General features: G+C 42.4%; 1 protein-coding gene across 1 annotated transcript; it reads right to left on the reverse strand.

Moving 5' to 3' along the window:
* Positions 1–5,576: 5,576 nt before the first annotated feature.
* On the reverse strand, positions 5,577–114,253 carry f2 (coagulation factor II (thrombin)). Its single transcript, XM_087996774.1, has 23 exons — positions 114,128–114,253; positions 103,266–103,426; positions 101,886–101,910; positions 101,067–101,126; positions 96,655–96,760; positions 94,608–94,744; positions 93,455–93,742; positions 80,621–80,789; positions 78,395–78,534; positions 77,360–77,488; positions 53,818–53,978; positions 52,471–52,495; positions 51,653–51,712; positions 47,454–47,559; positions 45,394–45,530; positions 44,239–44,526; positions 37,973–38,101; positions 26,004–26,127; positions 24,627–24,794; positions 22,354–22,527; positions 20,804–20,982; positions 13,930–14,000; positions 5,577–5,882 (listed from the first exon to the last, which is right to left on the reverse strand). Exons 1-23 carry the CDS (start codon positions 114,201–114,203, stop codon positions 5,727–5,729), a joined length of 3,069 nt encoding a protein of 1,022 aa, XP_087852900.1. The 5' UTR covers positions 114,204–114,253; the 3' UTR covers positions 5,577–5,726.
* Positions 114,254–144,179: the final 29,926 nt, after the last annotated feature.

Raw genomic sequence — 144,179 nt, forward strand, 5'->3', positions numbered from 1 at the left:
ATATATAAAAAATATAAATGAGAATGTGGATGATACAAAGATTGGTCAGTTGGTTTATAATGAGGAAGAAGGTCTTAGTTGCAGAAAGACATAGGCAGGTTAATCAGATGGGCAGATCAACTACAGATCGAATTTAAGCCTGAAAAGTGTGAGATGATGCAATTTGGAAGAAGGAAAAGACCAGGGGTGCTCATTGAATGGCAGGACACGAGGCAACTCACAGGAAATGAAGGGGCTTTGGAGTCTTTGTCCACAGATTCCTGAAGGCAGCAGAACAGAGCAACAGGATAGTTGAGAAGCCGATGGGATACTTTGTAAATTGAGGCATGGAGTTGGAAGAGCAGAAAGGTCATGTTAGAGCTGTACAAAACTCAGTTATGCCATGGGTGGAGTACTGTGAGGTGTTCTGGTCACCACCATAAGAAGGGATATGATTGCAGTGGAAAGCTGTACAGATAAGATTCCTTAGGATGTTACCTGGGTTGGAGCATTTTAGCTATTAAGAAAAGCTGAATAGGTTTGAGTTATTTTCTTTAGAACAGAGCATCGACAGGGTGACCAGAAGGCAGTTGTTCCCCATAGTTGAAGGATCAGTAATGAAGGGGAATAATTTTAAGGTGAGGTTTAGATGGGAATTAAGGAAAGATTTTTCTACCCAGACAGTGGTGGGCATCTGGAATACACTGCCTGAGGGGGCAGTTGAAGTTAGAAATGTCATAATCTTTGAAATGTACATGGATGAGCACTTGAAATGTTATAACATTCAAGGCTATTGGCCAAGTGCTGGAAAGGCTGGGTTAGTTTGGATAATTGGTGCAGACTCTATAATTTTAAGTGGTGTCAAGCTTCTTCGTGTCTTATAGTGTAGTTGGAGCTGCACACATCCAGGCAAATGATGAAGGTTCCATCACACTTCTGACTTGTGCCTTATAGATATTGTCCTTGATTCTCCAGCCCTGGGAAAAAGACTAAGTGCGTTCACCCGATCCATTGCCTCTCATGATCTTATACACTTCCATAAGATCCCCCTCAGTCACCTACACTCTAAAGAAAAAATCTCCTAGATTGTCCAACCTCCCTGTATAGCTGAGACCATTGAGTCCTGGCATCATCCCAGTAAATTTATTCTGCAGTCTTTCTAGTTTAATAACATCCTATAGTAAGGTGACCAAAACTGAACACCATATTTCAAGTGCAGCCTCACCAGCATCCTGTACAACTGTAACATAACTTCCCAACTTCTATACACAATGCCCTGACTGATGAAGGCCCCTGTCTACCTGTGACTCCACTTTCAGAGAACAGTGCACCTGAACTCCAAGGTCCCTCTGTTCCACAACACTCTTTAAGGGCCTACCATTCATCATGAAACTCCTACCTCGATTTGACTTTCCAAAATGCAAGACCTCACCCTTAACTATATTAAACTCCATTTTTCATTTCTTGGCCCACTTTCCAGCTGATCAAGACTTTGCTCAATTTCTGATAACCTTCCTCACTATCCATGACACTGTTTATTTTATTGTAATCTGCAAACTTACTAATCATGCTTTGTATGTTCTCATCCAAATCATTGATATGGGTAACAAATAGCAATGAGCCCAGCACTGACTCCCTGAGACAGTCTACTCATCACAGGCCTCAGTATGACAAGCATCCTTCCATTCTTACCCTGTGTTCTTACCATCAAGCCAATTGTGCATCCAGTTCCCTCTGGATTCCATGCGATCTAACTTTCCAGAGCAACCTACCATATGGAACCTTATCAAAGGCCTTACTGAAATTGATACAGACTATGTCTAATACCCTGGCCTCTTCGACCTTCCTGGTCACTTCATTAAAGAACTCTAACAAATTTGTGAGTCATGATCTCCCACACACAAAGCCATGCTGACTACTCCTAATCAAACCCTGTCTTTCCAAATGCATATATCTTATCAGAATTATCTCAAGTAACCTACCTACTACAGATATTAGGCTTATTGGTCTATAGTTCCCAGTTTTTCTTTGCAGCCCATTTTGAATAAGGGCACATTTGCTACCCTCCAGTCTTCCAGGAACTTACTCATGCCTAATAATGATGCAAAAATATCAGCCAGGGTGCCCAGAATTTCATCCCTAGCCTCTTAGTGTTCTTGGATATATCTGGTCAGGATTAGGATTTATTTACCTTCACACATTCTAATGCATCCTATTGTGATATGGACTGTTCCCAAAATATGACCGCTAACTTCCCCTAGTTCCCAAGTCTTCATGTCTTTGTCCACGGTAAACAGTGAGGAGAAATATTCATTGAGCACCTCACCCATTTCCAGCAGTTCTACACATACATGTCCATTTTAGTCCCTGAGGGGTCCTGTTCTCTTGCTAGTTTTGTTTTCCTTTAATGTGCTTAAAGAACCTTTTTGGATTCACCCTAATCTTCTCAGCCAAGGCTATCTTGTGCCCCCTTTTCACCCTCTGATTTTGTTCTTCAGTAAACTCTTGTATCCCCTATATACCTCCAGGGAATCCCTTGATCCCAGCTGCCTGTACCTGAGCCACACCTTTTTTCTGGTCAATTCCTTAATATTTGTCATTCAGGGTTTCTTGTTTCTACCAACCCTGCCCTTCACCATCATAAGAACATATAGACCTTGAACTCTAGCTATCTCACTTTTAAAGGCCTCCCACTTGCCAGAGGTCCCTTTGTCTAAAATCAAACTACTCCAACCAATCCCTGCAAGCTCCTGTCTAATTCCATCAAAATTCACCTTGCCCCAATTTAGAACTTGAACCTACAGGCCAGTTTTGTCCCTCTCCATAACTATTTTAAAATTAAGACAACTATGGTCACTGGTCCCCCACTGTCACCTCTACCACCTGTTCTGCCCTGTTTCCCAAGAGTAGGTTGAGCTTTGTCCCTTCCTGAGTAAGATCCTCTATATACTGTTTGAGGAAACTTTCCTAAGTGCATTTAACGAATTGCACCCATCTAAGCCCTTAACACTATGGCAGTCCCAGTCTATGTTAGGAAAATTGAAATCCCCAATATGACAACCCTATTGCTCCTGCAAGTCTCCCCAATCTCCCTGCATATCTTGTTCTTCGAATTCCTCTAGACTATTTGGGGGTCTATAGTACAACCCCAATAATGTCGCCATCTCCTCTTTATTTCTTAGCTCCACCCACAAAGCCCCACTGGATGATTCTTCAGTTATTTGATCTCTGATTACTGCGGTGATATTTGCCTTAATCAAAAATGCAACTCCCTCTCCTCTCCTTCCACCATCTCTGTCGTACCTAAGACACCTATAACCTGGCACATTAAGCTGTCAGTCCTGTTCCTCCCTCAGCCATGTTTCTGTTATGGCTATAATATCCCAGTCCAATGTACCCTATTCACACCCTGAGTTCATCGGCCTTACCTGTCAACCCTCTTGCTTTAATCTAGATGCAATTTAATCCAACAGGCATTCCTTGCTTGCTGTTGCTTTCCCACCTAACATGTCTCTTCAGTTTACTATTTCTGATTACTGTATCTCCTTCCAGCCTTGCACCTGCCTCCCTGCTGTTGTGAATTCCAACGCCCCCCCACAACCTACCACCACTACTAATCTGGTTTAAGTCCTCCCTTGTAGCACTAGCAAACCTGGTCACCAAGATAGTGGGAGAAAGTGAGGACTGCAGATGGAGATCAGAGTCGAAGAGTGTGGTGCTGGAAAAGCACAGCTGACCAGACAGCATCCGAGGAGCAGGAGAGTTGACATTTTGGGCTTAAGCCCTTCGTCAGGAATAGTGATTCTCCTGCTCCTCGGATGCTGCCTGACTGGCTGTGCTTTTCCAGCACCACACTCTTCGACTACCAAGATATTGGTCCTCCTCCAGTTCAGATGCAACCCATCCCTCTTGAACAGGTCATCTCTGCCCCAGAAAAGATCCTAATGATCTAAAAATCTGAAAGCCTGCTCCCTGCACCAATTCTTTAGCCATGCATTCATCTGCCATATCCTCCTGTTCTTTCCCTCACTAACACATGGCATGGGAAGTAGTCCAGAGATTACCACCAATGAGGTCCTGGACTTTAGCCTTTTCCTAGCTCTCTATAATCACTCTGCAGAACCTCATCCCTATTTCTACCTATGCCATTTGTGTCAATGTGCACAATGACTTCTGGCTGTTTAATTGTTCGCCACCATTCAGAACTGCAAGGCATTAATTTGATCCATTGGTTGTGGAGTTGCTTAGGTCTATCCATCACTTGCCTATTATGTGGTTGGCATGAAAGTCGTCCTGTTGTGTATGTTCACCAGGTTGGCACTTCATTTTTAAGTATACCTGATGCTGCTCCTGGCATGCCCTCCTGCACTCTTCCTTGAACCTATTCGTAAGGTCAAAGAATGGGACACTTAATGGCAAATTACTATGATTAAAGAGTCAACATAGTCTCATCAAACGGAAATCGTAGTTGACAAATCTTTTGGACATTTTCAGGGTATGCCAGCAGGACTGACAATGGGAAATCAGTGCCTGTAGTATATTTGGATCTTCAAAAGGTAGGCAATAGACAAAAGTATTTTACAAAAGATTGGGGTAATATATTAGTACAGATTGAGAATTAGTTGATGGACAGAAGCCAAAGCAGGAATCAACAGATTATTCTCCAGATGGCAGGCTGTAAGGCATAGGGTGTAATAGTTTTAGGGTCTCAGGTATTTAAAAGAATAATGAATAACATAGAAGAGGGAAGAAGGGTATAATGCTGGTTCAGTGGTATAATGCATAGTTTGTCAAATCTTCATCATTTGATGATGTCCAAGATAGTAATTAATGTACAAGTTTGATACTTTTGGTGGAATTGAAATAGGTACATCATTGATGACATTCCTGTGTTTACAATATGAGTTATATATTAATGTATATCAGTCTGTATTCAGCATTCCAACTGCAATAATTCAATTTCCAAATCACTGGGCGTAAAACAAAATCTAAGTTTAATTTATTAAAAGAGTTTTCATTCATTCAGAATAGTGAAATGCAAAATGATTTGTGATAAAGAGATGTCATTTAAATGCATGAATTATTGGAGGAAAAGAAAACACAATAAATGGAAGGAATTATTTAATTTTTACCCATTGTGACAACTGTGGCATGGTAACATCGAACTGCCTTTGAATAAAGGAAGTAGGCAGGTCCCAAATCTCTCCACGCTTCAGGCTCTCTGCCTTTATTCCTGATGAAGGGCTTTTGCCCGAAACGTCGATTTTACTGCTCCTCAGATGCTGCCTGAACTGCTGTGTTCTTCCAGCACCACTAATCCAGAATCTGGTTTCCAGCATCTGCAGTCATTGTTTTTACCCAAATAAACACCAGCTTAGAACAAGGATTGAACAGAGTTCTGATCCACCAACTGTCCAGCAACTGAACCAAATCAACTCCCATTGAGTCTCAGATTTTGTGGCGACATATACTTTCTCCATGCATGTCAGAGTTTGTAGTGATGAATAGTTATGGTAAAAGCTGGAGGGAATGATATACATGGGGAAAACTATGAAATCAGTCAAGAGAGGGAGAAAGCAAATAAAACTCTTCAAAACTATCAGTAATAATTTGACTTTATTTCATTAATGTTGAAAATTAATTCAGGTACAGGGAATGACTGAATCATTGATAAACATCAAATTTCTTGTAAATTTCCTCAGTGGACATCTAAAAGTGCCTATATCCTCTTTAAGACACTGCAATTTTTAACTCTTTCGTGACGGTATCTTGGTCTGTATAGCTTTCTCCAACCACTTTCTAAACCTGAATACATGAGTGTAGAATCCATATTTCCCATCCCGGTCACATCCTTCTCCCCAGGAGACAATGCCCATCAGGTACCATCGCCTATTGTTTGGATTCTGTGTGACATTCAAAGAAAATGCTTATTAAGGAAACAATATTGCTTAAGTTAGATACAAAGGAGAACTGTACTATTTAATTAATGTATTCACAATCACAGAATGTCGCAAAGTACGTCATATTGACATGTAGGAAACACTATACCTAATTAGTGTATAGCAAGCTCTCAAAAAGCAATGTAATAGTTTTCCAGATAATCTGCTTTCTGAGTGAGGAATAACGCATAACAAGAATTCCTTTACTCATTTTCTAACATTTACCATTCACAGGATGACTGAATCACTGGCTCGGCCAACATTTATCACCCATCCCTAATTGTCCAGATGGCAGTTAAAAGTCAACTACATTGCTGTGGGTCTGGTGTCACATGTTGGCCAAACTAGATAAGGATGGCAGTCTCCTTTCCTACAGGGCAATAGTGATTCTGATGGGGTTTTCCAACAATCAAATTTTTGTCATCATTAGACTCCTAATTTGAGATATTTTCATTGAATTCAAATTCCACCATCTGCCACAGCAGGATTCAAACCCTTGTCCTCAGAACATTACCTGGGTCTCTGGACTAACAGTCCAGCGATAATAATATTAAGCCATCGCCTGCCTAAACACAGATTCATATGGATCTGGGAGAAGAGGCCTGACCTCGATTTAACATTTCAGCTGCAAGGTGATGTTTCCAGCAGAACTGTATTGGATTGTCAGCCGAGGTTACACCTGTAGCCTGTGAAGTGAGTTTTGAATGCATGTCAATTTAACTTTCAGCTGCCACCATGAAGCCAAGGCTGGCACATAGGTCTGCAACAGAGGAGCCCATTTATTTTTCATTCTTTCCTGTGATGTGGCTGTTGCACGCTGTGCCAGTAATCAGTCCCTATTCCTAACTGTCCATAGGGCAACTTAGTGGACCACCTTGGGTGTTTACCACAATCTAAAGTAATTACATGGTCTCCATGAGGCCAGCTTTTTATTTTAGATTTTTCTTTTACTGAATTCTGCTTTTTTTAAATTCACTTGTGGGACATGGACATCGCTGGCTGGCCAGCATTGATAGCCCATCCCTATTTGTCCTTGAGACGGTGGTGGTGAGCTGCCTTCTTGAATCGCTGCAGTCCACTTGCTGTGCATTGACCCACAATGCCAGTAGGGAGGGAATTCCAGGATTTTGACCCAACGACTGTGAAGTAACGGCAGCATATTTCCAAGTCAGGGTGGTGATTGACTTGGAGGGGAACTTGCAGGTGATGATGTTCCCATGTAGCTGCTGCCCTTGTCCTTCTAGATGGAAGTGGTTGTGGGTTTGGAAGGTGCTAAGGATCTTTGGTGAATTTCTGCAGTGTATCTTGTAGATAGTACACACTGGTGCTACTGAGCGCCGGTGGTGGAGGGATTGAATGTTTGTAGATGTGATGCCAATCAAGTGGGTTGCTTTGTCTTGGATGGTGTCAAGCTTCTTTAGTGTTGCTGGAGCTGCACCCATCCAGACAAGTATTCCATCATACTCCTGACTTGTGCCTTGTAGATGGTGGATAGACTTTGGGGTGTCAGGAAGTGAGTTACTCACTGCAGTATCCCTAGTCTTTGACCTGCTCGTTGAGTTACTGGTCAATGGTAACCCCAAGGATGTTCACAATGGGGGATTTAGTGATGGGTCAAACCGTTGAACGTCAAGGGGTGGTGGTTAGTGTCTCTTATTGGTGATGGTCATTGTCTGGCATTTGTGTGGCGTGAATGTTACTTGCCACTTGCTGGCCCAAGCCTGGATATCATCCAGATCTTGTTGCATTTGGTCACGGACAGGTTCACTATCTGAGGAGCTACGAATAGGGCTGAACACTGCAATCACCGATGAACATCCCCACTTCTGACCTTATGACAGAGTGAAGGCCATTGATGAAGCAGCTGAAGATTGTTGGGCCTAGGACACTACCCTGAGGGACTCCTGCAGAGATGTCCTGGAGCTGAGATGACTGACCCTCCACAACCACAACTATGTTCCTTTGTGCCAGGTATGACTCTAACCAGCAGAGAGTTTACCCCCTGATACCCATTAATTCTAGTTTTGCCAGGGCTCCTTGATGCCATACCTGGTCAAATGTGGCCTTGATGTCAAGGGCTGTCACTCTCACCTCACTTTTGGAATTCAGCTCTTTTGTCCAGGTTTGAACCAAGGCTGTAATGAAGTCAGGAGCTGAGTGACCCTGGCAAAACCCCAAACTGGACGTCACTAAGCAGGTTATTGCTGAGCAGGTGCTGCTTGATAGCGCTGTTGATGACACTGTCCATCACTTTACTGATGATGGAGAGTAGACTGCTGGGGCAGTAATTGCTCAGGTTGGGTTTGTCCTGCTTTTTGTGTACAGGACATACCTGGGCAATTTTCCACAGTGTCGGGTGGATGCCAGTGTTGTAACTGTACTGGAAGAGCTTGGCTAGGGGAGTGGCAAGTTTTGGAGCACACGTCTTCAGTGCTATTGCCAGATTGTTATCAGGGCCCATTGCCTTTGCAGTATCCAAGGCCTCCAGCTGTTTCTTGATATCACAGGGAGTGAATTGAATTGGCTGGAGACGGTATCTGTGATGCTGAGGACCACTGAAGGAGCCCGAGATGGATCATGCACTCGGCACTTCTGGCTGAAGATTGTTGCGAATGCATCAGCCTGATCTTTTGCACTGATGTGCTGGGGTCCCCAATCATTGAGGATGGGGATATTTGTGGAGCCTCTACATCCAGTGAGTTGTTTAACTATCCACCACCATTCACGACTGGTGTGGAAGGACTGCAGAACTTAGACATAATCCATTTGTTGTGGGATTGCTTAGCTCTGTCTATCCCTTACTGTATATGTCATTTGCCATCCAAGTAGTCCTGTTTGGTAGCTTCACCAGGCTATTACCTCATTTTTAGGTCTGCCTGCTGCTGCTCCTGGCATGCCCTCCTGCACTCTCTATTGAACCAGGGTTAATCCCCTGGCTTGAAAGTAATGGTTGAGTGGGGGAAATGCCAGGCCATGAAGTTACAGGTTGTGCTGAAGTACAATTCTGCTGCTGTTGATGGCCCACAGGGATCATGGATGCCCAGTCTTGAGCTGCTAGATTGGTTCAAAGTCTGTCCGGTTATGCATGGTGGTAGTGCCACACAACACGATGGAGGTTATTCTCAATGTGAAGGTGGGACTTCGTCTCTACAAGGACAGTGCGGTGGTCACTTTTACCTATACTGTCATGGGCAGATGCTTCTGCAACCGGCAGATTAGTAAGAATGAGATCAAGTATGTTTTTTCCTCATGCTGGTTCCATCACCACCTGCCATAGACCCAGTCTAGCCGTTATATTCTTTAGGACCCAACCAGCTTTATCAGTAATGCAGCTGCTGAGCCACTCTTGGTGGTGGACATTGAAACCCCACCCAGTGTACATTTTGCACCCTTGCCACCCTCAGTGTTTCCTCCAAGTGTTGTTCAACATGGAGGAGTATTGATTCATCAGCCAAAGGAGAACAGTATATGGTAACCAGTAAGAGGTTTCTTTGCCCATGTTTAACCTGAAGCCGTGAGACTTCATGGAGTCCAGAGGGCAGTTGAGAGTCAACCACATTGCTGTGAGTCTGGACTCACATGTAGGCCAGACCAGGTAAGAATGGCAGATTGCCTTCCCTAAAGGACATTAATGAACAGACAGGTTTTTCCAATAATTGGCAATGGTTTCATTGTCATCAGCTGATTCTTAATTCCAGATTTTTAAAAATTGAATTCAAATTCCACCATCTGCCATGGTGGATTTTGAACCCAGGTCCCCAGAATATTATTCTGGGTTTCTGGATTAATCATCGACAGATCACCTCCCCAGGTCTTGGTGAGATTTGAACCCAAGTCCCCAGAACATTAACCTGGGGCTCTGGAAGATTGGGCTGGCAACATTACTACAATGTCACCATCTCCACACCAGCACCAATATAAATCTTCTCCAAAGGTCCCATTGATAGTTTCCACATCCATCCTGTTTCTCTTAGGGTGCTTTCTAAGGAAGCAAGGAGACAATGAGCCACAAAATAATGGTTTTATGCAGGAGATTTTAAATTAGAAGATCCACTGAGATCCACAAGAGTACAAGAGCGTATTGACTCAAATAGGCAATAAACTATGGTAGCTTTTGGAAAGACTGAGATATATCTCGTGTCACCAATATATCACCAATGATGTTGTATGGTGCTCGACTGATAAATTCATAGCTGCAGGCCAGTTGGTCTACTCCCTAAGGCTCCATCAATGTTGCTGTTAATCCTGGTCTGTATCTTAAGCGTTAAAGATTAGAATCCTTGTCATAAAACATCATATGAATGGGGATGCCTGAGAAAACCAATGTCTTTGAAACGCGAGGGCGTTTTAAGGAAAAGACACATGAAAATAGGAAGGTAGGAAATATTTAAGCACCCTTTTGGGAAACTAAAGATCTGTGTGTGGAATGAATAGTCGACCATAAAACCGTAAGACCTTGGAGCAGATATAGACCATTCTGCTTATCAAGACTGTTCCACCATTCAATGAGACAATGACAGACCTGATTATCCTCAACTTCACTTTCATGCCTTTTCTCTGGCCATTAAAAATTAAAGTTCTAGTACATTCACTTCTTTTATCCTATGGCCATTAAAAATTAAATATAGTACATTCACTTCCCCCTATCCCAGTCATTGTAATTGTAATTGCATTGTAAATAATTCTGGCTTCAGCACTGATCCCTGTGACACTCCATTACTTATGGGTTGCCACCCTGAAAATGGCCCCCTTATTCCAACTCTTCTACCAGTTAGCCAATCCTCTATCTATGCTAAAATACTACCTCAAAAACCAGAACTCTTACCTTATTAATTATCCTAATGTTATCCTAAGTTATCAAAAATTGCATCCATTGCTTGTTGTGGTTTGTTATCTCCTCAAACAATATTCTAATAAATTTGTCAGGCCTCATTTCCCCTTCATGAAGTACTACTAATTCTGCTTGATCATATTACATGTTTCTAAATGCTTTGCTACTGCATTCTTTACAATAAGGTAAAGTTGCCTTAATCCTACAGGGCTCCTCTCTCATTAGAGTCAGATATGACTGATGCTCAGTTTAATTTGAGGGTGATCACACCTCAGGTAAGGTGCAAGGTTGAGAAGGCAGGATTTCAGCTAGTGATGGAATTAAACTTGCACTGTAGGCATCACTCTGCATCACCAACCTTTCAGTCAGTCAACTGAGTTCTGATCCCAAATCCTTTATAACGGGGGATGCTAACATTTTCCCAATAACAAACATTAAGCTGACAGGTCTACAGTTATCTGCTTATTGTCTCCTTCTCTTTCTAAATAAAGGTGTGAAATTGGTAATTTTCTAATCTTTTGGGACTTTTCCAAAATTTAGAGATTCCTGGATGATTGCTACTGGTGCATCCACTCTCTACATATTTTAATACCTAGGATACATCCCATCAGGTCCAGGAGACTTATCAGTCCCATAAGTTTCCCTAGTTTTTGTTCTCGAGGACAGTTATTTATTTCCTTGCCTCCTTCTGCCCGTTAATATTTAGTAATTTTGGAGTGCTATTAATGTCTTCTACGGTGAAGACTCTTGCAAAGCATTTATTCAGTTCCTCTGCCATTTGCTGGTTTCCTATTATTATTTCTCCAGCTTCATTTCCTAAGGGGCCTATATTAATTTTGGCCTCTCTCTTTCTTTTTATATATTTAAATGCATTCTTGCAGTCTCTCTTGCAAATTTACCCTCAACAGTTATTTTCTTTTTATTTGGTTATCTATTTAAAATTTTCTCAATCCTCTGGTTTACCACTAAATTTTGCCACATTGTTTGCTTCTGGTGGTGCCCTTAACTTGGTTGGCTTATTCCCTTCCTAAAATCTTTCATCTTTAATCGGATATGCATTTGCTGTGAGCCATGAAATATTTTCTTAAATATCTGCCTTTATTCCTCAACCTTTATTCCTCAACCTTCTTTGCTGTTAAATTGTCTTTCCCAGTTCACTCTAGCCAGCATTGCCCTTATTCTTATGTAATTATCCACATTTAAATTTAGCACCAATGTTTCTCACCCAATGTCTTCCCCCGAAAACTGAATGCTAAATTCTACCATGTTATAGTCACTGTCCCGAGGAAATATTTTACCCGAACAAAATTTATTAAATCTGCCTCATTACACATTCTGGATTAGTGGTGCTGGAAGAGCACAGCAGTTCAGGCAGCATTCGACGAGCAGTAAATCGACGATTCGGGCAAAAGCCCTTCATCAAGAATACAGTTATCATTGTTTTTACCTCATTACACATTACCAGATCCAAAATGGCCTGATCCCTGTTTGGATCCACCAAATATTTTTCTCAAAAACTGTCCTGAATACACTCTACGAATTCTTCCTTATGGTTCCCTCTGTTAATCTGACTATCCCAATTTACAAGAAGATTAAAATTACCATGATTAATGTGCTGTCTTTTTAACATGCCCTCATTATCTTCTGATTTATTGCTAACCAAACATACAGTTGCTGTTGGGTGTTTAAGGATGCTTCTAAGTGTCCTCTTTGTCTTTTTATTTCTTACTTCCTCTTGTATGACTTCTACATTTTTTGATTGCAGATAATTTCTTGCTAACATATTTGTTCCATCTTGTACTAACAAAGCTACCCCACCCCCTTCCCATCCTGCCTGTCCTTTCAAACACATACTTCTGAATATTTATTTCCCAGCTTTGATCTTCTTGTACCCATGTTCTGAATACTACTCCAAATTCAAGAGCCATTAATTTAGCATTTTTACCATTTTCCCCTTTTTGATCCAATTTACTGCTGTTTCTATGTATGCATACAAAGTGTATTGTTATCAGTTAGCTGCCCTGTACTGATGCCATTTTCTCTTGTTTTGTAAGCTTACATTTCCCCTCTCTCAAATCTCCAACTCCCCTCTAACTAATTAAAAGCCTTTTCGACAGCCCTAATTATTTGATTCACTAGGACACAGATCCCAACTTGGCTCAAGTGAAGCCCATCCCATTAGAATAGCTCTCTTCTATCTCAGTACTAGTGCCTTTACCCCACAAACTGGAACCCATTCTTCCCACATCAATCTTAGAGCCACTTATTTAACTGCTTGATTCTATTTACCCTATGCCAATATATCTGTGGTCAGATAGTAATCCTGAGATTATTACCTTAGAGATCCTGCTTTTTAATTTAGCTCCTAACTGTTCAAAATCTTTTAGTAAACCCTCTCTTCTAATCCTATGAATATTGGTGTAAGAACATGAACAATAACCACTGGTTCCTTCCCCTCCATCTCCAAGTTAGTCTCCAGCCCTGAGAAAATGTCCTTAACTCTGGCACTCATAGTTGTAGAGAATAGTATCTCCCTAATTCTCCTGCTCAACCACTACTATATTCCTATTAATTTCCCCCCACTTGAATGGCTCCCTGTACTATGGCATTGTGGTAGGTTTGCCCATCCTCCAGAGAGTCCCCGGTCTTGTCTGCACAGCTTGGACGACCCTTGTAACTGTTTGATAATTGCAGGGGCTAAGGACCCTCAATTATCAAACCCTGGGTCCCTATACCTGCTTCACCTTAAGTTACATCCTCCTGTCTGGGATCACAGATCATCTTTGACTGACAGAGCTGACTGCCTTCTGGAACAAAATATTCAAGTAACTTTCTCCTTCCCTGATGTAGTTCAATATCTGCAGCTTGGATTTCAGTTCCTGAACTTAGATTTAAAGTTCCATGAGTTGCAAACACTTAGTAAAGATGTGTTTGCTCTGGATCACGTTGGTGCCCAGCAGCTCCCACATGTTGCAGTAGCAACACATCACCTGTGCTGCCTTCATTATCGTATTTGACCAGAGCATGGACAGATGTGAACAGATTTATGAAACACAGAACAAAGTAAGTTCAGTCTCAGCATATTCATCAACCCTTTTAGGTTACTTGGAACATGCCAACACAAACAAGTTACAATATGCCTGCAAAATTTGAAGAAATTAGAAACAACGTAAAACTAACCTTCATCACAAAGGGGCCCCCGCTGTCTCCCTCACAGGCATCTCCACGTTGGCTAGCTCCTGGAGGGAAACCTAATACAGACAAAAAAGAAAACATTTTAAAGGAAGCAATCAAACTACATATTAGGTGCACAATATACCTATGCCTTCTTTTGTTTTTCTTTAGTTGTTCTTTTCTGACTCAGAATCTCACTGAATCCATCCCAATTGTTATGCAAGCCACATTCATTTCTAAACAATGCAAACAAAATGACTGAAAAATACTCTGATCCTTATATGTTACCTTCAAAAGAAGGTCTGTTTTTATTAATTCAGGACGGTTAATGATATTTGCTATGGACCAGGTCAGACTACATCAAAACATTTCAAGAAGGTAGACTAGACCCTAACTTTTCTCGTTGTTTTAATCAGGTGTAAAGTGGATATTCCAGGAGTGATGCAGCTGGTCCAACTATTCAGTTTTAAATAAAACAGAATTTATGTATAGACTACTGAATGAGCCACAAACTAAAGAGAACCGAATTTAGAACAACAATCAATCTGAAAATCCATTCGACTCTATCACAACTTAATGATGCCGTCCTAAATCCTTGCAACAATCCCCATAAACACCCCCTTGGCTCAAAAGGTAAAATCAAACACAGGTTCTTACAGGAGACTTGTCAGAGAGAAACAGGATCAGCATGGAACTAGACATGACCAGCAATTGCAAATAAAACAGCTTGCTAAAACCAAACCCTGAACTGGGAGATCTGGCCACTCTCCTTTCATTGTACAAGTGCTTTAAAAAATCTTTCTCAAGTAGATATTTCCAGACATACTGGAACCTCTGTCTTTACAGTTCCTCTGGAAAAATAACCCAAGGGCAGTATAATCTTGTTAAAGGAGCAGCATCGTCACATATTCACTTGGAAAAGGAGAAACTCCATTCTCTCCCTAAGAGCAAAGAACAGACTAATCTCCAGCTTACAGGTATGTAATGGTATCAGACCAAAGTTAAAGTAAGCAGAAGTAACTAACATTAAAGTAAGAAAAGTGATTTAAAGATTCATGATTAAGGCATGCCAAGACAGCTCAACCAAGTGGAATTCTGTGGCTTTGGGGAGTTACAAGTCTTGTGACTTTGATAAGCCCATTCGTCACCAACAACACAGGAACACCTCCAGACTCTGAGCTGCAGCTCGAATCATTGAGGAGCATTTGTGAGGCAGAGAACTGTATGGAAAGCACATTCTGAGAGCTATATGTGGAGACAGGAAGAAGAGGAGAAGGGCAGTATTTTTTTTAGAAATTCTCTCATGCGACCTGAGATTACTGGCTAGGCCAGCATTTATTGCCCAGAATTCTTTTATCAGAAGAACAGAGTGGTTTTTCTGCAGCTGTCAAATGTCACTCCAGGATGGAGTTTCACTGGTAGTAGTTGTAGGGATGGCACAGAATAGGACATTCTTCTGAAGTGGGGTAGACAGTCAGGGGTTTGTGGTCCACATTCCTATTAATTACATAGTTAGGTAGTGGGGTGCAGTCCTGCAATCAGAATTCATTTAGCCAAGTAGAAAATTGGCGAGCAGGACCTCCAGTGCCTCATAAAAGTGAGTACAGAGCTAGGAAAATAAAAGAGGTGAACACATGGCTGGAACGATGTTGCAGGGGGGCAGGGCTTTAGATTCATGGAACACCAGTAGTTGCTCTGTGGGAGATGGCACCTGTATTAGCTAGATGTGTTGCATCCGAACTAAGCTAGGACAACTGTAGGCCAGTCTGCTTGTGCAGTTGTAAAGAGTTTAAATCAGCTCAGCAGGAGTGCGGAAACCAGGGCAGAATGTTAGAAACTAATGACTGGGCTTGAAGGAAATGCTGGGAGTGGAAAATGGCACTAAAAATAGAAAATAGTAACTTATTAGTTGGAGTCAGAGTAAGGGAGAAAGTAATGAGTCAAGGTTACAATGTGTGACGTGAATGCATGGACTATAGGCAATATAGTGAGTTACAAGCACAGATTATCTTGTGGGGTTATGATGTGGCATAATACAGAGACCTGGTTTAAGGAAATGCAAATTTGAGTAATAAACGTTCTTGGCTACAAGGTAATCAGAAAAGATAGAAAAGAAGATGGAGTGGTCTTTATGGTTAGGAAGAGTATTGCAATACGGAAGAGGATGTTTCAGAGGGTTCATGGACTGAAGCAATTTGGCTAGAGCTAAGGAATAACAATGTCATAATTACATTGCTCAGTGCAGTATTTAAGAGTTATATCTGGAGGAAAGCAATTATGATGCGATTAGGCAAGATTTAGGATGCATAGGATGGGGAAGCAAACTGTACAGAATAGGCACAATTGAAATGTGGAGCTTATTCAAGGAACAGCTGCTGCATGTCCTTGAGAAGTATGTACCTGTCAGGCAGGGAGGAAGTGGTTGAACAGGGGAGCTGTGATTTACTAAAGAAGTTGAATCTCCTGTCAAGAGGAAGAAGACTTATGTTAGGATGAGATGTGAAGGCTCAGTTCTGGTGCTTGCGCGTTACAAGTTAGCCCGAAAAGAACTATAGAGAGAGCCAAGAAGAGACATGAGGGGACATGAGAAGTCATTGTAAGATAGGATCAAGGAAAATCCTAAAGCTTTCTACAGGTATATCAGGAATAAAAGAATGATGAGAGTAAGATTAGGGCCAATGAAGGACAGTAGCAGGAAGTTGTGCTTGGAGTCTGAGAAGATAGGTGAGGTACTAAATGAATATTTTTCATTGGTATTCACACTGGAAAAAGGTAATGTTATTGAGAACAATACTGAGATACAGGATTGAGGTTCACAAGGAGGAGGTGTTAGCAATCCTGGAAAGTGAGAAAATAGATAAGTCCCCTGGGCTGGAAGGGATTTATCCTAGGATTCTCTGGGAAGCCAGGAAGGAGATTGCAGAGCCTTCGGCTTTGATCTTTATGTCATCATTGTCTACAGATGATTGGAGGATAGCAAGTGTTGTCCCCTTGTTCAAGAAGGGGGGTAGAGACAACCCTGGTAATTATAGACCAGTGAGCCTTACTTTGGTTGTGGTAAAAGTATTGGAAAAGGATTTATAATTATCTAGAAAGGAATAAGTTGATTACAGATCGTCAACACGCTTTTGTAAGTTGTGCCTCACAAACCTTATTGAATTCTTTGAGAAGGTGACCAAACAGGTGGATGAGGGTAAAGCGGTTGATGTGGTATATATTGTTTCCAGTAAGGGGTTTGATAAGGTTCTCCACAGGAGGCGATTGTACAAAATACAAAGGCATGGGATTGAGGGTGATTTAGCAGTTTGGATCAGGAATTGGCTAGCTGAAAGAAAGCTGAAAGAAGGGTGGTGGTTGATGGGAAATGTTCATCCTGGAGTTCAGTTACTAGTGGTGTACCGCAATAATCTGTTTTGGGGTCCCTGCTATTTTTCATTTTTATAAATGACCTGGATGAGGGCTTAGAAAGATGAGTTAGTAAATTTGCAGATGACACAAAGGTCGGTGGAGTTGTGGATAGTGCCAAAGGATGTTGCAGGTTACAGAATGACATAGATAAGCTGTAGAGCTGGGTTGAGAGGTGGCAAATGCAGAAAAGTGTGAGGTGATTCACTTTGGAAGGAGTAACAGGAATGCAGAGTCCTGGGCGAATGGTAAGGTTCTTGGTCGTGTAGATGAGCAGAGAGATCTCTGTGACCATGTACAGACATCCCTCAAAGTTGCTACCCAGGTTGATAGGTTGTTAAGAAGGCATATGGTGTGATGGCTTTTATTGGTAGAGAGTTTGTGTTTTGGAGCCATGACATCATGCTGCAGTTGTACAAAACTCTGGTGCGGTCACAATTGGAGTATTGTGTATAGTTCTAGTCACCGCTTTATAGAAAGGATGTGGAAGCTTTGGAAAGGGTTCAGAGGAGAGTTACTAGGATGTTGCCTGGTATGGAAGTAAGGTCTTATGAGGAGAGGCTGAGGATCTTGAGGCTGTTTTCATTAGAGAGAAGGAGGTTGAGAGATTACTTAATTGAGACATATAAGATAATCAGAGGGTCATATAGGGTGGACAGTGAAAGCCTTTTTCCTCTGATGATGATGGCTAGCAAGAGGGGAGATAGCTTTAAATTGAGGGGTGATAGATATACGAGAGATGTCAGAGGTAGATTCTTTACTTAGAGAGTAGTAGGGGCATGGAATGCCCTGCCTGCAATAGTAGTAGGCTCACCAACTTTAAGGGCATTTAAATGGTCACTGGATAAACATGTAGATGAAAATGGAATAGTGCAGGTTAGTTGGGTTTCAGAAAGGTTTCACAGGGCGGTGCAACATCGAGGGATGAAAGGCCTGTACTGTGCTGTAATGTTCTATGTTCTATATAGTTAAAAATCACACAACACCAGGTTATAGTCCAACAGGTTTAATTGGAAGCACACTAGCTTTCGGAGCGACGCTCCTTCATCAGGTGGTAGTGGAGGGCTCAATCGTAACACAGAATATATAGCAAAAATTTACAGTGTGATGTAACTGAAATTATACATTGAAAAATTGATTGTCTGTTAAGCCTTTCATCTGTTAGAATACAGTGATAGTTTCACTCCTTTCATGTGTAAATCACAAAACCTTTTTTTTAAAGTTGCATTCTCGGGTTAGCTGTTAACAATGGTGATAGCTAGACAATATGTTGAAGGTAAACATATTGTCTAGCTATCACCATTGTTAACAGCTAACCCGAGAATGCAACTTTAAAAAAAAGGTTTTGTGATTTACACATGAAAGGAGTGAAACTATCACTGTATTCTAACAGATGAAAGGCTTAACAGACAATCAATTTTTCAATGTATAATTTCAGTTACATCACACTGTAAATTTTTGCTATATGTTCTGTTTTACGATTGAGCCCTCCACTATCACCTGATGAAAGAGCGTCGCTCGGAAAGCTAGTGTGCTTCCAATTAAACCGGTTGGACTATAACCTGGTGTTGTGTGATTTTTAACTTTGTACACCCCAGTCCAATACCAGCATCTCCAAATCATGTTCTATATAGATCACCATTTATTGGGAAGAACATGGAAGAACAAATTTGCAAGGAGTTTACAGAGAGGTATAAACTTTAATTGAGTACTGAAATGGGGAACTTTAATCTTTGATATTAGTGTATTGCACATTATTTTCAACACTCTTTCCTAATTTCTCCATTCTACCATCTTTACTTTTCATTTCTCTTCATCTTATGAGATCTGGTTTTCTCACATCATCATTCTTCATTTTCATTTCAGATCTTCACTCTGCAGTCCATCAATTCTCATCTTCACATCTCCCTCATTACTCTTCACTTTCGCTTCCTATCACGCTAATTCACGCTTTTACACATTATTTGTGTCTTTACTCCTCCCATCATTAGCATTCCTTCTAAAAATTACATTTCCTAACAGAACTTTCTGTTATAGAAATACTTTTTTAACCACTATCTTACTAATTGACCTAATTTAGAGGTAGGAGAACTGAGATTAAGGAATTATATTGTGTAACATCTTTATTTCATTGTATTTATTCCAAGAATATAATGGTTCATTTGTTTCATGCCCTCATTCCCAAATAACATTTTGTATTCATTAATTGAGCATTAGATTAGAAGCAGTGACTGGACGTAGATACAATCAAAGAACCCAGGCAACACGGTGGCTCAGTGGCTAGTGCTGCTATCTCACAGTGCCTGGGACCTGGGTTCGATTCCAGCGTCAGGAAACTGTCTGTGTGGAGCTTGCACGTTCTCCTTGAGTCTGTGTGGCTTTCCTCTCAGTCCAATTGACCATCTAACTTGCTCATAGTGTTCAGGTATGTGTAGGATATGTGCATTAGTCAGGAGAAATGTAGGGGAATGGGTCTGGGTGGGATTCTCTTCACTGTGTACTTGTTGGGCCAAATGGCCTGTTTCCTCACTGTAGGGATTCTATGAACAGCACCAGGCTCACACTGAATCTGTGGATCAGCCTTCAACTAATATTGCTGTAAAGCCAGTCACAAAAATATAAATAAAGTACCTGTCATTTTCCTTCTATGAACAAGACGGACTATTTCATTTCATGATATCCACTCCCACCGTTGCTGGTGCACTGTGGCTGCTGTACAGGCAGATCGCGGTTTCAATTACTCACGGTTTACTGCAACCGAATATATTATAGGGAACATTCCAGTACCAGGGAGCAGGAGGATGCCAAGAAGGCATCCCATTGAAATGACTGAGTTTGCCCCTATCTGCGGTTTCGGGCTTCCGTGGTTGGTCTCGGAATGCATCCAATGCGGGTACGGGTTGTAGGGGGGAGCTACAGCATATACAATCTGCAAGATGCTCTGTAGTTACCTCCTGATGTTAATTTGATGGCACCACCTAGGACCTGAGCCAAATTTCACAGCAACAAACTCCTGAGAAACATCCACTTTCAATTCTTGCACTTGCCTGAGCAGAACACATCTTACTGTTCTGGAATTCCCCACTTAACATCATTATGGCAATGCCATCATCTTGGGGGCATCACTGATTCAAGGGGAAAACCCAATGCCAGCTTCAAAGGGCAACTCAAACTGGACAATGAATACAGCCTTGTTAGCATCACCTATATTCCGAGACCATGGATCAAAAGACACTTCAGCAAGAGTGTTTTTTTTTATTTTGTTACTATTTACCATTTGAATTATTTAATTACTTATAAGCCACTGTTGTGAGCCTGCTACCAAACTGCCCTTATTTAGGGATTTTCCAACATTCCAAGGGCTGCAAGAAAAAGGGTGATTTCAATCCCTGTCAGTTTTGAAAAGAGTATATTCTAACCAACACCAGTACCCATTCCCCTACAGAGATGCTGCTTCAATGATGCATTGACTCACCGGCACAGAACATGTTCTTTGTAACCTGAATAGAAGTGGATAGTGTACAGTGTTGCTGTGAGATGATGGGAAGCTGGATCATCTGCAGTACCTCAGGCAAACTGGTTGCTGTATTGACAAAGGTTTCCTGCAGGTTTCCCCAACCTGTGATCCGACCCAAATGCTGTTTCTGTAGTAATCTGGAAACAAGGACAAGTGACTGAATATTCCTGCTACTCAAACAAGAAACCAGAAGCTGATGTTATTTTAATGCCTCATCCATCCCATCACGTATTCGGTTTGCTGAAGGAGCCAGAACTGGTGACACAGTCAGAGTCCAAACACCACTCCCATCACTTGAATTTGTAGATCTGTAATGTTAGCCCTCCCTCTCAGAATCAGTCTTGCAGTGCAATGTTCCTGCCCCTCAGCCTAGATGTAAGTCCCACTCCAGCACTTGTTGGCCAAGGAGGATGTGTTCATAATGAAATGGAGGATCAACCTGAAGATTCCTCCAATATACATTGATGGCAGGTGACAACAGCGGGAGACATTATGATCAACCATGTGATGGAAAGCATGTCTGACACACTATCACATAGCAAGTAAAAGTGCATATTGGTATAGTGACCTAAACTCCCTGAGTGAACGGTAACACAGCACTGCCGCACTCATTCATACATAAGTTGTGGGCGGCACGGTGGCACAGTGGTTAGCACTGCTGCCTCACAGCGCCTGAGACCCAGGTTCAATTCCTGCCTCAGGCGACTGACTGTGTGGAGTTTGCACGTTCTCCCCGTGTCTGCGTGGGTTTCCTCCGGGTGCTCCGGTTTCCTCCCACAGTCCAAAGATGTGCAGGTCAGGTGAATTGGCCATGCTAAATTGCCCGTAGTGTTAGGTAAGGAGTAAATGTAGGGGTATGGGTGGGTTACGCTTCGGCGGGTCGGTGTGGACTTGTTGGGCCGAAGGGCCTGTTTCCACACTGTAATGTAATGTAATGTAATGTAATCTAATCTAATATAAAGAGCAAAAGGCTTGCAACTATATACCACTTCTGACAATGTGGGGCTTTCCAAAGTACCTTACTGCAAATCCAGTTTGTTTATGAATGTAAAAGGGCAAATAGTTGCAAAGTTGCATATATGTCTTATTTTTCAACAAAATTGTGTATTTATATGGCCCTAATAAACACTACCAAGGTACTTAACAGCAGAATTAATTCAGAGGATCAAAAACTCAGTCAATGAGGCAGGTTTTAAGAATTACCTTAAAGGAAAAGTAAGAAATGGTACTAAACGTTGTTCTATTATTGGTGAACAGCCCCTCTTCTGACCTTATGATGGAGGGAAGGTCATTGATGGAGCAGGTCACCTGATGAAGGAGCAGTACTCTGAAAATTTATGATTTCAAATAAAGCTGCTGGGCTATAACCTGGCGTAGTATGACTTCTGACTTCACTCATATGTCCTGGTATTTACATCTCGCTCAAAGCTATGCATAAATAATAAAAGTTCTCTACTCTGTCTATAAGCATAACAAGGTGAAAAGACCAAGTAGAGTGGAATATTAACCTGCGGGTTAATTCCTTGGTTGGTAGACAGACGGGCGATATATACTGAGTGAATACAATGGGTTTTTTCAAATGCAACAATGCAATATCACGGTTAAGGTTCGTTTGCCACTCATAATTGCGATGAACAATAATTTTATCAATTGCAACGACTTTTTCTGTATCCGTTTCGTACCTAGAGGATAAAAGAATCACAAACAACATCTTAGTGGCGATGGGATAAAGAAATATTGTGCAACAATAAAGGATGAAGTGGCAGGAAAGAGAAATGAAGCAGGACTGAAAGGAAATCTTAGCATAAGGAAAAGCAACAAGGAAATAAACAGCAAATGTACAATTCCTTTCACACTGAGTGCACACCACTTACCTGCCCACACATTTCTAAACTATAACATATGGAACTAAGTACAGGCGACAGTATTGTTTTGGACCTGCTGCCCAAGTCTCAGCAGAATATCTCAAGCCTGCAGAGTGAAATGATTCTCGGTATGGCTAATGTCAGATTGCAGAGAATGCTCAAAAAGACCATGATTGTATAGCCAGTGCACTTCCATGAACTACTAGTGGTAGAGCGAGGTAAGAATTGCAGCCATTTCTTTGCGTGTAACAGTTATAAAGCAGTCAGGTGATCTATACAGGAGATTACCCTACTGTGGAGACTGTGGAATATGTTTTTAGGCATCCAAAGTGAATAGTTAAACAGTTGTAAAACATGTCAACAATGTACTGATGGTGTACCTATGGCCTGTTTAGATTAGATCCCCTACAGTGTGGAAACAGGCCCTTCGGCTCAACAAGTCCACATCAACCCTCCAAAGAGTAACCCACTCCCCTCTAACTAATGCACCTAACACTACAGGCAATTTAGCATGGCCAATTCACCTGACCTGCACATCTTTGGAATGTGGGAGGAAACCGGAGCACCCGGAGGAAACCCGCACAGACACAGGGAGAATGTGCAACCTCCACATAGACAGTTGCCCGAGGCTGGAATCAAAGCTGGGACCTTGATGCTGTGAGGCAGCAGTGCTAACCACTGAGCCACTGTACCACCCCATAAAAATGTGGGGTCGTGCGGGATTGCTTCTTCCTACATGCCTTGCCTCTAAGTTGTCTTCTCTTCCTGACTACCTCACTGACCCCATTCACAACCTAATTGCCCCCTCCTTATGATTACTAAGACAATCACCACCTCCCTGCTATTACTCCTTTCAAAAATGCAGGCCATTTCACCAGTAAGTTGTTAAGCATCCATTCCTAAAACTGCGCTGCTCTGAACAAAGACAGTACGAGGTCTATTATGGTTAGGTTAACAAGTTTACATTTGGCTTAACCAGCAATCTAAAAGGAATCACCAGTGCAACAAATTGTTTCATCCAATAAAAAAAAGTTAAAAAGAAAATTGCTTCCTCCTACATGTCTTGCCTCCAAGTTGTCTTCTCTTCCTGATTACCTCACTGTCCCCATTCACAACCTAATTGCCCCCTCCTTATGATTACTAAGACCATCACCATCTCCCTGCTATTACTCCTTTCAAAAATGCATGGCCATTTCACCAGTAAGTTGTTGGTCATTAAAATAAGGCCTGAGGCCTAATTTCAATCAGGTCTTAGGCCTAGCTTGTCTAATGCGAGGATTGTTCCCTGCTTCCAACGTAAGGCAAGTGAATATAATTTCTGTTATCTGATGTTGTGACACCCATATTGTCTAAATCCTGGGGTCGTTATGTCACCAAACCCAGTATATTTCCTGTGGCCAGATAAATCTACAGAAGTAGGGTGGAGCTACATGGTGGTTTTCATTAATCTGAAACAATTGGCCAGGAATGGCTAACAAAGCTGATTCTGATTTCCATTTGATTGATATGTACTTCACTTTCTGATGGGCAGTAAACTGAAGATTATGGAATGGAGTTTAAAGAAGTGTTTTTTTTAATCTTTTACTTACATGGTCTCATCCAGTTTCCTTTATAATTGATGATCAGTGTAGGAAGAAAGGTTTCATTTCTTCACAACTCTATTCATAAACTCAGGACATCACACAGTGCTTTACAGTTAAATTGAAGAATGGAAATTGGTGTCATATAGAAAACATGGTGGCCAATTTGCACACAGCAAACCTCCATATACATGCTCAGATAATCACCACAATTTTGTGGTATTGGTTGAAGAATAAAAGAGGCCTCCTCTTTATAATTATGCCATGGAATATTTTACAAGAATAATGTCGTGTGAACCAAAAGTGAGTTTGAACTGACATATCTTTTTGGCCTACCCAGCTCGTTTGTGCTTCCCAAGACGGACTACAACGTCGTTTTCCGTGAAGTTCTTGTCCCATGGAGGATACAAGACACAGTGGGCTGCTGTAATAACCCACTGGTCACTCACTAGGCTGCCACCACACAACATCTGCTGTGGCCTTTTACGGAACAGCATTACTTGCCTGTTAAGGAGAAAATAGAAAAAATTTAGCAAGTTGAAGTCCTGCCTGATGATTATTACTCGATTGTTTGGTTAGTAGTAAAGCCTTCCCTTCAGTTGGGTGGCTCAGTGGTTAGCACTACTGCCTTACAGGGACCCGGGTTCAATTCCACCCTTGAGCAACTGTCTATGTATAGTTTGCACATTCTCCTCATGTCTGCATGGGTTTGTTTCCACAGACCCAAGATGTGCAAGACAGATGGAATGGCCATGCTAAATTGCATGATAGTGTCCAGGGATGTACAATCCAGATGGATTAGCCTTAGGAAATGCAAAGTTTTAGGGATAGGGTAAAGTGGATGGGATACTCTTTGGAGGGCTGGGGTGGATTCAATGGGCCAAGTGGCCTGCTTCTACATTGTAGGAATTCTACGATAATATGAAAGAATAGACCAAGGAGACATAGTCTTAAATTGAGAATGGGCTTTTATAGTTGTAAAATCAGAAATCACAAGCAAAAAGCGATTTGGAAAAGAACTTGCTTTTATATAATGCCTCTCAGATGCTCAGGATGCCACTTTGTTCTTTGTGATGCTGGAAGTGAGCATAGACCAAGGTCCCAGGTTGGATTCCTGGTCTATGCCAAGTTGCTTGATCACTATTTTTAATCTTAGCATTCTTGAACTAGTAACAAGATACAACAGCCAAGGTTCCCACTCTGAAACACAATCCAGAGACTCATTCTAGGAAGCTGCCTGGAGGTGTCAAGATGCTAGAACTCTCTGCCTGGGCTTACACATGGCTGATGCCCATTTGGCCTTGGGTCCATTGCCACTTTTTGAGCAGGACTTCTACATAGTTAATGAATTTGGAAAGAATAGAATCTCAGCTGGCAATCTTACAGAATCACATCTTTTCATGAGACAACAGGGTGTGGGACACATGGCCAAAGTACTGTACTCACTGGTAGTCTATTACCCACCAGAAAATAAATGAAGCCACAGCCATTTGCTGTGTGTGTATCCATTTCATTACAACAAGAAGCAGACTTGCCAACACACACATGTTGGCCTTATACAGGAAGGACATTGTTAGTTCTGCAGGGTGGTCAACAGTGCCAACAATCTGGTCCACCAATGTCTTTTGCAAATCTTCCCTTCTGTATAAGTATTTGATGTTTTACTACTTTGAATGGTATTGATACATTGGCAGAAAAATCTTCATACATTACCATGGGGCACTCCCTACTTCAGCATTGCTTCCGTGCACAATTCGACCTTTGATGGATGCCAGCATTTCCTTTTCTCCTCCATCTTCCTTGTTTATGCGTTCATACAATGCTCTTAGACCACATTCTAGAAACAATGGGAACAGCTCAGTCACCAACATTTAAAACTTCCATATGTCCTTATGTTAGGTTAAAAAGACAATAATAAACATTGTAACATGTTAGGAACAGGGTACCTTGTTCTAATAGAACATTGAGTTCTACCTTGCCTGGTTCCACCCCACCCTTTCAGACAGCCAGACCCTCAAATCAGCCCTGCACTTTTAATCCTGCTGGATATATCTATTGCTTGCAGACATCTGAGACCATCTAATCAAATCTAATGTGCAGATTGATGGAGTGGGCCAGTGGGACAGTGGTTGGCACATGGTCAGCAGCTGGCAAGTGGAATATTAGGAAAAGTATGGTGTACAATGAAGGTTAACAGTGGGCTGTAGAGTATACCTGTGGAGGGGAGAAGCATAATAGATCAAGAAAAGCCGGGAGTGAAGCGCAAAACTTCACAATGAAATCATAAGACATGAAGAGAAATGTAGACTTACTATTTAATGTTGGAGAATCGACGTTTCAGGCAAAAGACCTTCATCAGGAATGAGGCTTGTGAGCCGAGGGGATGGAGAGAAAAATGGGAGGGGGGGGGGTGAGGTAGCTGAGAGTGCGATAGGTAGGTGGAGGTGGGGGTAATGGTGATAGGTCAGAGAGGAGGGTAGAGCGGATAGGTGGGAAGGAAGTTGGACAGGTAGGACAGGTCATGTGTGCGGTGCCGCGTCGGAAGGTTGGAACTGGGATAAGGTGAGAAGGGGAATGAGGAAACTGGTACAATCCACATTGATGCTGTGTGGTTGGAGGGTTCCAGTGTTAGGTAAGGGGTAAATGTAGGGGTATGGGTGGGTTGCGCTTCGGCGGATCAGTGTGGACTTGTTGGGCTGAAGTGCCTGTTTCCACACTATAAGTAATCTAATCTAATCAAAGTGGAAGATGAGCATTCTTTCTCCAGGCATCGAGTTGTTAAAGTGTGGTGATGGAGTATGTGAAAGGGGAAGTTGAAGTGTTCAGCCACGGCACGGTGGGGTTGGTTGAAGCAGGTGTCCTGGAGATGTTCTCTGAAGTGCTCTCCAAGTAGGCATCCTGTCTCCCCAGCGTAGAGGAGACTGCATCTGGAGCAACAGATACAGCAAATGACAATGTGTGAAAGTGGATGTGGAAGGCTCATTTGGGGCCTTGGATGGAGGTGAGAGGGAAGGTGAGGGCGCAGGTTTTGCAATTCCTGCGGTGGCAGGGGAAGGTGCCGGGAGGGGAGGGTGGGTTGGTGAGGAAGTGTGGGCATGGGAAGACCCCCCACTCCTATCCACTTTCTGTAAAGCTCCCCACCCTGTCTGCTTTCAATAAAGCTCCCCACCCCTATCTGCTTTCCGTAAAGACCATTCCCTCTGCGACTCTCTTGTCAGGTCCACACCATCCACCAACCCACCCTTCCCTCCCGGCACCTTCCCCTGCCACTGCAGGAATTGCAAAACCTGCGCTCACTCCTCCCCCCCACTCCTCCCCCCCCCCCCCCCCCCACCTCCGTCCAAGGCCCCAAAGGAGCCATCCACATCCATCAGTTTTAACTGCACTTCCACACATGCCATTTACTGTATCCGTTGCTCCTGATGCAGTCTCTGCAGTCTCCTCTACTTGAGAACGCTTCACAGAACATCTCCGGGACACCTGTACCAACCAACCCCACTGCCCTGTGGCTGAACACTTCGATCCCCCTCCCATCAGCCAAGGACATGCGGGTCCTGGGCCTCTTCCATTGCCACACCCTAACCATCCAAAGCCTGGGGGAAGAACGCCTCATCTTCCACCTTGGGACTCTCCAACCACAGGCATCACTGTGGATTTTACTAGTTTCCTCATTCCCCTTTTTCCCACCTTATCCCAGTTCGAACATTCCAACTCGGCACCACACTCATGACCTGTCCTACCTCTCCATCTTCCAGCCCACCTATCCACTCCACCCTCCTCTCTGACCTATCACCATTACCCCCCACCTCCACTTACCTATCGCACTCTCAGCTACCATTCCACCAACTCCACCCCCTCCCATTTATCTCTCAACCCTCTCGGTTCACAAGCATTATTCCTGATGAAGGGCTATTGCCCGAAACTTCCATTCTCCTGCTCCTTATAAGCTGCCTGTCCTGCTGTGCTTTTCCAGCATCACACTCTTGACTGATATCCAGCATCTGCAGTCCTCACTATCTCCTTACCATTTAATGATGTCAATGATAAATGATTTGGATGTGAACATAGGAGGTATGGTTAGTATGTTTACAGATGACACCAAAACTGAAAGTGTAGTGGACTCTGAAGAAGGTTACCTCAGAGTAGAACGGGATCTTGATCAGATGGGCCAATCGGCCAAGGATTGGTAGATGGAGTTTAATTTAGATGAATGTGAGGATCTGCATTTTGGAAAACCAAATCAGGGCAGCACTTACACACTTAATGATAAGGTCCTAGGAGTGTTGTTGAACAAAGAGTGCAGGTTCATAGTTCCTTGAAAGTGGAATCGCAGGTAGATAGGATAGTGAAGATAGTGCTTTCCTTTATTAGTCAGAGCAATGAGTATAGCAAATGGGAGGTCATGTTGTGACTGTACAGGACATTGGTGAGGCTACTTTTGGAATATTATGTGCAATCCTGGTCTCCTTCCTATAGAAAACATGTTGCGAAACTTGAAAGGATTCAGAAAAGATTTACAAGGATGTTGCCAGGATTGGAGGGTTTGAGCTACAGGGGGAGGCTGGGGCTGTTTTCTCTGGAGCATCAGAGGCTGATTATAGTGACCTTATAGGCGTTTAAAGATCATGAGGGGCACAGATAGGGTAAATAGATAAGGTCTTTTCCCTGGACTGGGATGGTCCAAAACTAAAGGGCACAGGTTTAAGGTGAGAGGGGAAAGATTTAAAAGGGACCTAATGGGCAACTTTTTCCACGTGGTGCGTGTATGGAATGAACTGCCAGAGGAAGTGGTGGAGGCTGGTATAATTACAACATTTAAAATGCATCTGGATAGATGTATGAATAAGAAGGATTTAGAGGGATATGGGCCAAGTGCTGGTAAATGGGATTAGATTGGTTTCGGATATCCCAGTCTGCACAGACGAGTTGGACCGAAGGATGTGTTTCCATTCGGTACACTCTATGACTTTATATTGTGACCTCAAATACAAGACGGTGCAGGTGAATGGCAACTTTGTAAACTTTTCACTGTATTCCTGTATTCTTATACTTGAGTAGGTGAGACAATAAAATAAAACTCTAATTCTAATTCTAAATGATTATCTGTGAAGCAGTTTAGCTTTCTTGGGTCTGATTACTAGGAAGCTGCTTTTGGGACAAATTGATTATTAATAAATTATCATGTCTTTAAAGCACCAGAACTGTTTAGTGCTTGGCACATAACTTATCAATTGAGTCACAAAAGTGAAGGGCATTGTTGAAATGAGTACTTCGAGCGCATATAAAGAAAGACCATCTGTATTCAAGTGTCCGTCAATCATTCTTACACTGAGATTGAGGCTGCAATATTTCTTTCATCATCCAAGAGGCCTGCACCTCAAATCTAACTTTCACCTCATTTTCATCCTCTTGGTCTTTGAGCACTCAATACAGAGTGGGGCAGGCAAGTCAAATGTCCTCTTTTTGGGTCTGCTACTGGGACCAGCCAAGGTGGCAATCAATGGGTCTAGGCTGTGGGCCATGGAAGAGTGATTGTAACTGACTGCCTGCCTTTCTGTTGTATTTTATGCTCACATCCAGGTGACCCTGGAGAGGGATCACAATTGTGTCCATTGGTAGACTTAAGGCCTTCCTGTAGTGATTGAACAAGGTCAGCCAGGTTGACCTCATACAATGTGAGTTCTCTGAATGGGGATGTTAACCTGGTCCAATCAGGGAGCCTTGGCTGACAGATATAAGCAGGAGTGTTAAGGGCTCTGCTCACTCTAGGAGCCAGCTCTGAGCAGGATGACTTGGCGATGGGATACCAGCCTCTGTGGAGTTATCTCACATCTGAGACAAGGAGCTATAGATTATAGCTACTCCCAAGACCATATTTGAATTTCCTTTGAGATTTTGTCTTTAAAAGGTTGCCACTTGTTTAGTTTGACCCAATTTGGTTTAATTTGATTTTGTTTAGTTTAATTCAATTTAATTGTTTTAATCCTTTTATTATAAGAATACAATGTGTGAGAGAGAGAGAGACAGACAGACAGACTACATGTGGCTTCTCCAGCGTTCAGCAGTCTGACAGTCCTAGGTGTGTGAGACTGCACCTGTTTCTTTGTCTAAAGGATTAATTGTAAAAACTTCTGTAGGTTTGTAAAAAGGGGAATATTAGCAAAGAAATGTGGGTTCATTATAGACAGACAGAAGAATTTGCAATTGGGAATGGGGCAGTGAAGCTAAGTAAATACTTTGTGTCTGTCTTCATAGACAGAGGCACAAGAAATCTCCCTGATAATACGAAGATCCAAGGATTGAGTGAGTGTGTGGAACTGACAGAAATTAGTATTAGCTCAAAAAAAAGCAGCATCGGAAAAATGAATGGGACAGAAAGCTGACAAAGCCTCATGATATGATAACCTTCACCCTATAGAGTTGGAAGTGATGGCTACAGAGATAATGGATCCATTGGTGATCAATCAAAATGTATTCATTCTGAAATGGGACTAATAAATCAAAACATTGCAAATGGAACCTCACTGTTTAAGAAAGGTAGGAGAGAGAAACAGGGAACTATGGACTTAACTATGATAGCCTGACATCAGTACTACGGAAAATATAAGAATCTATCATAAAGGACCTAATTACTGGATATTTAGAAAAGAATTGCCCCATTGGACAGAGCAACATAGATAAGGAAAATAAAATTTTCCAACTGGTAGAGATTTTTGAAGATATTACTAGCAGAAGTTGAGCAAAGAAGCGAGTCAAACAGTCAGGGCAGGCAGGGAGAAAGCAGAGAACAAGGTAGGACTGATAAATTAAATTGCATTTATTTCAATGCAAGAGGCCTAACAGGGAAGGCAGATGAACATGGTAAGGAACATGGGACTAGGACATCATAGCAATTACAGAAACACGGTTCAAGGATGGACAGGACTGGCAGTTTGATGTTCCAGGAGACAAATACCAAGGGAAGGACAGAAAGGGAGGCAATAGAGGAGGGGGAGTGGTGCTTTTGATAAGGGATAGCGTTACAGCTGTACTGAGGGAGAATATTCCCGGAAATACATCCAGGGAGTTATTTGGATGGAACTGAGAAATAAGAAAGGGATGATCACCTTTTTGGATTGTATTATAGACCCCCTAACAGTCAGAGGGAAATTGAGAAACAAATTTGTAAGGAGATCTCACCTATTTGTAAGACTAATAGGGTGGTTATGGAAGGGGATTTTAACTTTCCAAGTATAGACTGGGACTGCCATAATGTTAAGGGTTTAGATGGCGAGGAATTTGTTAAGCGACCATAATTCTATTAGATTTAAAATAGTGATGGAAAAAGATAGACCAGATCTAAAGTTGAAGTTCTAAATTGGAGAAAGGCCAATTTTGACGGTATTAGGCAAGAACTTTCAAAAGCTGATTGCGGCAGATGTTCGCAGGTAAAGGGACAGCTGGAAAATGGGAAGCTTTCAGAAATGAGATAATGAGCAGTATATTCCTGCTAAGGTGAAAGGAAAGGCTGATAGGTATAGAGAATGCAGGATAACTAAAGAAATTGAAAGTTTGGTTAAGAAAAAGGAAGCATATGTCAGATATAGACAGGAGAGATCGAATGAATTCTTAGAAGAGTATAAAGGCAGTAGGATTATACTTAAGAAGGAAATCAGGAGGACAAAAAGGGGACATAAGATAGCTTTGGCAAAAAGAGTCAAGGAGAATCCAAAGGATTTTTACAAACACATTAAGGACAAAGGGTAAATAGGGAGAGAATAAGGCCCTTCAAAGATCTGCAAGGCGGCCTTTATGTGGAGCTGCAGGAGATGGGTGAGATACTAAACAAGTATTTTGCATCAGTGTTTACTGCGGAAAAGAACATGGAAGATATAGAATGTAGGAAAATAGATGGCGACATTTTACAAAATGTCCATATTACAGAGGAGGAAGTGCTGGATGTCTTAAATGCATAAAAGTGATTATATTCCCAGTGCCTGATCAGGTGAACCTGAGAGCTCTGTAGGAAACTAGGGAAGTGATTGCTGGGCTTCTTGCTGAGATATTTGATCATCGATAGTCACAGGTGAGGTGTTGGAAGACTGGAAGTTGGCAAATGTGGTGCCACAATTTAAGAAAGGCGGTAAGCCAGGGAACTATAAACCAGTGAGCCTGATGTCGGTGGTGGGCAAATTGTTGGAGATAATCCTGAGGGACAGGATGTACATGGATTTGGAAAGGTAAGGACTGATTAGGGATAGTCAACATGGCTTGAGCATGGGAAATCCTGTCTCACAAACTTGATTGAGTTTTTTGAAGAAGTAACAAAGAGGATTGATGAGGGTAGAGCGGTAGATGTGATCGATATGGACTTCAGTAAGGTGTTCAAAAAGGTTCCCCTGGGAGACTGGTTAGAAAGGTTGGATCTCATGGAATAAGGGAGAACTAGCCATTTGAATATAAAACTGGCTTGAAGGTAGAAGACAGAGGGTGGTTGCGGAAGGTTGTTTTTCAGATTGGAGGCCTATGACCAGTGGAGTGCCACAAGGATATGTGCTGGGCCCACTACTTTTTGTAATTTATATTAATGATTTAGATGTGAGCTTAAGATGTATAGTAAGTTTGCAGAGGACACCAAAATTGGAGGTGTAGTAGACAGTGAAGAGGGTTACCTCGGATTACAATGGGATCTTTGTCAGATGAGCTAATGGGCTGAGGAGTGGCAGATGGTGTTTAATTTAGATAAATGTGAAGTACTGCATTTTGGGAAAGCAAACCTTAGCAGGACTTATACATTTAATGGTAAGGTCCTTGGGAGTGTTGCTGAACAAAGAGACCTTGGAGTGCAGGTTCATAGTTCCTTGAAAGTAGGGTTGCAGGTAGATAGGATAGTGAAGAAGGCATTTGGTATGCTTTCCTTTATTGGTCAGAGTATTGAGTACAGGAGTTGGGAGGTCATATTGCGGCTTTACAGGACATAGTTTAGGCCATTTTTGGAATATTGCGTGCAATTCTGGTCTCTTTCCTATTGGAAAGATGTTGTGAAACTTGAAAGGGTTCAGAAAAGATTTATAAGAACGTTGCCAGGGTTGGAGGATTTGAGCTATAGGGACAGGTTGAATAGGCTAGGGCTGTTTTCCTTGGTGTGTCAGAGGTTGAGGGGTGAGGTTTATAAAATCATGAGGAACATGGATACGCTAAATAGTCAAGGATTTTTCCCTGAGGTGGGGGAGTCCAGAACTCGAGGGTATAAGTTTAGGGTGAGGGGGAAAGATATAAAAGAGACCTAAGGGGCAACATTTTCATGCAGAGGGTGGTGCATGTGTGGAATGCGCTGCCAGAGGAGGTGATGGAGGCTAGTACAATTGCAACATTTAAAGGCATCTAGATGGGTACATGAATAGGAAGGGCTTGGAGGGATATGGGCCGGGTGCTGGCAGGTGGGACTAGATTGGGTTGAGATATCTGGTCAGCATGGACGAGTTTGACCGAAGGGTCTGTTTCTGTGCTGTACATTTCTATGACTCTATCACTCTATCATTGAAAAGGTGGAACCAGTGGGTATAATGTAATTGGACTTTCAGAAGTCTTTTGATAAAATCCCACACAGGAGGTTAGTAAAGTTAAAGTTCATGGAAATAAAGGCAATATACAAGGATTGATTAATGTCCACAAAGCAAACAGTACGAATAAATGAGTCACTCCTATTTGCTGTGAGCAATAAGATACAGAAGGATCAGTATTAAGTTCACATTTGTTTGCTATCTGTATCAATGATCTGGATGTGGGGATAATTGTAACATTTCCATGTTTGCAGATGACACAACACTTGGTGAGGACATGAATTGTGGGGACAATGCAAAGAGGCTTTGGGAATATTTAGACAGGAGGCTGAGCGAGTGGGCAAGAACATGGCAGACAGAATATAATATGGATAAGTCTGAGGTCATCTGAGGCAGGACAAAGGTGCACCGTATTCCATAAATGATGAGACATTGGTCAATATTGCAATCCATGATGTCCTTGTTCATAGCTCACTGGCATGGAGATGCAGCAAGTGAATCAGAAGGCAAACAGTATGCTAGCCTTTATTGCAAGAAGATTTGACTACAAGAGTAAAGAAGGCTTGCATCAGATGTATAGAACTCTGGTGAGATAGCCGTTGTGTCCAATTACAATCCCCTTGTCTAAGAAAGGAGATGGTTCCTTTCGAAAGAGTGTAGCAGCGGTTCAGCACACTGATTCCTGTGATGATCTGTCAGTCCTATGATAAGAGAGGGAGAAAACTGGGCCTGTATTCTCTGAGTTTAGAAGAATGAGAGGTGATTACACTTGAAATATATAAAATTCTTCAAGATATAAACAGGCTACATGCAGAAAACAGAAATTTCTGGAAAAACTCAGTCGGTCTGGCAGCATCTGTGGAGCGAAAGCAGAGTTAATGTTTCAGGTCCAGAGGTCTGTGATAGCAGCTCATGTAATGACCAGTCCTGATAAGGACATGGGAGAAGATGCTCCAGACCTAAGTTGTTGAACTCGATATTGAGTCCAGAAGGCTATAGAATTCCCAAGTGGAAACTGAGGTGCTTTTCTTCCAACTTGCACTGAGCTGCACTCAAACATTGCAGCAAGCGTGAGACAGAGATGTTGGCCAGGGAACAAGGTGGCATGTTCAAGTGGCAGGCAACTGGAAGCTCAGGGTGTTTTCTGCAAACAGAATGTAGGCATTCTGCAAAGCAGTCACCCAGTCTATACTTTGTTTCCCCAATGTAGAGGAGTCCACATTGTGAACAGTGGATACAGTAGACTTGATTAGAATGGTCACTGGACCCAAAATGTTATCTCTGATTTCTCTCCACAGAAGATGCCTGATCTGCTGAGTTTTCCCAGCAATTTCTGTTTTTTTCTTTCTGATTTCCAGCATCCGCAATTCTTTCAGTTCTTTGTTACATGCAGAATAGATATTTCCCTTAGCTATGTGGTCTAGAATCAGGGGACACAGACTTAGAATAAAAGGCAAGGTATTCAGAATTGAGATGAGAAGAATTCTTTTTCACTCAGAGGGTGGTGAATCTTTGGAATTCTTAATCCTAGACAGCCGTGGAAGTTCAAGCATTACATAATATTGCTGCAGATAGAGAATTGGCTAATAGGCAGGAAACAATAAGCGGGAATTATTGGTTCTTTTTCAGGTTGGTGACCTGTAACCATTGAGGTTCTACATCAGGGCTGGGACATCAACTGTATACAATATATTAATAACTTGGAGGAAGGAAGTGTAGCCAAAATTGCATATGACAAAAATGCAAAAATAGATGGAAAAGCAGGTTGTGAAAGGGATAGAACAGTTTAGTTTACAGAGAGATATTGATAGAGGGAAAAACTTGGCAAATAGAGTATAATGGGGGAAAATGTGAAGTTGGTCATTTTGAAAGGGTGAATCAAAGAACAGTATTATTTAAACAGAGAAAAAACTGGAGAAAGTTGCAACACAAAGGGACTTGGGGAACTTGCACATGAAACACTGAAAGGTGCAGCAGGTAATCAGGAAGGCTAATGGAATGTTGGCCCTTAATTCAAGGGGTATGGAGGATAAGAGTAGGGAAGTTGGAGTTAGAGTAGGGAAGTCTTCCTACAACTGTACAAGGTGCTGGTAAAATCACATCTGGAGTACTGTGGGCAGTTTTGTTTCCCTTATTTAAGGAAAGATATATCATGTCCTATCAATTGCCTGCGCCTCTTCTTGTGGTTATATCCACACCTTGGGGGCGGAGGCGGGGCGGGGGGTCCGGAGAGCTAGCACATGGTTCCCAGAGGTAGATTTGAGGCCTCCCACTGACTTTTTTTTGTCAATTATTGCAATAATCATTGTCTCCTCCTTAATCTACCACTACTCTGTCACCTTGCTTTTGCTCGATCTCCTTAGTGAGACACTAAGTAATCAAAGTGACAGAAGAAAATTGTTTCTGAGGCCCTGAGAGGTTTATGGAATGTAAAGCTCCAGCAAAAAAAAAGCTTTCAAATTCCACAAATAGTTTGGTATTCAAAGAATGGATTGTATGATGAAGCTGCTGTCTGATACAGGGGTCACAAGCGATAACCATATGGGTTCACTATCTCAAAATAACATGCTACAAATGATAGTGAGCAATGAGCTAACATTGATTTGCAATCCTTTATATTGCTGATCACATTATAGCTGGGTGTAGATAGAATAGAAACCCCTGCAGATGATACACAATGCAGCATTGTTCATGGAAAGCCAAAAAAACCTAGCAATTGGACCAATGACCTCCAAGCCCAGTCTCTTAGAAACTCAGCCAAACTGTGTTGTAGATATTTTTTAACCAATGTGTTCATCCAACTCCATTTTCATTTGCCCCTTCCCTCTTCTCCATGTTTGGTTGTTTGCATGTAAATTAATCAATTGGAAAACATGGGTGATTTACTGGTGGTGGTTAATAGATGGAAAAAGATACTGCAGGTGATTTGGTGATGGGGAAAAGAAAACTTTCAGTTGTTTGTAAGAGCATTTCTGAACATAAAGAAAATCAGCCACTTCAGAAGTGTTATGACATAAGCAGGTGGGAGTTGAAGCTAGGCCTCATGGCTTGGACGTAGAGATATTACCAAGCATCACAACAGCTGTATTGTAGTTATTTTAACCAACCTGTTCATGATGTGTTATAATACATCTCTGGAGCAAGTAGGAACTGAACCTGGACACTACCAATGCATCATAACATCCCTAGGTCTTGTGTGTATAGATTTTCTGAATGCACTGTCTGGAATTCTGATGCACCTCTGGACTTGAACCTGGACTTCCTGGCCCAAAGATAGGGGCATTACAACCACATCATAAAGTCCCCCACACGGTGTTGTAAGTATTTTCCAATCAACCTGTTCAGAGGTTGGGAGCACCTCTAGTGCAAGTGGAATTTGAACCTGGGTTTCCTAGCCCATTGGTAAGGATTCCACCACTGCACCACAAGAACTCTGAATTGTCTTGTACCTTCAATCACCTGACACTACACAGGTACTTTGTGAGGAGCCCAATGACTAAAACCAGAGAGCATCATGAGCAGCTAAGCGGAAAGCCTACCTAAAAACATACAGGCAGGTGACCCTGAAGGCCACACATAACACCGCAGGGATTTTAATTACATTTGATCTGGCATTGGAAGCTTTTTGTTAATGAAACAGAGCAATTGTCTCCCAACCTTCCTGCTAAGATTGTTGATACACTGCTATGCTGTCATCCTCAGGATGATATACTTATACTACTGACATGCCTTGCTTTGTGACTTGATCTTGTTAGTGTCCTTCCCTACTCATTGAATGCAGTACAGGTTCCCATTGACAATGGTAGTGGCATCTGAATGCTGACAGAGAACTGTATATGAGAAATTCAAAACTTGGAATAAGGTAGACTTTCCACTTAGCCACCCATGACTCTGGCAACCAAAAATCTAACTTTTCTGACATCACTCTGTCCCTTACATAAAACATCTTGAAAATAAGTCTCACTTTTAATGCTCATACAATACTGTTCTAGTCCCAGGGCTGACTTTGCATGATCAAACCTCAGACACTACAATTCTTCACAGGTCTCCAACAGGCCAGTAAAGAAATTTGAAGAAAGAGATAACTAATTCTAAGTACAGTTCATTTTCATTTTATAAGAAGCATGCATCTGGACTTACCATCCTCTCCTTTACCAAAAAACTTAGGATTGAAGGAAGTCGTGTACCCAGAATCTACTGTTCGACCAGTTATCCTGCTTTCATCCACTTCCTCCTCTGAGTGTTCTTGGAATATATCCACAAGGTCATCTGTGCGGTGGTAAGAAACATTGATGATTACGAACAATGGATAAGGCCAAGTGAATGAGAATTCAACAAACACTAATCAGAATATTGACTGCAGTACAGCTCCATCTTTATGAGAGTGGGGCTAGAGGTAAACCTGAAGTTATTAATTGATAGAGTAAGGGTAGATCACTGCCATAGTCAAAACAGAAAATGCTAGAAATACCGAGCAGGTCAGGCACTAGACAACAGAATTAGTAGACTGGATTTTCAACATAGAAGCGGTTACCAAGGATCAACAAATTTCTTAACTCAGCGCATCCACCTCAGAAGAACGTAATTTTTGATTCAGGGTGTGGGCAGACAAGGGTATGCTAGAGTGGTGACTGGTGCTTCCGGAGCCCACAGAAGCTGCCAAATGCAGGTTGGTTAAAATCTCTGGGATTTAATCCCACTTGTGGTTTTCAATATTGGATCCTTTAGCACTCACCTTTCAAATTTCTTTCAACACCCCTCACCCACCCACTCCTGATACTTTATTCATGCCAACCTTTGCCAATCCATGCAACCCCTCCACCACACATTTCTCCTGACTGCCTAAGGTCCATATCATCCTAGAATACTTCCATGTCCCCTTCATCCAATGTACGCTCTGAATAAAATGAATAACAAATGGAAAGGTTTGTTTAAAAATCATAATTTTGTCTTTTTGTAAAAGTTTTGCTGTTCCTGAAATCCCAGAAAAGTACCACAAACAACCAAAGCATTAAATTATCAATAATAGAAACTACAAGCACACAATTTTATAAATGTATAGCTAACCATTAACAGACAAGAACTACAAAATAAGAGAAATCAATCAAGCACTGTTTTCCCTCATGCGCAGTTGTGTCAACAAACTAATAAACATCTGGGCTCTCTTCCAAGTGCTATGATTAAGGCTAGAGGGGTTAGTCATGATTCTAATCTCACTGCCCTGCAGGTCAGAACACAACATAAGAATACCTTTTCTAGTTACTAAGATGACCAATTAAATACCCTATCTATATCAAGTTTCAAACAAAACAATTATCTAGAGGTTTCTTAAAAAACAATTATTTTATTATCAAATTATTGAATTAGGATGCACTTATTGGTCAATGTATAGCAATATAAATGCTTATATCCCTAAATATCCCCAAATCCCAAAGCACACGAGTAAACATACATTGTCTTCAGTAATGGGGGAAAACAGATTTCTCTGCAGAGTCTAACATCCTGAAAAAAAGAATATTTGGGCAATAGGTTACACTTGAAGGCAAAAGGATAAACTGTGGAATGTTCTGTTGCACTAATGTTCTTGTATATTGGCCAAGTCACTAATCACACAAGGTTATCTCTGAAGTTCTGTGGACACAGCATATCCAGGAAGTTCTATCTTAACCTGGTCTTTAGTCACCCTTTCAAAACAACGAAGAGGATTCACCCTGAGTTCACTAAGAGGGTTTTCTTATTGGTAATGGGTGAGATCAAATACAATAGGATTAGGCAACATCCTGGTAAATCTCCTCTATACCCTCTCCAGTGCTATCACATCCCTCCTAGAATGTGGATTCCAAACTGTACACAATACTCTAGCCAATGTCTATATAGTTCTAGCATAACCTTTCTACTTTTAAACTCTATGCCTCAGCTAATGAAGGCAAATATGCTATATGCTTTCTAAACCACTTTTTCTGTTCCATTACTTGCACATTAAGGTCCCACTGATTCTTGGTGCTTCCCAGGATCCTACCGTTCTTCATGTATTCTCTTGCTTTGTCTGTCGTGTCCAAGTGCATCACCTCACACTTATCCAGTTTGAATTCGATTTGTCACTGATCAGCCTACCTGATCAGCTTGTAATCCCTCCTGTAATCTAAAGCTATCCTTCTCACTATTTACCACCCATCAATTTTCATATCATTTATGAACTTACTGATCAACCCTCCTACATTCAAGTCTAAATAATTTTTATATACTACAACCAACAAGGGTCCCAACACAATGAAGAGTGCAGAACTCTACTGGACTCAGGCTTCCAGTCACAAAAACATCACTCACCCAACACCCTCTTCTTGCTTCCTGCCATTCAGCTAATTATAGATCCAAATTTGCCAAATTTTTGGATCCCATGAGGTCTTATCTTCACTATCAGTATCCCACATGGGACCTTACCGAAAGCTCGCTGAAGTCCAAGTAGACAAGGTTGATTGCATTGCCCTCATCTACACAACTGGTCACCTCTTCAAAAAATTCTATGGAGTTGGTCAGACATGACCTTTCCTTAACAAAACCATGCTGACTGTCTTGATTAATCCCTGCCCCTCCAAGTGCAGATTCATTCTGTCCCTCAGAATTGCTTCCAGTAGTTTCCCACTATCAGGTTGGACTGTCTGGCCTGCAGTTTCCTGGTTTAACCCTTGCTCTCTCATTGAATAATATTGACACATTGGCTGTCCTCCAGTCCTCTGGCACCTCTCCTGCGGTTTCTTCCCTTGCCTCACTCAGCAATCTGGGATACATTTAATCAGGCCCTGGAGATAAATCTACTTTTAAGCCTGGCAGACCACTCAAACTCCTTTCTGTGTATGATAATTTCTTTAAGTATATCACAGATCTTCTCCATTGATTTTGAGTTCACATTGTCGCTCTCACGAGTGAAAACTGACACAATGTATGCATTGAGAAGCCGATATGTCCTTCAGGCACAAAATACTTTAGTGCTCCTCAATAACCCCTTACTCTTTCCCTACATCGCATTTTACCTTTATGGAAAATATCTTCTTACACAATCTGTACTCCTCTCAGTGTCTGCTGTTTGGAGCACTCAGTACCTGCCACCAGCCTCCCTTTTTCTCTTTATGCAATCTTCTACATCCCTTAGTATCCAGCGTTCACTGGATTTGTTGGTCCCACCCTTTATCTTTATTGGAACATGTTGGTCCCTGTATTCTCCCTATTTCATCTTGAATGCTCTGACACATATTTATCTAAAAGTATCTGCTCCCAGTACACACTGGCCAAGACATACCTGATCTTCTTAAAATCAGCCTTACTCCAATTTAAAACTTTGCTTTCAGGCCCAGCCTTGTCCTTTTCCAGAATAATCTTGAAATCTAACAGAATTATGATCACTGTCTGCAAACTTCCTTCCTAACGATACTCCAACCATATGTCTGACTTCATTCACTAAAATTAAGTCCAGCACTTTCCTCTGTCATGTAGGGTCTTCCATGTATTGACTTAAAAAGCTCTCCTGGATGCATTTTAAGAATTTCACTCCCTCTAAATTTTTCATACTATGACAACTCAGTTAACATTGGGGAAGGTGAAATCCCCTAACATCTCTATGTACTTCCTTGAAATTTACCAACATATTTTCTACTGCTCCCGGACTGTTAGGGGCCTATACCATATGCCCAGCAAAGTTAATTTGAGCAGCCTCAGAAGATATCACCCCTTCTTCCTGCTGTAATTAATTCCGTGATCAATATTGCAACATTCTCTTTCCCTGTTTCACTAAAGACTAAAGATCCTGGAATATTGAGCTGCCAACCCTGTCCCTCTCTCAACAATGTCTCAGTGATTGCAATGACATCATGGACCCATGTTTTAATTTGTTTTCTCAACTCACCCTCCTTGTTAATCAAATTCTTTGTGTTAAAACAAATATGATCCAACCTTTCCAAATTCCCTTATGCCTTAAATGGCCTATAATTTCTAGGCTTACCTAACTCGCTTGCTGCCTCTTCTAATTGTAGCCACTGATGTCTCTCCTGCTGCCCTTTCTTTCAAAATCCCGATCCCCCTCCAAATTAGTTTAAATTCTCTCCAAAAGCACTAGCAAGCTGACCCACAAAGATGCTGGTTCCATTTCAGTTCAGGGTGCAACCTGTCTGACTTGTACAGGTCCTACTACCATCAAAAGCACTCCCAATGTCTCAGAGATCAAGAGCCCTTCCTCCTGCACCATCTCCCCAGCCACACAGTCATCTAGAATAACCTCCTGGTTCTCTACTCAGTAGCACATGGTATCAGTTATAATCCAGAGATTAGAATGGTTTGGGTCCTTTTTTTTAATCTATTTCCTAGCTCCCTAAATGCTGCTTGCAGGACTCAAGATTAGAGAGGTACTGGAAAAGCACAGCAGGTCAGGCAGCATCTGAGGAGCAGGAAAATCGATGTTTCGGGCAAAAGCCTTAATTAGGAATGAGGCTGGGAGCCTTGGGGGTGAAGAGTTAAATAGGAGGGGTTGGGGCTGGGGGGGGGGGGGGAGGTAGCTGAGCCTACAATAGGTGGATGGAGATGGGGGTGAATGGTGATAGGTCGGAGAGGAAGATGGAGCGGACAGGTGAAAAGGAAGATTGACAGAGGGGACAAGTCATGAGGATGCTGCTGGGCTGGATGGTTGGAACTGGGGTAAAGTCTGGGGAGGGGAAATGAGGAAACTGGTGAAATCCACAGTGATGCCATGGGTTGAAGGGTCCCAAGGTGGAAGATGAGACGTTCTTCCTCCAGGCATCGGGTGGTAAGGGAGTGGTGATGGAGGAAGCCCAGGACCTGCATGTCCTCAGCAGAGGTGGAGGGGGAGTTGAAATGTTGGTATGGGTGGCCTGGAGATGTTCTCTGAAGCGCTCTGCAAGTAGATGTGCAGTCTCCGCAATGTAGAGGAGAATGTATCGGGATCAATACATACATAAATGACATGTCGAAGTGCAGGTGAAACTTTGATGGATGTGGAAGACTACTTTGGGGCCTTGGATGGAGGTGAGGGAGGACGTGTGGGTGCAGATTCTGCAATTCCTGCAGTGGCAGGGGAAGGTGCCAGGTGGGTGGGTTGTTGGGGGGCATGGACCTGACCAGGTAGTCGCAGTGGGAATGGTCTTTATGGAAAGTGGATAGGGGTGGGGAGGGAAATATATCACTGGTGGTGGGGTCTGTTTGTAGTTGGCGGAAATGGCAGAGGATGATACGACGTATGTGGAGTTTGGTGGGGTGGAAGGTGAGAACCAAGGGGCTTCCTGTCCTTGTTGCGGTTGGAGAGGGCGGAAGTGCGGGACGTGAATGAGATGCACTGGAGGGCATCATCAACCACATGGGAGGGTATATTGCGGTCTTTAAAGAAGGCGGCAATCTGGTATGTTCTGTGATGGAACTGGTCCGCCTGAGAGTCGAAGTGGTGAAAGCGGAGCAATTGGGAATAAGGGATTTTTGCAGGAGGCAGGGTGGGAGGAGATGTAATCCAGGTAGCTGTGGGAGTCGGTGCATTTGTAGAAAATGTCAGTGTTGAGTTGGTCATCGTTGATGGAGATGGAGAGGTCCAGGAAGGGGAGAGAGGTGGCAGAGATGGTCCAGATGCTTGCAGGACTCACCCAACCTCCTTTTCCTACTTCTGTTGTTGGTACCAATATGTACCAGATTTTCTGCCCTCCCCTTCAGAGTGCCCTGCAGCCTTTCAGAAACATGTATAGGAAAGGTTTGGAGGGATATGGACCAGGAGCAGGCAAGTGGGACTAGTTTAGTTTGGGATTAAATTCAGCATGGACATTTTGGACTGAAGGTCTCTTTCTGCGCTGTATGACTCTATGACATGATGATGTCCCTGACCCAGACACCTGGGAGGCAACACACCTGGAGTTTCTTTTGCAGTTACAGAAATACCAGTCTGTTCCCCTCACAGACGAGTCCCCTGCCCTATATCCCTGTTACACTCTCTTCACCCCTCTCATTTAGCAAACCCAACCATGATGCCATGAAATTGGCTCCCATTGCTTTCCCTGGCTCAGTTGCTGATCCTAACTTTTTGTCTTGCCTGATTCAACCCCTTGTCTCGCTGACTCTTCTCCTCATCTCACCTGATTCTAACACCCTTATCACTGATTTTACTCCTTGTTTTGCCCGATTCTACACCTCTTCTTTCCATAGCTATGCCATTCAGGGCATGGTAAGATTTCACCTTTCATCTTCCTTCACTAAACAATTTCTACAATGTCAAAGCCTCAAAGCTTATTCTATCACTGTTATTGGCTCCTCATTGATTCCGTCATCAAATTCCAACATGACTGCATCTGTTTTCCCACATGTAGGGACTTCTTCAGTGACTGGAGATTGTGTATAAGTAATGTTTTCTGATAACCTACCACAGTAATTAAGGTTACAGTAATCGATTTCTACTTCTGGGTCAGTGGTGAAACACCATGCACCATCTTCATCCCCATCTGGATTTCTGCAGTAGTTTTCTTCTAGATTTGCTGATATCATTTCCTCTCTGGTAAAATTGTGCTTGTGGGGGTGTTGAGAGTTCCAAGCCTGGCATTGTTTTCCATGTCTAGTTACATTCTGTGTTCCCCTGTAGTCTGCTCCCTGATTTGGAACACAAGAGCCAACTGATACTGGTGGTTTTGTCGATAATGGCGGCAATTCTTCACCTAAAGAAGCAACAGAAACGTGTTAAAAAAAGTAAAAGTTGGTTGAACATCTCCAATTTTCACTTGGGGAAACGATATGTCATTGTCAACTCTATCTGGTGTGATATTGTGAAGAGAGCTTCAAGCCATTGGCTGGACATATCTCACTGGCTTGTGCCTTGACATCTTAAGTTGACCATTTTCATGTTACAGTCAGAAAGGTTAGGCAGAGCTCTCCAATGAATGCAGAAAAAACAGACAATTATCACACCTAGGATGCACAAGTATAATAACAACAGAATGAGCCTGGGATACTTCACGACTTGTCCTCTGTTTGCTACAGGAACATAATACAGGGGATTGAATGGACAGAAAATGCTGATGATGTCCCTTCAATCGACAGCATTAATTGTCAATGACTTATGTAGAATCCCTACAGTGTGGCACCGGGCCGTTTAGCTCATTGCGTCCACACCAATCCTCTAAAGAATATCTTACCCAATCCCTCTAACTCTGTATTTGCCATGGCTAACCACCAAGCCTGCACATCCCAGGGGTTTTCAAAATAAACAAGAAATGCGGTGATTCCGAAAATAATACTACAGATATCAGAGATGGCAATGGTTACACCAGACTGTTAGTGCAGTGCAAGGTTTGTTAAGTATAAAGATGCTTTCAGGTCTGTGCTTGTTCTGCTTCATAATTCGTTGGAATCTTTGCACTGAGTTACTGCCCTGCCACTGAAACTGACATGGCCGAAACCAAAAGAGGTAATACACACAGGAATCATTGGAACTACAGCCATTAATTAGTGGAAGCTCAACTATACCACACTCCATCCTGCATCACACACACACACACAAAAATAAAGGACAAAATGAGACCTACCACATCGCGGAATGTAACATTGTTCCAACTTGACTGTTGGGTCCTTAGTGTAGCACCACGGTGCCACATAACTGTCATTTGGATTTCGGCAGTGGTTATTTGTAAGGTCATATTGGCTGTGTGTGTCAGGATTGTATCTGAACATATCACAGAAGTGGCAGAAAAAACACAATTCATTAGATCTAGCAATTGAAAATGTTGGAAATATTCGGCAAATCAGGCTGTTCCTGCACAGAGTGGCACGCAGAATTAATCGGCTGAATTTTACTAGCTGCTGGGGGACACTCTGAGTAGGGTTGTGGACACTGGGTAGACTGCCCAGTGTAGTCCCTTTGCCCTGTCACCTTGCCACAGACAGGGAAGGTTGATGGTTTCAACCAAAGGTCAAAGGGAGTGATTTAAGAGACAAATTAAAGGCTAGTTCCTGCCATCACTGGAATTTTACCACTAGAGGATGTCTAATGCCTGGGGAGATCATCAGGCAAACCCTGCGACATCCAATCCAGCTCAGGGTGGGGGACTGACCTACTATTCTGTAGGCTTCCTTCCCCAAACCCATCCCTCTGCCTCAGTGGGACATTCCTGACCAGGCCTGGCACCCCATCCCTAGTTAGTTAGTTGGAAGGCAGCATGGTTTCATTACGTCCTCTTCTTGCAGATGCAGTCCTGGCAGAGGAAGTAATGTGGCACTGTTGAATGGCCAAATCTTATTTGGCAATGGATCGTTGATGTGGGTAATATGGACGGCAGCCTCAGTGGTCAACAATTGCCCTGACATGTTAACGCACTAGTTCCTACAGATCACTGCAATTATGTTTCTTCAATAAATGAGACCGAATCAATAGCTATACAATGTTATTCATGCTGTTACCGGCCCTTTCATTCCATGGTTTTCTAACTTTGTTTGTGCACTTTGTTTTGGCAGTCTATGTACATCACATTACCCTCATCTCTTGTCAGTAACCAAGGCTTCATCATCAAAAATATCAACTAAGTTAATTAAACATGATTTATCCTTAATTAACCCATATTTGTACAACTGACATAATTTGGGCCTGAATTCTGGTTTCCAACTAGCAAGGTTAAACTGTCACCAGGGATAATCTATCTTTTCAATTACTGTTGGCGAACTTATGTTCTTTGTCAAATGAAGGAGTGTTTTTCTGGATAGATTGATAAAGTTTGAAATATAATCACAACAGTAAAATCTACCATACATAATTAACTGCCATTGAGAGGACATTCAAATAAACTCTCTAATTTAGAAGTCTCAGGATGAGGGTTTTCTTGCAAGAGTAACTTTTATTGCACATCCTGAGTTGCCCTGAGAAGGTAGAGTCATAGTCATACAGCATGGCAACAGACCCTTCGGTCCAATCAGTCCACGCAGACCATAATCCCAACTAAACTCGTCCCATCTGCCTGCACTTGCTCCTTTTCCCTACAAATCTTTCCTATTCATGAACATATCCAAATATCTTTTAAATGTTGTAATTGTACCTACATCCATCACTTCCTCTGGAAGTTCATTCCAAATTTAAACCACTCATTGTGTAAGAATGTTGCCCCTCATGTCCTTTTTAAATTTTTCTCCTCTCACCTGACAAATATGCCCCTTAGTTTTGAACTCCCCCAGCCTAGGGAGAAGACCCTTAACATTCACCATATCTATGCGTTATCTATGTGATTTTTATAAACCTCAAAAAGATCATCCCTCAACCTCCTGAGCTCCAGATAGTGGAGTGATCCTTGCTACAGCTGTAGAGATTTGATGTAAATAACTGGGTGAGTTTGGGAGTTCAGGGAGCAGTTAAAAGTCGATTATGTTGGTGTGGAACTGAAATCACTCGTAGGACTGAAGATTTCCTTCTCTAGTGGGTACTAAGTTATCAAGTTGGGTTTTGCTAATAACCTTACAGCAGCGCAGCCATTTGTTTCAGATGTCATCTTTTTACGTGTACAGATTTTGTAATTTGTGAATTCAGCTATCATGACAGGACAGAGAAACGGAGAGCTTTTTAATAGCTGCTCAATGAGCTGAAGCTGCCTTGGTCACTTACGTTGGTTTGTGTGGAAAGTTGCTCGACCAACTCTGACATGATCTTCCAGACATAGTTATCGAAGCGTTGCCCTTGTAATGGGAGCCAATCCCCACATAGCATTCTCCTGAACAAGAGACACAGAATTTCATGTCCATCATGCTTTCCTCTCTTACTAATAGACCGAATAGTAATTCAACCAATTGACTGCCATACAGGTGACGACTGAGGTTCGAAGACTTCAGTTTAAAAGCAGAGGCTCATTTTGATCTACATTTTGTTGTGATGTGGAGATGCCGGTGTTGGATTTGAGTGGACAAAGTCAGAAGTCACACGACACCAGGTTACAGTTCAACAGGTTTATTTGCGATCGCAAGCTTTTGAAGTGCAGCTCCTTCATCAGGTGAAACACATTTTGTTGAGCAGAGACATCTCAAATCGTTTTCAAGGTTTTTCAAGAACACATCATTTTAAGGTTCATGATGTTGTGTTCAACTGAGAAGCACTTGCACCCATTATCCTATCACCCATGACCTGTTGCTGCTTCAGCTAAGTGTTGAGCTGTGGGGGCTAAGACAACTGGAATCAGTGCTGATCCCTCTGTTGTTCTTGTTCTTCAGTAAGAGATGCCAAGGTCAAATCTTATTAGGAATTGGTTTTCCCAGGACCCACATGGGAAGGAAAGGCCATTATTAAAATACAACATCAATGCTTCAATAACTGCTTGCAGTTACAGGTTGAAATTGAAAGCACAAAACAGAATATTCTGGAAATATTCAGAACTGATGATTTATTTTAGACTGGAGGGAAGTATAGAGTGGATTTCCATTGAATCACTGCTTTTCTTGATATAATGAATGATCTAGACACTGGGTGCATACAGTAGAACTTCAAAGTTTGCAGATGATGCAAAACTTAAAAAGCCATTATGAAGTGTGAGAAGAATACATGGAAAAGTTGGTGGTATAGGCACTGAATACAGAGAAGTGTAAAGTGAGATTCTGGCTGAAAAAATGAAAAAAGGCAATATAAAAGAAAAAACGTATAATTCTAAAAGGGCTTCAAGTATAAAAGTATGCAGAGCATTGACAGCTACAGTTCATAGAAGCATAGAATCATACGGTATGGAAACCGAACCTTCAGTCCAGTTCATCCATGCCAACCAAGTTTCCAAAACTAACCTCGTCTTATTTGGCCCGAAGCCCTCAAAACATTTCCTATTCATGTAACTGTCCAAATGTCTTTTAAATGTTGTAACTGTACCTGCATCTACCACTTGTTCTGGCAGTTTATTTCATATCCACACCACACTTCGTGTCAAGTTGCCGCTTATGTCTTTTTAAAATCTTTCCCTTTAAATCTATGCACTCTAGTTTATAACTCCCTCTACCCTTCGCCATTCACCTTATCTATGCCTCTCATGATTTTATTAACCTCTATAAGGTCACCCCTCAACTCCCTGCACTCCAGAGAAAAGAACTCCCAGCCTATCCAATCCCTCCTTATAACTCAAACCCTCCAGTTCCAGAAGCCCTCTTGTAAATCTTTTTTGCATCCTTTCCAATTTAATAACATCCTTTCTATATCAGGTTAACTGGAACTGTACACAGTACTGCGAAAGTGTTCTGTACAGCCACAACTCCTACACTCAATGCTCTGACCAATAAAGTCAAACATCTTCTTCATCTCCCTGTCTACCTGTGATGCCCACGTTCAAGGACCAATGTACCTGAACCCCCAGGACCTTTCATTCAACAATGGTCTGCATGGCCTGTGGAAGTCTGACCAAACTTCAACACTTCGCATTTATCGAAGTTCAATTCTATCTGCCCCATTCCTCGGTCTATTGGCCCAATTGATCAAGAACCCGTCGTACTCTGAAATAACCTTCTCCATTGTCTGCTATACTATCCAATTTTGTTGTCATCCACAAATTTCCTATATTCTCATTAAAATCATTTACATAAATGACAAAGTGTCCTAGGCTTTCTAATTTCCATAATGCGTTCCTTTCTTATTAATAGACCGAATAGCAATTCAAACAATTGACTGCCATACTGGTGACTACTGAAGTTCTAAGAGCTCAGTTTATAAGTGGAGGCTCATTTTGATCTACATCTTGTGATGTGGAGATGCTGGTGTTGGATTCAATTGAACAAAGTCAGAAGTCACATGATGCCAGAGTACAAAAGCAAGGGAGCATTGTACAACATTGATTTGATCTCAACTGGAGTATTATATCCAATTCTTGGCATTGTTAAGGTTTTAGAGGGGTGTGTAAAATATTTATGTGAATGGTTGTAGGGGTGAGGAACTTCAGTTATGTGGATAGATGAGTGTAGCTGGGCTGTTCTCTTGAGAAAAGGTTGAAAGAGATTCAGCAGAGGTGTTCAAAACCATGAGAGTTCAAGAAAGAATAAATGCAGAGAGACTGTTCCCATTGGTCGAAGAACTGACAATCAGATGACACCGATTTAAAGTAGCTAAAAACTCAACAGCAAGATAAGATTTATTTTTAAAAGCAGAATGTTGCTCAGACTGTGGTGGAGAATCAATTGTGAGATTCAAAAAGATGTTTGATAGGTAGATGAAGAGAAAAAGAAATTCTGGGTTACAGAAAAAGGCAGGGAAATGGAACCAGCAGCATGGCTGAATGGCCTCAATCCAGGCTGGGGAGGTGATGGTGTTTTGGTAATGTCAATGGGTTAGTAATCCAGAATCTCAGGCCACTGTTCTGAGGTTTTGTATTTGAATCCCACTATGGCAGATACTGCAAGTTGAATTCAATCGATATCTAGAATTAAAAAGCTAGCCTAATGAAAGCCACTGTCAGTGTCATCAAAACCCATCTGGTTCAGGGAAGGCAATCTGCTGTCCTTACCTGGTCTGGCCGATATTTGACTTCAGACAGACAGTAACATGGTTAATTTTTAACTGCCCTCTGGGCAATTACAGATGGGCAATAATAGCTGGCCTAATCAGATGCCAATATTCCAGGAATGAATAGATAAAAATATTGTTCCATGATTTTATATAAAAGTATTTCTGGCAGTATATGTGGAGAAAAAAACCAAATTAACATTCCAGGACAATGGCGTTGAATCAGATTAAAAGATGTTGTGAGTGTTGGAAGCAAACCTGGTTTTATTTCTGCTTAAAAGTTGTTTATCTCTTACAACTTTAAATTCTTATGAATTGTCATCACCTGAAACATTAGTTTTGTTTCTTTCCCCATGATAACTGCTGTGATTTCTGTTTCCAATTTCACATTTCCAACATCCACAGTGTTCTCTTATTGTGTAAAGTATGTTTGTGTGGCTGTTAAATAGTTACAATCAATACATTCCAAAGGAATTGGTGTTGAAGGCTCTGATATACATCCTGGAAGAACGGTGCCACCTTGGATACTGGCACAAGATACGGGAACCTGCACAGGCACAGTGGATTGAATGGCCTCTTTCTGCACCGTAACAGTGCAGTGATTCTGTCAATATAAAAATGTGAGCAGGAGCTGGAGATATTGATAGTTTGGATATAAGACGATTATAGAATTTATACTGCATAACAGATATCCAATTGTCAAGGGAAATGCCTATTAATGGATAGATCCAATTGATTATTGAATGGAAATGTTTGATGACCCAAGGGATTGAACACCTAAGTGAAATATTTGTTGACATAAGGGATTTATTGCAACAATTTCAACATATTTAGTTTTCCTGTATCAATACGGTTTTTCTTTAATAGTGACATCATCAATAAATCGATTACTTTTTTTCAGGATACCTCCTGAATAATGCCTATGATGGATAATAAGTAAATTGGCATTGGGGAAGGAGGGGCAAAGGTTGATTAGCGGCATCTATGCACAGGGCCATGTCCACCCTCAACTGAAAATCTGAAGTGCATGCAGCCATTTTTAAATTTGTGTCGCCAAGGTTTTTTCCACCACTGCGTGCCCAAACCAGGAACATAATTCAGGGATGAAGAGATTCAAAATGTTTGAAGTGGTTGAATGTCAGTGGCAGGTCTATACTTTTCCTGTCTACTTTGGTAACACATAGTGTGGGAGGGGGTAGGAGAAAGAGAGAGGACGATGTCTGATGCAGCGAAAGCTAATTGAAAAGATATAAAAATACCATATTAAATTAGCATTAAATGAGTGCATTACTCTCACAACCTAGTTTTTTTAGACAAAGTTGCATGCTATCAATTCTTACCATCCAGACATTTGTTCAGATAATCTGGAGGGGAAGTGCCTTCTCTGTCACCAACACATGCTGGAAATGAAAGCATACACTAACATTAGACACAACTATGTCATGTATTGGTGTGAATATCAGAACAGCGGGTGAATAGAAAAGGTTATCATTAGTCAGGCAATCTCGATTAATAATCTAGAGAATGTCAGTTCAGGTTCCATCACAGAGATTGAGAAAGAACTGGACTTTGATATCAGTTAAACTGACCACGAAACTGTTAAATTATAAGTAAAATACAACTGGTTTGCAAAAGTCGTTTAGGAAAGGAAACCTGATGTCTATCCTACATGTGACTCTGGTATCATATTGTATGGTCCATGGTTCATTCTTAGCTGCCTCTGAAGGTGCTCAACAAACCCCTCTGCTCTATCAAACTGCTAGAAAGTTTAACAACAGATATTGCCTATTCAACAGTATTGTGGCAGCATCTTCTCCGCATAAATGTCAGAATTCAATAAGAATTACTACCAATCTTTCAGTGAAACATAGAAATAGACAATAGGCTGTGTTGTCAGCAATGGCTGAGAATGCAATGAAAACACAAATATGTCTCTAATGGTCCAAAATTTATAATATTCAGATTAGACATTCCAAGTACGCGTGACCAACTGCTTCCTATCGTAGAAACGCAGAGAAGTCTACGACAGACCAGCTGCCATCTTTAAGTGGTTGAGAAGAGGAGAAGCAGGGAGAGAGGGATGGCAATCTATGATGATGAAAATCTAGACGAAATGAGAATGAAATGACATGCAAGAATTGGAGGCAAAGTTTCTTACCATCATAACTCTTCCAAAATTTATCCTGAGAAAGAGAAAACAATTATTAATAAATAACTTGCTATAAAAGAGAATATGGAGAATATTTGATTTAAATATATTAATTTTAAGTTAATTTTTTTTGTAACCATCCTGACATTATTGATTACTCTTGAATCAGAATAGAATCCCTATACTGTGGAAGCAGGCCATTCAGCCCATACTGACTCTCGAAAGTGCATCCCACTCAAGCCGACAGCCCACAACCCTGCATTTTCCATGACTAATCAACTGCACGTACCTGGACACTACGGGCAATTTAGCATGGCCAATCCACCTGAACTGTACATCGTTGGACTGTGGGAGGCAACCAGAGCATCCAGAGGAAACCCGTGTAGACAGACAGTTACCCGAGACTGGAATCAAACCTGGATCTCTGGCATTATGAAGCAACAGTGCTAACCACAGTTCAGATAGTCAACTAGCTTCAATTTTCTCACAATTTGCTGAGATGAAGAATTTACGGGTTGAGGAGGACATGCATGAATCCAAACCTTCTCACTACGGGGGAGCATGCTTTTCCTATCTGGGCTGAAGGGTTAAATGGGTGTGATGTTCAATTGCAGAGGAAGGGAGCAATCTGTGTTTTTTTGACTGCATGCAAGTTTGTCAATACTATTAGAGCTTTATTTTGAAACCACTCTGGGTTAAGCATATGTTAACATGTGTTATATTATCAGTGTGAGACTGGATGGTATAATTAGAGGTTAAATTGGATAGTCAGTTAAAAATGATCATGGAAATCAAGATGCATTTGTCAAATGTAGTGAGGCAGCACTGCAAAGTCATTTTGCTGTCAGTTGAATAGGTACTGCATTCAGTGAGCCATCACTGCGCTGTGTATTGGCAGTGTCAGTGAAGGGGACCAAAACCACAATTTCTTTGGGCACGATAAAGCTAATTTGCACCTCTTAAAGGAGAGCTGCATTGTGTCTGGAGCAGCTGCTCAAAGTTTTGCAGAAAGGTAACAATGAGAATAGTACTCAATGTGGGAGATGGTAGGGTCTGAGTAAGATGTTGGGAATTAGGAGGGGAGTTACTTTGGCCATAGGAGGCCTTGAGACACATAATGAAAAGACAGTGAAGGCATATAGCTAAGGAGGTCAGCACCTAAGAATCCAGTGTAGTGTCGCAGAAGTTCAATGACCTGATGTAAATCCAAAGTTAGCGAATGGGGTGTCAAAGGGTGGTAATTAATTAAGCCGGTTTGGTGGGACATGGCAAGAGATTTCACAGGGCCTCATGGAGAGAAATATACTTGATAAATATACTTCCTAAATAGAGGCAATTTATCGTCACGTTCCTTACTGTTTCCTGGTCATCCTCGAACACTTCACGAGCCTCCTCGAAATCACAGTATTCCTCAATACATTCTCGCTCTAAGTTTCCAACTTTCGCCTCTTCAAAGAAACTGTTGGCTCGGCGAATCCGATTCAATACAGAGAACGCTTCCTGGGTGTTAAGGAATACTAAAGGAAGTGGATAGTGCATTACGAAACAAATAAATAACATGGGACACATAACAGGTAGAAGAAAGAAATAAACCCACACACAAGTTTAGTTGATAGGTGTGCATTGGTGATTAGGAACGGAGAGGACATCACGTGGAAATACATTACTGATACGAGAACCGGCAGACAAGCCCTGACACCCAGAACTATTAAACAGATCTCTCTGTGAGGGAAACATTTCCATTTTGAAAGCGTTTACTCAAAGGTATGCTGAATAAGTCCTTTAGATAACTTTGCATGTTCATTTCATGGTTCCCCAATTTCCTGCTGTGCTTTTCCTGGGAGGAGACAAGCAACAGATTCAGTGTGTACCCGATGTACTCCTGGCAAACTCTCACTGTCCTACGAAATTGCTGGTTAATTGGTTTCTCGCTCCTGCCAGGAGATTGCCATCTTGTCCTGGACGAGGCACTCAGAAGCAGGAAAATGTCAGGATGCCAGCCTGGCATGCTTAATAATAGGTTTTATTTGTCCACTCCCTCCCTCTCTAAGCCCATTCCAAGTCACTTATAGAAACACCCACCATAGTTCTCTAATGTGTGACTTTGGCTATTACCTTTTAGCCTGGGGTACTCAAAAGTAAGTGTTTCATTGTAAAAGAGTAATTACTTAAATCCGATATATTAACTTGCCTATTTTACAAATATTTGCACTTCAACAATACTTCATTGGGTGTACAGCACTTTGGGATAGCCAGAAACAGGCACTCCATAAAGTGGTCATAAAGGGGCAACCTTTATAAGAGTTAGGAAATAACACATAACTGTCTGCTGGCCACAGTAGCAGATATCACAAGTAAATTCACCTGACAGTGACTAAACACAATGATTCTCCTCGTAATTGCTCTTTTTGTGCCCAGCTATGTAATGTGTTGATGATCCATGGTTTTATTTTTAGTTAAGAGCAATTTGAAAAACAATTTTTATTGTCATAACCTCACATAATCTAACTAGACTGACATTTTGGAATCAGAATCTTAAATATAAAATCTATAGCATAGATTTCCTGTAATAACCAAGATGTTTCATTGTTCAAAGAAAAACATCAAAAAATGATTTAGTTCAAGGACATTTAACAACCAGTAAAATTATGCAACTGTTTGAAGTCGATATGGAGGATAACTTGCATTATTGACACCCAATGTCGAGGTCAGAAGCAGCTGATGTAAAGTCTTCTGTGCTTCAATAATGCTTCATAGAAAAGGATTCTCAAATGCAAAAGTGCAAGAAATACTTTCTCCACAGCATGTTTCCTTGGGGATGGCTAATCAGCATCAATATATTGCAAACTCTAGATAGTACTGATGCCCTAAAGACTTTTCTAATGCCTCTCTAGAATAAGCAGACAGAAGAGGATTCCTCCCAATGCACCAGGATCTCTGAAAGACAGTTTCCCGTTTGTTAAATCACTGTTCAAATCCAGTCCATCAGTTCCCAGTAATGATAGAGTCGAGCCCAAGCAGTGAAATTACAGCTGAAATCCAACATCCAGCTCTGTGTCCACCACTTCCCTGCCACTATTAAATGGCCTGCATAACTCATCTTTCCCATAGCAGGGAGACCAGAAATACATGCAGTATTCTAAAAGAAACCTCATCAATTCCTGCACTGCCACATCATGATATCCTAACTCCTATACTCAATGCTCTGCCAAATGCCTTCTTCACGACCTTGCAACACCACTTTCAAGGAACTATGAACTCATATACCTGGGTCCCTATGTTCAACAATACTCCCCAGGGCCTGACCCTACATTGATTCTTACACTTTTCATCAGTCCATTCACTTCAAAACTTATCAAAGTGATTTTCACTCTGCATAGAAATATATTAAGGACAGCTCTAAGTAAGCTCAAACTAAGCTGTGGAAGCACCTTTCCTTTGCATGCCAGCAAATAGTTTAAACCTCAAATAAAAACAACATACTGTGGATGTTGGATGGTCTGAAATAAAAACAGGAAGTGCTGGGAAAGCTCAGCATCTGGGAAAAGCAACAGAGTTAATGTTTTAAGCCCAATGTGATTCTTCTTCAGAGAGCTGGCAGTGATGTGACAGGCTGAATGGTCTCATGTAATGTAACTCATTCCAGATTTATTGTCAAAAAGGTTTCAGTCTTAAAGTTGTTTCCAATCTTGCTTTAAAAGTTTATTGCATTTTTTGTTATCCTTGATTTTCCTCACATGGCCTCAAGGAAAATGCATGACGAGATGTTGAAGCAGCTTTGTGCCTGCTTCACCTGACATAGTTATTGTTGCCCTCAAACAAACCATTGTTATTTATTCCTCATTGGTCCTCTCTGCTCAACAGACTCTCACAATCACAGGGATTAAAAGGATTTCGTACCACATCATAAGGTTCTCCAAGGCAAAGATCACCTCGTTCATCATCTCGGGTGTTTGATAGGGTTTCAGTAGTTAGGAAGATAGGTGACAGTTTGGGCCAATTTGTGTGCAGAAGCTCCCCCTACACATAGGAAAGGATATTGCAGATGATTACATTTTGGAACAAATTGCTTGTTCAGTATATTCTTTTCTTGTGTTTTGTCTCTGCTTATGAAATCCGTTTGCTTTTGATGGAAGCTGCATTGGTTATTATTTGGTTGCACTGAGTACAGAAATGCTGGGTGAGCTTCTCTCAGAACTTAAAGTCAATGTTAAAATTTCAAAGTTTGGCTGTCATTGGGTGCATACAACCCTTACGTTGAGTACCATGGGAAAGACGCCAGACCAACACTCTCTGTAAAGATTCATTTTGGTCAACAAAGGTCAGGCATTCTATCCACATAATCTTGTAGTCCTTACATGACAATTCAGTTGTGGCTGTTTCATGTGAATGCTTGGTCTACCAGTTCAGGTGAGCACCTCAGTGTCTGGAAAAATTCCAAAAGTAATTTGAGTGAAAGTGGTAAAGATTCTAGAAAAGATGGTCCAAATCTCACATGTGTAGATGAGAGTGGGCAGGGCTATTGCTTCACAGATTTCAATTTAATGGCAAACTGTTTCCTCTTCATTCCCAGTCTGATGGCCAAATCTGTCGGGAAGCAACATGTGTGTATCCAAATTTTGCATGGACACAGGTCCCGACAGTGTGCTGCCAAGATAAATGAACTTATCCACTGCTGACAGGTCCTGTTCAAGGACAGAAACCTCAGATTTGGGGTACAGCATTCCAGAAGCAGGCTGGTGTAGGACTTCAGTTTCCTTTATATTGGTTGTAAGGCCCAAAGTTGTCATGTGATTAGAGAACAAGTCACTTTTACAATGCATACCTAGCTCTGAACCAGCAGTTTAAGACTCAAATTTCTCATGTCAAGCTGAATGTGAAATCTGATCATGTTATGGTCACTCTTACCTTGGAGAGCATCAAAATGAGGTCATTAATTAATCCTGTCTCATTACAATCACATAGTCTAAAATATGTGATCCCAGAGCATTTTGCTCAAAGAAACTGTCCACAGTACACTCTCAACAGCTGTGCTACATTTAGCAATTTGTCATGTATCTTTCTTAAGTCACAACTACTTCTTGACTCTTACAAATTGTTTCTTTTCTTTTTTATTTATCTTTGCCAAAACTGAATCTTTATCTTGATCTTCTGAACCAAGATAATTTTTCACTATTTACTGGTTTCATCCTTTATTCAGAGCCATTCTTTTTCCTTCCTTCCTGTGTCCAACATGTCAAATGCCCATGAGTATTCAGCTCCCAATGCTGCCTGACCTGCTGCGCTTTTCCAGCAACACATTTTTCAGCTCTGGTCTCCAGCATCTGCAGTCCTCACTTTCTCCATTTTGCCACCATGTCTCAATGGTTATCACATCATACTCAATTCTTTAGCTTTGTGCTACATCAGAATCCAGGTTTGGCTGATGAGTATCGAGTGCCAGGAAATGATCCCCTCCAATAAGAGAGAAATACAATCTTTCCTTGATGTTCAGGTGGCCATATAAATCCTGTAGTTGCAAGAGAAGGTCAGAGACTAAGAATGATTCAACAAGTAGCATGCCTCTTGTATTGTCTCAATACCTTTCCACCATCTACAAGGCACAAATCAAGAGTGTGATAGAAGACTGGCAATATATATAGTCTTCTGAAGAGGAAAGGTTGGGCAAGTGAATTCAGAGCTCCCTGGAAGGTGAAATGTATGGAAATTAAGATGAAACAGAAAAGAAATGTGCTTATGTCAGATGGATCATACAATTGAGAATCAGGTCAAATATAGAAGGTTCAGAGGGCAATTGTAGAGTTATCAAGTCACAGAGATGTACAGCATGAAAACAGACCATTCGGTCCAAATCGTCCATGCCGACCCAATATCCTACCCTAATCTAGTGACATTTACCAGCATTTGGCCGATATCCCTCTAAATTCTTCCTATTCATATACCCATCCAGATGCCTTTTAAATGCTGCAATTGTACCAGCTTCCACCACTTCCTCTGGCAGCTCATTCCACAGACGCACCACCATTTGCGTGAAAAAGTTGCCCCTTAGGTCCCTTTTATATATTTCTCTCTCACCCTAAACCTATGCCCTCTAGTTCTGGACATCCCCTAACACCCAACCCCCTCCCCCTCAGGGAAAAGGCCTTATCTGTTTATCCTATACATGCCCCTCATGATTTTTTAAACCTCTATAAGGTCACCCCTCACCCTCTGACACTGCAGGGAAAACAGCCCCAGCCTGTTCAGCCTCTCCCTATAGCCCAAATCCACCAACCCTGGCAACATCCTTGTAAATCCTTTCTGAACCCTTTCAAGTTTCACAACATCCTTCTGTTAAAAAGGAGAGCAGAACTGCACACAATATTCCAAATGTGGCCACAACATAACCTCCCAACTCCTGTACTCAATACTCTGACCAATAAAGTTTCCACATTTAGGGATTCTATGATAACATTTCGAGGCAGGCATGCTGAAATGCCTGCCTCCATTTAACCATCCGCTTCTAATAATAAGTCAGGCCATCAAACCTTCAACCCAGAACCACTCATATGCTTCCTCTGTGCCTCCTAATGTCTCATCCTGCCTCTCATGTCCTTTCCATGCCCCTTCATACTCTCATGCCCTCTCCATTACTCTCCCCTGTAACCAGTATCCACTATGAACAAACTTGAAGATTTCTTTGAAATGAACATTTAGGGGAAAAAGCTTCTAACCGCTAAGTAGAGCTTTCATTCAAACATACTTCACATGGTAAAAAGCCTAATCCGTAAAGACCATTCAAAAAATTAAGTTGCTCACTTGGTCACTCTGTTGTACAATCAAATTTGTGGTGAAATTGTGAGCCCCCTTGGAAAACCAGAGCACAGGCTGGGAATGGAGCTACCACAGGTACAAGTCTTGATGATTAGTACAAATATACAAAGTAGAACTGAGAAGGGTCGGAATGCTGTGTGCATTCTGGCTGTCCATAGTCCACCGTGTGGGCGGCATGGTGGCACGGTGGCACAGTGGTTAGCACTGCTGCCTCACAGCGCCAGAGATCCGGGTTCAATTCCCGCCTCAGGCGACTAACTGTGTGGAGTTTGCACGTTCTCCCCATGCCTGCGTGGGTTTCCTCCGGGTGCTCCGGTTTCCTCCCACAGTCCAAAGATGTGCAGGTCAGGTGAATTGGCCATGCTAAATTGCCCGTAGTGTTAGGTAAGGGGTAAATGTATGGGTGGGTTGCGCTTCGGCGGGTCGGTGCGGACTTGTTGGGCCGAAGGGCCTGTTTCCACACTGTAATCTAATCTAATCTAATCTAATCTAAAGGAAAACGCACCAAACGCCTTCTTCACTATCCTATCTACCTGTGACACTACTTTCAAGGAACTATGAACCTGCACTCCAAGGTCTATTTGTTCAGCAACACACCCTAGGACCCTACCACTAAGTGTATAAGTCCTGCTAAGATTTGCTTTTCCAAAATGCAGCACCTCACATTTATCTAAATTAAACTCCGTCTGCCACTCCTCAGCCCATTAGTCCATCTGATCAAGATCCTGTTGTACTCTGAGGTAACCTTCTTCGCTGTCTACTATACCTCCAAGTTTGGTGTCATCTGCAAACTTACTAACTGTACATTCTATGTTCACATCCAAATCATTTACAGAAATGACAAAACATATTTGGCAGATCCTTGCGGCACTCCACTGGTCACAGGCCTCCAGACTGAAAAACAACCTTCCATCACCACCCTCTGTCTTCTACCTTCGAGTCAGTTCTGTATACAAATGGCTAGTTCTCCCTGTATTCCATGAGATCTAACCATGGGGAACCTTGTCGAACAACTTACTGAAGTCCATATAGATCATGTCCACTGCTCTGCCCTCATCAATCCTCTTTGTTACTTCTTCAAAAAACTCAATCAAGTTTTTCCCACGCACAAAGCCATGTTGACTGTCCCTAATCAGTCCTTGCCTTTCCAAACATATGTAAATCCTGTCCCTCAGGATTCCCTCCAACAACTTGCCCACCACTGACGTCAGGCTCACTGGTCTATAGTTCCCTGGCCTTTCCTTACCACTTCCTTAAATAGTGGCACCATGTTAGCCAGCCTCCAGTCTTCCGGTATCTCACCTGTAACAATCAATGATACAATTATCTCAGCAAGGGGTCTAGCAATCACTTCCCTAGCTTCCTACAGAGTTCTAGGGTACACCTGATCAGGTCCTGGGGATTTATTCACTTTTATGCGTTTCAAGACTTCCAGCACCTCCTCCTCTATAATGTGAACATTTTGCAAGATGTTACCATCTATTTCCCCATATTCTATATCTTCCATGTCCTTCTCCACAATAAACACTGATGCAAAATACTTGTTTAGTATCTCTCCCATCTCCTGCAGCTCCGGCTGCCTTGCAGATCTTTGAGGGGCCCTATTCTCTCCCTAGTTACCCTTTGTCCTTAATATATTTGTAAAAACCCTTTGGATTATCCTTAACTCTATTTGCCAAAGCTATCTCATATTCCTTTTTTGCCCTCCTGATTTCTCTCTTAAGTATATTCTTACTGCCTTTATACTCTTAACAGGATTCACTTGATCTCTCCTGTTTATACTTAACATATGCTTCCTTCTTTTTCTTAATCAAAACCTCAATTTCTCTTGTCATCCAGCATTCCGTACACCTACCAGCCTTTCCTTTCACCCTAACAGGAATATGCTTTCTCTGGACTCTCATTATCTCATTTCTGAAGGCTTCCCATCTTCTATCCATCTCTTTATCTGCGAACATCTGCCCTCAGTCAGCTTTTGAAAGTTCTTGCCTAATACCGTCAAAATTAGCCTTCTTCCAATTTAGAACTTCAACTTTTAGATCCAGTCCATCTTTTTCCATCACTATTTTAAAACTAATAGAATTATAGTTGTGGCCCCAAAGTGCTCCCCCACTGACACCTCAATCACCTGCCCTGCCTTATTTCCCAAGAGTAGGTCAAGTTTTGCATCTTCTCTAGTATCAGAACATTTTCTTATACAGACTTAAAAAATGCCTTTCCATCTAAACTCTTAACACTTTGGAAGTCCCAGTCTATTGATAGAACAAGTAAGAGCCGAAGGGGCTAATAGCTAACATGAAGATGAATTTGAATGTTTTGTATAGGCATGTAAATAGCAAAAAAAAAGGGCAGGAACATGAGGAGTGAGATTGATTAGAGATCAAAAAAAAGATTTACACATGGAAGCAGTGAGAATCACTGAGGTATTAAACTAATAGTTTACTTTTTATTTAATACAGAAGAACGCGTTCCCAATGTCATAAAAGAGGAGACAGTTCAGGCACTTGAAGGTATTAAAATTGATATGGAGGAAATATGCATTAGGCTGTCTGTACGTATAAGTGATAAACACCAGGACCAGGTCTAATTCACTGGAACATACTAGGGGGAAGTAAAATAGGAAATATCGGAGACCATCACCATAATTTATCAATCTTGCTTAGAACTGGGAGAGGTACTAGAGAGCTGGAGAATTCCAAATAGGACATCCTTGTTTGAAAAACAGTGCAAAGGAAACCAAAGGCCAATTACTTTAACCTGGCTTGTGAAGAGGCTTTTAGAAACAACAGCTTAGGACAAAATTAATAGTCACTTGCACATATATGGGATAGTTAAGGAAAATTACATTGAATTTGATAAAGACAAATTGAAGGCACTCCTGATGAAGCGCATTCTTGATGAATGGTTTATCCCTGAAACTTTGATTCTCCCGCTCCTCAGGTATTGCCTGAGCTGCTGTGCTTTTCCAGCACCACACTCTTGACTCTGATCTCCAGCATCTGCAGTCCTCACTTCCTTCAAATTGTGTTTAAGCAACTAGTTTAGGTTTATTTGAGATACAGGGAGTTGATTAGAGTAATGCTGTTCATATGGTGTGCATAGACTTCTAAAAGACATTTGATAAGGTCCCACCCACTCTAACAGACTTTTAGAGCTCCTAGCATGAAAGGGACCAAAGCAGCATGGATAATGGGCTGAGACATCATAATGTCATAGAGATGTACAGCATGGAAACAGACTCTTCAATCCAATTCATCCAAGCCGTTCAGATATCTGGAATTAATCTAGTCTCATTTGCCAGAAGTTGGCTCATATCCCTCTAAACCCTTCCTATTCACATATCCATCCAGGTGTCTTCTAAGGGTTGTAATCACAGATTGAGTTTAATTTAGATAAATGTGAGATGCTGCATTTTGGAAAGGCAAATCAAAGCAGAATTGATACACTTAATGGTAAAGTCCTGGGGAGTGATGCTGAACAAAGCAACCTTGGAGTGCAGGCTCACAATTCCTTGAAAGTGGAGTCCCAGGCAGACAGGATAATGAAGGTGTTTGGTTTGCTTTCTTTTTATTACTCAGTGCTTTGAGCATAGGAGTTTGGAGGTCACTTCTGGAATATTGTGTGCAATTCTGGTCTCCCTGCTATCGGAAGGATACTTTGAAATTTGAAAGGGTTTAGAAAAGGTTTACAAGGTTGCCAGGGTTGGAGGAGTTGAGCTATATGGAGAGGTTGTATAAGCTGGGGCTATTTTCCCTGGAGCATTGGAGGATGAGGGGAGGATTTTATATAGGTTTATAAAATCATGAGGGGCATGGATAGGGTGAATAGACAAGATCTTTTTCCGCGAGATGGATGAGTTTAAAACTAGATGGCATAGGTTTAGGGCGAAAGAGGAAAGATTTAAAAGGGACCTAAAAGACAATGATTTCGTGCAGAGGATGGTGTGTGTATGGAATGAGCTGTCAGAGGAAATGGTAGAGGCTGGTACAATTACAACATTTAAAAGGCATCTGGATGGGTATATGAATAGGAAGGGTTTTGAGGTATATGGGGCTAGATTAATTTAGGTTATCTGATCAGCATGGACGAGTTGAACTGAAGGGCCTGTTTCCATGCTGTATATTTCTACGACTCTAAAAGAACTGTTCACTTTTTCCCTCATACTGGCATCAGTGCCCAATGAATCTCAACCTGTATCTTGCATACCACTCTTTGAGGCACATATTCAACCCTGATCTTATTTACCTTAGTCCAATTTGTTCATGATTCAGATAAAGTTTTGGAGATTATATGTTCTTAGTTCTACTTCTTAATTTATACCCTAACTGTTTGTACTCCCTTCCATGATACTCAAGTGGACCATGGCAACTGAGTGGTTCCCCATTCACCCCAGGTTTCTTTGTAGCCCCAAGAAGGTGTCCTTAACTGTGGTACCAATCATGTGGACTCATACTCTCAGCTGTAAAGAATTGTCCCTAACCGCTTAAGATGCTGTTGTCTCTTACAGCTACACTCTTTTTAACTCCCTCCATTTGAATATAGCTCTACTGTGGTCAGTTTGTTAATCATTCCTGCAGACCATACTCTCATCCAGTACAAAGTGAGAACTGCAGATGCTGGAAATCAGCATTGAAAAGTATGGTGCTGGAAAAGCACAGTAGATCAGGCAGCAACCAAAGGCAGGAGAGTTGACATTTCAGGCATAGGCCCTTCATCAGGAATTCCTTGACTCTCAACTGCACAAACTACAACAACATCAAACCTGTGGACAATTGTGGGGGTGGAAGCTTCTCTGTTGCAACCTTCTGCATTCCTGTGCGTGCCTTATAGTCAAAATCTTTCGGTTTTGGACCCATATCTAAGGAAGGAAGTGTTAGCATTGGAAGGAGTTCAGTGGAAGTTTACAAGAATGATCCCGAGGATGAAGAGCTTGCCGTATGAAGACTTTGAGTCTGTACTCAATGGTGTTTAAAAGGGTGTCGAGGGATAACTGATTAAACTTACAGAATACTGAGGCCTGGATAGAGTGGTCGTGGAGAAGATGTTTCCACTCGTAGAAGAGACTGAGACCTGAGGGCACAGCCTGAGAACAAAGAGACAAAGAAGAATTTCTTTAGCAAGAGGGTGCTGAATCTGTGGAACTCACTGCTGCAGAGGGCTGTGGCGGCCAAGTCATTGAGTGTATTTAAGACAGAAGTTTTTGATTAGTAAGGGGATGAAGTGTAATAGGAAGAAGTCAGGAGAACAGGATTAAGAAACATATCAGCCACGATTGAATGGGAGAGCGGACTTGATGGCCTAATTCTGCATCTATATCTTATAGTCTTATGATCATGCCCTCCTGTCTTTGTCCAGAGATCAAATCTGAATAGTCTCCCTGGCTTTTCCTGGAATGAAGAACAGAATCATGTGGAGGTGACAGGGCTCTCAGACTTCATTAGGCCTCACGTGTGGAGTTCCACTGTCAGGAGTCAGGCGGCATTGCGGTACTCAGCAGCCCCACTGAAGAGATGCTGGCTATTGCTGGTACTGCACCTACCTGAGGCCTTGGATTGAGGAGGGACACAAGATACAATTGACAAATCTGCCTTGACTTTTTCTGGGAGATTGTAGTCAATGTGAAGTCACGGAAAGCCTGTGGTGTGGCACAAGGGGTTTCAAAGAGATGAAAACACACTGTGATCCCTATCAAACTCATTACTGGGTCCATTTCATCCAGCTTTAAAGCTCCAGCTTAAATTCTCCCCAATTTACATCACAGTTCCACCCTTTAAAACAAAATCAGACAGGACTAAATCCATCAGTTTAAGATTCAACATATTTCTTGCTAGTGCCTTACGTAGATTTGAAGATAGGTAAAAGATCAGTCCTGACAGAGCTCCTCAGGATCTCACTACTTCATGGGCAAAACTTCCTATTCTGAGCATTTCTGGGTTAATGCTCTGGGATAGAATTTGGATTCAGTGTATAAATCTGCAAAGTAAAACTAGTCTCAGTTAAGATTATTACTAAATTATCAACAATTGTTAAAAAATCTAATTTCGTTCATATTTGCTCAGGAAAAGAAATTGGTCTTCCTTAATTGGTCCAGCGTACATGTGGTTCCAGATCCACGGTAATTAGGGTGCCTTTGAAATGGCCTAACAAGCGATTTGGTACAGGGATGCAATGATAGGAATGAGGGCCAGGTGAATCTCATACAGTATTTGATTCTGGATTGGGACTGCTAATCTGTGCCAATCAGGGAGCCCTGCTGACAGATATAAACAGGAGATTCATAGAGTCTCCTCTCTCTGGGGATTTGCTCTGAGCTGGTTAGTCAGAGTCCATTTACTTCGCAAGTAACTTAGTGATAACTGGCCTCTGCGCCTTTGAGTTGGGGTAAGCATTTCTGTCATCATGCCTTTATTTGGGAAGCTTGACTTATTTGATCTTGCCATCAAAGACTGAAATAATTGCCTAGAGGCTAGTATCCCATCACCAAGGCACCCTTTATTTATATGTGCACAGTACACAAGCTCTGACCAACCAGCTCACAGCCAGTCCTTAGACTCTCTGAATCTCCTGTTTATATCTGTCAGCCAGAGCTCCCTGATTTTCCCTGGTTAACAACACCAATCAAGGATCTAACAGTCAATAAGGTTCGCCTTACTGTCTTTCCAATCACTACATCCCTCCTCCCTCCAAGTCTGGGGATGTAGGCCTGTTTTTTTCTCTGGTGGCTTCGCCTGTGCCATTTTCGTCCCAGGTCCCGTTCCTCTGACTTGAGCACAGTGACGTGTACTGGACCATAATCCATCGCTTGCGCCCGGAGCGTCTCAGGAGAGTTTTATCTTCTTCAGGCAGTAATGGTATCGAGAATGCATTCATCTCTCTGTGTTATCTTCAACACTAGGCAGAGCAGGAGAACCCATGGTTTCTGACAGCCATTTGAGCTGCTCTGAGGGATCAGGTATGTTTTGCACCTGCCCTGTTTGAGAAATAGCACTTTCATGTGATCAACATGTTTGTTCAGCACCGCCTCACCCACTTGAACTTTGTATGTAATGAGACCTGTCCTTGTGTCAACGTCACCCTGTGCCCAATTCTGTGGTTTCAACACCAAATTTCGTCTCTTGAAGTAAACTGCCTCTCTCTCTCTCAGAGAAGGTATGTGGCTGGCACTGGCGTTCCTACTGCGGTTTCGGGGCCAGTTAAGAATGGGCTACAAATAGTTTGTCAGAAACATCCACATCCCAGGACGGTTTTTATAAAAAACACCCTTCAAAACAGAGAAAACTTCAGAATTCAACATTGCAGCTTTGTAATAAACTAGCAATAAAATAGAATTTAATTAATTGCCCTGAGGGTAAGAACCTAAACTGGTAAGACGAAAAACACAAAGAAATGCTTCCAGTTCCTGTCTGAATTCAAATTCCATGAAGATTGGTATTTTTTCTAGCCCCTCTCCCCATACCACCCCCACTCTCCCACAACTTGAATCAGCTTCAAGAACTTTGATTGTCAATAAAACTAATTCAATTTGCAACGGCAGGAGAGCCAGTTTCTCGACTAAAACTCCCATGAAAATCAGACTCTTTTTCCTCCAACCATGAAATAAAAGGCCTCTGGGATCAACCTCTGCCCCTCTCCACCCAAGAATTAACTCAGAGCCCAGTCCCATTAGGTTAATGAACTGTGAACCGTGGATGATGAACAGAAGTAGCTAATGTCCTGGATTCAGCAACGATTGTCCAGCATTGTCTCTGGCTTTGCTCCCAGCCCTACCTATTGGGAATTGTAGAGGGATGAAGTCCCTTGAGTTGCAGATAACTATTGTGGAGGTGGTGTCATGGATAACTCAGCTATCTGCCAGCTCCACACACTAAAGTTGCAGCACATCAAATGCTTTGCCATCTTTCTTTTTATCCTATTTAACTAATTGGGTTTCAAGTTTAGAAATATTGCTTGGTGGTTCTCTGTCCTTACATAATGAAATTTAGTGAGTTAATGTTCTAAATATAATAAACACTTTTATCTCTTCAGTACGGTTTTAAACTGTCAAGAAAATTAATCTAAATACTGGTTAGAGTGAGAGGAATAAAACCTTCAAAAGCATCATCTGAAGCTAACATATCGTACCTTAGGTGTGGTGCACAAAATCGAACGTTAAACATCAGGTGGTGTTTGAACAAAGCTGTGTACAATTGAATGTACCCTCCGCTCTCTTATATTCTAGCCGCTTCTCAAGGGCCCTTACTGAGCTCCAAACCTTCCTTCCCTACTCCCTGTTAAATTATAAACACTGAAATTAAGTTTTCCATCTGGATCCTAACCATCCAAGGCCCAATTATAACATCCCATACACATTCAAATTTAGTTTAACAAAAATCATCATACGTACCATTGTCAGTCCAACAAAGCTGGATAACAGAAAGGATTAAAAACTGTACAACCAGAGAGTGTCTGATTAGCCCCATGTTTGCTAACTACTGATGGCAGACTGATGGACGGGCTGGAAAAAAACACTCTGGTTAATGGTACACCAAGATCAGCAGAGAGCAGATTGCAGCACTGAGAGGTCATATTGCTCAAGCAAGCAAGCCTCTCTCTGTTCCAGGCCAGAGAATGGACTACAAAGTTCTGTTTGACATTTAGCAGAGGAGGGAGAAAGAGCTTGCATTTATATAGCACCCTCATGACTCAGGAAAGTGTGTTTTTAGGCCAATAAAGGCCTTTTGAAGTACAGTATTGTCACTGATTTAAGACCACCCCGAAGCCAGGATGTGGCAACCTTCCATGTTCTGTTTAATGGGTGCCAATTAATGGACAAATATTGACCAGGAAGACTCTGCAACAGTGCCAAGAAATTCTTATATGCAAGTGAGAGGGTAACTGGAGCCATGGTTGAGCATCTTATCCAAAAGACCAGACCACTGTCAGACCTAAGCTTCCTCAACAGTCTCTAGAATGGTGAATTATCTGGTCACGTCTCTGGATTGGGACTTAAATCTACCACATTCAGGTTCACAGGCCAGAATGCTATATACAGAAGCATGGCTGAAGTGTGACTAACTCAGCAGTGCTTTGCGATGCTAACTAATGGGGCTATTAAATGAATAACTCCATCTGTGACTGTTGGCAGCAGTGTGATAACAGTAAAAGGAAAGTAACTTGAATCGAGGGCCAACCACTCACTGCTGTCTTTGTTTAAGACACCGAACAAAAAACCCTCGCAATATAGATTCCTTTCATTAGAATTGCATGAGTCTTATTAGAAAATGGGTAGAATTGTTATAACATGGAAATAAATGGTTCTGGGAGTTACCTGTGAGATCCCTGTCCTGACTTAACTTGTAATGCGTGTGTATATTTGTCCGACGCTGTTGATTAACATTTTTAGCTGCTCCTTGTTATTTTCTGGTAACACTTTTAGTTCAGAGGACAAATTGTTGACTCACTTCAGTTCTTGCCCAAGCATTTCTTGGGTTACTCCATCCAGGCAATGAGTAAAATAACTTGCCATATTTCTAACACAAATCCAGGACCGAAGCAGGTTATATGGTCATTATCTCAGTATGGTCTATGGTATAACATATTGCAGCTGTCGCCGTTCTTCAAAAATGGCCTGAAAGCATTTTGCGACGTATTACGATAGTGAAAGCTGCTAGAGCAATGCAAGTTCTTCGATTCTTGATTTAACATTGTTTAAATATTTGTTTAAGTGTTTGCAGTTGGAGTAAACAGTGAATGTCACAGCGATTGATGGTGGAATGGAACATTATTGACTCCAAGGCACTTTGGGGTCATACAGCTTCAAAGCTCACAAAGTTCAGGGGCTCTGAAGAGCAGTAGAAATATCTCTTGCAGGCCGGACAGTGAAGGCACTCTTACATGCGGTTAATTCTAGAGTTCCATGAGTTTGATACAAATCAGGATAGAGTGCAATTTGGTTGGGAATTTGGAAATGCTAATGTTCCCATTTGCAAAGTCACAAAAAAACAAAATACCAGATTTTATTCCGAGGAGGCAAAATGTGCTAAATCTATATCAAACAGGACGGCACGGTGGCACAGTGGTTAGCACTGCTGCCTCACAGCGCCAGAGACCCAGGTTCAATTCCTGCCTCAGGCAACTGTCTGTGTGGAGTTTGCACATTCTCCCTGTGTCTACGTGGGTTTCCTCCGGGTGCTCCGGTTTCCTCCCACATTCCAAAAATGTGCAGGTTAGGTGAATTGGCCAAGCTAAATTGCCCATATTGTTAGGGAAATGGGTCTGGGTGTGTTACTCTTCGGAGGGTCGGTGTGGACTTGTTGGGCCGAAGGGCCTGTTTCCACACTGTAAGTAATCTAATTTGCACTTAAGGCACTTTACACCTGAGATGGCACTATTAGGAGCGACATAGTAAATTTTTCATTATATTGCTGTATTTGAGTACACATGACAATAAAACTAATTTTAATTTTAATTCTAATATCAAACATTGGTTGGATCGGATTTAGAGTACTCCCTGCAATTCTATTCACTTTACTACATTAGTGATCCCAAGCAATATTTTCTTCAATACTGAACAGCCTGTTAAGCCTGATTTAATACAATCATGGCTGATCAAACACTTCTGTGCCTTTTCCTTACACTGCCCCCATTGGTAATCATAAGAAAATAAGGAATAGGATAAACAAAAGGCCATTCGGCCCTTAACCCTGCCCTGTTATTCTATAGATCACGGCTGACATGCCGAAGACCTCAAGATCCTTTCTCTGCCAGCTCCTCTTTGCTGTCAACGCCTCAATATTTCAACAATCCATCTACCTCCTCTTTAATTACTTACAGTGATCTAACCTGCTCTCAGGTAGAGAATTACAGACATTCCTTACTCTCTGGGAGAAGAAAGCCCTCTGCATCTCCGCTTTAAATCAGTGTCCCTTTGCTCTGTAAATATCTTCCTGAATTCAAGACGTCCCATTAATGGAAATGTCCTCTCAATTTCCAGTCTATCAAGACCCCTCAGAATAATACGCGTTTCAATAAACCCAACTCTGCTATACTTAACTGTTAATAAGTAAAGCCCTCAGCTGATTAGATTTTCCTGATAATTCAACCCCTTCACCCCAGGAAGCAACCTAGTAATTCTCATTTGAACAGGTTTTAAAACCAGTGTATCCATTTTTTAAATACATGGAACAAAACTGGACACAGTATTCCAGTGCAGTCTCGCCAACACTCTGTACAATAGTAATAAAACTTCCCTATTTTTAAACTCCAACCCGTATCAATGAAAGCCCAAATTCCATTTGTTGTCTTAATTATTTGTTGCACCTCTGCATGATAACTTTTTGTATTTCTTTCACAAGCACACCCCTCTGTGCTGCCAGTTTTTGGAGTCTCTATCCATTTAAATTATTGTCTGCCTTTTAAATCTTCTGACCAATGTGCATGATCAACCACTTTCCAACATTTAACTTGAGAGTTCAGAGACAGTACGTTTCTGTTAGGGTGAAGGGCAAAGCTGGTAAGTATAGGTACTGCTGGATGATGAGAGAAATTGAGGTTTTGGTCAATAAAAAGGAAGCATATGTTAGATATAGGCAGCAGAGATTGAGTGAATCTCTAGAAGACCATAAAGGCAGTAGGAGTATAATTAAGGAGGAAATCAGGAGAGCAAAAGGGGACAACAGATAAGTCCGGCAAATAGGGTTAAGAATAATGCTTTTATAAATGCATTAAGGACAAAGGGTAACTAGGGATAGAATATGTCTCCTCACTATCTGCAAGACAGCCGATATGTGGAGCTGCAGGAGATGGGGAGATGCTAAGCAAGTATTTTGCATCAGTGTTCACTCTGGAGAAGGACATGGAAGATATAGGATGGAGGAAAATAGATGGCAACATCTTGAAAAATGTTCACATTACAGATGAGGTAGTTCTGGATGTCTTGAAACACATAAAAGTGGATAAGTCTCCAGGACCTGATCAGATGTACCCTAGAACTCTGTGGGAAGCTCGGGAAGTGATTGCTAGGCTCCTTACTGAGATATTTGTAACATCGATAGGTGAGGTGCTGGCAGACTGGAGGCTGGCTAATGTACCATTTAAGAAAAATGGTAAGGAAAAGCAAGGAACTATAGGCTGATGAGCCTGATGTCAGTGGTGGGCAAGTTGTTAGAGGGAATCCTGAGGGACAGGATGTACATGTATTTGGAAAGGCAATGACTGATTAGGGACAATTAGCATGGCTTTGTGTGTGGGAACTCATATCTCAATAACTTGACTGAGTTTTTTGAAGAAGTAACAAAGAGGATTGATGAGGGCAGAATGGTGGACATGATCTATATGGACTTCAGTAAGGTTTTCGACAAGGTTCCCCATGAGAGACTGGTTAGCAAGATTAGAGCTCATGGAATACAGGGAGAACTAGCAATTTGGAACCAGAATTGGCTCAAAGGTAGAAGACAGAGGGTGGTGGTGGAGGGTTGCTTTTCAGACTGGAGGCCTGTTACCAGAGGTGTGCCACACGATTGGTGCTGGGTCCATTGCTTTTTGTCATTTATATAAATGATTTGGATGTGAACATAGGAGATATAGTTAGTAAGTTTGCAGATAACACCAAAATTGGAGGTATAGTGGACAGCGAAGAAGGTAACTTCAGAGTACAATGGGATCTTGATCAGATGGGTCAGTGGGCCGAGGAATGGCAAATGGAGTTTAATTTAGATAAATATAAGGGCAGGACTTATACACTTAATGGTACACTCCTGGGGAGTGTTGCTGAACAAAGAGGTCTTGGAGTGCAAGTTCATAGCTCCTTGAAAGTTGAGTTGATGGTACATAGGATTGTGAAGATGGCATTTGATATACTTGCCTTTATTGGTCAGAGCATTGAGTATAGGAGTTTGGAGGTCATGTTGCAGCTAAACGGGACATTGGTTAGGCCACTTTTGGAATACTGCATGCAATTCTGGTCTCCCGACTCTACAAAGGATGTTGTGAAACTTGAAAGGGCTCAGATAAGATTTCTAACGATGGTTCCAAGATTGGAGGGTTTGAGCTATTGGGAGGGGCTGAATAGGCTGGGACTGTTTTCCCTGGAGCATTGGAAACTGAGGGGTAACCTTATAGAGGTTTATAAAATCATGAGGGGCATAGATAAGGTAAATAGATAAGGTCTTTCCCTGGGTTGGAAGAGTCCAAACTAGAGGGCAGAGGTTTAGGGGAAGAGGGGAAAGATAAAATGGACCTAAGGGGCAATGTTTTCACGGAGAGGGCGGTGCGTTATGGAATGACCTGCCAGAGGAAGTGGTGGAAGCTGGTACAATTACAACATTAAAAAGACATCTGGATGGGTATATGAATAAGAAGGGTTTAAAGGGGTATCAGCTAAATGCCAGTAAATGGGACTAGATTAGGTTGGGATATCAGGTCAGCATGGACGAGTTGGACTGAAGGTTCTGATTCCATACTGTACTGCTCTATGACTCTATGAATCTATGAATTCCATCCACCAAGTTTTGCCCACACACACTCAACCTACCTGTATGCCCTTGCAGGTTCCTTATGTCCTGATCACAACATTCCCTCCACCTATTATTTGTATCAGCAGCAAAGTTTGATACATTACATTCGCTAATGTAATTAATATCAGTAGTAAATAACACTACTACTTATATCTTTCCAACCTGAAAAGACCCATAAATACTGACTAGCTTCTGTATGCTAATCCTCAATCCATGATAATAGACCACCCCGAATACCACCAGCTCCTTTCTGCTGCAATAACCTTTATTGATGGTTTCTGGAAATCCGAACTCATAGTACCCCAGCCCTGCATTGCCTGATTCTACCTGCTCCCCAAGATACACAAGCCCAGCTACCCCAGCTGACTCAACTTTTTGGCATGTTTCTGCTTCACTGAACTTATCTTATCCTACCTCAACTCCATCGTGTTCCCCTTAGTTCAGGCACTTCCCATCTACATACGCGACACCAACCTTCTCTTCAGCAACTTTCAATTCCCCAGGCCCCAGTGCTTTACCTTCACTATGGACGTGCAGTCCTTATACAGGCCCTCCGCTTCTTCCTCTCCAACAGACCTATCCAGTCCCCCACCACCAATGCCCTCCTCCGCTTTGTCGAAGTGGTCCTCACGCTCAACAACTTTTCCTTTAACTCCTCCCATTTCCTCCAAATCAAGGGGGTGGCCTTGGTCACTTGGATGGGCCCAAGCTACACCTACCTCTTTGTTGTCGAAATCAAACAGTCCCTCTTCACTACATACACAGGCACTGTGCCCCAACTCTTTCACCGTTACATCGATGACTACATTAGTGCAACAGCATCCTGCACCCGAGCTGAACTGGAGCAGTTCATCAAATTCACCCACCACTTCCAGCCCACCCTCAAATTCATTTGGTCCATCTTGGTCACCTCCCTCCCCTTTCTTGATCTCACCGTTTCCATGGAGAAAGTGAGGAATGCAAATGCTGGAGATCAGAGTTGAGAGTGTGGTGCTGAAAAAGCACAGCAGGCCAGGCAGCATCCAAGGAACAGCAGAATCGATGTTTCAGACATAAACCCTTCCTGATGAAGGTCTTATGCCCGAAACATCGATTCTCCTGCTGCTTGAATGCTGCCTTAGCTGCTGTGCTTTTCCAGCACCACACTTTCGACTCACCATTTCCATCTCTGCTGACAGTCTCCAGGCAGACGTTTACTACAAACCTACAGACTCCAATAACTACCTAGACTAAATCTCCTCTCACCCAATATCCTGCAAGAACTCCATCCCATTCTCTCAATTCTCCTGCCTCCGCCGCATCTGCTCAGAAAAGGAGATATTCCACTCGCAAGAATCCCAGATGTCCACCTATTTTGAACAATATGCTTTTCCCTCTCTGTCATCCAGACATCCCTCTGCCGAACCACCTCCATTCCCCATTCCACTGCTCTAAATCCCTCAATGCAATAAAGATAGAGACTCCCTTGTCCTCACCTACCACCCTACCAATCTCCGTATCCAAAGCATCATCTTTAAACACTTCCTGCAACTCCAACTGGACCCCACCATCAAGAACATCTTCCCCTCTCTGCCTTCCGCAAGGACCATTCCCTCTGACAGTCATTGGTTTGTGCCACTCTCCCCGCCAACCCCTCCAAACCCCCAGGTACCTTCCCTGTACCCACAAAAGATGCAAAAAGATGCACCACCCCCCCCCACCACCCCCCTCCAGGGCCACAAACAGTTCTTCTAAGTGTTCACCTGCCTCTCCTCTAAGCTAGTTTACTGCATCAGGTGCTCCCGATGTGGTCTTCTCTGCATCAGCGAGGCCAAATGTAAATTTAGGGAACCGTTTGCCTAGCATCACAGGTGGACCCACAGGGGCCAACCGGACCTCCCAGTCACTGCCCATTTCAATTCCCCTTCCCATTCCCTTTCCGACATGACCATCCTTGGCTTCCTCCATCACCACAACGAACCACATTGGAAATTGGAGGAACAATACTTTATCTTCTGCCTGAGCAACCTACAGCCTGGAGGACTCAACATTGAGTTCTCCAATTTCAAATAACTTCCCTTCCCCTGACTCCCTTCCCAGCCACTCCCACTCCCTTCCACTCCTCCCTGCCGCCAGCTGGATTCTTTCCTCTGATTGACCAACCAGGTCATATTCTCTATCTGCCTTCACCTATCCCCACTTCAACACTCTGCCTCCATCACCCCTTTTATCTGCAGCTCCCCCTACACCCACCCCCAGTTCTGAAGAAGGGTTACACCCGAAACGTCAACTTCTCCACCTCCTGATGCTGCCTGGCTTGCTGTGTTCTTCCAGCATCCTGCCTGTCTATTTTGGATTCCACCACCTGCATTTTTGTTTTGTCTCTGGGAGTCTATAATAGCCATTACTGTTTCACACAATGTACATAGAACATAGAACAATACAGCACAGTACAGGCCCTTCGGCACATGATGTTGTGCCGAGCATTTATCTTAATCTAAGATCAACCTAACCTACACACCCCTCAATTTAATGCCGTCCATGTGCTTGCCCAGTAGTCGCTTAAATGTCCCTAAATGTCTCTGACTCTACCACCACTACTGGCAGCTCATTCCACACATTCATCACTCTCTGCGTAAAGAAACTACCTCTGACATCTCCCCTATACCCTCCTCCAATCACCTTAAAATTATGACCCCTTGTGACAGCCATTTCTGTCCTGGGGAAAAGGCTCTGGCTATCTACTCTATATTTGCCTCTCATTACCTCGTACATCTCTATCAATTCACCTCTCTTCCTCCTTCTCTCAAGTGTGAAAAGCCTGAACTCATGTAACCTCTCTTCATAAGACAAGCCCTCCAATCCAAGCAGAATCCTGGTAAATCTCCTCTTCACCCTCTCTAAAGTATCTACATCCTTCCTATAATGAGGTGACCAGAACTGGACACAATATTCCAAGTGTGGTCTAACCAGGGTTTTATAGCAAAACCTCAAGGCTCTTAAACTCAATCTCCCTGTTAATGAAAGCCAAAACATCATATGCCTTCTTTACAACCCTATCAACTTGGGTGGCAACTTTGAGGAATCTATATACATGGAGCCCAAGATCCCACTTTTCATCCACACTGCCAAGAATCCTTTCTTTAAACCTGTATTCAACATTTAAATTCGAACTTCCAAAATGAATCACTTCACATTTATCCAGGTTGAACTCCATCTGCCACTTCTCAACCCAGCTCTGTAGCCTGCAACAGCTCTCAACACTATGTACAATACTACCAACCTTTGTGTCATCAGCAAACTTACTAACCCACCCTTTCACTTCATCATCCAAGTCGTTTATAAAAACTACAAAGAGCAGAGGTGCAAGAACAGATCCCTGCAGGACACTACTGGTCACTGACTTCCAGGCGGAATACTTTCCCACCACTCCCACTAGTTGTCTTCTTTCGGTCATCCAATTCTGTATCCAGACAGCCAAACTTCCCTGTATCTCATACCTCCTAACTTTCTGAATGAGCCTATCATGGGGAACCTTATCAAATGCCTTACTGAAACCCATATAAACCATATTCGTCAACTTGTCTCGTCACATCCTCAAAGAATTCAATAAGGCTTATGAGGCTTGACCTGACCTCACAAAGCCTTTAATCAAACGAGGTTTTTTCCAAATATTCATAAATCCTATCTAACAGAATCTTTTCCTGTACCTTGCTTATCACAGACTTAAGGCTGACTGGTCTGCAATTCCCAGGGATTTCCTTATTCCCTTTCTTGGATAGAGGAACAAAATTCACCTCCCACCAATCAGCCGGTATTACTCCCGTGGAGAATGAAGATGCAAAGATCATCGCCAGAGGCGCAGCAATCTCATTCATTGCTTCCCCATATCAATGTGAGTCTGTGTAAGGAACAAGTTAGGGCAAAGCTTGGTATGTGGAAACAGGTGGATGTGGTAGTTACGTGTGCTGAAATTGATGAGACCAATTTTAATTGAAATGGAACAATGGGACGCTGATCAAAAGCAAATAGGAGTCACCAAGGGACAGGAAGTGGACCCTCAATGGTTTAGCCATTGGAAGACAATTTGGGAATATGTTAACCAATCAACAGCAAAATTACCCAGCAACTAACTAATCCTTATCCAGAAAGCATGCAGTCTTTCACACTCTAACTCTGGGAAATCCTGCAAAGTCAACCACTGGGACCATCAAGAAAAGTTTCAAAGGGGAAGAGTCCCTGTGAACTAAACAAGAAGACCTCGGTATAAATCACTAAGGAGGTTGTCTGATTTAATAGAATCAGTTTTGTTTCAAATTCTTAAAAAGAGCTGTTGGATTTATTCTGCGATTGCGTCCATCACAATTCTCTGTCTCTGAATCTAAGAAAAGGGTAAAATCACCTTTCCTATCCTGATCATTATTGTTCCTGTAAACTGCACTTTAGCTCTGTATGTTTGGGAAAATGTTTTTTTTTAGAAAAATGCAGACAATTCTTTAGTCAGAAGCAGAATTCCAGATTTCTGTTCTCATTATTGAAGAACGTCCTATGGAAACATGGTCTCAGTTACAATGACAGAGAATGGAGAGGGAAACAGTGAATTCCAGAGGTACCTCTGCTAGTCTGTAAGCTGCTGGGAGTGTGTTTTCCATGGGTGGTGAGAACATGGCTGACTCTGATCACCTTGGGGTCAGCAGGAGACTGTGTTGGGGGTGAAATCTCAGAGCTACAACTTTCATATTCTGGAAGTAAGAAAAGAAATTAATCAATTCTACAGATTTCAAAAGAACGGCATACTCCTACACACACATACAACCGTTCACATGTGTGAACACTGAAGTTCACATGCAAACACCTGTCAAAATGAACAATCACACATGCACATACACATTAATACATGAACATATATATATGCATACACGTACTCACTTGCACATGCGTATATTCACTTGTACAAGCACACACTCACATTCACACCGACACCCACTCACACTGCAGCACACACACATACGCTCACACTGACACACACTCAGACTAACACACACACGCATGCACACTGACACATACGCACACTCAGAATGACACAGGCACTCACACTGACACACCTACACACTCAGGCTGACACATACATACAGTTATGCACATACACACTCAGACTAACGTACACATATACACAGACTGACACGCACAGACTAGTACAAAAAAACACACACACACACACACACACACACACACACACACACACACACACACACACACACACACACACACACACACACTCCCGCCCAACCCCGCAGCCCCCAAGAAGGGCCAGTTAATTAATTGACTCCTAGTTCCTGCCAATGCTGCTGAATCTAGAGAGGGTCAATGATCGATATCAACTTGCCATCACCCAGACCCAGATTCCATCCTCCCTGTCACCCAGCAGATGGCTAATCTGTGAGAGGTCCAAACTGTCACCGGGAAGCTCATTTCCTCAGAAATCATAGGAGAACATCATTCCTCGACCACCAGCTAGTGCCAGTTGTTATTTTGTCAGGGTCCCTTTGGAAAGGCAGGAGAGCCCTCTCAAATCCCTTTAAAGTGGAGAAAGCTCCCATCAAATCCCTTGGCAATGCAGGAATTGGATCATTTAAACAATCACTTACCTGTTGCATTGAAGCAAAACACATCAAAAGTATCATTGGATGGTTTTTGAATGGTGTAGACCCCTCTAAAGTTATTCGCACAATTGGGGATGCCGACTACTCGAGGGATAGCAATCAGACCACCCTGAATCCATCCATATCTGCAGAACAACACACAGCATAACATCGAGCAGTCAGACAGCGACAAGTCAATCCTCAACATTCAGGTCAGTATAACAGAAAGGAATGTGCATTAAGAGCCTGGTGGTTAAAAGCCCGTGGGGAAAATATCTTTTCCCAGATGTGATGGAAATCTCCTGTCCATTGACTGTACACATAGATATTTGTGGCACTCTTAACCTTGTTCTGATGGGCACATTTGTCAAACCAGAGAGGTTGAAACCTTTCTCCCTCCACTTTTAGTTCTCCATTCTTTCACCAATCTTCCTGGGATAGTACATGAATAGGAAGGGTTTAGAGGGATATGGGCCAATTGCTGGCAAATGGGACTAGATTACTTTAGGATATCTGGTTGACGTGGACGAGTTGAACCGAAGGGCCTGTTTCCATGCTATACATCCCTATGACTCTACTTGTAATAAGCAACATGATATTCTGGTTTCTGCCAGGCTTTGAACCTCCCTTTTCACTTGAGACCATATTATTGAGACAGTCCGTTCAGAGCTGGAGAGAGATCAAAAGGGATCATTGAAAGAATTCCTCCCCTTTCACAGAGCAAGTAACCTCAATGGGCTTTGAAGAGGAGACAGTTTCTTGGTGAAAATGGTGATTATAAAAAGCACATTAGGAGAGTCCTTTTTTAAAGGGATTTTCATGTTGGAGCTGGGAGCTCCCTCTTTAAATAAAATTCCACCTGGAGGGGCACTAAAGAAATGCAATTTCTGTCAAAGCAACTCTTCAGTTTGTAAAAAAAGAACTTGATTGGGGGCTGGGACTAGCTGTGGTGAGGAATCCCACTTTTTTAAAGGGAGTGGGAGTGAGGGCCGGGACATATTTTAAAGGGATTATAATGTCAGAGGGAACTTCCTCGCTAAAATGATCCCTCCTGATAAATGTTAATAAGCATTGATCTGATTTGTTTTATTCAGTCACGGTAAGTGAATGGCTGGGCCAATATTCCTGCCCGTCCCAAGTTGCCCCTTGCAAAGATGGTATTGAGCTGCCTTCTTGAACTGCTGCAATCTATGTCAGGGTAGGTAGACCCATAATGTTGTTAGGAAAGGAATTCCAGGATTTTGACCCAGTGACACTGAAGGAGCTGAGATATATTTCCAAGTCAGGATGGTGAGTCTCTTTGGAGGGGAACTTGCAGGGGGTGGTGTTCCCATGTGTCTGCTGTCCTTGTCCTTCTGGATGGAAATGGTCGTGGGTTTGGAAGGTGCTGTCTGAGGAGCTTTGGTGAATTTCTGCAATGCATCTTGTAGATAGTACACACTGCTGCCACGGAGCATCGATGGTGGAGGGAGTGGGTGCTTGTGGATGTGGGTGCCAATCCAGCAGTTGTCTCCTCCTGGATGGCATCAAACTTTTTGTTTTTGGAGCTGTCCTCATCCCGGGAAGTGAGGAGTATTTCATCATATTCCTGATTTGTGCCTTGTAAATGGCATACAGGTTTTGGGGAGTCAGGAAGTGAGTTTCTTGCTACAGAATTCTTAAAGTCTTTGATGAACCAATTAGGAGTACTGATATTTCTCAGAGTTGGAGGGGTGTTTATGGATGGGGGAGTGGGATATAGAATAAAACCTCTCAAACATTCTGATTACCTCTCCCAAGTGAGGTTTATCTCCTGACTGGTGGACTACTACAGGCCAATCTTTGGGCCTGCAATTTTGCTCATTTAATTTGAATATTTTCACTTGTTAATCACTATGAGCATTAACACTGAAAGACAAAAGACTGGTAACACTCAAAATTGAACCAGTTGGGTAAACAAAATTTTGTCCAGTTTCCTGTAGGCTGTCAAAGGACAGTGTGCCCAAGATGGTGAAAGATTGGTCAGTGTGTGTGTGTGGATACACACACACACACAAGCGTGTGTATCATGTGTGAGTGTATCATTGGTCCAGTGCTTTTATAATGGTTAAGATAGCCAGTTGCTGATAGTACCTTGTCCAGCCACCAGCAGGTTGACAAACTCCACCTGTCTCCCTGACCTGAGCTAATTGACCCACTTCCAGCAAAGAGAGAGAGAAAGAGAGATGAATTCTTTGACTCAAACCTCCGTACCTGCAGGTTTCATAGCCAGCTCTCTGCGCCCTCTTCACTTGTTCTAATGTTGCTAGGGTGGTCCCCAGGCTCTGGCAAAGATTGATTCCTGCCTGGAAGTTCAGTTGGTAGCGTCCTGAACTGGACTCCTCCTGAAAGATTCCTTGATGCCTGCACTCTGAGTTCACACCTGAAAACGTATAATGGAGCTTTTACTGCATCGGATCATTCACATTTCCCACCTACACAGACACTTAACATAGCGAGTTTTGATAAGATTTGTAGCTCAGGTTGAGTTTCTGGATGTAGGTTTGCTCGCTGAGCTGGAAGATTAGTTTTTCAGACATTTCGTTGACCCACACTCCCTGGTATCCTTACATACGGATGAGGAAGGACACCATTTCGACTGGGACAGCACATTCATCCAAGGACAAGCCAAACAGAGACACGCACGAGAATTTCTAGAAGCATGGCATTCGAGCAGAACTCTAACAACAATCACATTGACTTGGATCCCATTTACCACTGCCTGAGAAGAAAATCAGGAAATGATGTCACCATACACCCGTATGTAGGTAATGATGACACCACAGGAAATGACATTACCAACCCTAGAAACTCAAACATATAAATAGAAAGCAGACTACACCACTAGTGCTTCAATTTGGAGGGTCACTGAAGATGTTACCTAGTATGGTGACAAAACATCTGAAAAAGAACCTTCCAGCTCAGCAAGCAAACTGATATCCAGCCCTTAACATATTCAGGACTCACTATTACTGTTTAACATAATACAGCATTTTGACAGTACATTAATGCAGAACCATAATCAGGGGTAACTCATTTTAGAATTAGAGTTAGAATCCCTACTGTGTGGAAACAGGCCCTTCGGCCCAACAAGTCCACACCGACCCTCTGAAGAGTATCCCACCCAGACCCATTCCCCTACATTTATCTCTGACACATGCACCAAACCAATACACCCCTGAACACAATGGGCAATTTAGCATGATCAATTCACCTGACCTGCACATCCTTGGATTGTGGGAGGAAACCAAAGCACCCAGAGGAAATCCACACGGACACAGGGAGAATGTGCAAACTCCACACAGACAATCACTCAAGGCTGGAATTGAACCTGGGTCTCTAGTGCTGTGAGGCAGCAGTGCTAACCATTGAGCCACCATGCTGCCCCATTGCTTCTTTCCCCCATGTGAGGTTATAAATGTTGACAACATTCTACCATAGTGCTGAAGAATTATACTATCTGGGCTGGCCACGCCTCTAACCTGGGCATCTACAACACTGGCATATCTCTGACAAAAATGTGCAAAAAAACAGGACAAACTCAACCTGGTCCCCATTTGTCTACTATTAATCACCAGCAAAGTGATGGAATATGGCATTGATAATCAAGGTCCACCTGATCATTATATTCACTGATATTAAGCTTGGATTCTGCCAGAAACACTCAACTCTTGACTTTATTTTAACAATGCTCTAAACATGGACAGAAGGGCCGCTTTCCAAAGGTTACAGAGCATTACATCAGATGCATAGCATAGAGACGGACCATTTGGCCCAATTAATCCATGGTGTCTCTGCTCTACTCAAGTCTCCTCTGACTTTTTCTCATCTAAATCTGTTATTGTAACCTCCATTGCCTTTCCCTTCATTTTCTTAAATGCATCTCCACTATTAGATCCAACTTTTTCATGTTCTTACCACTCTTCGAGTGAAGACTGAATTTCCAGTTGTGTTAGTTGATGATCATCTTAGAACTGGGAAATGTTTCTCGTCTTTCTCCATTTTAAAAGTTTGATAATCAGTAGTCTAGTGAAAAGGTTAATAAAGTCGTTGCCTCAGCTGACCCAGGGACAGTTATGGGGTGTCACGATGGCTCAGTGGTTTGCACTGCTGCCTCACAGCATCAGGGACCTGGGTTTGATTTCGTCCTTGTGGTGACTGTCTGTGTGGAGTTTGCATGTTTTCCCCGAGTCGGAGTGGATTTATGCTAGTTGCTCTGGTTTCTTCCCATAATCCAAAAATGGTCAGGTTCAGTGGATTGGTCATAGGAAATGTAGGGATAGGGTAGGGGGGGTGAGTTTGGATGGGATACTCTTCAGCGGATCAATATGGACTCAATAGACCAAATGGACTGCTTTCACACTGTAGGGATTCTATGGTAATCAGTCAATCACCTGAAGCCTTTACCTCAATAGGTGTTAATTACTCTTGAAGCTTAATGCGACTGAGGCACCTCAGCTCTATTTAGGAGGGGGCCAGGAAGGAGAGCTCCTATTGGGAGTGAGACACAGCCTGAGTGAGTATATTGTTTGGGGAATTTAGAGGCAATGTGGGAATTTAGTGCAGCGAGATAGAAATGCTTTTTCATTTTGGCTTTTGTAAGATTTATTTTTTAAAACAGGATAAATGGAAGCCCAATTTAGGGGCCCAGCACAAAAGAGTGACATTACAGGTAACTATAAATTCATTGGTTGGTGGCAGCTGCCAAATGGACTCCAAATGGTTTGTTACTTTTAGATTGAAGGTAAGGAGGGGAAATATTTAGGCTACAAACTAAAAGACCAATAGGAAGTTTAAAAAAAATCAAATTAAGAACTAAAGTTAAAATAGAGATGCCAGGCAATGTGCTGTAACTACAAGATGTGGGAGTTGGACACCATTGTAAATCATAGAATCCCTACAGAGTGGAAGCAGATAATTTGGCCCATTGAGTCCACATTGACCCACCAAGAAGCATCCCAACCAGACCCACCCAACTACCCCATCCCTGGAACCATGCATTTCCCACAGCTAAGCCACCTAACCTGCACATTTTTGGACAGTGGGAGGCTTCCAAAGCACTGGAGGAAACACATGAAGACATGGGGAGAATGTGCAAACTCCATACAGACAATTGCCAGAGGTTGGAATTGAACCTGGATCACTGGTGCTGAGAGGCAGCAGTGCTAACCACTGAGCCACCATGCCACCCAAAGTTGCCATGTCTGGAGCAAATGTTGGTTGCTTGAGGAACTCCAGCTCAGAATTGATGAGTTAGAGTCTGAGCTTCGAACACGGTGATACATCAGGGAGGGGGAGAATTACCTGAGATTCTTGTTCCCTGTGTGAGTGAGGCCTGTAGGGAGGATGAGTAAACTGAACATAGCACTGAGTTACAGGCAGCCATTCAAGAGAGGGGAGAAAAGAGAAAATATCGCTGTTAGTGAGGATAGTATAGTTAGGAGAATAGACTTTGTTTTCTGTGACCAGGATCAAGAGTCCTGAAGCTGTATTGCCAGCCTGGAGCCTGGGTTCAAGATATCTCAACTAGGCTGTAGAGGAACCTGGAGTGGGAGGGAAATATGGGTATCAGTGATATCAGTATAAGTGGAAAAAGATTCTGTTAAGGCACTATGAGCAGCTTAGGGGCTAAATTATAAAGCAGGACCACAAAGGTCATAATCTCTGGATTAATACCTAAACCATAGCAAATTGGCATAGTGTCAACAAGATGAAAGAGGTAACCATGTGACTCAAAGACTGGTGTGGAGAAAAAAGGGATCAAAGTCCTGGTGAATCACATTACTTGTGCTGTGGTCAAGGCTTTCAACTAAGTAGTGGGGAATGGGGGGGGGGTCAGTTCCATGGAAAATTATGCAAAAAAAAGGTTGGCAGTTGGGGGTGAGGCTTGGCAGGGGTTATTAAAGTTGAAGAAAAAGTAATAGGACAGAATACAGAAAGGATCAGAAATTTAACTTCGGGCACAACAAATAGGAGACAATTATGAGAAGGGGAGGCAGTCAACACAAGATGAGGGTATTGTACATGAATACACACAATTTACGAAACAAGGTAAATGAGCTTGTATGGTGAATTGAAATTGGCAGGTATGATGTGGCTGCAAGAGGGTCAGGGCGAGAAACGAAATATCCAAGGAAATGTGTCCAAGGACAGGCAGATGGGCAGAGGGGACATGGTTGTCTTGTTACTAAGAAATGAAGTTAAATTGATAACAAGAAGTGATTTGGAGTTGGAAGATGGAGATTTTGTGTGGATAGTGTTGAGAAACTACAAAGGGTAAAAGACCCCTGATGGGAGTTATGTACAGACCTCCTAAATAAATCATGAGAGAGAAAAGACATGGATGAAAGGCACTATTACAAAATCATGGGGGATTTCAATATGCAAGCAGGCTGTGAAAATCAGGTTGGTGGTAGATATTCATAAAAGTAGAAAAACAATCAAAGAAATGTGGAAAAGTGAGGTTATGCACTTTGGTAAGAAGAATAAAGGTGCAGACCTTTTTCTAAATCAGGAAAGGTTTCAGAAATCTGAAGCACAAAGGGATGAGAGAGTGCTCGTTCAGGATTCTCAAGGTTACTGGGCAGGTTCATTTGGCTGTTAGGAAGGCAAACGCAATGTTGGCATTCGTTTCAAGGGGCTGGAATACAAGAGCAGAGATGTACTGCTGAGGCTCTGGTCAGACTGCATTTGGACCCTATATCTAAGGAAGGATGTGCTGGCATTAAAGGGGGTCCAGAGGAGGTTCACAAGAATGATTCTGGGGGAGAAAAGATTGTCATAAGAGGAGCTGCTCTCGATTTGAGTTTAGAAGGACGAGGGGGGATTTTTATTTATTCACAGGATGAAGGCACCACTGGCTCGGCCAGCATTTATTGCCTAACCTTAAAAATCAGCCTTACTCCAATTTAAAATTTTGCTCTCAGGCCCATCCTTGTCTTTTTCCAGAACAATCTTGAGTCTAACAGAGTTATGATTACTGTCTGCAAAATCCTAAAATTAAGTCCAGCACTTTCCTCGATCTTGTAGGGCTTTCTATGTGTTGGCTTAAAAAGCTCTCCTGGATGCATTTTAAGAATTTCATTCCCTCTGAACTTTGCTCACTGACCAGTTAATATTGGAGAAGTTGAAATCCCCTACCATCACTGTACACTTCCTTGAAATTTACCAACATATTTTCTATTGCTCCCGGACTGTTAGGGGCCTATACCATACTCCAACCAATGTGGTTTTTTCAAGTTAATTTGAGCAGCCTTCAAAGATTCTTCCCTTCTTCCTGTGTAATTAATTCCCTGCACCCGATGTGGCCTCCTCTATATTGGGGAGACAGGCCACCTACTTGCGGAACGTTTCAGAGAACACCTCTGGGACACCCGGACCAACCACCCCGTGGCTCAACACTTCAACTCCCCCTTCCACTCCACCAAGGGCATGCAGGTCCTTGGACTTCTCCATCATCAGACCATAGCAACACGACGGTTGGAGGAAGAGCGCCTCATCTTCCGCTTAGGAACCCTCCAACCACAAGGGATGAACTCAGATTTCTCCAGTTTCCTCATTTCCCCTCCCCCCACCTTGTCTCAGTCAAATCCCTCGAACTCAGCACCGCCTTCCTAACCTTTAATCTTCTTCCTGACCTCTCCGCCCCCACCCCCACTCCGGCCTATCACCCTCATGTGTTGACCTCCTTCCACCTATCGCATTTCCAACGCCCCTCCCCCAAGTTCCTCCTCCCTACCTTTTATCTTAGCCTGCTGGACACACTTTCCTCATTCCTGAAGAAGGGCTCATGCCCGAAACGTCGATTCTCCTGCTCCTTGGATGCTGCCTGACCTGCTGTGCTTTTCCAGCAACACATTTTCAGCCTGATCTCCAGCATCTGCAGTCCTCACTTTCTCCACTGATTAATTCCCTGATCAATATTGCAACACCCTCCATTATTACTTCGTTCCCTATCTGACTAAAGACCACAAAAGACACTGAAGATCCTGGAATATGAGCTGCCAACCCTGTCCCTCTCTCAACAGTGTCTCAGTAATAGCAATGATAGCATGGCTCCATGTTTTAATTTGTTCTCTCAACTCACCCTCCTTGTTCATCAAAGTCTTTGCGTTAAAATAAATATGATTCAATCTTTACAAATTCCCTTGTGCCTTAATTTCTAGGCTTACTTGGCTGACTTGCTGCCTCTTTTATTTTTGATATTTTTATTGAAAAAACATTTTTTATAAAATTACAGTAAACCAACAACACTACTCAACTAAAAAAAAACTAAATGACAATGCAAACAAAACAAAACTATACTCATACATATGAAACAACAAAATAAACAAATGAATAGGAATAAAAAATAAATCAAACAGCTCAGCATAATAAAACAGTAGCTCTTGACCTTCGAGAGGCATTAAATATTACACACTCATTTATTTGACGTCCTTCCTCTCAGGATACCTGGTTTTCTAAATCAAACCGTCGTGGCTATACAAAAGCCCTAGTTAGAGTCACAGGCAAGTCTGCATCAAGGTTATCCAAAAAGGGCTGCCACGTCTTATAAAAGTTTTCAGTTTCTCAGTACACCACATTTGTAAGAAAATCCAGAGGGATATGCTCCATGACTACCTTACGCCAACCTGACAGACCCGGAGGGGTTTCAGACACCCAACACACCAGAATGTTTTTCCTTGCACAGAAAGTAAGAATATTAAGACATTTTTTTCCCATGAACATCTAAAGAAGGTAAATTGGTATGGCCCTGGAGAAGAGAGACCAGGTCCTTCTTAAATTCGGTCTCCAAGATCCTCTCTATTACTCCCAGCACAGCACGCCAGTATGTGCGAAGCCTGTGACAGGATCACAAATAATAAATGAGAGTACCTGTACTTAGTTTGCATTTGGGACATGTGTGTATACTCCTACCTTAAGATGGACCCTCTGAAAAACCTTCAACTGCATGGCATGAGTCCTATTACAGAGTGAAATCTTTCTTGCATTTTCACAAATGTCCTCCCATGTCTCAGAGGAGATCTCTACGCCCAACCCTCTCTTCCAGACCTCTCAAAGCTGCTCAATCTCATCTGAGGAGCCATCCCAACAGATGATAAAGCGTACTAACGGAGAAAGTGCTTTTAGCGGAAAGCACCCTCTTCTCTGTATCGAATCTATAAGAGTCGGTTAACAGTGTGGTTACTTTCTGAATAAAATTCCTAATCTGGAAAAAATGAAAAAAGGTCTCTACTAGATAATCTATGCTTACGTGTTATCTTATCGAAGTACATCACTGTTTCTCCCTCAAATAAGTCACCCAAGCAGGAATCGCCCCTAGCTGCCTAGAGTTCAAACTAGGATCCATTATCCCCGGCTTAAAACCCGGCATACCAGTTATTGGGGCGTGCACTGTCTGCCATATTTTTACGGTATTAATAATATGATTATAACAATATTCCATAACTGTTCTCATTTTATCTAAGAACAACAAACTAATAAGGGGGCATTTTGACTGAGAAGCTTTCATATTTAATCAAATTGACGCCAAGTCCTCACAGGCCCAGTCACTCTCACAAAACAAAAGAGAGCTTAGTTGGCATCTTTTAATGTTAGGGAGGTCCACTCCTCCCAGTCTATGGGGCAGTTGCAGCTCGACTAGCTTGAGAAGGGGCTAAACCAACCATGAAGTCTCTGGAATATTTGCCCAGGAAAGTTCAAAGGAAGTATTTGCATAGGGTATAACAAACGACGAAGGACATTCATTTTAATCAGGACTACTTGGCCTAACCAAGATATTGGAAGTGCCTCCCATCTTTGAAGGTCTTGCTTAATTCCTTCAAACAAGTGGACAAAGTTAGCCTTAAATAACTGATCAAGAACGGGAGTAACAAAAATACCTAAATACATAAAATCGCCCTGTGATCATTTCAAGGGAAATTGCAATTCGCCCTCAATTTCGGGTATCCTTCCAAGACCCTCCATGGGCATGGCCTCCGATTTGGAAAAACTAATCTTATAACCTGAAAAAGCACCAAATGAATTAATACATTGTATTAGATGAGGTACTGAAACTGCAGGGTTCGACAAAAATGTCAGAACATCATCCGTGTCCGATGTGATCTTACGTAATTTTGATCCCACTTCTAGAGCAACAATGTTGGGATCCAATTGGGTAGCATCTGCCAGCGGCTCAATCACCAATGTAAAAAGCAATGGTAAGTGGGGACAACCTTGTCGACTGCTCTTATAAATATTAAAATTACTGGATCTCACACCATTGACGAGAACCCGCAGGACCCCTACCTACCTAATAAAGGCTTCACCGAAGTCAAACCGTTCCAGTGTACAGAAAAGATATGGCCACTCGAACCGGTCAAATGCCTTCTCTGCATCTAGGGAATCACTAATTCTTGCACAGATTGCTGCTGACACGCTTGGATCATATTAAGCAACCCCCCAACATCGTTGGAGGATCTGCAGCCCTTTATAAAACCCATCTGGTTTTCCTTAACTATGGAAGACAAAACAGTTTCCAACAATGCCAGAGTCTTGGACAAGATTTTAAAAACAATTTAAAAGTGAGATGGGCCTGTAGGCCGCACAATCCTCCGGGGTCTTCTCTTTCTTAAGGATAAGAGAGATGTTAGTCTCTGTTAAGGATGGTGGGAGGTGATCGTGACTTACAAGTAATTGTACATGTTGAGCATTGGCTCTGACAATATATTTACAATTTCTTTGTAGAATTCACTAGGATGACGATCATGCCAGGTGTCTTTCCATTCTGAAGCTGCTTCACAGCCTGCTGTATCTCCTGCACTGTTATAGGGGCATTAAGGAAAGGCACCTGCTCGGAGGTTACACCTGGAAGAACTGAGTTTTACAAAAAGGCTCCATCTTAGCCCACCCATCCTCACAACATTCCGACTGATATAATTCGGAGTAAAATCTATTGATCTTTTTAGTATCACATGTAAGAGTCCCAGTCCCTTCCTGGATTGGGAGACACTCTTTTTACTGGCAAGATATGCTAGATATCTGCCCGGCCTCAAACAACCTTTGTTTCGCAAAAGCGAGTTCTTTCCTAGCTGTGTGTGTGTGCATGGAATTCAAAGTTGACCGAAGTGCTGTGACCCGCTGCAGCTTAGCCACCGATGGTCTACCAAAATATGTCTTCTCGGCTGCCTTCAGCCGTGCCTTGAGTAAGCGTTGCTGCTCTCCCTTCTGTCGCTTCCGACTGGCAGAGTAGGAAATAATTATTCCCCATAGCATAAACCTTAGCAATTTCTCAGAGAATAGACAGGTTACTTGGGATAGCATGGTGGCACAGTGGCTAGCTCTGCTGCCTCACAGCGCCAGGGACCCAGGTTCAATTCCAGCCTCTGGCGACTGTCTGTGTGGAGTTTGCACATTCTCCCAGTCTCTGTGTGGGTTTCCTCTGGGGTTCTGGTTTCCTCCCACAGTCCAAAGATGTGCAAGTTAGGTGAACTGCCATTCAAAACTGCCCATAGCGTCCAAGGATGTGTAGATTGGGTGCATTAGTCAGGGGAAATATAAGGTAATGGGTCTGGGTGGGATACTCTTCGGAGGGGCGGAGTGGACTTGTGGGCCGAAGGGCCTGGCTCCACACTATAGGAATTCTAATTCTAAATACTGGCTGTATCTGAATTAATGGCGAAGAATGCTTTAAATTAATTAGAGAAGTACTCAATGAACTTACTGTCCCTAAGAATAAAGGGATCCATTCACCAGTGCCGTGAACCTGTTATATTGCCCTTTACTTTAACCACTAAATCTACTGCTGCATAATCAGAAATGGTAACATTCCTAATTGTGCAAGACACCACCAAACCCAAGAACGTTGCTGGGGGTTAGGAAGAGATCAATCCTAGTCTGACATCTTTGTGGATTAGTAAAGAACGTAAAGTCCCTACCCGTGGGGTGGAGCCATCTCCAAACATCAACCAATCCTAATTCCAAATATAAGTCAATTAGTTGCTTAGATTGTGAAGAAAGTATTGGTGGACCTTTGGGCATTCTGTCCACCATGGGACCCATAAGACAATTAAAATCTCGCCCTATAATAACGTGCAGTGACACAAAGGTACTCAGTTTTGAAAATGCATCCATTAAGAACTTAAGGAGGTGCACCAGGGGACGAGAAACACTCAAAATACCATATTCTTCCCCTTATCTCAAGGCTTTAAGGATTACAAACTGCCTGTACTCATTTTTAATATGATCTAGCAATTTAAATGGGAGGTTCTTCTGAACCAGTATGGCCACTTCCCTACTCCTAGTATTAAAAGACGAGAAATACACTCGATCAAACCTGCCCTGCGGCAATTTCAAATGCTCATTATCAGCAAGGTTTATCCCCTGCAATAGGGCAATGTTCACCCTCTCCTTTTTAAGGCTAGAGAGCACCTTTTTCCTCTTAACTGGCAAATGAATCCCCTTAATGTTCCAGGTACATCATTTAAACATGCCATTAGCCATAACCCTCTGCAACAACATTTGAACTCCCGACATGAAGAACTCAACTTACAAATCACTGAGCATAAACAAGAAAAGACTCATAGAGCCTAAAAACTACAAAAACTAAAACTACCACAATGAACACATTTACATAACTTTCAAAACTATATACACAAGAAGCCAAAAAACAAAATATAATAAAGGCACTCAATGAGGGAATTTACCCTCTGCCCCCAGGGGACACTTACACATCCCACAACCGCCTTCCTAACCCCTTCCAGCTTGAGCCACACCACAAACTCAAGCAGAAAAAAAGAAAATAGCAATATTAACAAAGAAGTTAGAAGTAAGTACATCCCCAACTACACATTAATGCTGATTATTATCAGAAAAAAATCCATCAACACTTTCTTTGAGAAAAGGAAAAAGAAAATAAAAAAAATTACTGTCCAGCCTAGCTTAAAGTGTCCAGAAGGTTTTTTGCTTTCCCTGAGGAGACAAATGAGTATGCCGACCCATTATAAGTAGAATGAAGCACCGCTGGATACCTTACAGATTATGAATCCCGAGGTTCCTCAGTCTTCTCTTAATATCATTAAAAGACTTCCTTTTCCAGATCACCACCACAGAAAAGTCCTGGAAAAACATAATCCTGAAGCCCTTGTAAGTTAAGGCCTTCTGATCTCTCCCTGCATTCTGGAGGCTTCCATAACTCTTTGCTTACCCATGTAACTGTGGAATCACACAAGGACCAGGTGAGGGCACTGGTCCAAACCTGACCTGTGCATCGCGACCGGGTGAGCTCTCTCAATCTTTACCCAGTCCACTTTGGCCTCTAAATGAAGGAATTGCGGCGGCCAACTTTCAAAAAAACTCACTGCCTGACCGACTTCCACTCCCTCCAGCAGTCTGATAATACAGACATTCTTCCTCCTACCTCTATTTCTGAGATCGTCGACTTGCTCCGTAAAGGACTTGTTTCTCGAGTACCTGAATCTGTTCTTTCAAGGAATCGATTGCAGCCTCTGACGCTGTAGTCTGGCATTCAACCTCCTCCATTCTCTCTCCAAGACCTTCAAGCATGTCTGCAACCGTGTCCAACCTGCTGCAGAACTTCTCTTTGATCAAAGTCTCAATCATTTTGCGCAGCTTCGCGAACTCTGTGACCAAGACCTGGTAAGTAATTGGATCCAATGAACTAGCAGGAGGAGTCGCAGCTGCGGCTGCAGGTATACTCGATGTCTCCAGCAGATGTCCCACTTGCTGGGACATGCTTGGACCTTTTCCATTTTTTGGCATCTCCAGTTTACAAAACAGGATTAGTAAAGGTTCTAGCACTGTTTTAATGTCAAATTTTACCAAAATGGTTTAAGTGTGGAGGGTTAGAGTACTACTTTGCTTGAGTTGTAATGTAGAGCTCAGCAAAGCAGACCTTTCCAATCGCCGCCATCTTGGATCCCCCTGCTGCCTCTTCTAATTTTAGCCACGGATGTCTCCCCTGCTGATCATTCTTTCAGAATTCCAATCCCCTGCCAAATTATTTTAAATTTTCTCCAAAAGCACTAGCAAACCGACCCACAAAGATGCTGGTTCCATTCCAGTTCAGCGTGCAACATGCCTGACTTGTACAGGTCAGCGCCACGAGAAATGCTCCTAATGTCTCAGAGATTTAAAGCCCTTCCTCCTGCATCATCTCTCCAGCCATGCATTCATCTGGACTAACCTCCTAGTTCTCTACTCAATAGCACATTGTATCAGATGTAATCCAGAGATTAGAATGGTTTAAGTCCCGTTTTTTAAATCGACTTCTCAGCTCCCTAAATCTTGCTTGCAGGACTACCCCAACCTCCTTTTCCTATTTATGTTGTTGGTACCAATATATACCACATTCTCGGTCTGTTTTCCCTCCTCTTTCAGAAACATGAATAGGAAAGGTTTGGAGGGATATGGACCAGGAGCAGGCAGGTGGGACTAGTTTAGTTTGGGTTTAGGTTCGGTATGGACTTTTTGGACTGAAGGATCTGCTTCCGTGCTGTATGATTTGATGACGTCCCTGACCCTGACACCAGGGAGGTAACACACCTGGAGTTTCTTTTACAATTATAGAAACACCAGTCTGTTCCCCTCACAGACGAGTCCCCTGCCCTATATCCCTGTTACACTCTCTACGTTCCTCTCCTCTAGCAAACCCATCTATGGTGCCATGAAGTTGGCTCCCATTGCTTTCCCTGGCGCTGTTGCTGATCCTACCCCTTGTCTTGCCTGATTCAACCCCTTGTCTCCCTGACTCTTCCCCTCATCTCACCTGATTCTAACCCCGTACCACTGATTTTACCGCCTCTCTTGCCCGATTCTACCCCTCATCTTGTCATAGCTATGCCATTCAGGGCATGGTAAGATTTCACCTTTCATCTTCCTTCACTAAACAATTTCTACAATGTCAAAGCCTCAAAACTTATTCTATCACTGTTATTGGTTTCTCATTGATTCCGTCATCAAATTCCAACATGACTGCACCTGTTTTCCCACATGTAGGGACTTCTTCGGTGACTGGAGATTGTGTATAAGTAATGTTTTCTGATAGCCTACCACAGTAATTAAGGTTACAGTAATCGATTTCTACTTCTGGGTCAGTGGTGAAACACCATGCACCATCTTCATCCCCATCTGGATTTCTGCAGTAGTTTTCTTCTAGATTTGCTGATATCATTTCCTCTCTGGTAAAATTGTGCTTGTGGGGGTGTTGAGAGTTCCAAGCCTGGCATTGTTTTCCATGTCTAGTTACATTCTGTGTTCCCCTGTAGTCTGCTCCCTGATTTGGAACACAAGAGCCAACTGATACTGGTGGTTTTGTCGATAATGGCGGCAATTCTTCACCTAAAGAAGCAACAGAAACGTGTTAAAAAAAGTAAAAGTTGGTTGAACATCTCCAATTTTCACTTGGGGAAACTATATGTCATTGTCAACTCTATCTGGTGTGATATTGTGAAGAGAGCTTCAAGCCATTGGCTGGACATCTCTCACTGGCTTGTGCCTTGACATCTTAAGTTGACCATTTTCATGTTACAGTCAGAAAGGTTAGGCAGAGCTCTCCAATGAATGCAGAAAAAACAGACAATTATCACACCTAGGATGCACAAGTATAATAACAACAGAATGAGCCTGGGATACTTCACGACTTGTCCTCTGTTTGCTACAGGAACATACTACAGGGGATTGAATGGACAGAAAATGCTGATGATGTCCCTTCAATCGACAGCATTAATTGTCAATGACTTATGTAGAATCCCTACAGTGTGGCACCGGGCCGTTTAGCTCATTGCGTCCACACCAATCCTCTAAAGAATATCTTACCCAATCCCTCTAACTCTGTATTTGCCATGGCTAACCACCAAGCCTGCACATCCCAGGGGTTTTCAAAATAAACAAGAAATGCGGTGATTCCAAAAATAATACTACAGATATCAGAGATGGCAATGGTCACACCAGACTGTTAGTGCAGTGCAAGGTTTGTTAAGTATAAAGATGCTTTCAGGTCTGTGCTTGTTCTGCTTCATAATTCGTTGGAATCTTTGCACTGAGTTACTGCCCTGCCACTGAAACTGACATGGCCGAAACCAAAAGAGGTAATACACACAGGAATCATTGGAACTACAGCCATTAATTAGTGGAAGCTCAACCATACCACACTCCATCCTGCATCACACACACACACAAAAATAAAGGACAAAATGAGGCCTACCACATCGCGGAATGTAACATTGTTCCAACTTGACTGTTGGGTCCTTAGTGTAGCACCACGGTGCCACATTACTGTCATTTGGATTTCGGCAGTGGTTATTTGTAAGGTCATATTGGCTGTGTGTGTCAGGATTGTATCTGAACATATCACAGAAGTGGCAGAAAAAACACAATTCATTAGATCTAGCAATTGAAAATGCTGGAAATATTCGGCAAATCAGGCTGTTCCTGCACAGAGTGGCACGCAGAATCAATCGGCTGAATTTTACTAGCTGCTGGGGGACACTCTGAGTAGGGTTGTGGGCACTGGGTAGACTGCCCAATGTAGTCTCTTTGCACTGTCACCTTGCCAGAGGCAGGGAAGGTTGATGGTTTCAACCATAGGTCAAAGGGAGTGATTTAAGAGACAAATTAAAGGCTAGTTCCTGCCATCACTGGAATTTTACCACTAGAGGATGTCTAATGCCTGGGAAGATCATCAGGCAAACCCGTGACATCCAATCCAGCTCAGGGTGGGGGACTGAACTACTATTCTGTAGGCTTCCTTCCCCAAACCCATCCCTCTGCCTCAGTGGACATTCCTGACCAGGCCTGGCACCCCATCCCTAGTTAGTTAGTTGGAAGGCAGCATGGTTTCATTACGTCCTCTTCTTGCAGATGCAGTCCTGGCAGAGGAAGTAATGTGGCACTGTTGAATGGCCAAATCTTATTTGGCAATGGATCGTTGATGTGGGTAATATGGACGGCAGCCTCAGTGGTCAATAATTGCCCTGACATGTTAATGCACTAGTTCCTACAGATCACTGCAATTATGTTTCTTCAATACATGAGACCGAATCAATAGCTATACAATGTTATTCATGCTGTTACCGGCCCTTTCATTCCATGGTTTTCTAACTTTGTTTGTGCACTTTGTTTTGGCAGTCTATGTACATCACATCAACTCATTACCCTCATCTCTTGTCAGTAACCAAGGCTTCATCATCAAAAATATCAACTAAGTTAATTAAACACGATTTATCCTTAATTAACCCATATTTGTACAAATGACGTAATTTGGGCCTGAATTCTGGTTTCCAACTAGCAAGGTTAAACTGTCACCAGGGATAATCTATCTTTTCAATTACTGTTGGCGAACTTATGTTCTTTGTCAAATGAAGGAGTGTTTTTCTGGATAGATTGATAAAGTTTGAAATATAATCACAACAGTAAAATCTACCATACATAATTAACTGCCATTGAGAGGACATTCAAATAAACTCTCTAATTTAGAATTCTCAGGATGAGGGTTTTCTTGCAAGAGTAACTTTTATTGCACATCCTGAGTTGCCCTGAGAAGGTAGAGTCATAGTCATACAGCATGGCAACAGACCCTTCGGTCCAATCAGTCCACGCAGACCATAATCCCAACTAAACTCGTCCCATCTGCCTGCACTTGCTCCTTTTCCCTACAAATCTTTCCTATTCATGAACATATCCAAATATCTTTTAAATGTTGTAATTGTACCTACATCCATCACTTCCTCTGGAAGTTCATTCCACATTTAAACCACTCATTGTGTAAGAATGTTGCCCCTCATGTCCTTTATAAATTTTTCTCCTCTCACCTGACAAATAATACCCTTAGTTTTGAACTCCCCCAGCCTAGGGAAAAGACCCTTAACATTCACCATATCTATGCGTTATCTATGTGAATTTTATAAACCTCAAAAAGATCATCCCTCAACCTCCTAAGCTCCAGATAGTGCAGTGATCCTTGATGTAAATAACTGGGTAAGTTTGGGAGTTCAGGGAGCAGTTAAAAGTCGATTATGTTGGTGTGGAACTGAAATCACTCGTAGGACTGAAGATTTCCTTCTCTAGTGGGTACTAAGTTATCAAGTTGGGTTTTGCTAATAACCTTACAGCAGCGCAGCCATTTGTTTCAGATGTCATCTTTTTACATGTACAGATTTTGTAATTTGTGAATTCAGCTATCATGACAGGACAGAGAAACGGAGAGCTTTTTAATAGCTGCTCAATGAGCTGAAGCTGCCTTGGTCACTTACGTTGGTTTGTGTGGAAAGTTGCTCGACCAACTCTGACATGATCTTCCAGACATAGTTATCGAAGCGTTGCCCTTGTAATGGGAGCCAATCCCCACATAGCATTCTCCTGAACAAGAGACACAGAATTTCATGTCCATCATGCTTTCCTTTCTTACTAATAGACCGAATAGTAATTCAACCAATTGACTGCCATACAGGTGACGACTGAGGTTCGAAGACTTCTGTTTAAAAGCAGAGGCTCATTTTGATCTACATTTTGTTGTGATGTAGAGATGCCGGTGTTGGATTTGAGTGGACAAAGTCAGAAGTCACACGACACCAGGTTACAGTTCAACAGGTTTATTTGAGATCGCAAGCTTTTGAAGTGCAGCTCCTTCATCAGGTGAAACACATTTTGTTGAGCAGAGACATCTCAAATCGTTTTCAAGGTTTGTCAAGAACACATCATTTTAAGGTTCATGATGTTGTGTTCAACTGAGAAGCACTTGCACCCATTATCCTATCACCCATGACCTGTTGCTGCTTCAGCTAAGTGTTGAGCTGTGGGGGCTAAGACAACTGGAATCAGTGCTGATCCCTCTGTTGTTCTTGTTCTTCAGTAAGAGATGCCAAGGTCAAATCTTATTAGGAATTGGTTTTCCCAGGACCCACACGGGAAGGAAAGGCCATTATTAAAATACAACATCAATGCTTCGATAACTGCTTGCAGTTACAGGTTGAAATTGAAAGCATAAAACAGAATATTCTGGAAATATTCAGAACTGATGATTTATTTTAGACTGGAGGGAAGTATAGAGTGGATTTCCAGTGAATCACTGCTTTTCTTGATATAATGAATGATCTAGACACTGGGTGCATACAGTAGAACTTCAAGGTTTGCAGATGATGCAAAACTTAAAAAGCCATTATGAAGTGTGAGAAGAATACATGGAAAAGTTGGTGGTATAGGCACTGAATACAGAGAAGTGTAAAGTGAGATTCTGGCTGAAAAAATGAAAAAAGGCAATATAAAAGAAAAAGCGTATAATTCTAAAAGGGCTTCAAGTATAAATGTATGCAGAGCATTGACAGCTACAGTTCATAGAAGCATAGAATCATACGGTATGGAAACAGACTCTTCAGTCCAGTTCATCCATGCCAACCAAGTTTCCAAAACTAACCTCGTCTTATTTGGCCCGAAGCCCTCAAAACATTTCCTATTCATGTAACTGTCCAAATGTCTTTTAAATGTTGTAACTGTACCTGCATCTACCACTTGTTCTGGCAGTTTATTTCATATACACACCACACTTCGTGTAAAGTTGCCGCTTATGTCTTTTTTAAATCTTTCCCTTTAAATCTATGCACTCTAGTTTATAACTCCCTCTACCCTTCGCCATTCACCTTATCTATGCCTCTCATGATTTTATTAACCTCTATAAGGTCACCCCTCAACTCCCTGCACTCCAGAGAAAAGAACTCCCAGCCTATCCAATCCCTCCTTATAACTCAAACCCTCCAGTTCCAGAAGCCCTCTTGTAAATTTTTTGTGCATCCTTTCCAATTTAATAACATCCTTTCTATATCAGGTTAACTGGAACTGTACACAGTACTGCGAAAGTGTTCTGTACAGCCACAACTCCTACACTCAATGCTCTGACCAATAAAGTCAAACATCTTCTTCATCTCTCTGTCTACCTGTGATGCCCACGTTCAAGGACCAATGTACCTGAACCCCCAGGACCTTTCATTCAACAATGGTCCGCATGGCCTGTGGAAGTCTGACCAAACTTCAACACTTCGCATTTATCGAAGTTCAATTCTATCTGCCCCATTTCTCGGTCTATTGGCCCAATTGATCAAGAACCCGTCGTACTCTGAAATAACCTTCTCCATTGTCTGCTATACTATCCAATTTTGTTGTCATCCACAAATTTCCTATATTCTCATTAAAATCATTTACATAAATGACAAAGTGTCCTAGGCTTTCTAATTTCCATAATGCGTTCCTTTCTTATTAATAGACCGAATAGCAATTCAAACAATTGACTGCCATACTGGTGACTACTGAAGTTCTAAGAGCTCAGTTTATAAGTGGAGGCTCATTTTGATCTACATCTTGTGATGTGGAGATGCTGGTGTTGGATTCAATTGAACAAAGTCAGAAGTCACATGATGCCAGAGTACAAAAGCAAGGGAGCATTGTACAACATTGATTTGATCTCAACTGGAGTATTATATCCAATTCTTGGCATTGTTAAGGTTTTAGAGGGGTGTGTAAAATATTTATGTGAATGGTTGTAGGGGTGAGGAACTTCAGTTATGTGGATAGATGAGTGTAGCTGGGCTGTTCTCTTGAGAAAAGGTTGAAAGAGATTCAGCAGAGGTGTTCAAAACCATGAGAGTTCAAGAAAGAATAAATGCAGAGAGAATGTTCCCATTGGTCGAAGAACTGACAATCAGATGACACCGATTTAAAGTAGCTAAAAAATCAACAGCAAGATAAGATTTATTTTTAAAAGCAGAATGTTGCTCAGACTGTGGTGGAGAATCAATTGTGAGATTCAAAAAGATGTTTGATAGGTAGATGAAGAGAAAAAGAAATTCTGGGTTACAGATAAAGGCAGGGAAATGGAACCAGCAGCATGGCTGAATGGCCTCAATCCAGGCTGGGGAGGTGATGGTGTATTGGTAATGTCAATGGGTTAGTAATCCAGAATCTCAGGCCACTGTTCTGAGGTTTTGTATTTGAATCCCACTATGGCAGATACTGCAAGTTGAATTCAATCGATATCTAGAATTAAAAAGCTAGCTTAATGAAAGCCACTGTCAGTGTCATCAAAACCCATCTGGTTCAGGGAAGGCAATCTGCTGTCCTTACCTGGTCTGGCCTATATTTGACTTCAGCGCTGGAAATGTGTTGCTGGAAAAGCGCAGCAGGTCAGGCAGCATCCAGGGAACAGGAGAATCGACGTTTCGGGCATAAGCCCTTCTTCAGGTTTATGCCCGAAACGTCGATTCTCCTGTTCCCTGGATGCTGCCTGACCTGCTGCGCTTTTCCAGCAACACATTTCCAGCTATGATCTCCAGCATCTGCAGACCTCACTTTCTCCCCCTATATTTGACTTCAGACAGACAGTAACATGGTTAATTTTTAACTGCCCTCTGGGCAATTACAGATGGGCAATAATAGCTGGCCTCATCAGATGCCAATATTCCAGGAATGAATAGATAAAAAAATTGTTCCATGATCTTATATAAAAATATTTCTGGCAATATATGTAGAGAAAAAAACCAAATTAACATTCCAGGACAATGGCGTTGAATCAGATTAAAAGATGTTGTGAGTGTTGGAAGCAAACCTGGTTTTATTTCTGCTTAAAAGTTGTTCATCTCTTACAACTTTAAATTCTTATGAATTGTCATCACCTGAAACATTAGTTTTGTTTCTTTCCCCATGATAACTGCTGTGGTTTCTGTTTCCAATTTCAGATTTCCAACATTCACAGTGTTCTCTTATTGTGTAAAGTATGTTTGTGTGGCTGTTAAATAGTTACAATCAATACATTCCAAAGGAATTGGTGTTTAAGGCTCAGATATACATCCTAGAAGAACGGATACTGGCACAAGATATGGGAACCTGCACAGGCACAGTGGATTGAATGGCCTCTTTCTGCACCGTAACAGTGCAGTGATTCTGTCAATATAAAAATGTGAGCAGGAGCTGGAGATATTGATAGTTTGGATATAAGACGATTATAGAATTTATACTGCATAACGGATATCCAATTGTCAAGGGAAATGCCTATTAATGGATAGATCCAATTGATTATTGAATGGAAATGTTTGACGACCCAAGGGATTGAACACCTAAGTGAAATATTTGTTGACATAAGGGATTTATTGCAACAATTTCAACAAATTTAGTTTTCCTGTATCAATACGGTTTTTCTTTAATAGTGACATCATCAATAAATTGATTACTTTTTTTCAGCATACCTCCTGAATAATGCCTATGATGGATAATATGTAATTTGGCATTGGAGAAGGAGGGGCAAAGGTTGATTCGTAGCATCTATGCACAGGGCCATGTCCACCCTCAACTGAAAATCTGAAGTGCATGCAGTCATTTTTAAATTTGTGTCGCCAAGGTTTTTTCCACCACTGCGTGCCCAAACCAGGAACATAATTCAGGGATGAAGAGATTCAAAATGTTTGAAGTGGTTGAATGTCAGTGGCAGGTCTATACTTTTCCTGTCTACTTTGGTAACACATAGTGTGGGAGGGAGTAGGAGAAAGAGAGAGGACGATGTCTGATGCAGCGAAAGCTAATTGAAAAGATATGAAAATACCATGTTAAATTAGCATTAAATGAGTGCATTACTCTCACAACCTAGTTTTTTTAGACAAAGTTGCATGCTATCAATTCTTACCATCCAGACATTTGTTCAGATAATCTGGAGGGGAAGTGCCTTCTCTGTCACCAACACATGCTGGAAATGAAAGCATACACTAACATTAGACACAACTATGTCATGTATTGGTGTGAATATCAGAAAAGCGGGTGAATAGAAAAGGTTATCATTAGTCAGGCAATCTCGATTAATAATCGAGAGAATGTCAGTTCAGGTTCCACCACAGAGATTGAGAAAGAACTGGACTTTGATATCAGTTAAACTGACCACGAAACTGTTAAATTATAAGTAAAATACAACTGGTTTGCAAAAGTCGTTTAGGAAAGGAAACCTGATGTCTATCCTACATGTGACTCTGGTATCATATGGTATGGTCCATGGTTCATTCTTAGCTGCCCTCTGAAGGTGCTCAACAAACCCCTCTGCTCTATCAAACTGCTCGAAAGTGTAACAACAGATATTGCCTATCCAACAGTATTGTGGCAGCATCTTCTCCGCATAAATGTCAGAATTCAATAAGAATTACTACCAATCTTTCAGTGAAACATAGAAATGGACAATAGGCTGTGTTGTCAGCAATGGCTGAGAATGCAATGAAAACACAAATATGTCTCTAATGGTCCAAAATCTATAATATTCAGATTAGACATTCCAAGTACGCGTGACCAACTGCTTCCTATCGTAGAAACGCAGAGAAGTCTACGACAGACCAGCTGCCATCTTTAAGTAGTTGAGAAGAGGAGAAGCAGGGAGAGAGGGATGGCAATCTATGATGATGAAAATCTATACGAAATGAGAATGAAATGACATGCAAGAATTGGAGGCAAAGTTTCTTACCATCATAACTCTTCCAAAATTTATCCTGAGAAAGAGAAAACAATTATTAATAAATAACTTGCTATAAAAGAGAATATGGAGAAGATTTGATTTAAATATATTAATTTTAAGTTAATTTTTTTTGTAACCATCCTGACATTATTGATTACTCTTGAATCAGAATAGAATCCCTATACTGTGGAAGCAGGCCATTCAGCCCATACTGACTCTCGAAAGTGCATCCCACTCAAGCCGACAGCCCACAACCCTGCATTTTCCATGACTAATCAAATGCACGTACCTGGACACCAAGGGCAATTTAGCACGGCCAATCCACCTGAACTGTACATCTTTGGACTGTGGGAGGCAACCAGAGCATCCAGAGGAAACCCGTGTAGACACAGACAGTTACCCGAGACTGGAATCGAACCTGGATCTCTGGCATTATGAAGCAACAGTGCTAACCACAGTTCAGATAGTCAACTAGCTTCAATTTTCTCACAATTTGCTGAGATGAAGAATTTACGGGTTGAGGAGGACATGCATGAATCCAAACCTTCTCACTACGGGGGAGCATGCTTTTCCTATCTGGGCTCAAGGGTTAAATGGGTGTGATGTTCAATTGCAGAGGAAGGGAGCAATCTGTGTTTTTTTGACTGCATGCAAGTTTGTCAATACTATTAGAGCTTTATTTTGAAACCACTCTGGGTTAATCATATGTTAACATGTGTTATATTATCAGTGTGAGACTGGATGGTATAATTAGAGGTTAAATTGGATAGTCAGTTAAAAATGATCATGGAAATCAAGATGCATTTGTCAAATGTAGTGAGGCAGCACTGCAAAGTCATTTTGCCTGTCAGTTGAACAGGTACTGCATTCAGTGAGCCATCACTGTGCTGTGTATTGGCAGTGTCAGTGAAGCGGACCAAAACCACAATTTCTTTGGGCACGATAAAGCTAATTTGCACCTCTTAAAGGAGAGCTGCATTGTGTCTGGAGCAGCTGCTCAAAGTTTTGCAGAAAGGTAACAATGAGAATAGTACTCAATGTGGGAGAAGGTAGGGTCCAATATCTTTGGACGCATTACCTCTCTGCCTGAGTAAGATGTTGGGAATTAGGAGGGGAGTTACTTTGGCCATAGGAGGCCTTGAGACACATAATGAAAAGACAGTCAAGGCATATAGCTATGGAGGTCAGCACCTAAGAATCCAGTGCAATGTCGCAGAAGTTCAATGACCTGATGTGAATCCAAAGTTAGCGAATGGGGTGTCAAAGGGTGGTAATTAATTAAGCCGGTTCAGTGGGACATGGCAAGAGATTTCACAGGGCCTCACGGAGAGAAATATACTTGATAAATATACTTCCTAAATAGAGGCAATTTATCGTCACGTTCCTTACTGTTTCCTGGTCATCCTCAAACACTTCACGAGCCTCCTCGAAATCACAGTATTCCTCAATACATTCTCGCTCTAAGTTTCCAAATTTCACCTCTTCCAAGAAACTGTTGGCTCGGCGAATCCGATTCAATACAGAGAACGCTTCCTGGGTGTTAAGGAATACTAAAGGAAGTGGATAGTGCATTACGAAACAAATAAATAACATGGGACACATAACAGGTAGAAGAAAGAAATAAACCCACACACAAGTTTAGTTGATAGGTGTGCATTGGTGATTAGGAACGGAGAGGACATCACGTGGAAATACATTACTGATACGAGAACCGGCAGACAAGCCCTGACACCCAGAACTATTAAACAGATCTCTCTGTGAGGGAAACATTTCCATTTTGAAAGCATTTACTCAAAGGTATGCTGAATAAGTCCTTTAGATAACTTTGCATGTTCATTTCATGGTTCCCCAATTTCCTGCTGTGCTTTTCCTGTGAGGAGACAAGCAACAGATTCAGTGTATACCCGATGTACTCCTGGCAAACTCTCACTGTCCTACGAAATTGCTGGTTAATTGGTTTCTCGCTCCTGCCAGGAGATTGCCATCTTGTCCTGGACGAGGCACTCAGAAGCAGGAAAATGTCAGGATGCCAGCCTGGCATGCTTAATAATAGGTTTTTCTTGTCCACTCCCTCCCTCTCTAAGTCCATTCCAAGTCACTTATAGAAACACCCACCATAGTTCTCTAATGTGTGACTTTGGCTATTACTTTTTAGCCTGGGGTACTCAAAAGTAAGTGTTTCATTGTAAAAGAGTAATTACTTAAATCCGATATATTAACTTGCCTATTTTACAAATATTTGCACTTCAACAATACTTCATTGGGTGTACAGCACTTTGGGATAGCCAGAAACGGGCACTACATAAAGTGGTCATAAAGGGGCAACCTTTATAAGAGTTAGGAAATAACACATAACTGTCTGCTGGCCACAGTAGCAGATATCACAAGTAAATTCACCTGACAGTGACTAAACACAATGATTCTCCTCGTAATTGCTCTTCTTGTGCCCAGCTATGTAATGTGTTGATGATCCATGGTTTTATTTTTAGTTAAGAGCAATTTGAAAAACAATTTTTATTGTCATAACCTCACATAATCTAACTAGACTGACATTTTGGAATCAGAATCTTAAATATAAAATCTATAGCATAGATTTCCTGTAATAACCAAGGTGTTTCATTGTTCAAAGAAAAACATCAATAAATGATTTAGTTCAAGGACATTTAACAACCAGTAAAATTATGCAACTGTTTGAAGTCGATATGGAGGATAACTTGCATTATTGACACCCAATGTCGAGGTCAGAAGCAGCTGATGTAAAGTCTTCTGTGCTTCAATAATGCTTCATAGAAAAGGATTCTCAAATGCAAAAGTGCAAGAAATACTTTCTCCACAGCATGTTTCCTTGGGGATGGCTAATCAGCATCAATATATTGCAAACTCTAGATAGTACTGATGCCCTAAAGACTTTTCTAATGCCTCTCTAGAATAAGCAGACAGAAGAGGATTGGTCTGGCGTCTTTCCCATGGTCCTCAACGTAAGGGTTGTATGCACCCAATGACAGCCAAGCTTTGAAATTTTAACAGTGACTTTAAGTTCTGAGAGAAGCTCACCCAGCATTTCTGTACTCAGTGCAACCAAATAATAACCAATGCAGCTTCCATCGAAAGCAAACGGATTTCATAAGCAGAGACAAAACACAAGAAAAGGATATACTGAACAAGCAATTTGTTCCAAAATGTAATCATCTGCAATATCCTTTCCTATGTGTAGGGGGAGCTTCTGCACACAAATTGGCCCAAACTGTCACCTATCTTCCTAACTACTGAAACCCTATCAAACATCCGAGATGATGAACGAGGTCATCTTTGCCTTGGAGAACCTTATGATGTGGTACGAAATCCTTTTAATCCCTGTGATTGTGAGAGTCTGTTGAGCAGAGAGGACCAATGAGGAATAAATAACAATGGTTTGTTAGAGGGCAACAATAACTATGTCAGGTGAAGCAGGCACAAAGCTGCTTCAACATCTCGTCATACATTTTCCTTGAGGTCCAATGCACCAGGATCTCTGAAAGACAGTTTCCCGTTTGTTAAATCACTGTTCAAATCCAGTCCATCAGTTCCCAGTAATGATAGCGTCGAGCCCAAGCAGTGAAATTACAGCTGAAATCCAACATCCAGCTCTGTGTCCACCACTTCCCTGCCACTATTAAATGGCCTGCATAACTCATCTTTCCCATAGCAGGGAGACTAGAAGTACATGCAGTATTCTAAAAGAAACCTCATCAATTCCTGCACTGCCACAACATGATATCCTAACTCCTATACTCAATGCTCTGCCAAATGCCTTCTTCACGACCTTGCAACACCACTTTCAAGGAACTATGAACTCATATACCTGGGTCCCTATGTTCAACAATACTCCCCAGGGCCTGACCCTACATTGATTCTTACACTTTTCATCAGTCCATTCACTTCAAAACTTATCAAAGTGATTTTCACTCTGCATAGAAATATATTAAGGACAGCTCTAAGTAAGCTCAAACTAAGCTGTGGAAGCACCTTTCCTTTGCATGCCAGCAAATAGTTTAAACCTCAAATAAAAACAACATACTGTGGATGTTGGATGGTCTGAAATAAAAACAGGAAGTGCTGGGAAAGCTCAGCATCTGGGAAAAGCAACAGAGTTAATGTTTTAAGCCCGATGTGATTCTTCTTCAGAGAGCTGGCAGTGATGTGACAGGCTGAATGGACTCATGTAATGTAACTCATTCCAGATTTATTGTCAAAAAGGTTTCAGTCTTAAAGTTGTTTCCAATCTTGCTTTAAAAGTCTATTGCATTTTTTGTTATCCTTGATTTTCCTCACATGGCCTCAAGGAAAATGCATGACGAGATGTTGAAGCAGCTTTGTGCCTGCTTCACCTGACATAGTTATTGTTGCCCTCTAACAAACCATTGTTATTTATTCCTCATTGGTCCTCTCTGCTCAACAGACTCTCACAATCACAGGATTAAAAGGATTTCGTACCACATCATAAGGTTCTCCAAGGCAAAGATCACCTCGTTCATCATCTCGGGTGTTTGATAGGGTTTCAGTAGTTAGGAAGATAGGTGACAGTTTGGGCCAATTTGTGTGCAGAAGCTCCCCCTACACATAGGAAAGGATATTGCAGATGATTACATTTTGGAACAAATTGCTTGTTCAGTATATCCTTTTCTTGTGTTTTGTCTCTGCTTATGAAATCCGTTTGCTTTCGATGGAAGCTGCATTGGTTATTATTTGGTTGCACTGAGTACAGAAATGCTGGGTGAGCTTCTCTCAGAACTTAAAGTCAATGTTAAAATTTCAAAGTTTGGCTGTCATTGGGTGCATACAACCCTTACGTTGAGGACCATGGGAAAGACGCCAGATCAACACTCTCTGTAAAGATTCAATTTGGTCAACAAAGGTCAGGCATTCTATCCACATAATCTTGTAGTCCTTACATGACAATTCAGTTGTGACATTCATGTGAATGCTTGGTCTACCAGTTCAGGTGAGCGCCTCAGTGTCTGGTAAAATTCCAAAAGCAATTTGAGTGGAAGTGGTAAAGATTCTAGAAAAGATGCTGGTACATGGTCCAAATCTCACATGTGTAGATGAGAGTGGGCAGGGCTATTGCTTCACAGATTTCAATTTAATGGCAAACTGTTTCCTCTTCATTCCCAGTCTGATGGGCAATGTCTGTCGGGAAGCAACATTTGTGTATCCAAATTTTGCATGGACACAGGTCCCGACAGTGTGCTGCCAAGATAAATGAACATATCCACTGCTGACAGGTCCTGTTCAAGGACAGAAACCTCAGATTTGGGATACAGCATTCCAGGACCAGGCTGGTGTAGGACTTCAGTTTCCTTTATATTGGTTATAAGGCCCAAAGTTGTCATGTGATTAGAGAACAAGTCGCTTTTACAATGCATGCCTAGCTCTGAACCAGCAGTTTCAGTCTCAAATTTCTCATGTCAAGCTGAATGTGAAATCTGATCATGTTATCATTCTTACCTGGGGATCGTTTAAATGAGGTCATTAATTAATCCTGTCTCATTACAATCACATAGTCTAAAATAACCTCTTCCCTGTTTGATCCCAGAGCATTTTGCTCAAGGAAACTGTCCACAGTACACTCTCAACAGCCGTGCTACATTTGGCAATTTGTCAAGTATCTTTCTTAAGTCACAACTACTTCTTGACTCTTACAAATTGTTTCTTTCCTTTTTTATTTATCTTTGCCAAAACTGATTCTTTATCTTGATCTTCTGAACCAAGATAAGGTTTCACTATTTACTGATCTCATCCTTAAGTGCCATTCCCTTTCCTTTTTTCCTATGTCCAAGTCCAACATGTCAAATTCAGCTCCCAGTCACTATCATTTTGCAACCATGTCTCTAATGGTTACCACATTATACTCAATTCTTTAGCTTTGTGCTCCATCAAATAATTCATCTTTATAGAATCCAGGCTTGGCTGATAGGTCGCAAGTGCCAGGAAATGACCCCCTCCAATAAGAGAGAAATACCATCTTTCCTTGACATTCAAGTGGCCATATAAATCCTGTAGTTGCAAGAGAAGGTCGGAGACTAAGAATGATTCACCGGGTAGCACACCTCCTGTATTGTCTCAATGCCTTTTGAACATCTACAAGGCACAAATCAAGAGTGTGATAGAATACTGGCAATATATATATTCTTCTGAAGAGGAATAGTTGGGCAGATGAATTCAGACCTACCTGGAAGGTGAAATGTATGAAAATTAAGATGAAGCAGAAAAGAAATGTGCTTATGTCAGGTGGATCATATAATTGAGAATCAGGTCAAAAATAGAATGTTCAGAGGGGTATTGATAGAACAAGTAAGAGCCAAAAAGAGTGGCAGCCAACAAAGATGAATTTGAATGTTTTGCATAGGTATATAAATAGTAACGAAAAAGGTGGAAACATGAGGAGTGAGGTTGATTAGAGATCAAAAAGAAGATTTATACATGGAAGTGGAGAGAATCACTGAGGTACTAAACTTATACTTTACATTTGTCTTTATTATGGAAGAAGGTGCTCCCAATGTCATGAAAAAGGAGCCAGTTCAGGCACTTGAAACTATTAAAATTGAAATGGAGGAAATTTTGGCTGCCTATACTTAAAAGTGATAGGCACCAGTAACAATATTTTTTATTCATTCATTCACAGGATAAGGGTGTTGCTGGCTAGGCAGCATTTATTCCCATCCCTAATTGCCCAGAGGACCGTTAAGAGTCAACTGCACTGTTGTGGGTCTAAAGACACATGTAGGCCAGATCAGGTAAGAATGGCAGCTTCGTTCCCTGAAGGACATTAGTGATCTAGATGGTTTTTTCCAACCATCAACAATGGATTCATGGTCATCATTAGACCCTTAATTCCAGATTTTTATTGAATTCAAATTCCACTGTCTGCCATGGCAGGATTCAAACCCAGGTCCACAAAACATAATCTGGGTCTCTAGATTAATAATCCAGTGATAATATCACTAGACCTTTGTCTCCCATCTGAACATACTGAGGGAAGTAAAAGAAGAAATATTGGAGACCCTCACTATAATTTTTTAATCTTGCTTAGAATTGGGAGAGGTACCAGAGAGCTGGAGAATTGCAAATAGTACATCCTTGTTTGAAAAACAGTGCAAAGGCAACTAAAGTCCAGTTACTTTAGCCTGGGTGCTGGATAAGCTTTTGGAAACAATAGCTGAGGACAAAATTAATAGTCATTTATACATACATGGGATAGTTAAGGAAATCTAGCTTGGAATTGATAAAGGCAAATTGTGTTTAAACAACTTGCTTAGGTTTATTTGAGATACAGAGAGTTGATGAGGGTAATGCTGTCCATGTGGGCTGCATAGATTTCCAAAAAGCATTTGATGAGATCCCACCTCTGTCACAAAGCTGGTCCTTTTTTCTAAAAGCTGTTCCTTTTCTCAAGGATACTGTGTCCTTGGATTTTTTCAGAGGGTTTTGTAAACCACCTTGGCTCCAAATCGACTGGTTTAGTACAGAGATGAAAGACGTTTTTGTTCATACGTAAACAGATGAGACCTTAGGTCAAAGCTTTTATGTTTTTATAAGTAAACTGTATAAGTCAAGGGGGCATGGCCAGCTTTCTAGCTCAGCAGTTCAGTTCAGTTCAGAACTTTAGTTAGGAGTTCAGCAATGGAGCTGTGTGGAAACAGGCTGCTAAACTCTCTCTCCTTCTGTCCTTCTAACTTTGACTTGTAAGCCTTTGTTTCATTTTTACTGTGTTTAAGGTGTTTGTTTATTTCAACCTGTATCTCGCATACCATTCTTTGAGGCACATATTCAATCCTGATCTTGTTGACCTTAGTCCAATTTGCTCATGATTTAGGTAAAGATTTAGAGATTATATTCTCTTAGTTCTGCTTCTTAATTTAGACCCTAACTGTTTATACTCCCTCCCATGATACTCAAGTGAACGGTTCCCCATTCACTCCAGGTTCCTCTGTAGCCCCAAGAAGGTGTCATTAGCTGTGGTATCAGTCAGGCAGCACATTCTCTGGGTCCATGCTCTCAGCTGTAAAAAACTATCTCTAACCCTTTATGATACTGTTGTCTGTTACAACTGCACTCCTTTTAACTCCCTCCACTTAAATATAGCTCTACTGTGGTCAGTTTTCTTCATCCTCCCTACAGATCGTACTCTCATCCAGGAGAAAATAGAACTGCAGATGCTGGAAATCAGAGTCGAAATGTGTGGCGCTGGAAAAGCACAGCAGGTCAGGCAACATCCCAGGAGCAGAAGAGATGGCATTTCAGGCATAAGTGTCATCAGGAGTTCCTCTACCCACATCCACACAAACTACAAGAACATCAAACTTGTGGATTGTGGGCATGGAAGCTTCTCTGTTGCAACCTTCTGGATCTTTGTACATGCCTTATAATCACACTCTTATAGTTTTGGGCCCATATCTAAGGAAGGAAGTGTTGGCGTTGGAAGGAGTTCAGTGGAATTTTACAAGCTGATCCCGGGGATGAATGGCTTGCTGGATGAGGACTTTGGGTCTGTAGTCAATGGTGTTTAGAAGAATGTCGAGGGATATAGGATTAAAACTTATATTGAGGCCTGGATAAAGCAGAGGGGGAGAATATGTTTCCACTTGTAGGAGAGACTGGGACTAGAGGGCAGCCTGAGAATGAGATGACCATTTAAAACTGAAACGAGGAGGAATTTCTTCAGTGAGAGGGTGCTGAAGCTATGGAACTCATTGCTGCAGAGGGCTGTGGCGACCAAGTCATTGAATATATTTAAGACCGAAGTTCTTGATTTGTAAGGGGATGAAGTGTAATTGGGAGAAGTCTGGAGAACAGGATTAAGAAACATATCAGCCATGATTGAATGGGAGAGCAGACTTGATGGCCTAATTCTGTGTCTATATCTTATAGAGTCATAGAGATGTACAGCATGGAAACAGACCCTTCGGTGTAACCCGTCCATGCCGACCAGATATCCCAACCCAAGCTAGTCCCACCTGCAAGCATCCGGCCCATATCCCTCCAAACCCTTCCTATTCATATTCCCATCCAAATGCCTCTTAAGTGTTGCAATTGTACCAGCCTCTACCACTTCCTCTGGCAGCTCATTCCACACACGTACCACCCTCTCCGTGAAAAAGTTGCCCTTTAGTAGTCTTAAGATCATGCTCTCCCGTCTTTGTCCAGAGATCAAATCTGAATAATCTCCCTGGCTTTTCCTGGAATGAAGAACAGAATCATGTGGAGGTGGCAGGGCTCTCAGACACCATTAGGCCTCACGTGTGGAGTTCCACTGTCAGGAGTCTGCCACAGCCTGGTGGCATTGCGGTACTCAGCAGCACCACTGAAGAGATGGTGGCTATTGCTGGTACTGCATTTACCTGAGGCCTTGGATTGAGGAGGGACACAAAATACAATCGACAAATCTGGCTTAATTTTTTCTGGGAGATGGTAGTCAATGTGACGTCACGGAAAGCCTGTGGTGTGGCACAAGGGGTTTCAAAGAGATGAAAACACACTGTGATCCCTATCAAACTCATTACTGGGTCCATTTCATCCAGCTTTAAAGCTCCAGCTTAAATTCTCTCCAATTCACATCACAGTTCCACTCTTTAAAACAAAATCAGACAGGACTAAATCCATCACTTTAAAATTCAACTTATTTCTTGCTAGTGCCTTACGTAGATTTGAAGATAGGTAAAAGATCAGTCCTGACAGAGCTCCTCAGGATCTCACTACTTCATGGACAAAGCTTCCTATTCTGAGCATTCCTGGGTTAATGCTCTGGGATAGAATTTGGATTCAGTGAGTAAATCTGGAAAGTAAAACTAGTCTCAGTTAAGATCATTACTAAATTATCAACAATTGTTGAAAAGGTTCATTTGATTCATAATCGCTCAGGAAAAGAAATCTGTCTTCCTTAACTGGTCCAGCCTATATGTGATTCCAGATCCACAATAATTAGCTTGCCTTTGAAATGGCCTAGCAAGCCACTCGATACAGGGATGCAATGCTAGGAACGAGGACCAGGTTAATGTCATGCACTATGTGATTCTGGATTGGGGCTGCTAACCTGCGCCAAACAGGGAGCCCTGCTGACAGATATAAACAGGAGATTCATAGAGTCTCCTCTCTCTGGGAACTTTCTCTGAGCTGGTTAGTCAGAGCTAATATACTTTGCAAATAACTTGGTGATTACCGGCCTCTGTGCAGTTATAGCCAGGGGTAATGAGAAGAAAATTTGCTTGTAACAATCGCCTTTGAGTTGGGGTAAGCATTTCTGTCATCATGCCTTGGGAAGTTTAACTCATGTGACCTTACCATTGAAGAGACTGCCTCGAGGCTGGTATACCATCACTAAGTCACCCTTCATTTACATGTGCACATTACATGAGCTCTGACCAATCAGCTAAGAGCCAGTTCCTAGAAGAAGGAGACTCTCTGAATCTCCTGTTTCTATTTGTCAGCCAGAGCTCCCTGATTGGGGCTAGTTTACCTGGGCAATCAAGGACATCCCCGATGAGATCCGCCTGGCCTTCATTCCAATCATCACATTCCTCCTCCTACTAAGTCCGAGGATGTAGGCCTGTTCTTTTTTATTGTAGCTTCACCTGTGACGTTTTCGCCCCAGGTCCCGTTCCTCTGACTTGGAACATGGGTGGCATGTACTGGACCGTAGTCCATCACTTGAGCCTGGAGTGTCTCAGGAGAGTTTCCTTCTCTTCTTCAGGCAGTAATGGTATTGAGAATGCATCCATCTCATCTCTGGGGTACCTTTAACGCTTGATGGAAGGGGAGAACCCATGGTTTCTGACAGCCGTTCGAGCTGTTCTGAGGGGCCGGGTATGTTTTGCTCCTGCCCTGTTTGAGAGGAAGCACTTTCATGTGATCCACATGTTTGTTCAGTGTTGCCTTACCTACCTGAACTTTGTATGTAAATAGACCTGGCCTCGCGTCAACGTCACCTTGTGCCCGTTTCTGTGGTTTCAACACCAAACTTCGTCCCTTGAAGTAAACTGTCTCTCTCGGAGAAGGTATGTGGCTGGCACTGGCGTTCCTACTGTCGCTTCAGGGCCAATTAAGAATGGGCTACAAATAGTTTGTCAGAGACATCCACATCCAATTTTTTTAAAACACCCTTCTGCACAGAGAAACTTGAGAATTCAACATTGCAGCTCTGTATAAACTGGCAATAAAATAGAATTTAATTAATTATCCTGAGGATAAGGACCTATAGTGGAAAGTTGAAAAACACAAAGAAATGCTTCCAGTTCCTGCCTGAATTCAAATTCTATGAAGTTTGGTATTTTTCCTGGCACCCACTCCCTCCCAACTTGAATCAGCTTCTGCCCAGAAAGATAAAGAGGGGAGACCTTGATAGTCAATAAAGCTAATTCAATTCAATTTGCGAAAGCAGGAAAGACAGTTTCTCCACCAAAAATCCCATGATAATCAGACTCTTTTTCCTCAACCATGAAATAAAAGCCCACTGGGATCAACCTCTGCCCCCTCTCCACTCAAGATTTAACTCAGAGCCCAGTCCCATTAGGTTAATGAACTGTGACCTGTGGATGATGAACAGCAGAAGATAATGTCCCGGATTCAGCAATGATTGTCCAGCACAGTCTCTGGCTTTGCTCCCAGCCCTGCTCGTTGGGAATTGTAGAGGGACAAAATCCCTTGAGTTGCGGATAACTATTGTGGAGGTGATGTCATGGATGACTCAGCTATCTGCCAGTTCCACATGCTCAAGATGCTTTACCATTTTTCTTTTTATTCTATTTAACTAATTAGGTTTCAAGTTTAAAAATATTGCTCGATTATTCTCTGTCCTTATGTAATGAAGTTTAATTAGTTAATTTTTCTAAATGTAATAAATACTTCTATCTCCTCAGTACTGTTTTAAACTGTCAAGAAAATTAATCTAAACAACGGTTAGAGTGAGAGGAATAAAATCTTCAAAAACACCATCTGAAGCTAACATATTGTACCTAAGGTGTGGTGCACAAAATCAAAATTAAACGTCAGATGGTGTTTGACCAAAACTGCGTACCATTGAACGTACCCTCTTCTCTTTTGTGTTCTAGCCGCTTCTCAAGGCTCCTTACTGGGTTCCAACCCTTCCTTTCCTGCCTACTGTTAAATTACAAATACTGAAATTAAACTTTCTATCTGGATCCCAACCTTCCAAGACCCAATTATAACATCCCATATAAACTCAAATTTAGTTTAACAAAAATCATCATACGTACCATTGTCAGTCAAGCAAAGCTGGATAATAGAAAGGATTAAAAACTGTACAACCAGACAGTGTCTGATTAGCCCCATGTTTGCTAACTCCTGATTGCAGACTGATGGACGGGCTGGAAAAAAACACTCTGCTTGATGGTATGCCAAGATCAGCAGAGAGCAGATTGCAGCACTGAGAGGTCATATTGCTCAAGCAAGCAAGCCTCTCTCTGTTCCAGGCCAGAGAACGGACAACAAAGTTCTGTTTGACATTTAGCAGAGGAGGGAGAAAGAGCTTGCATTTATATAGCACCCTCATGACTCAGGAAAGTGTGTTTTTAGGACAACCAAGACCTTTTGAAGTACAGTATAGTCACTGATTTAAGACTACTCAGTAGCCAGGATGCGGCAACCTTCCATGTTCTGTTTAATGGGTGCCAGTTAATGGATAAATATTGACCAGGAAGACTCTGCAACAGTGCCAAGAAATTATTTTTATGTGCAACTGGAAGAAAGTGAGGACCATAGATGCTTGAGATCAGAGCTGAAAGATTTGTTGCTGGAAAAGCACACCAGGTCAGGCAGCATCTGAAGAGCAGGAGAATTGACGTTTTGGGCATAAGCTCTTCATCAGGAATGAGGATTGTGGGCCAAGGGGGATGAGAGATAAACCCTCCCACTTCCTCCAGACCAAAGCAGTAGCCATGGGTACCCGCATGGGCCCCAGCTATGCCTGCCTCTTCGTCAGGATGTGGAACATTCCATCTTCAACAGCTACACCAGCTCCATTCCCCACCTTTTCCTCCCTACAGATGACTGTACCAGCACCATCTTGTCCTTTCACGAGGAGGTTGAAAAGTTTATCAACTTTGCTAACACGTTCCACCCCAACCTTAAGTTCACCTGGATCACGTCGGACACCTCCCTCCCCTTCCTAGACTTGTCCATCTCCATTTCTAATGACCAACTCAACACAGACATCCACTACAAACCCGACTCCCACAGCTACCTGGACTACACTTCCTCCCACCCTGGCTCCTATAAAAACACTATCCCTTAATCCCAATTCCTCTCCCTCTGTTGCATCTGCTTCCAGGACGATCAATTCCACAACAAAACATCCTAGATGGCCTCTTCAAAGACCACAATTCCGCCCCCCCCCCCCAAACGTGGTCAATGATACCCTCCAGCACATCTCATTCACTTTCTGCATCTCCACCCTTGAACCTCACCACTCCAATCGTCACAAAGACAGAACCCCCCTGGTCCTCACCTTCCACCCCGCCAACCTCTGGATACATTGCATCATCCTCCACCATTTCCGCCACCTACAAACAGACCCCACCACTAGAGTTGTAGTCACACCCCCACCCCCATCTGTGTTTCAGACAGACCATTCCCTCCACAACTCCCTTGTCAGGTCCACAGCCCCCACCAACCCACTCTCCACTACCAGCACCTTCCCCTTCCACTGCAAAAAGTGCAAAGCCTGCGCCCACAACTCTTTCCTCACTTCCATCCAAGGCTGCAAAGGATCCTTCCACATCCAACAGAAATTTACCTGTACTTCCACACACGTCATCTACTGTGTCCGCTGCACCCAATGTGGTCTCCTCTACATTGGGGAGACAGGTCGCCAACTTGCAGATCGTTTCAGAACATCGCTGGGACCCCTGCACTAACCAACCCCACCGGTCTGTGGCTGAACACTTTAACTCACCCTTCCACTCCACCAAAGGACATGCAGGTCCTGGGCCTCCTACATCACCAAACCCTAACCATCCGATGCCTGGAGGAAGAACGCCTCATCTTCAGCCTTGGGACTCTTGGGTCAATGTGGATTTCACCAGTTTCCTCATTTCCCCTCCCCCCACCTTTTCCCAGTCCCAATCTTCCAACCCGGCACCATCCCCTTCACCTGTCCTACCTGTTCATCTTCCTTCTCACCTATTGGCTCCATCATCCTCTCCAACTGATGACTTTCACCCCCACCTTTATCTATCTATCGCATTCCCAGATACCTTCTCCCCAGCCCCACCTCCCTTCCATTTATATCACAGCCCCCATGGCCCACAAGCCTCATTCCTGATGAAGGGCTTATGTCTGAAACAACATTTTTCCTGTTCCTCGAATGCTGTCTGACTGGCTGTGCTTTTCCAGCGCCACATTTTTTGACAGGGTAACTGAAGCCACGGTTGAGCATCTTATCCAAAAGACCAGATCACTGTCAGACCTAAGCTTCCTCAACAGTCTCTAGAATGGTGAATTATCTGGTCATGTCTCTGGATTGGGACTTAAATCTAACATTCAGGTTCACAGGCCAGAATGCAATATACAGAAGCATGACTGAAGTGTGACTAACTCAGCAGTGCTTTGCGATGCCAACTAAATGGGGCTATTAAATGAATAACTCCATCCGTGACTGTTGGCAGCAGTGTGATGACACTAAAAGGAAAGTAACTTGAATCGAGGGCCAACCACTCACTGCTGTCTTTGTTTAAGACACCGAACAAAAAACCCTTGCAATATAGATTCCTTTCATTAGAATTGCATGAGTCTTATTAGAAAATGGGTAGAATTGTTTTAACATGGAAATAAATGATTCTGGGAGTTACCTGTGAGATCCCTATCCCTGCCTTAAGTTGTAATGCGTATGTATTTTTGTCCATCACTGTTTGATTAACATTTTTACCTTCTTCTATTGTCAACCTAAAAAATAACACTTTTAGTTTGGAGGACAAATTGATGATTGACTTCAGTTCTCGCCCAAGCATTTCTCGGGCTGCTCCATGCAGGCAATGAGTAAAATAACTTCCCATATTTCTGACACAAATCCATGAAGCAGGTTATATGGTCATTATCTCAGTATGGTTTATGGTATAACATAGTGCAGCAGTCACCATTCTTCAAAAAAGGGCGGCACGGTGGCACAGTGGTTAACACTGCTGCCTCACAGCGCCAGAGACCCGGGTTCAATTCCCGCCTCAGGCAACTGTCTGTGTGGAGTTTGCACGTTCTCCCCGTGTCTGCGTGAGTTTCCTTCGGGTGCTCCGGTTTCCTCCCACAGTCCAAAGACCTGCAGGTCAGGTGAATTGGCCATGCTAAATTGCCCATAGTGTTAGGTAAGGGGTAAATGTGGGGGTATGGGTGGGTTGCGCTTCGGCGGGTCGGTGTGGACTTGTTGGGCCAAAGGGCCTGTTTCCACACTGTAAGTAATCCAATCTAATCTAATCTAAGTAATCTAATCTAAAAACAACATGTTGCAATCTATTACAATAGTGAAAGCTGCTAGAGCAATGCAAGTACTTCCATTCTTGATTTAAACTGTTTAAGTGTTTGCAGTAGTGTAGACAGTAAATGACACAGTGATTGATGGTAGAATGGAACATTATTGACTGAGTTGCAACCTGAGGCACTATGGGGTCATACAGTTTCAGAGCTACACAATTTTCAGGGGCTCTGAAGGGCAATAGAAATACCTCCTGCACTCTGGAAAGTGAAGGCACTCATACATGCGGTGAATTCTAGAGTTCCAGGAGTTTGATACAGCAATAGTGAAGGAATGATATACACAAATCAGGATAGTTTGCAACTTGGTTGGAAATTTGAAAATGCAAATGTTCCTATCGCAAGGTCACAAAAAAAGCAAACAAAATACCAGATTTTATTCTGAGGCAGCAAAAAATGCTAAACCTATATTGAACATTTGTACTTAAGGTACTTTACACCTAAGATGGCGCTGTCAGGAGCGACATTGTAAATTTTTCATTATATTTCTGCACTTGAATACACAAGACAATAATTCTACTTTTAATTCTAATCTCAAACATTGGTTGTATCAGATTTAGAGTACTCCCTGCAATTCTGCTCACTGTACTACATTAGTGATCCCAAGCAATGTTTTCTTCAATACTGAACAGCCTGTTAAGCCTAATTTAATACAATCATGGCTGATCAAACACTTCTGTGCCTTTTCCTTACACTGCCCCCATTGGTAATCATCAGAAAATAAGGAATAGGAGAAACAAAAGGCCATTTGGCCCTTAACCCTGCCCTGTTATTCTATTGATCACGGTTGAGCTGCCGCAGGCCTCAAGATCCTTTCTCTGCCAGCTCCTCTTAGCTATCAACGCCTCAATATTTCAACAATCCATCTACCTCCTCTTTAATTACTTACAGTGATCTAACCTGCTCTCAGGTAAAGAATTACAGACATTCCTTACTCTCTGGGAGAAGAAAGCCCTTTGCATCTCTGCTTTAAATCAGTGTCCCTTTGTTCTGTAAATATCTTCCTGAATTCAAGACTCTCCATTAATGGACTCTCCATCAAGACCCCTCAGAATCTTACATGTTTCAATAAAAACCCCTCTTTTTTTTTTAAACTCTTAATAAATAAAGCCCTAAGCTGATTAGCTTTTCTTGATAAGTCAACTCTTTCATCCCAGGAAGCACCCAGTGATTCTCATTTGAACAAGTTTTAAAACCAGTGTGTCCATTTTTTAAATACATGAAAAAAAACTGTACACAGTATTCCAGTGCAGTTTTGCTAACACTCTGTACAGTTGTGAAAGAACTTCCCTATTTTTAAACTCCAACCCCTACCAATGAAAGCCCAAATTTTATTTGTTGTCTTAATTACTTGTTCCACCCATGATAAATTTTTGTGTTTCATTCACAAGCACACCCCTCTGTGCTGCCACTTTTTGAAGTCTCTATCCATTTAAATTATTATCTGCCTTTTGAATCTTCCCAAAGTGCATGACCAAACACTTTCCAACATTTAACTTAACAGTCCAGAAACAGTATGTCCCTGTTAGGATGAAGGGCAAGGCTGGTAGGTGTAGGGACTGCTGGATGATGACAGAAATTGAGTTTTGGTCAATAAAAAGGAAGCATTTTGTAGATATTGGGAGCAGAGATCGATTGAATCTCTAGAAGTATACTTAAGGAGAAAATCAGGAGGGCAAAAAGTAGAAATAAGTTAGCTTTGGCAAATAGAGTTAGAGAAAATTAAAAGGGATTCTACAAGGACATTAAAGATAGAAGTGTTGGAGGGAAAGAAAAGGGCCCTTTAAAGACCAAAGCCGCCTATGTGTGGTATCACAGGAGATGTGGGAGATACTAAATGAGTATTTTGCCTCAGTATTTACTATGGAGAGATAGAGAAGATAGAGAACATGGGGAAATAGATGGTGACATCTTCAAAATTGTCCATATTACAGAGGAGGTGGTGCTGGATGTCTAAAAACACAAAGGTGGATAAATCCCCAGGACTTGATCAGGTGTGCACTCAAACTCTGTGGGAAGCTAGGGAAATGGTTGCTGGGCTCCTTGCTGATATATTGTATCATTGACAGCCACAGGCAAGGTGCCGGAAGACTGGAGATTGGCTAACATGGTGCCACTGTTTAAGAAAGATCGTAAGGAAATTCCAGGGAACTATAAACCAGTGAACCTGACATCAGTGGTGGGCAAGTTGTTGGAGAGAATCCTGAAGGATGGGATTTACATGTATTTGGAAAGGCAAGGACCGATTAGGGATTCACAACATGGCTTTGTGCATGGGAAATCGTGTCTCACTAACTTGATTGATTTTTTTGAAGAAATAACAAAGAGGATTGATGAGGGCAGAGTGGTGGACATTATCTATCTGGACTTCAGTATGGCATTCGACAAGGTTACTCATGGTAGACTGGTTAGCAAGGTTAGATCACATGGAATACAGGAAGATCTAGCCAGTTGGATAAGGAACTGAATCAAAGGTAGAAGACAGAGGGTAGTGGTGGAGGGTTGCCTTTCAGACTGGAGGCCTGTGACCAATGGTGTGCTGCAAGGTGTTGGGTCCACTGCTTTTTGTCATTTATATAAATAATGCGAACATAGGAGGTATGATTATTAAGTTTGCAGATGACACCAAAATTAGATGTGTAGTGGACAGCAAAGAAGGTTCCACAGAGTACAACGGAACTTTGTTCAAATGGGCCATTGGGCCAAGGAGTGGCAGATGGAGTCTAATTTTAGATAAATATGCTGGATTTTGGAAAGGCAACTCAAGGCAAGACTTGTACACTTAATGATAAAGTTCTGGGGAGTGTTGATGAACAAAGAGACTTTGGAGAGCAAGTTCATAGCTCCTTGAAAGCCGAGTTGCAGGTAGATAGGATAGTGAAGAAGATGTTTGGTATACTTGCTTTTATTAGTCAGTGCATTGAGTATAGGAGTTGGGAGGTCACCTTGTGGCTGTACTGGACATTGGTTAGGCCATTTTTGGAATACTGCATACAATTCTGGTCTCCCCGCTAAACGAAGGATGTTGTGAAACTTGAAAGGGTTCAGATAAGATTCACAAGGATGTTGCCAGGGTGGAGGGTTTTAACTTTAGGGAGAGACTGAATAGGCTGGGGGGTTTTCCCTGGAGCATCGGAAGCTGAGGGGTGACCTTATAGAGGTTTATAAAATCATGAGGGGCATGGATAGGGTAAATAGACAAGGTCTATTCCCTGGGTGGGAAGAGTCCAGACCTAGAGGGCATATGTTTAGGGTAAGAGGGAAATATGTAAAAGGTACCTAAGGGGCAACTTTTTCACGCAGAGGGTGGTGCATGTATGGAATGAGCTGCCAGAGGAAGTGATGGGGACTGGTACAATTACAGCATTTAGAAGATATCTGGATGGGTATATCAATAAGAAGGGTTTAAAGCGATATGGGCTAAATGCCGGTAAATGGTACTAGTTTTATTTAGAATACCTGGTCAGCATGGATGAGTTGGACCAAAGGTTCTGATTCCATACTGTACTGCTCTACGACTCCATGAATGTCAGAACTCCATCCACCAAGTTTTGCTCACTCATTCACCAACCTACCTATATGCCCTTGCAGGTTCCTCATGTCCTCATCACATTTCCTTGAACTTTGTTTTGTATCAGCAGTAAAATTTGATACATTATATTTAGTTCCATTCAGCAAATCACTAATGTAGAACCACTACTTATATATTTCCAGCCAGAAAAAGATCATCATAAATCCTGATGATCCTCTGTAATCCTCAATTCGTGATAATAGATCACCCCTTATAGTGTTAGCTCCTTTCTGTTGCAATAACCCTTTATCGATGGTTTCTGGAAATCCAAATACACTAATTTATTGGTTCCCGCTTTATCAACTTTGCATTTTATATCTGAAAGTGCTGTAGCAAATTTTTCAAACATTATTTTCCTTTCAATAAATCATGTTGTCTCTGTTTTATTGCATTAAGCTTTTGTAAATATCCCGTTTCTTCCTTAAAAATTGACTCTAGCATTTTCTCAAAGACAGATATTAGGTCAGCTGGCCTTACTTCCTGCCTTTTGCCTCCTTCCCTTCACGAACAGGAGTATCACACTGGCAGTGTCTGATCCATTGGAATCATCTTGGAATTCAGTAAGGTGTGGAATACTTTGACCAATGCCTCTTTTATCTCTGCAGCCACTTCCTTTAAAACATTTAGGTGTAGGCCATCAGGTCTTGGTTACTAGTTTACCGACAGTCCCAATAGTTCTTCAAGTGCTTTGTCTCGTTATGAATTGTGGGTGTACTGTCCCTTTAGGAGAGTTAAAAGCTAGCATAAATCACCTGATAGCGCCAAGTGTTCTGAAAAAAAGATACAAAGTAACATGTGCTCCAGCTACTGGGGTAACTAGGATAGCTGGTTACCTGGAAACGACAAAACAGATTCAAATTAGGCCAATCAGTTTAAATTATACTCCCAAAAAAATCAGCCTCCAATCCAGTTTAAATTTAGTACATTGACAATCTTAAAACGCAACAACACAATCCGATCCTTTAGGGATATAAGACCAAGGAAAACTGAACTGTTGAGAGGAGAACTGCCAAGCTGCCAGCATGTAAAGACTGTCTGAAAAATAGCTCTGTTAAAAGGTATCTTTAGAGATCAGTAACCTATGAAACAGAATCCCCACAAAGAAGAAGAGAGGACCGGAATACAGAGAAAACCGAAAGCTGCCTGGTTTTGAGATATGAAGTTTTGTTTTGTAAATCGTAACTGGGAGTTTTATCAGACTAGTATTATAGAAGGGAAGGTAAAAGATAGTTTAGAGAGTTGTAAATAGTTGTTGGTTAATTATTCTCTGTTATACTTTAAGAAATAAGTTGTTAATTTTCACTTTAAATAGGTCTTGGCCTCTCGAATTTTCACAGATTACTGCACCAGGTAAATATTTTCTGTGTTGCTGGTTTACAGTAAGCAGGAGAGTTTACCCCGTGTCGTAACACTTGTGATAGACACAGTAATAAGACCTTCCCTCCCGTTAGCACCATTCCTGTCATCTTTGGAAAGTTAGTAGTGTCCTCCGAAGTGAAGACCAAAGCAAAATATTGGTTTAAATTATCCATTGTTTCCCTGGTCCCCATTATTAATTTCCCAGTTGCATCCTCCATGGGTCCCATTCTCATTTTAACCACTCTGTTTATGTACGTGTAAAGGGTTTTGCTGTTTTTTTTATTTCTTTTCAATTTACTTTCATAATCAATTTTTTTCATTTTTTAATTGGATTTTTAGACATACAGTGCTGGTTTCCAAAATAATTCCCAGTCCTCTTCTGGTAGTTCTTGTCACATTGTATGCCTTAGGTTTTTGGTTGGATACATTTGTTGACAGCCTTTGTTAATCACATGTGGTTCATCCTTTTTATCAAGTCCTTCTTTTTGATAGCAATACATTTTTGCTGAGAGTTATATCTGCTTAAAGATCTGCCACCTCTCATTCTATAGATCTTCCCCTGGAGTCAAAAATGTGGCACTGGAAAAGCATAGCAGATCAGGCAGCATCCGAGGAACAGAAGAGTTGACGTTTTGGACATAAGCCCTTCATCAGGAATGTCGGGGGAGAAGGGGGCTGAGAAATAAAGGGGGTGGGGGGAAGGTAGCTGGGAAGGCGATAGCTAGGTGCAGATGGGGGTGATAGTGACTGACTGGTGGGGTCAGTGGAATGGATAGGTGGGAAGGAAGATGTAGAGGTAGGACAAGTCAAGAGCGTGGTGCCGAGTTGGAGGGTTAAATCTAGGATGAGGTAGGGGGAGGGGAGATGAGGAAACTGGTGAAGTCGATATTGAAGAGTACCAAGGTTGAAGATGAGGTGTTCTTCCTACAGGCGTCGGGTGGCTTGGATATGGCAGTGGAGGAGGCTCAAGACTTGCATGTCCTTAGTGGAATGGAAGAGGGAGCTGAAGTGGTCGGTCATGCAGCAGTGGATTGTTTGGTGTTCACTAAAATGCTCCGCGAGTTGGCATCCTGTCTCCCTGATGTAGAGGAGACCACATCGAGAGCAACAAACACAGTAGGTTCGTTGCGTGGATGTACAGGAAAGTCTCTGTCAAATGTGAAAGAACCTTTGGGGCCTTGGACGGAGGTGAGGAGGGAGATGTGGGCGCAGGTTTTACACCTCTTGCAGCAGCAAGGAAGGTGCCGGCTGTGGAGGGTGGGTTAGTGGGGAGCGTGGACCGAACAAAGGAGTCGTGGAGGGAACAGTCTCTAAGAAACGCAGATAGGTGTGGGAAGGGAAATATGTTTCTAGTGGCAGAATCTGATTGTAGGTGTTGGAAACGGTGGAGCATAATGCACTGTATTCAGAGATTAGTGGGGTGGAAAGTGAGGACCGGGGAGGGAGTGTCCTATCCTTGTTCCAGTTCAAGGGATGGGGTTCAAGGGCGGAAGTGCGGGAAGTGGAGGAGATATGCTGGAGAGCATTGTTGAACACGTGGGAGGGGAAATTGTGGTCACTGAAATAGGAAACCATCTGGGATGTCCTGGAGTAGAATTGCTCCTCCTGGAAGCAGATACAGCAGAGGTAAAGCAATTGGGAGTAAGGGATCGCATTTTTACAGGAGGGTGAGGGTTGGAGGAGGTGTAGTCGGGTAGCTGGGGGAGTCGGTGGGTTTGAAATAGATGTCTGTGTTGAGTCAGTTGCCAGAGATGGATAGGTCCAAGAAGGGGCAGCAAGTGTCTGAGATGCTTCAGGTGAACATAAGGTTAGGATGGAAGGTATTAGTGAAGTTGATGAACTGTTCAACCTCCTTGTAGGAGGAAGCTACCTCCCCCAAAGCTCCACCCCCACCCTCCTATTTATCTGTCAGCCCCCTTATTTCCCCACATTCCTGATGAAGGGCTTATGCCCAGAACGTCGACTCTCCTCTTTCTTGGATGATACCTGAACAGCTGTGCTTTTTCATGGCCACATTTTTCAACTCTGACTGTCCAGCATCTGCAATACTTACTATCTTCCAGATCTACTCCTTGGTCTATTTTCCCAGCCTACTACATTCATTGACTCCTATTTGTCAAATTTGTTAGCAACAAACATTAAAAATGGACACAGAGGAATATACAAGGGTTCACTTGTCCTCTGGGAAAGGAAATCTACTGACTTTAGCTTTCATGAAACCTTTCACAGGATGTTTGCTGGTCCAGCATTTATTGCCAACTGCAAGCGCTCTTTGGAAAGTGGTGGCATATCACAATCACCTCCCTTGCCCGTCAACCACCGCAGTCCATCTGGTGTAGGTTTAGCCAGAATGTTGTTAGCCAGGTTGTTCCAGGATTTTGACTCAGAAACTCTGAAGGGAAATGCACTTGTGCTGCACCTATTCATTTACTGCCTTCTTCCCTGCTGGGTGTTAGAATTTTCGGAGGTTGCTGCCAAAGGAACATTGGTGAAGTACTGCATTACATCTTGTTCATGGTGCATATTGTTGTCACTGGATGTTCATGGATGTCTCTGCGCATTAAAGGTAAGAGAAATCTGGAGGACTCAGTTACAAAATTAATAGCTCAAGAGGGGGTTCAACTGGTCTCAGATCAGGACGATAAAAAATGAGAAGATATTTAAGATCCGACTCAGCTATTCCATATTAACATTTCATCCTGAAGAAGGGCTTATGCCCGAAACGTCGATTCTCCTGTTCCTTGGATGCTGCCTGACCTGCTGCGCTTTTCCAGCAACACATTTTCATCATTGTTATAACAACCAAGAATAGGCGCAGCACCTAGACACTAGATTTAAAAACACTTTTTTTTCCGCTAAGAGATAAATTTCACTCAAACTTAGTCTTCTTTCCTTAAAGTTGCTTCAGGTTGTTTGCATTTCGGGGATTCATTTCTGACACAATAAAACAAAGTTTACATTTGCATTCAGACATTTTGAAAGCAATGAACAAACACCGAGGGTAGCAGCCTCCCAGCACACTGAAGTCAGACAACTTATGATCAAACATTAACACTTGCACAATCCCACCTGCCAATAAGCAGGGTTCAACGAGATTACAGCCTGCTCCCCCCTCATAATGAGGGAGGGAACAGTGAAATACAGGCTGTACTGCCTCCTAACATGTTTCAGTCATGTCCTGCACAGCCGCAACATTGGTTCGGCCACTTTTGGAATACTGTTTGCAATTCTGGTCTCCCTGATTTAGGATGTTGTGAAACTTGAAAGAACTTTAAGAAAACATTTAAAAGGCTGTAGCCAGGGTTGGAGGGCTTGACCTAAAGGGAAAGGCTGAATAGACTGGAATGTCGCAGGCTGAGGGGTGACTTTATAGAGTTTTATAAAATCATGCAGGGCATGGATAGGATAAATAGATATTTTCACCAGCGATGGGGAGTCCAAACCTAGTGGGCATAGGTTTAAGGTAAGAGGGGAAAGATTTAAAAGGGATCTAAGGGGCAACATTTTCATGCAGAGAGTGCTGCATGTATGGAATGAGCTGCCAATGATGTGATGGAGGCTGGTAGAATGACACATTTCAAAGGCAACTGCAAGGGTATATGAATGGCAAGGGTTTAAGAGGGATATGGGCCAAATGCTGGCAAATGGGACTACGTTTATTTAATCGTCGCGTTGGACCAAACGGTCTGTTTCTGTGCTGTACACCTCAATGAATCTACGAACTGCTCCTTGTGTCAGAGACAGTGAAATACAGACTGTATCTCGTCCAGGTGACAGAGACAGTGAAATACAGACTGTACTTACTCCTGATGAGAAAGTTAATTACAGGCTGTACTTTGTACTGTTGACAGTGACAGTGAAATACAGACTGCACCTCATCCTGGTGACAGAGACTGTGAAATACTGACTGTACCTCGTCCTGGTGACTGAGACAGTGAAATACAGACTGTACCCCCTTGTTGTCACAAAGACAGTGAAATACAGACTGTACCTCATCCTGGTGACAGTGAAATACAGACTGTACCTCATCCTGGTGACAGAGACGGTGAAATTCCAACTGTACCAGCTCTGGGTGACAGAGATGGTGAAATACAGACTGTACCTTGTCCAGGTGACAGAGACAGTGAACTACAGACTGCACCTCATCCTGGTGACAGACACAGCGAAATGCAGACTGTACCAACTCCTGGTGACACAGAAACAGCAAAATGCAGACTGTTCCAACTCCTGGTAACAGAGACAGTCAAATACAGACTGTACCCCGTCCTGGTGATAGAAATTGAATTACAGACTATACCAACTCCTGCTGACAGAGACAGTGAATTACAGACTGTACCTACTCCTGGTGACAGTAAAATACAGACTGAATCTGCTCCTCCTGTGAGAGACGGTGAAATACACACTACACCCCCTTGTGGTGACAGAGACAATGATATACAGACAATACTTTGCACTACTGACAGTGGCAGTGAAATACAGACTGTACCGCCTTCTGGTGACAGAGACAGTGAAATACAGACAGTACTTTGCACTGTTGACAGCGACAGTGAGATACAGACTGTACCAGCTCCTGGTGACAGAGACAGTGAAATACAGACTACATCATCCTGGAGACAGTGACAGTGAAATGCTGACTGTATCTCGTCCTGGTGACAGAGACAGTGAAATGCTGACTGTATCTCGTCCTGGTGACAGAGACAATGAAATACTGACTGAATCTTGTCCTGGTGACAGAGACAGTGAAATAACACACTGTACCCCCTTGTTGTCACAAAGACAGTGAAATACAGACTGTACCTTATCCTGGTGACAGACAGTGAAATACAGACTGTATCTCATCCTGGTGACAGAGACGGTGAAATACTGACTGTATCTCGTCCTGGTGACGGAGACAGTGAAATACAGGTTGTACCCCCTTGTTGTCACAAAGAGTGAAATACAGACTGTACTTCATCCTGATGACAGAAACGGTGAAATTCCGACTGTACCAGCTCCTGGTGACAGAAATGGTGAACTACAAACTGTACCTTGTCCAGGTGACAGAGACAGTGAACTACAGACTGCACCTCATCCTGGTGACAGAGACAGTGAAATACAGATTGTATCTCATCCTGGTGACAGAGACAATAAAATACAGACTGTACCAACACCTGGGAGCAGAGACAGTGAAATACAGACTGCATCTCAACCTAGTGACAGACGCAGCAAAATGCAGATTGTACCAACTCCTGGTGACACAGAAACAGCAAAATGCAGACTGTTCCAACTCCTGGTAACAGAGACAGTCAAATACAGACCTGTCCTGGTGATAGAAATTGAATTACAGATTGTACCAACTCCTGCTGACAGAGACAGCGAATTACAGACTGCACTTACTCCGGGTGACAGTAAAATACAGACTGAATCTGCTCCTCCTGTGAGAGATGGTGAAATACACACTGTACCCCCTTGTGGTGACAAAAACAGTGAAATACTGACAGTGGCAGTGAAATACAGACTGTACCGCCTTCTGGTGACAGAGACAGTGAAATACAGACATTACTTTGCACTGTTGACAGCGACAGTGAGATACAGACTGTACCAGCTCCTGGTTACAGAGACAGTGAAATACAGTCTGTACCTCATCCTGGTGACAGAGACAGTGAAGTACAGACTGTACCTCATCCTGGTGACAGAGATGGTGAAATACAGACTGTACCAATTCCTGGTGACAGGGATGGTGAAATACAGACTGGACCTCATCCTGCTGACAGAGACAGTGAAATACAGACTGTAACATCTCCTGGTGATAGAGACAGTGAAATATAGACTGTGCCTCATCCTGGTGGCAGAGACTGTGAAATACTGACTGTATCTCGTCCTGGTGACGGAGACAGTGAAATATAGACTGGACCTCATCCTGATGACAGAGACAGTGAAATACAGACTGTAGCTCATCCTGGTGACAGAGATGGTGAAATACAGACTGTACCTCATCCTAGTGACAGAGATGGTGAAATATAGACTGGACCTCATCCTGGTGACACAGACAGAGAAATACAGGCTATAACAACTCCCGGTGGACAGAGATAATGATATACAGTGTTTACCACCACTTGGTGACAGAGACAGTAATACAGACACACTGTATTTCACTCTGTCACCAGGATGAAGTACAGTCTGCATTTTACTGTGTCTGGTCTCCAGGACATAGTACAGTCTGTATTTCACTGTCTCTGTCACCAGGACAAGGTATAGTCTGCATTTCACCATCCCTGTCACCAGGATGAGGTACTGTCTGTATTTCACTGTCTCTGTCACCAGGAGCTGGTACAGTCTGTATCTCACTGTCGCTGTCAACAGTGCAAAGTAATGTCTGTATTTCACGGTCTCTGTCACCAGAAGGCGGTACAGTCTGTATTTCACTGCCACTGTCAGTATTTCACTGTTTTTGTCACCACAAGGGGGTATAGTGTGTATTTCACCATCTCTCACAGGAGGAGCAGATTCAGTCTGTATTTTACTGTCACAGGAGTAAGTGCAGTCTGTAATTCGCTGTCTCTGTCAGCAGGAGTTGGTACAATCTGTAATTCAATTTCTATCACCAGGACAGGTCTGTATTTGACTGTCTCTGTTACCAGGAGTTGGAACAGTCTGCATTTTGCTGTTTCTGTGTCACCGGGAGTTGGTACAATCTGCATTTTGCTGTGTCTGTCACTAGGTTGAGATGCAGTCTGTATTTCACTGTCTCTGTTCCCAGGTGTTGGTACAGTCTGTATTTTATTGTCTCTGTCACCAGGATGAGATACAATCTGTATTTCACTGTCTCGGTCACCAGGATGAGGTGCAGTCTGTAGTTCACTGTCTCTGTCACCTGGACAAGGTACAGTTTGTAGTTCACCATTTCTGTCACCAGGAGCTGGTACAGTCGGAATTTCACCGTCTCTGTCACCAGGATGAAGTACAGTCTGTATTTCACTCTTTGTGACAAGGGGGTACAATCTGTATTTCACTGTCTCCGTCACCAGGACGAGATACAGTCTGTATTTCACTGTCTCTGTCTCCAGGATGAGATACATTCTGTATTTCACTGTCTGTGTCACCAGTGTGAGGTACAGTCTGTATTTCACTGTCTCTGTTACCAGGATGAGATACAGTCTGTATTTCACTGTCTCTGTTACCAGGATAAGGTACAGTCTGTATTTCACTGTCTTTGTGACAAAGGTGTACAGTGTGTTATTTCACTGTCTCTGTCACCAGGACAAGATACAGTCAGTATTTCATTGTCTCTGTCACCAAGACAAGATACAGTCAGTATTTCACTGTCTCTGTCACCAGGAGCTGGTACAGTCAGTATTTCACTTTCTCTGTCTCCAGGATGATGTAGTCTGTATTTCACTGTCTCTGTCACCAGGAGCTGGTACAGTCTGTATCTCACTGTCACTGTCAACAGTGCAAAGTACTGTCTGTATATCATTGTCTCTGTCACCACAAGGGGGTGTAGTGTGTATTTCACCGTCTCTCACAGGAGGAGCAGATTCAGTCTGTATTTTACTGTCACCAGGAGTAGGTACAGTCTGTAATTCACTGTCTCTGTCAGCAGGAGTTGGTATAGTCTGTAATTCAATTTCTATCACCAGGACGGGGTACAGTCTGTATTTGACTGTCTCTGTTACCAGGAGTTGGAACAGTCTGCATTTTGCTGTTTCTGTGTCACCAGGAGTTGGTACAGTCTGCATTTCGCTGTGTCTGTCACCAGGATGAGGTGCAGTCTGTAGTTCACTGTCTCTGTCACCTGGACAAGGTACAGTCTGTATTTCACCATCTCTGTCACCCAGAGCTGGTACAGTTGGAATTTCACCGTCTCTGTCACCAGGATGAGGTACAGTCTGTATTTCACTGTCACCAGGATGAGGTACAGTCTGTATTTCACTGTCTTTGTGACAACAAGGGGGTACAGTCTGTATTTCACTGTCTCAGTCACCAGGACGAGGTACAGTCAGTATTTCACAGTCTCTGTCACCAGGATGAGGTGCAGTCTGTATTTCACTGTCACTGTCAACAGTACAAAGTACAGCCTGTAATTAACTTTCTCATCAGGAGTAAGTACAGTCTGTATTTCACTGTCTCTGTCACCTGGACGAGATACAGTCTGTATTTCACTGTCTCTGACACAAGGAGCAGTTCGTAGATTCATTGAGGTGTACAGCACAGAAACAGACCGTTTGGTCCAACGCGACGATTAAATAAACGTAGTCCCATTTGCCAGCATTTGGCCCATATCCCTCTTAAACCCTTGCCATTCATATACCCTTGCAGTTGCCTTTGAAATGTGTCATTCTACCAGCCTCCATCACATCGTTGGCAGCTCATTCCATACATGCAGCACTCTCTGCATGAAAATGTTGCCCCTTAGATCCCTTTTAAATCTTTCCCCTCTTACCTTAAACCTATGCCCACTAGGTTTGGACTCCCCATCGCTGGTGAAAATATCTATTTATCCTATCCATGCCCTGCATGATTTTATAAAACTCTATAAAGTCACCCCTCAGCCAGCAACATTCCAGGGAAAACAGCCCCAGTCTATTCAGCCTTTCCCTTTAGGTCAAGCCCTCCAACCCTGGCTACAGCCTTTTAAATGTTTTCTTAAAGTTCTTTCAAGTTTCACAACATCCTAAATCAGGGAGACCAGAATTGCAAATAGTATTGCAAAAGTGGCCGAACCAATGTTGCGGCTGTATAGTCTGTATTTCACCATCCCTGTCACCGGGATGAGGTACTGTCTGTATTTCACTGTCTTTGTCACCAGGATAAAGTGCAGTCAGTATTTCACTGTCTCTGCCACCAGCAGGCAGTACAGTCTGCCTTTCACTGTGTCTCTGTCACCTATGAAATACAGAGAAATACAGACTGTACCTCATCCTGGTGACACAGACAGTAAATACAGACTGTATCTCACCCTGGGGACAGAGACAGTGAACTACAGACTGTACCAGCTCCTGGTAACAGAGACAGTGAAATACAGACTGCACTTCAACCTGATGACAGAAAGTGAAATGCAGACTGTACCAACTCCTGGTGACAGAGACAATGAAATAGAGACTGTACCAACTCCTGGTGACAGAGACAGTGAAATACAGACTGTCCCCCCTTGTTATCACAAAGACAGTGAAATACAGACTGTAGCTCATCCTGGTGACAGAGATGGTGAAATACAGACTGTACCTCAGCCTGATGACAGAGAGTGAAATGCAGTCTGTACCAACTCCTGGTGACAGAGACAGTGAAATACAGACTGCACCTCAACCTCATGACAGAGAGTGAAATGCAGACTGTACCAACTCCTGGTAACAGAGACAGCGAAATGCAGACTGCACCCACTCCTGGTGACAGTAAAGTACAGACTAAATCTGCTCCTGCTGAGGGTGAAGGTGAAATACAGATTATACCCCCTTCTGGTGACAGACAGTGAAATACAGACAGTACTTTGCACTATTGATAATGGCAGTAAAATACAGACTGTACCCCCTTGTGGTGACAGAGATAGTGAAATACAGGCAGTACTTTGCACTGTTGACAGCAACAGTGGGACACAGACTATACCTCATCCTGGCGACAGAGATGGTAAAATACAGACTGTACAAACTCCTGGTGACAGAGATGGTGAAATACAGACTCTACTAACTCCTGGTGACAGAGACAGTGAAATACCAATTCTACCTCGTCCCAGTAGAATAGTGAAATACCGACTGTACCTTGTCCTGGTGACAGAGATGGTGAAATACAGACTGTACCTACCCCTGGTGACAGAAACAGTGAAATACAGACAATACTTTGCACTGTTGATATTGACAGTGAAATGAAGACTGTACCTCATCCTGCTAACAGAGACAGTGAAGTACAGACTGTACCTGATCCTAGTGATATTGACAGTGAAATGAAGACTGTACCTCAGCCTGGTGACAGACACAGTGAAATGCAGACTGTACCAACTCCTGGTGACAGTGACAGTGAAACACAGACCATACTTGTTGCTGGTGAAAGACAATGAAACACAGGGTGCACCTCCTCCTGGTGACAGAGACACAGTGAAAGGCAGAGTGTACTGCCTGCTGGTCACAGAGACAGTGAAATACAGACTGTACCTCATCTTGATGACAGGGACAATGAAATACAGACTGTACCTTGTCCTGGTGACAGAGACAGTGAAATACAGGCTTTACCAACCCCTGGTGAGAGAGATAGCGAAATACAGACAGTACCAATTCATGTTGACAGAGACAGTGAAATACACACTGGACCTCATCCTGGTGACAGAGACAGTGAAATACAGACTGTACCCCCTTGTTATCACAAAGACAGTGAAATACAGACTGTAGCTCATCCTGATGACAGAGATGGTGAAATACAGAATGGACCTCATCCTGGTGACAGAGACAGTGAAATACAGACTGTAACAACTCCCGGTGGACAGAGATAGTGATATACAATGTTTACCACCACTTGGTGACAGAGACAGTAATACACAGACACACTGTATTTCACTCTCTGTCACCAGGATGAAGTACAGTCTGCACTTCACTGTGTCTGTCCCCAAGACATAGTGAAATACAGACTGTACTGTCTCTGTCAGCAGGACAAGGTATAGTCTGTATTTCACCATCCCTGTTACCAGGATGAGATACCGTCTGTATTTCACTGTCTCTGCCACCAGCAGGCAGTACAGTCTGCCTTTCACTGTGTCTCTGTCACCTATGAAATACAATGAAATACAGACTGTTCCTCACCCTGGGGACAGAGACAGTGAACTACAGAATGTATCTCATCCTGGGGACAGAGACAGTGAAATACAGACTGTACCTCACACTGGTGACACAGACAGTGAACTACAGAATGTATCTCATCCTGGGGACAGAGACAGTGAAATACAGACTGTACCTCAACCTGATGACAGAGAGTGAAATGCAAACTGTACCACTCCTGATGACAGACAGGGAAATACAGACTGCACCTCAACCTGATGACAGAGAGTGAAATGCAGACTGTACCAACTCCTGGTAACAGAGACAGCGAAATACAGACTGTACCAAATCCTGGTGACAGAGACACACTGCACCCACTCCTGGTGAGAGTGCAGACTGAATCTGCTCCTGCTGAGGGTGAAGGTGAAATACAGACTATACCCCCTTCTGGTGACAGACAGTGAAATACAGACAGTACTTTGCACTATTGATAATGGCAATGAAATACAGACTGTACCCCCTTGTGGTGACAGAGATAGTGAAATACAGTCTGTACCAACTCCTGGTGACAGAGACAGTGAAATACAGACTGTACCTCATCCTGGTGTGACAGACAGTGAAATATTGACTGCACCCCCTCGTGGTGACAGAGACCGTGAAATACAGTCTGTACCAACTCCTGGTGACAGAGACAGTGAAATAGAGACTGTACCAACTCCTGGTGACAGAGGCAGTGAAATACATACTGGACCTCATCCTGGTGACAGAGACAGTGAAATACAGACTGTACCCACTTGTTATCACAAAGACAGTGAAATACAGACTGTAGCTCATCCTGGTGACAGAGATGGTGAAATACAGACTGTACCTCAGCCTGGTGACAAAGACAGTGAAATACAGACTGTACCAATTCCTGGTGACAGAGATAGTGAATACCGAATGGACCTCATCCTGGTGACAGAGACAGTGAAATACAGACTGTAACAACTCCCGGTGGACAGAGATAGTGACATATAGTGTTTACCACCACTTGGTGACAGAGACAGTAATACAGACACACTGTATTTCACTCTTTGTCACCAGGATGAAGTACAGTCTGCATTTCACTGTGTCTGGTCCCCAGGACATAGTACAGTCTGTATTTCACTGTCTCTGTCAGCAGGACAAGGTATAGTCTGTATTTCACCATCCCTGTCACCAGGATGAGGTACCGTCTGTATTTACTGTCTCTGCCACCAGCAGGCAGTACAGTCTGCCTTTCACTGTGTCTCTGTCACCTATGAAATACAGTGAAATACAGACTGTACCTCATCCTGGTGACACAGACAGTGAACTACAGACTGTACCTCACCCCGGGGACAGAGACAGTGAACTACAGACTGTACCTCACCCCGGGGACAGAGACAGTGAACTACAGACTGTACCAGCTCCTGGTAACAGAGACAGTGAAATACAGACTGTACCTCACACTGGTGACACAGACAGTGAACTACAGAATGTATCTCATCCTGGGGACAGAGACAGTGAAATACAGACTGTACTTCAACCTGATGACAGAGAGTGAAATACAGTCTGTACCAACTCCTGGTGACAGAGACAGTGAAATAGACTGTACCAAGTCCTGGTGACAGAGACAGTGAAATACCGACTGTATATCATCCTAGTAACAGACAGTGAAATACAGATTGTACCTCGTCCTGGTGACAGAGACAGTGAAATACAGACTGTACCTAATCTTGGTGACTGAGACAGTGAAATACAGACTGTACCTAATCTTGGTGACTGAGACAGTGAAATACAGACAATACTTTTCACTGTTGATAGTCACAGTGAAATACAAACTGTACTCATCCTAGTGACAGAGACAGTGAAGTACAGACTGTACCTCATCCTGGTGACAGAGACAATGAAACACAGACCGTACCAACTCCTGGTGACAGAGACAGTGAAATACCGACTGTCCCCCCTTATGGTAACACAGACAGTGAAATACAGACTATACCATCCCTGGGTGCAGACACAGTGAAATGCACACTGTACCTCAACCTGGTGACAGAGTCAGCAAAATGCAGACTGTATGAACTCCTGGTGACAGAGACAGTGAAATACAGAGTGGACCTCATCCCGGTGATGGAGATGGTGAAATACAGACTGCAACAACTCCTGATGACAGAGACAGTGAAATACCGACTCGACTTCATCCTTGCAATAGACAGTGAAATATTGACTGCACCTTGTCCTGGTGACTGAGATGGTGAAATACAGACTCTACTCCCTTGTTGTGACAAAAAAGTGAAGTACAGACTATACCTCATCCTGGTGACAGAAACAGTGAAATTCAAATATGGAAAAGCTTTAACAGATACTGAGTGCATTGCTGAAAACGACATATTTTATCAAAATCTTTCATTTTGCAATCATCAGAACAATTCCCAGGGTCAAAATGTTTCTTTGTTCTCAGCAATAGATTTAGATTTATTTAATATTGCCCCTTGCAGTAGGTACAGTGAAACATGGCTAATGTCGCCATGTTCCAGCGCCATCTTGCATTAAAAATAAATTACTGAATAAATAGTATCATAAGTAAAATAATGAATCAATTTATATTATTCAGTGAAAAAAAATCATATTACTAAAGAGCTTCAAAAGTTCATCTTTGCCTCTCCAGAGCCTTCACCCTCTCTGCTCCTCCAGTCGCCACCGTCCGACTTCATCCCCGGGGTGGGGCCCTGGCAACGTGCTCTCTTTCTGCCGCCATTGGCGTCGTCGCTTCGGTGTCCGCCCGCCGAGCTGGAGACGACCACGCTGCACGGCTCACACACCTCTTCTGACCGTGGCTATCGACTGACAGGGTGTCCTGGCTCGTCTTCCGATGCCGCCGCCGCCGCCGCCGCCACCCGAGATGGCTCATACTCTTGCAAGAGGAGGCCCCAGAGCAACCAAAAACAAAACGTGACCGAGCTGGAAGGACATCGATGGAGCTGCGTGGACGTGGTTGGTGCCACCGCGTGAGCCCGGGAGCGGAAGATACCCCCCACGCTGAGGAGCCAAACGTTACCCACTCCGCCGCCATCTTGGAAATCATGATGTACTGTCCGACCAAACAACTATTTAAATATACAGTGCATCAGGAAAAGCCAGGGGAAAGATATATATGTTAGACAATGACATTACAGCATTTGATTAATTTTTACCACAAGTTCCTTGCTCACTAGTTTTTTATTCCAGCTTTATTTAATTAATTGAATTTACGTTTTCCAGTTGTGTTAGGATTTGAACTCTTTTGTTAGTCTATTAACAAATCCACTATGCCGCTATTCCCACCTGCAATTGAGTAATGATTACATTATATATGAACGTATGAATTAGAAGCAGAAAGAGGTCGCTCAGACCCTCAAGTCTGCTCCACTACTTAATAAGATCATGGCTGATTTGGATACTTCATGTGCCTGATAATCTTTAATCCCTTTGTTCACCAAGAACTTATCCATCTCCGACTTAAAAATATTCAAAGATTCTGCATCCACATCCTTTTGAGGAAGAAAGTTCTCAAAATTAATGACGCTGTAAGAAAAAAGTATTCTCTTCACCTCTGTTAAATAAGCAACCTGTATTTAGATTCTCTCAAAGAGAAAACAGCTTTTACACATCCACGATCTCGAAACTCCTCAGAATTTTACAACGTTCAATCAAAGTACCTCTTACTCCTCTAAGCTCTAGTCAATTTAAGTATAGTGTGAGAAACAAAAGCTCACTCACTTTAATAATTTCAGTCCGAGACCAAAAATCTGAAACAGAGTCGTTTATTTGTACACTTGCAAGTGGGTGCAGTGTCTAATGCCAGGTAAGGCAGTGACAAATGCACAGTAAATCCCAACAAACTCTCGCAATTTATACATTTTAAATTCCCATATTTTTTCTCATTTCATTGTTTGTCCCCTGCTTCGCTTACGTCACTCTATTCCTTAAGACTGATCCCACAACTTCTGTTTATCCGGCCTTGTCAGTGACAAATGTCTATCTCTGCTCCCATAAGATTGTTTGACATCATCCCATCCTTTGCTTACCATTATCTGCTCCCTCCATCTGCGCTGCCCCTCACAGCATCTTATCACTAAGCCCTTTTAATTGGGGTTTGTTCCTGTGTCTCTGTACAAGTGGGAAACAGATGTTTTTCCTGTTTGCCCATACATCCACCATTGTTCTGTAATCATGTCTCATGCTAACATACCATTTTCTTTAACGGATTATATGTTTCCTCATTTTTGCTAAGTCAGCTCTCGTCCGAAACAATCCCAAACTAATGTGAATTCATTTACTCTGTATCAGAACTTATAATTGCAGAAATAACATTAATTCACCTATATCCCACAATTTCCCCTTTTTCTTTTGATTACCATTTGTTATCTTCTGCATTTTTGTCTCTTTGTTTTTTAAACATCGTTCCCAAAATTCGCAAGCATCATTTCAGAGATTTCATCCATTTTGGTTTCACTCATCTTCTCATTATTTAGCCGATAAAGTTCCTCTGTCTGATTCCCTCTTAGGGGCATCTGTTTCATCAAGGCTGTTTCAATCAGTCTTCGGGTGAGCCCTCGTATACAGGGTATGACACAACAGCCAATGGCCACCAATATCCCGACTACTACTATCAGGGAAGTAAGGATAGAAACCACCACCCCCTTCCATTTTCCAAACCAGGATTCAAGCCATCCCGTGAGAGATGTGTCTACTCCTGAATTCTCAGCCAGTTCCTCTGCTAAAGTAGTCAATCCCCGTAAGGCCCGAGTAATTGATCCATCAGGCGCAGTATTATTAGGAATAAAGGTACAACAGCTTCCTCCTAACATCACACACACACACCCTTTTTCTGCTAAAATCATATCAAGGGCTATTCTGTTTTCCCATGCCATCCTACTTGTCGCATCAAGCTGTTCTGATATTCCTTTAACCACATCTCTTGTATAATTTATAAATCGCTGTTGATTATAGAAAATGTAATTTATCCAATCTACATTTTTATTAATTGTTACCCACCAAAAGAGAGCTGACTCAAAGCCTGCTGCAATCTGGTTACGAGCTTTGAATTCAGGTACTCCCCTAGGGACTCCTACCGAATCAAGATAAATCCTGTCATCAAAAGAAGTATCTAACAGTAATCTCTTACCCCTTCCCTTTTTCCCTACTATCTTTTCCTTCTCAAATGCCAAGGTAAATGGAATTGCCAATTATACAATTGCACATATTCCTCTCCAATCTGGAGGTAGTGTGGGTCTCAATATTTTTCCTCCACAGTACCACCACAGATCCGCTCGGGGAACCTTTAGTGCTGAGTAGTTCCCTCCCTTCTCCGTTTCGGTAACATTCTTAATCTCTGTACATAATTTCAGCTCCCCCAAATCTCTCGACCAACTTGTACCTCGCCTGCGCACACACGACGTGTGATTTCCAACTGCGGCGGAAAATGTGGGGGGGAGCTTTTACATCTTTCTTCTCCAAGGGAGGGAACATCAGAGATAGGGAGGTACAATTCCTATCATTCCATGCAATCTCAGCCTGGTACAGGGCTATCATACATTTCATGCCCTTCCTGTCTTGTTCCACCCGAGCGGAAAGGGAACCATCTGGGTCCCTGGCCTACCGGAGGCACATGCATAGCAATTGCTTTTGTTCAGACTTTTTACAGTATACTTTACCCATTCAACCCAGGCATTTGCATCCCCGTACCCAGTTTCTATCTCGATGGTCTGTTTCAAGTCTTTTACCTCTATAATTTTTACTACTTTAGGATCATCGGGAGGGGTGAAATGTTGTATCTCATTACCCAGTAATTCTACCCGTTTTCCCTGTCCTACGCTAATTTGAAAACAACAGCCCACGAACTCCTTCCCATTTGTTTTCATTTCAATCCCAAATGTTTCATTTAATTTTATCTCATAAGTGTCCCCCACCCAAAACTGCTTCGTGCCATGTGGTTTTCCTTATCGTTAAGTATATGGGGTTACACTTCTTATCGAGACAATCGCGAGCTGGTCGGAAGGGGGCCCGGTGTACTGTGACGAGACCATAATACCAAATACCATCCCCGAGGCCATCCCCATAGGACTTAAGATGTATCTCTGAGCTGCGGTACTGTCTCTGATTAACTACATTCCCACAATTTACTAAGCTGCATGCATCAGTGTCTATTACTTGTGGATTATCAGACTCAGGAACCATTAATAATACATATGAAAATGATATTTGACAAAATCCTAATACCAAGAGGGCTAGCATCATAACTCTAAACATTCCCAGTATTCTAATCATCATGCTGAAGCACAAAAAGGCTTAATATACAATCTTACTGAAATAATCCCGCGCTCGCGCCGCCACTGTATAGTCAGTTACTCAAAGTCTCATTAGTCTGAGTTTCAGCGGGTCTTGCGTTGATTCGGCTGTCCAGACTTCTTCCTCAACTGGAGGGTCCACAGGCCCTTTGATCCGAGTGTAATGAGTCCAGCCTTTTTCCGCCGTCCTTATTGCCGTTTCAGTAGTCAAAAGAGCCTGGTACAGCCCTTCCCAGTCCGGCTGCAATTTAGTCTCTGTCCATGATTTTACTAAGATCCCATCACCCGGCCGGATGGGGTGAACAGCGAATTCAAGGGGCGGAGTCTGTGCCAATAGGCCCTGTTTCCTGAGGAAAGACAAAGAGGAGGACAAGCCCAGTATATACTTCTTTAAAAACAAATCTTTAGTTTCGGGAATTGGCAATTCTCCATTCGTTCCCAGATAAGGTAATCCAAATAAAATTTCATAGGGGGATAGTCCCAAATCTTTCCTCCGCCAAGGGACAAGCCCAAAAGGCATCTTTTAAATCTATCACACTAAACCATTTGTAATCATGAGGGATCTTACTTAATAACGTGTAGGGGTTTGGCACCACTGGGTGCCTGATCTGTACTATTCGATTCAATGTTCTCAAATCCTGCACCAATCGATAAGTTCCATCAGATTTCCACACTGGTAGAATTGGAGTATTATAAGGCGACATACATGGCTCCAACAGTCCATCTCTAATCAGTCCCTCAATTACTGGCTGCAGTCCTCGTTTACCTTCTATGGAAATAGGGTATTGTCGTTCACAGACAATGTCCCCTTTCTGTTTTAAATTTATTAAAAGGGGAGGGATCTGTAGTTTTCCACGATTCCCTTCTCTAGCCCATACAATAGGGTCTATCTTTCTCTCTGCATCCTCTGTCAACATTGCCAGTTGTACAACTAATTCCTTTTCCTGAATTCCAATCTCCAGTCCTAAAAGGATAATTAAGTCTCTCCCTAGTAAGTTACTTCCTATGTCAGGGATATACAGCAGTTCCCCTGTGACCCTATCCTTAGGACCTTCTATCATCATAGGTTCAAATACTGGAACAGTAAATCCTTCCCCTTTCACCCCTGAAACAGTAATTGACCGTGTCGACATTTCTACCCTCTTTGGTTTAAAATTCAGCGATGACCGTGCCGCCCCCATATTTACTAGGAAGACTGCCTCCTCCCTACAAGGTCCCACCTTCAAGTTTATCAAGGGTTCCTGGTGGGCCCCCCCCGAGGGCAGGAACCCCTGACACCCCTATTCTTCAACAAAATTCATAAGCGGAATTGCCCTTTCTTCCCTTTGTAAATCAGAACACTCCCGCTTAAAATGCCCTATCTTTCCGCAATCATAGCATCCTGCCTGTGGAGACTTCCATCTCTGCCCCTGTCGCCCAAACCCTCTATCAAATGCTCCCCCTTGTCCTCTCCCTCTCCCTCTTCCTCTCTGTCCTACATGCTGCCACCCGCTGCTCCGGTTGCTCACTATTGGTTCCATTCTCCCCTTAATTACCTCATCTACTGTAGTTACCATCATTTTCGCCTTCTGTTTTTGTCTCTCATCCTCCCTCTTTACAAACACTTTCTGTGCCTCTCTCAACAATTCATCTAATGGTTTTTTCGCTCCATCCTTCTATCTTCTGTATCTTTCTCTGTATGTCTGGCCATGCTTTTGTCACAAAATGTACTTTCAAAAGACCCTGTGCCACTGGGTCCTCAGGGTTCATTCCAGAATATTTCCGCATTAAGTCCCTTAATCTTTGCAAGAAAGCTGAGGGAGTCTCATCTTTCTCCTGTCTAACTTCAAAGGCTTTAGTCAAATTCTGTGACTTCGGAACTGCCTCTCTTATTCCTTTTAGAATCAGGTCTTTCAATTCCCTCATTTCTTCTCTATGCTCCAGGTTTTGGTTTTCCCACTGGGGGTCTTTGAGGGGAAACTTCACCTCTCCCTGTCCAGCATCCCCATCTCCAATCGGGTGTTCCCTGTCCCATATTTTAATGGCAGCTCCTCGTATAAGTCCCCTTTCCTCCCCAGTAAATAGTATATTCATAATAGACATTAACTCAGCCCAGGTATACAGACTGGGCCCCAGAAATTGATCAATTTGTTCAGACAACCCCACCGGATCCTCAACCAGGACCTTCATTTTCTTTTTAAATGTTCTGATCTCCCCACTAGTGAGGGGGGCACTTACAAACCCAATCTCTTTGTCCCCTATGGGTACCTCCCGAAGGGGATAAGTCGCCACGTTCTTCCCCTTTTTCTTTTTTTAAAGAAATATTGCAATATTTCTAGCTCCCCATAACTTCAAACACCAATTCATCAATTCATGCTTGACTAAACTTTAAAGCCTGTTCCTAACTTATAAATATATTTATATATTTACATTCATTTCTTCAGTATTTAATAGTTAAAATGCAAAATGCATACAGTTCCCAATTTTGCAATTCACTGTAATTACCCAGTTTTAGTCCTTTAATTTAGATCCAAAATTAGTTTTCTTAAATAGTCCTGACCAATCATTGCTCAATTACAATACTATAGGTCGTAAAATAATCAGAGCTGCCTTAAAAGAATTTGTCTACTCAAGTTTTTTTTTAAAAAAACTTCTAATGCATGAACAATGGCTGAATCCAAGGTCACAGATATTAACCATAGAATTTTGCTTTTACTACAATCTAATGTTGAACTGAAACTTCAACTGTCCTCCATAAATCGCCTTTATGTAAAGATAAAAGAGATTAGTTAGAAACTGATAGTAAGGCAGTCATGATCTGTAAAAAGAACAGGAGTTATCATTTTTTTTTCTTCATAATCTCGATAGAATCCCTAACCTTAAAAGAAATCATGTTAAGTTTCCATAATAAAAATCAGATTCAAAACAGTCCTGGAACTCAAGCTCCAGGGAATAAAACACAAACATTCAATCACCAATAAACAAATGTTCACTCAAACCAAATCACAAAGGGCTAAACTTCCTACCAGCTGTACAGCTCTTTTCATTCTCTCTCTCTCTCTCACATTGACATATAAATTCAGATATTTACAAACCCAGTCTTCGTCCGATCTGTACTTTGGCCAGAAGACAGCGGGACGAAGAATGGATTCCTTAGTCCATACAAAGCAACAATATTTAATCATCTTTCTCCCTTGTACAAGTATTATTTTGCCAATTTCCACAACATCCTGCCCAAAGGACTTTCTGGAGGTATGTTGTAAGGGACCCCGCCTCCATTTCCATTGCCTTTTCCTTCTTTTGTTTTATCAGAGGCTTCTTCCTTACCCACAGCATATTCCATATTGAGTTCCTTCGTTAGTCCCTTATTAACTACTAAAACTCAATCCCGGCCACCAAGGCAATACTTAAAAGTCAATTTTCTTACCTTGGTCTGTGCACAGAGTTGCCTGGCCCCTTTCTGCTGTATTGTCTATCAACCTCCTATCACTGTCTGATTCAGATGTCTCTCTTGTAGGATTCACACCAGTCACTCAAGGGAGCGGACCAAACCGGGACACGACACCGCTCCTCAATGGGGAACGGGACGCGTCTTCCCAGTGTCCAAGGCCAGCGTCTTCCCAGTGTCCCCCCGGTGATGGAAGAAAATCCCGGACGAGCCCCCAATTGTGAGAAACAAAAGCTCACTCACTTTAATAATTTCAGTCCGAGACCAAAAATCTGAAACAGAGTCGTTTATTTGTACACTTGCAAGTGGGTGCAGTGTCTAATGCCAAGTAAGGCAGTGACAAATGCACAGTAAACCCCAACAAACTCTCGCAATTTATACATTTTAAATTCCCATATTTTTTCTCATTTCATTGTTTGTTCCCTGCTTCGCTTACGTCACTCTATTCCTTAAGACTGATCCCACAACTTCTGTTTATCCGGCCTTGTCAGTGACAAATGTCTATCTCTGCTCCCATAAGATTGTTTGACGTCATCCCATCCTTTGCTTACCATTATCTGCTCCCTCCATCTGCGCTGCCCCTCACAGCATCTTATCATTAAGCCCTTTTAATTGGGGTTTGTTCCTGTGTCTCTGTACAAGTGGGAAACAGATGTTTTTCCTGTTTGCCCATACATCCACCATTGTTCTGTAATCACGTCTCATGCTAACATACCATTTTTTTTAATGGATTATATGTTTCCTCATTTTTGCTAAATTAGCTCTTGTCCGAAACAATCCCAAACTAATGTGAATTCATTTACTCTGTATCAGAACTTATAATTGCAGAAATAACATTAATTCACCTATATCCCACAATAGCCTGTCCAACCTTTCTTTGTAACACAAGTCATTCATTCCAGGTATCAGTTTAGAAAATCTTCTCTGAATTGCTTCCAATGTATTTGTATCCTTCCTTAAATAAGGAAACCTGTATTGTACACAATATTCCAAATGTGATCTCACCAATATCCTGTATAACTGAAATAAAACCTTCCTATTTTTTTATTCAAATTCCATTGCAATAAGTGATAGCATTCCATTAGCTTTCCTCATTACTTGCCATAGTTGTATTCTAACACTTCACAATTTATGCACCACGACCCCCAGATCCCTCTGTATCTCAGAACTCTGCAATCTTTCACCATTTAGATAACACACTTTTTCACACTTACTGACAAATGGACAATTTCACATTATCTCACAAAATGCTGTATTTGTATTTACCATCTCTTTATCCAAACACAACTTATCTATATCCTTCTTGTGTCCTCATCACAACTTACTTTCCTACTTAGCTTCATTGGCAAATTAAGCATATGTACGTTCTGTCTCTTCTTC

This window comes from Chiloscyllium plagiosum, unplaced genomic scaffold (assembly GCF_037043375.1).
Source record: "Chiloscyllium plagiosum isolate Xiang-an unplaced genomic scaffold, Cpla_swu_hap1 HiC_scaffold_18, whole genome shotgun sequence".
Classification (NCBI taxonomy): Eukaryota; Metazoa; Chordata; class Chondrichthyes; order Orectolobiformes; family Hemiscylliidae; genus Chiloscyllium; species Chiloscyllium plagiosum.

Excerpts from the sequence above, each read along its gene's own strand:
- f2 (XM_087996774.1), bottom strand. The coding sequence starts at position 114,203 with ATGGGGCTAATCAGACACTGTCTGGTTGTACAGTTTTTAATCCTTTCT. Across the intron at positions 51,713-52,470 it reads ATTTTGGAAGAGTTATGATG|CATGTGTTGGTGACAGAGAA; the intron begins GTAAGAAACTTT and ends TTTCATTTCCAG. Across the intron at positions 45,531-47,453 it reads AACTTTCCACACAAACCAAC|ATACAATCCTGACACACACA; the intron begins GTAAGTGACCAA and ends TGATATGTTCAG.